The sequence below is a fragment of the Paralichthys olivaceus genome, chromosome 7 (genome assembly GCF_024713975.1).
Source record: "Paralichthys olivaceus isolate ysfri-2021 chromosome 7, ASM2471397v2, whole genome shotgun sequence".
Classification (NCBI taxonomy): domain Eukaryota; kingdom Metazoa; phylum Chordata; class Actinopteri; order Pleuronectiformes; family Paralichthyidae; genus Paralichthys; species Paralichthys olivaceus.
The window spans coordinates 14,118,976-14,240,871 of NC_091099.1; the positions used below are offsets into that span (position 1 = coordinate 14,118,976).

Consider the following 121,896-nt stretch of genomic DNA (forward strand, 5'->3'; position numbering starts at 1 on the left):
TCTGCATGACATGACTAAAGCAGGGTAATGAGCCTTCACAGAAAATACTGTGTACCCCATGACCGCAAGACACCTCTTGGGAAAGTGGGACCTCATTGTTAAGAGTCTGTTCCACAGTTGAAGAGAGAGAAAGAGACGGAAAGGATTGAATAAAAAGAAACCAACTGGTGCCGAGAAACTCCCTGAGAAAGAATCAGAGGCAGTTTTTACCTTTATAGCCTTCATTTGCTCCATTTGACTTTACAAATGTGTTTATCTGTGCATCAGCATTACACAACTGCAATTTCCATACTGCAGGATAAGTGTATGTGCTGGATGGAAAAAGGTCCCACCTCCCACACCAGACAAAAGCTGTCTGGTTACCATAGACCCCTAAACTGCTGTGGATTCCTCGACATCAAACACGATGCAGCATAATGAGTGATTTAAATTCAGCCTGAACACCATGTCTGCTACATCTTAGTGTCCGTTTTACTCTGTGCTGAAGGAAATGTGGTTGAAAAGAAACCTAAAAATAGACATTTAAACGGGAGCATTTTAACCCCTTTAAAGAGATAAATTTACCAGTTTCTGGAGAAAATCCACAGGTTTATCTGGGGACGTATTTTGAGGGTTGTGAATGATCCTGAATACAAGAGTTTTCCAAAAGTTTCCAAAATGAATGGATTGGCATCAAAAATCCTGAAACCCCGAAAACTGTATTTAATTATACACAAACCCTGAAACTATATTTATAGCAGTGGTTATTTGTCACTTAGATTTGCAATGCCAATGCTTCAGTAGTTGGAAAGAAACTATGAAATTCATTGCAATATACAATATACTGATACTGATTGACAACAGTATATAACCAGCAAGTTTAGATTCTTGACAATAATAGTAACGAGTAAACAGCTAATATTGTCCTAAAAGAATGTCTTAACATAAAGTAAAATATGATTTGCATGGATTCAAATGATGATGAAGTTCATTTTGAGTTTGAAATGAGATTAAATATTGTATGTACTGTACAAAATGTGTGCATAAGAAATCAAATGCAGCTCAGGCTTTAGCTCCTCCAGATTCTGAGGAATCACACACACAAGGATTTCAAAAGATGGGATGATGAGGCTTTGGGCGTTAGAGAAGTCAAGTAAGGACGCCTTGTTCCCAGCTCTTTGTTTAGTGTCTATAACAGTGCTTCCCCCCTCAATTAGATAGTGGTGTTTGGCTGGGGATGGGATCCATTCTCTCTTGACTCTGTTAGTAGGGGCTGAGGGGAAGTGCACCGCCAGAGTCTGGCTCTGTGAAAGCACTGCAAGGTTGGCTGAGGCAGCCTGGCTGAACCTAGATGACCCACATTCTGAGGCTATCCAATCAAATAAGCAGCAAGTCGTTATTATGGGAATTTATGGGGCACAAACCAATCGTGAAGCAAGACGCAGGGCATATCCACACAGAGAGGCAGGCGAAAGGAAACACTTAGCAGGCTAAGAGACAACGGATTGGGCAAATTCAGAGCAATAAAACTGCACTTAAAACACATGGCTAGGGCTGAAGGGAAGCACACTGCACTGGAGGATGGCACACTGAGAGAGGCGCTGCTGCAAGTCTGGCTCAGATGAACTGAGATGACTCACATTTTGTGACTATCCAATCAAATAAGAAGAAACAGGACGCAAGCCAATCACAAAAAACCAGACACAGAAGTGTGTCCTGGAAGAAAAGAAAGGCTTAATAAGCAAAGAAACAGGGGCAGCAACGATGGGCAGTTATAGAACTGCACTAAGACAAACTATTATTAGTATCATGTACTCCCACTTTATGTATAGTGAGAGTATATATACTAATATAGTGTATATAGTATATAGTGTATAGACATAAGTCAAATCAGCTTCATTCTCTAAGACTGAAATCTTAAACTGGTAATACACCAGAGCTGTCAGCACCAGGCTGCAGCTGATAAAAACACAAACATACACATATATACATATATATAAATGACACGCCTGCAGCAGCGTGGGCTGGCAGTTATATAGTTTCCCTTTATTTCCATGGCATATGGCATCCATATGAATCTAAAGGATAGTAAATCTGGAGATATATACAGATGCAAACCAGTCACAAACCAGGAAAGGGGAGTGTACCCTTATAATAAGACAGGCATAAGCAATAAGCAAAGTCAAAATTCACCTTTGTATATAGACTCACAGACTAGAGTTGTGCAAAGAAAGGGGTCATAGTCGAGAAGGTGTTTTTTTTCTATTATAATATGATCTCATAAAGACTCAAATGTATGTCAAGTTCAAATAAGGTTTTCGTGTGATCAGTATGTGTGTGTGTGTGGGAAGAAGCAGGGGAGGGAAGGGAGTGAGAGCTGCAGTCATGTAACAGGGAGGCAGAGGCTCCTCAGTCGAGGCTCAGCTAGCTGAGTCTGTTGCTGGCCAGATCAGCTGGCAGTCTGTCTGCTTGGGGGTGTGGCACATCACAACAAAGGGCTCTGGGCAGGCAGAGGACTGCACGGTGCTTATCAAACCCCCCAATTTGAGTCGATCCACATCTCCTTTTTCCCTCCAACCTCTCCCTCTGTAGCTCTCTATCCTGCGGAATGCAAAGCGCATATGTGGAGGTGTGGTCCTTCAGGAAGGTCAAAGCTAACCGAGTCTTCACTGCTGATCTGGAACGCATTTTATAGCCTCTCTCCCTATCTCTCTCTTTTCTCTCTGCAGTGTGACGCACTGGATTGATCTTGAAAACTTTTTTTTTTTTGCATGCACACTTGTTTATTTATTCTGCGATGTGCATAATGCGTGTTTGTGAATGTTATTTATTTTGTCGTGATGTCATTAAACTAACCAAAGTTTACTTTGTGCAAGAATATACGTGAATATATGAGATCGTGTAAGAAAAATTTGATGTTTGTGCATTTTTGCTTTGTATTTTCGGTTTTTACGCACCGTCCAATGAGGGTGTTGTGTGGGGGGAGTAAAGCCGTGACAAGGCTCAGAGACTTGAGTGGGAGTGGCACTGTTTTCGACTCCCTCCCTCCCCGAAATCATAATGACATTTGCCAAAGTTCACACAACTTAAAGGCATAATGCAAATGATTAAACTATGAGCCAAATCTGACTGTCTATTTCCATTCCAGGGTGGATCCGTGCGTATTTACGCATGTGACACAGCAGTCACCACCCTCCTCTGCACACATATCTTTCTGGGTGTATAAGAGAAATCCCTTTCTTAATCAAAATCAGTATTTTAGTAGTTTCAATCATATCATCCCCTCTCGTGTATATTGAAGGGGGAACCACAATAAGTATAATGTTCACAGCAAGAAACATTCGCATCCGGTGAGACTGACCTGTGTGTGTCCTTAGATGAGCTTTGAGGTGGGATGATTTGCCATAAACTTTTTCACAACCTGAATAGTGGCATTTGTGCTTTTTCTGGGGGGACTCCTGCTCTGCTCGACCTCTCGATCTCTTGCCTCTTTGTTTGAGCGAAGGATCGGAGATGGTGGTAGGTGTGGCAGAGTTTCCATCATCACCACCACCATCACCATCATCATCTAGGAGCTTCGGCATGCTCTCATCCTTTATTTTTGCCTGCTCGGCAACATTGCCGGGAGTCTGCTGCTGGTTAAAATCCGCCAGGATCCGCGCCACCACGAACAGAGAGGAGTTGTCTCTCACCAGGGGCTCCTTCATCTCCTCCCCGCTCCTGGATGAGGAGGACGGGATCTCTGGTTTCATCTCCCTATTCCCTTTAGGAGCGTGAACGATTGCACGGCTGGACATGGAAACAAGGCACTCTGCAGCAAAGTGATCCATTTTGTCTTTGAAACAGCCCCCTCTGCTTCTGAATGACATTCAAAATAACAGTAACAACAACAAGAATATAAAAAGAAAATGATGGCGCGATGGGGAAAGTACTTGCTCCGTGTTTCCCTTTGTGTGGTGGAAAAGAGGAGGTGGTTCTCATCCGAGGAGAAGTGACTTTAGGATCTCACCCCGGCTTTCCAGTATCATCAACATCCTGTGAGAGAGACGCCTCGGACAAAAATGCAGACAAGCCCCCTCAGATGGAGAAAACAAGAAGAGAGCCAGAGTCTTTGTTTAGTGCAACGACGCTGGAAACAGGAACTCTACAAACTTGGATGTGTTAACTCCCATCGCGGCTTCAAACACTCCGGCATAGTGAGTGAGTGTGTGTGTATGTGTGTGTGTGTGTGTGTGTGTCTCCTGAGCGCCTGCTCCTGCTGGTTGTATCCGCGCTGGGGGCGTGTCGACCGGCAGCGCTTCGGCAGCATCGTCAGAGTGGCCGCTCATTCATTGGGCACCGCGTGTCCTCAGATGCACCGAGCAGGACGAGTTTGCTTGAAAGTTTCCCCACAGGTTGCTCACGGGCGAGACGGTTACATGCACTGCAGAGACATTTCAGGAACAAAATGTGCAACACGATGACAGTATTTTTGTTCTGTCTCCCACCACTGGGCGGGATGGATTGTTCTGCAGCATCCTTTTCTGCATGCATGCACAACTGACACATTTGCAAAAACATGCAGTGGATGCAGGGGTCATTTTAATAGAATTCTACCGATTTATCAATGAGACAATAGTGAAATGTGTCGAATAAAATGCAAAATTATGTCTTCAAACAATTTTATAAAAAATATTATAAAAAGGCACAGATACAGCAAATCTTAACATTGGAAGAAAAAAATAAACACAATTACTCAGGAGAGCACATACCTCCACTAATGCTCAACAGCCCCGAATGGAACCACATTTAAATTCACCAAATACAGGCTGTTGTTTTTGGGGATCTGCACTAGGCTGCACTTGCTCATCAATATCTTAAAAAATCTACAAAGATGTTTTAAAACCCCATGTTAATGCAGACGTCCTTTACATATCATTCACATGAATTGATTGGGAAATAGTGAAATATGTCAAGTACAATACCAAAATCATTTCTCCAAATTGTCTTATCTCACCATTGTTACAACAATATGAAGCTAATGAAAGCATCAAATACTTAGACTGGAATAAAAAGAAAATAGACCACAACAAGAAGGACACTCTAAAGCACATACTTGCTGGTGAGGTGCTGACGCTAATACAGATTTAGAAAACTATAAGTTACCAGTATAGATCTATCAGCCAATTTAGATATAAACAATGTGTCATTGACAAAGAAATGTAATTGAGGCTTAATATTCTACAGCTTCACCATAAACTTTAAAGAAAACACCATTAGACTCCACCAAGGCCCAACAGTCGCCTTCACATTTACATTCCAGATTTGTGCCTGAATCTGCACCAACTTACACAAACTCATAAATATCAGTCCCCTAAACATGCCTGTCTTTTTTCATCAGGACCCATGAATTATTCTCTTAAATTTTAACATTTAAATTCACTAGACCCAGATCCTTATTTGGATCTGCACCAAAGTGAACACACTCATACATATCAGTCCAATAAATATGTCTGTTTTTTTCATCAAATCCATTAATAGTTCTCTGAGAAATCAGTGAAAATGTTGAAAAACACCCAATGTTAAAGAAAATGAAATTCTTGAGTTCTTCCTCGCATGGGTCATGCCCCTCAACAAAATATCATGGATATTGGTAGTGTATGTTTTGTTCTATCCAGCTAACTAACAAACACGGATGTCATCTCTTTAGAGGAGGTTGTGGTTGTGGCTGCAGATGAATTTACAGGAAATGTGCTTTGAATGTAAACAGGAGCAATTCTTTCTTTCTAGGTGAATCACTAACAATTATGCCACTGACTTCCCCCCCACCCCGTGTCACAGTAACAAATGACCAATCACAAATGAGGAAACAATACAGAAAAGCACACACGTCACAGAGGAACATTGAGGCGAATGAGTTGTCTAGTCTGCATAAAAGACTGGCTGCCGCAGATCATCACCAACAAGAAGTTCCTCCTGATTCTATGAATATTACTGTGTCATCTTCTTGGAGCGATCGGCACACTCCTCCGGGCCCCCGGCCAACGAGACCAGGATCCAGCAGTGGGCTCAACTGCTTCCAACAGCCAAATTATTGACGTAGCCTGCTGAGATTCCACAGGGATGATAATTCCTTTTCACAACCTCTCAAAGAATTTTAATTACACCTCAGTCAAAGAAAAGAGAGTGGTGTGAACATTACTGGCAAAAACTGCTACAGTTGTTCAAATACCTGTTTAACATGTTAATTAAACCTTCCTTTTCTTCAGGGACTGTGTGTATATTTGTTTTGGGTTTTTTCATGATTTGCTATGTGTCCCAATTATGATTCATTTTCAAGTGTAATATTCTGCTAAATTTAACACCAACAGCTTTTTCTTTTTCTTTTTCTTTTTGAAAGACGGCAGCTAACTCTCACAGAACCAGCAATTTACCTCAGAACCTTCCTCTGAGCAGCTCTGTGGTCTCTGCCAACTGAAATGCAGCCAGCCACCACAGGCAATGTCTTCTTCAATTTATCCTCAGGCGAGAGACAAGTGACACCATTGTGGGGAGAAAATAGTCAAGATACAGAGCTGTGCGATATGAGAGTTCTGTCATTATCAGACGGCCATTTATTTCACAGTGTTAGTTTTAAAGCTAGTTCGTCGGAAATATATTTCTCAGAAACCTGCAGGAGTTCAAATCACAAGTCAATTTTTCATTTGGTTTCCAATGTTAGGTTTTAAAACACAGTCGTGCTGGAAAATAACACGTCACCAGTTAAGTCCTGGCAGAAAACAAACCAGCTGATGCTATTGATTAGCAGCGAGGACACACTTGAATGTCCCTGACAATCTCATGCACCCAAACTAACCCCACTGGTTATATCTCAAATACATTTTAAGGATTCAATCATCTCAGACGAAGAACATGACACAACTCTGCTTTGTGCATGATGTTCTTAGTGATCACCTTCTGCTCCACTTTTCATCTCTCATTTATCCAGCTGGAAACACCACGTAACAAATAGGGTTGCAGGAAACATGTTTATTAGGAATAAGAAAAAACACACACTGCAGTGATACAGGATTAAACCTGCTTCCCTGCAGCAGCTGATGCTCTCCTGTGAGAATGAATGCATACTTTCAGCACCGTGCACAAAAGCCCACACTAGAAAGTTCCCAGTGTTCAGAGAGAGCAAGGCGATGTGGCATTCAGAGGGCCATCTGGCTGTATTATTTTACATATTCTTTCACCACAAAAAAAAAAAGAAAAACGCGGCGTTCTTGTATTTCACGTGGTGCTTTGGCAGCCTATTCTAACGAGAGCACGTCAAGAGGGTGTAGTTCCTCTTTCACAGGGTTATTTCCCATAGCTGTGTAGAAACTGCGAGTGTTTATCAATTCCCACAGGGTGTCAAGCACAAGAAGGCCTGAAGAGAGCGGCTGCAGCTCCAAAGGTAACATGCAATAGTCTCTCTCTCTATAGCTACAGCGATCTGACGATTCAAGAGACCGCTTTTAAATTCCCCAAATTCCCACTGCTGAATCACCAGTGCTGCAGCGTCTAAACAGCACATTGTCTGGCACTGACATAAAGTTCTTGCAATTTGATTGGCCTCCTCACTTCTGTTTGTAATGGGAGATATTTGTTTTTAAGCACAGGACAGTCTGACCACTATTAGCAATCTTGTGAGCCTGTTGTTTCAAGGCCGGGCTCTAAAGGCAAAAAAAAAGAACACCACACAGTTTTTCCTGCAGCAGGTGGTGATGTTAAGCAGAGGCCACATCTCCGGCTTATCTGACTGTCATTCCAATGTTACATCAGCATGCTAACACGCTGACAATGACAACGCTAACATGCTGATGTTTGGAGGTGTAATGCATAGACTGTAAATAAATATAGAGGATGTGTCCTCACTTCCTCCCGTTGTATTAAGGGTTCAGTGTGTAAGATCTATTGACAGAAATAGAATATAAAGTATTCCTTTGGAGCCAGAGGTTGTGCAGTAGTGATCCTGGTGTGGAGATGCGATAATAATTTTCAACCAATCGCGAGTCAGTTTAAGCTGTCATGACACTTCATCGTGTTGTTACAGCATCAAAAAACTAAAACCAAACTTACCAGAATACACATCAATGTGATAAGATAACTATAAATAACTGAAATCTTCTTTAAGGAAAAAATGATTTAATCTGTGTGACATCTTGGGCCATGTCCCATCTCCTAACATAAAGGAGGTTTATAACCTATACTGCAGCTAGCCACCAGGGGTTGTTCAAGATTATTTGGACTCACTTTTGGGGAACTGTCATGTCGTACATCTTTTTATAGAGTGTATGGTACAATGCTTATTGTCGGCGTTGTTCGGCTAACAGCTGCTACAAAAAATCTTAACTTGATGTAGTTTTGCAGATATTTGGTCATCAAATATTTGGGCAAATAAAATGCTTATTATGTTTTCTCAACAAAACAGAACCTTTATTGTTATCGTAATCATTTAGTAAGTTAAAAGTTTCCACTGGATTTCCTTTAAATTTAGAGCTAAAGTTGCAAGGGCAATCCAACTTCCCTTAAAATGAAAATCAGCCAGCTCTTATCAGAACTGAAAAAGAACAGCACTTAAGGGTGTTCTGGTATGGAGCCAGTCTTTCTGGTAATGGCATGTGTCTTATCTGAGAATAAAACAGACAAGTAAATCAGATACAACAACTCTCTGATAAGAAACTAGCATTTGAAGTTATTTGAGTTGTACGAAAAGACACAGAGCATGAGGGGCTATAGCGTCGGTCCCATAATGCTGCCACTTCTTTTTGTTGCTCTACAAAACTCAGTCATCCTTAGTGACACACACAGTCAGGCCTCATGACTAATGCTGACAAAACAGACGGCAATTTTACCTGTATAGAAGAAAAGAGCATTAGTCACGCACAAGACGTTATATAGGTGTTAAGAGTGCAAACATGATCATATAAGTCAACAGTGTGAGTCTGACACCATCCCTCTGTAGGTCACTGTAACAACGAACCAAAAGAAAAGCAGTTTCAGTGAGGTCAAATATTTTTCCATTGACTGAAAACGACAGCAGATTACATGTAGCATGTATGAACGCAGTAATCACATGAGGCCAAATGAGTCAGTCAGGTTCAACAAGTCCAATCTCTGTGTAATCGTGACAAAGTGCGGACTGGCCGCTGTCAGGCAAGATATACTGGTCACTTTATTGGATCCTTATCATCAAGCTTTTACTGTCATAACATTCCAATATCACATGCATAGTGCAAACATGCAACTGAACTAATACTTCGGAGAATTCAGAGCTACTCAGAGGAAGGTTCTTTCAAGAGTGAAAGGAAAATAGCAAATTAATAAGCTCACACGTCTGTTCTTCCTCTCCATGCTGGTCGGAAAACGTTCTAGTGCTTTATTAAGAAAGGATTATTATAAAAGTTCTGTTTGTCAGTCAACTATTCTGAAGTTTCAGTTTTTTCTAAAAGTGTATCTTGAGTGGAGCTTAATTTCTAAAATAACTTTTCTTGTCTTTCTTTTCATGATTTCAATGAATGATAATAAGATATAGATATATAATATGATATATGGGCCTATTCATGGCTACAGGTATATATACATATATATATATATAAAAAACTCTATGTGAATCCACAAATTGTCATGTACACATGCTTTGCTTTAAACAAACAAAATAATGTTGTAATGAGGTTTAGAGGCTGTTGTGACCTTCAGACAGGCTAGCTGTTTCCCCCTGCTTCAAGTCTTGAAGCTAAGCTAATAGTCCTCATGAAGGCCGTATGCAGATTTAGCAGGCAAACAGGATAGTGGCATTGTACTTGTCATCTACGGCTACAACTATACTATTATCTTTTCATTTGAAAACTTGACACTGCTATGGATTCAACTGCCGTCCACACTACTCAGCTAAAACTGATACGTTTCTTAGCGCTGCTGGCCGCGTTTTAGTTTGAAAACTCCAGGGTTGCATTTTAGTCTGGATTGGCAGAAACACATGTTTGGAAATGATGAAGTAGACACAAATGCTTGCTGGTTTGCATTAGGGTTAGGGGTTTGTCAGTAATGATGTAGCCCTCGCTGATTCGGCAGGCTCATGTCACGTAACCCCCTTCTGGAATAAAATAACCTGCATTAGCCTCCGCTACCAGTGCAGGTTGGATAATCAATAACAAGTTGCTGACCCTGTTATCTTTGCTGACAGCTGCTGTGCTGTAAAATTTTGAATTATACAATGGTACAACTGCTCAAATGCGTAGGAGACGAGCTACTATTTGAGCAATCAAAAAAACAATTCCTGTGTACACCAGCAGATGATTGCCTTCCTGTGCAGGCATATGCATGCCCAGTGTACGTGACTGGTCACATGATGTTAGTGTGAATAGATTAAACTTAATACGCAGCCAAAAACGCTTGTGTGGACGGAGGTTGTTTTAGTTTGAAAACTAGTCTTCAAATGAAAGTGCATTGATGTAGCATAACTGTTGGTAAGAAACTGAGTAACCAGTTAAAAATCTTTCAAAATTCATCGAACTCTTCCTTGAGGTACTTGAATCTTGCCTTCAGCAGCTATGATTATATAAAGTGTTCACATTAACGAGGTCAGACAATCATATGTGCAGTTCATAGATGTCCAGTAAAAGCCTTGTGTAAACAACTTGCATGCCTGTAAAAGCTGCTTGTGCACATAAGGAAATGATTATATGGGTTGAGGTAGAAATGACCTGCACAGGCAGTTAACATGCAGATTAACACACAAAAGCAGTGCAGGGCTGTTTGTAAAGATGCTGTCACGCAGGTGTGTGCCTCTTCAACAACAACTAGTAAGCTGAGACCGGAAGAAAGATGAGGAAGCGTGGCACAAAAGAGTACTCAAAGGTGCTCTGTGAGGCACCTTGCAGGAAGAGGGTGCACACTGGGAAGGGGGGTGGGTGCATCAGTTCACAGAAGGGTGGGAGGTGTTTGTTGTCAAAGAAGGAGTTCAGTTTGGTCGTCATCCTCCCTGTGCCTTTGCCTCTAGGCCATCCACGTTCAGCCACACAACAGAGGAAGCCTTTTTCACCAGTATGTTAATCCTGCCTGCCTCCCCCGCCTTGGTGCTGCCTCCCCAGCACACAACCACAAAGGACAGAGTGCGGCCCAACACTCATCGGTAGAACATGTTGAATCGTCCGTTGTAAAATATGAGAGAAGAAGTGCCTCTTCAAGACAATCAACTCTATCCTATGACGTGAAAGCTATGACTGCCATGTATGTGCCATTGAGTTCAAACTCCACGTCACTCACTTGACCCCAGGCTAACGCTGAGCCATGAGTATGTACTGCCATCTTTGTCCCTTTACATCACAGCGTGGTGGCTTTGTCCGCTGCACACAATACAGCTCAAAAGAGCAAAGTGAAGCGGACACTGTTTTGTTTTCGCTCCCATTTGCTGGTCAGTAGTGGCCCTATTCACAATGCATTGATCAGTGCAGTGGCGGGGGGGAGGGATGAGCCTTGCAGGAGAGCTACCTCAGAAACACACCATTCAGCTTGGTGGTTAGTCCGCAGGCGCAGCAATATCCACTGTGCTGATGGTGTGGGGATGAGGGTATCTCTGCGAGCGCCATTCAACAGAGGCACTTAAATTGCGTGTCATCCACGAGGAATGAACATGGCCCGTGAAAGCACTGAACACTGCAACTGAAGTGATATATAACTGGATGTGAGACATTACGGCTCCAACTGCTGATTATTTTCATCACTGATTAATCTGCTGACGACTTTTTTGAGTGGGATGGCACTCTGTGAGCACACGCCTCCACCAAGGCCCAACAGTCCGATTTAATTCAGCACCAAATTTCACACACATAGAACTCTTAACATGCCTGGTTTTTCTCTATCGCGATCCATGGATTAGTCTCCTGGAAAACCACGAAATCTCTACCCCACACTGTTAAAGAAAGTGAAAAAAATATTTCCTGGGTCTGTCTGGTGATCTGGATCGACCCCGAAATTCAATGTTTTTTGGGGGGTGGGAGGGTTTGTGTATAGAAAAAACCAGAGAACCAGTGATTATTTCACTATTTTACTTTAAAGGTGACTGCTTGACATCAGGATGGATAGATAGATAGATAGATAGATAGATAGATGGGTGACATAAACAAGCCTTCATGACTTTTTATGATGTGACCTCATTCCCCCTTTGTCCATGTGTTGGGTGCAAATTCCAAACATATTCTCCACTCTTCGTTTACGCACGGTTGTGGGTCAGTCTGGAGCGAGCAGGGCGCACGAACTTCCGCCTTCAACTCTCTGTGGCGCAGCTAGGGTTCAAAAAAGGAGAAAAGAGCCAGGCTTAATTTCAAAACAAACGCTTTCCACAGAGGTGCTCTTGCATCACATGGTTGTTTTCACCGCTTCGACCCGAGTGCGCTCTAAAAGTCACCGAGTTCACAAGTGGGCGAGGCTCCACGCAGACTGTGGTGCACACGCAGCCTGCTGCTCCGTGCACGAAGCAGGCGAACCGCGTGGATGCGCTCCGGTGCGCGCTGCAGGCAGAGAGATGAAAAGGGGAGCATCTACAGCAGCGTCTCGCCTTCATAAAGTTCCCAGCTCCCGCTCCTCGCCGTAACAACACCGTCTACAGGGGACGCACGTTGTTTATCCTCAAATGACCCCAATGCCGGAGCGAGAACATCCCGTTCCTGCGATATTAATAGCTCTCCTTGCGTCACCAAACTGTGGCGGACCATTTCGCTAGACACGCAACGGAGCCACAAACTGTGCCAGCAACACATTCTGCTCCAAAGCAAACATGGTTATAAAACAGGTAGTCATCATTCTCCAGCAGCTGTCTGCGCCCGGCGCGCACAGCCAGTGTGATTATACCACTTGTTAAGTGTCACACACACGTTGTTATTAAGGAGGTGAGAGGGGACAATAAGTTTAGCCAGTGCGCATTCAGGGAGTTTTTAGTGTCACTTTGTGTCCATGTAGAAACACACAATGAGTCACTCTTTCAGAAACACAACTCTGCATAGTGATTTTCCAGCCCAACAGTCCAACACAGTTTTGTGACAGGAGGAGGGAGAGCCAGTGTTGTTGATGAGCTGAAAGCCATAGCCCCACAATGCACAATAAGCCATATGTTAACTCAGTCCCTTCCCCCATGTCCAGGCCAGCATAGCTGCATAGAAGGGGGTGGGTTAGTGGTGTTAGTAGAGGAAGGGGGGGTTGAGGGCTGACATGGCAATGTGTGTATGTAGGTCAGCAACAGTGAAATAACCCAGGCAGCCCCAAAGCACACAGGGAACGTGCATGTGTGCAGCGCCTCCGTGCAAATCTTTACATAATGCTTGTAAACGGACAGACAGGGCCTGTGCCTCACCCAGTCATGTCATGAGGGTGGTCCTTGTGTTTAGCCTGATGTCTTCTAATTTCATCTCTTTGATACTGTGACTGCACAGCGGCGCCACACCTGCATCAACAAGCACATGAGTTGAGGCATTCACCGCTGGAAAGATGCATGTTTCCAGACGCCAAATGAAACATCCTGTAAAATGATGCAGATGTGTGAAGTAAGAGTTTTACAGAAGATCCACTTTTGTGGAGCTTTACCTATTAGATGAGCTTCTTCAGCTTCCATAGAAACTTTGCATGAGTTTAAGAAGCCTTAGTACTTGGATGAACTAGGACTAGAATGAATGATGCCATAGAATGTGAATGTGCAGGTCCTGGAACGAAAGAAATCACAATCTGCTGATGAAAATGAGGTTGAAATTAAATTACGATTGAGTCATGTTTGTTTTATCATCTGCTGTTGTTTCAATGCAAGGTTGAGAATCCATGTGAGAGTATATATTTAAAGAAGCGATCGTATCCTGAACCGGCAGCTGCTGGCTTTTATCATAAATAAGTCTCTTTCAAGAAGTTTCATGAAGAACCATGAAAGCACATGTACCTTACATGCTTTGCTGCAGGGGAGGTTCTGCATCACGTCAGCTGTGCATCAGTCAAACCCCACTTCCTGTGTGGGTGTGTGAAAACAGTTTGACTTTATGAGCAAAGATTTGATTTACAAACTTTAAAAGACATGTACCTGCACATGCTGCTCAAGATGAGAGCAGGATGGTGCTCGCATTAAGACCTCAGCATAACGTCAGGACCCCAAAATCCCTCGAGCTTTGAAGAACATCTGGATTCACAGCAGGTGCATGAATAATGTGTGAGTGTGGCGCAGTTGATAAGGTTAATGAACTTGAGGACATGACTTGGTGTGATTCAATCGTCAGTGGCAAAGTTTGATTAACTGCATTTCACACCCTTAAGTTTCACTTCAGACACATCATTCACTATTTATTTCTGTCACATGGCTCAAGAGGTTTTTCATGACAGTAAAGCTGTTTTTAGGTATGCACTGAACTCCAAATTCTGTGGAGTGGCGTAGAAGAACGTAGTCTTAGCCTCAGTCAGAAGAGGTCTTTAAAGATTTGTCTGCAGCCACAACCGATTACCTTAGTGCTGTTTGCATAGTCTCCCAGCACCATCTGTGTTTCAGATCATCCACAGGCAGTTCTAATTACAGTCACAGGCAAGAGCCCATAGATAATGACAATGGTGCTATGATCAGCAGGATTAGACACATGCTCGACTTGCTCTGACTTGGGCCTTTATGGTCACCCTGTAAGACACTGTGCACAATCAATGAGGAGATGAGAACCTCACTGGCTCTTTGTCTACAGCTCAGATACACCAACAATGCTATTTCCTTTAACAAATGGGTGTTTCTCTTCTACGTCACAGCTGTAGAGCTGCACTACCGGTCAAAGGTTTGAGAACACCCCCCAGTTTTCTATTTCTCATTTAGATTTAAGCAGTTAAGTCCAGCGAATCGTATTTACATATATACGTCTGCACTGCCTTGATGTTTGAGTCACTTGAGGCTGGAGCAGTCTGGAGGAGTCCAAGCTCATGGCTTTCTCATCCCACATAATACTGTGTTCCTCTGTATGACCCATTCATAGAAACATCTCTGTGAATTATACAGAGCCAGTGTGGCATTAACAACAGCCTGTGGCTCCGATGAAGCTCTAAAAATATTGACTGTTTTTGGCTCGTAATTCCCAGTAATCTGGCTCACAGCAGTACTTGGGCTGTAGAGGTAATCAAACAAGCACAGCAATGACTATTGATTTTGCTTCTTTAAATCCCATTCTGACATTCATTTGCATCTATTAAACTGTGTTTTGCGACTGTAGACCTCTGACGCAAGCTGCGACTGGGTCGTGTGGCTTCAGTTCCTGGTGCGAAAAGTGCTGATCCGCAGCTTTTGTGTTTTTTGTCAGTCTAGCTGTCTGTTCCCGTCTCGCGTCTCCAGAGTGTTAATGTAGGGCGGTTTAAATATTTCTTCACTTCAGTCCATCACATGTCAGTCCCTTAAAAGGTCAGGGAAAGAGTAGGGGGGAAAGGCTTCTGAGTGTGAATCCCACATCTGGTTGTTTGGATGTTGGACTACAAGTTGATTCTGGAAGTTTACGCAGCTGAGCACAAAACTCGACATCCCCCCTCCTCCAGTGAGAAAGAGCTGCTGGGGAAGGGCTTATGTGCTTTCCCCTTACAGCACAGTCGCTGCAAACACAAACACAGAGGTTTATGAAACTCCTCTCTGATCACAGGAAGCAGCCACTGTTCTGTTCATTTTGACATATCGTGAAATGGAGTCATGGGTTAAAGAAACTTCCTGAGGGTCAAGAGAGCGGCACTTTTACATCTCCACTGCAGCATATGGATTCTCTCTTAACCTTTGTGTGGGCCCCAGGTCAATCGTGGAAATGCCTTATGCCAGCTTGCGATCACTGAGCAGGCTGAATAGAGATATATAAACAGGCCAGACGATTAACCGCTCGGAGCAGGAGATTCATGGAATGCATTTCTCCCAGGGGACAGGTTTCCAGGAACAGCTTTGCTCAAGTAGTGAGCAGTGAGCTAGCCCGTGAGCAGAGGCAGGCAGAGCCGGGTGTGCACAAGCCTGCCGTGCATGCAGACCTACATTCTGCCACGCCTGCTTCCTGTCCACTTCCCTAAAACCCATTTTGTGCTGACGGTGGAGTACAGAGTGACCACTCCTCTAAACATATGCCTTATCACCAGTGTTATCCTCATAAGCTGCAACCTTCAGGAAAAACCTTGGGCTTAACACGCCTGCAATTTTACCCTTCACCCAATTCTGCCCCCTCTCCAGCCCCAGACATTGTAAACATCCTTTTTCTGACATGAATTGACACACCCCGCAGCTCTGAGACATGACCCATAGGGGGCTTCCTCCTTCACCTTAAAAAAAAAACTCCTTATCATTTACGCACATAATGTAATATTATTATTAATGACAGGAAGAACCCGTGACATTTTCACCCTGAGAAGAGCTACACTGTCCAGCTCCTGACAACAATCTGCTATAACTTTCCTGTGCATCTTGAGATCAACTGTTAGATTAGCTAGTTTTTCTGCAATCCAGTGAACATGTGTGCACTGTTAACCATAAACTGTCTATTGGATTATATTGTATTGGATGCACACAGACTGAATCACAAAGCAACAGTGCATCTCGTGTAGATAAATGAAAAGATGAACAAAAGACACGAGAGAACAATGATACCAATGGCGTAGTGATAGTAAAAATATATGTACAGGGATGATATATATGAAATGAAATGTAATGTTCACTATGTGGAATGAGTCTAATTTTGTTTTATAAAGGATAAACAGTGTAAAAAGAATACCACATGTAGTAGCAGTTGGATATGATCACAAAATGATAAAACATAATATGAGACACTTAAGAAATATTGGTATTATCTTTGTAAGACTTCGGTATACAGAAAGAGTCAATCTTTTAAATAAGTTTTCATTTATGTGACCAAACAGTACCATATATTATTTCATTAATCTATAGACAAGAATTATCTGCAGTTCCTTGTAAATTTTAAGTGGCATTTTGTGCTGTGCTTTTTGAATTTGTAGGAAATGTAAGCAACAATTATGGGAAATCAATTCTAAAAGTTAAAATTTTAAAAGTTAAAATTAAGAGTCAGCAAAACTGACAAATAACAATATCAGTTACACAACAATACCTATCTGTAGTTTGCTATCATTAGACACAATCAGCCACTGGACGTAACATTACATTTTACATTTACTCCTTTGGGAACTTAGAACCAAGGGGCAATGAGGGACGACACCAAAGCTCAGCGCAGGAGGAAACATGGAAGAACTAACTGCTAAGTCTGTTGAAAAGTACAAAGTGCATGAGTTCAGGTAAAGACGTGAAGGGAAAGTGCACAGTAAGTGCTAGTTGGGCATGTTTGCAGAGGTTTTCTCAGAAGACACAAGTCTTTAGAGGTTCATGAGGACAGAGAGTGACGCCCCTGCACTGATCACATTTGGCAGCTCATTCCACCAGCAGGGAACCACAAACGAGAACAGTCTGGACTGATTGCCTGGTGTGCAGAGATGGCAATGCCAGACGACGTTCCTGTAAGAAACACAGTGGCCAAGACGGAACGTTGAAATAGATGGGTGCAAAACCAGAAGATGCTTTGTAGGCAAACATTAGTGACTTGAACTGTAGTCAGGCGGCCAAGTACCAGAAGTAAAGCTGCAGCAGGCTAATCCCTGAGTTTTTATTACCTCTGCCCAGGGGGTTATGTTTCCGTCTTGTTTGTTTGTTTGTTAGCAGGATTACACAAAAACTACAAAACCGATTTCCATAAATGTTTGTGGAGGGGTGGGGCGTGACATAAGGAAGAAGCTATTACATTTCAGTGTGGATGCAGGATTATTTTCAATGTTTCTTTAACGTGCTTTGGGCGTTCTTCTTAGAACTAACATCCACTAACATCAACTTCTGGCATCGTAACTAGTGCGGAAGAGCTTCAAATTTACAAGGGATATTCTCCATCTTGTCCTATGTTCTAAAATACCGTTGAAAGGTTGGGCTTTTTGCAATCATTTTGGTTTAGAAAATCCAGGCATGTGTAGGCTACTGATATTTCTGAAAGTGTGCAATTTGGTGCAGATTCAAATAAAGATCAGGACCTATAGTGAATTTTAATGTGGATTCATAAGGGGACTGTTGGGCCTCGGTGGGGATTAACTCTACTGTGCCATTTGAGTTGCTTTTAAATTCAGCTTTCAAAAGGACAATTCTGACATTTCTTTGAAAATAATAAAAGTGAAATAGTCTGGCTTGAAAATGATAATTTAACAATATTCAGGACTGTGTTGCACACTTCTTAAATGCACCTTCCGTGGGGTTTCAGACAAATCAAGCTTTTACTCGTTTCGTGTCAAATAAGTGGTTATTATGTGGGGAACTCAGGATGCTAGACATGGACATGAAGAGTGCAGAGAGAACATGTCCTGACACGACCCACTCATAACAAACCACTGAAGAACGTTTCCTGCCCTTCAGTTCAGGTTCAGTGTTTGGTCTGTAAAGAGAGATGAAATGTAAACACTCACACATTTACACATCCTTGTGGTGTGTAATCTCCCTCGACACATGTAAAGCAGTGTTTTTGTAATCTATCCGTCCAACTGTGTGTTATTATCAGCTGAGTGTGTTTGTCCTCCCCCGCAGTACTGAGGGACTGAACACACCTGAAGCACCGAGGTCTCAGGTGAGGGTGTAGTCCGTCCCCTTAGCAACCAGCAGAAACACTGGCTGTTCACCAAGTCAAAAAAAACAAAACGTACTTTTTATTGTTTTGTTACCTCAGGTCACTGAAGATCACCTTGATAAAAAAAAAAAAAAAGCATGTGCAAGAACAAGCTGATGCATTTTCCTTAGTTTGGTGTTTTTCTCAGTCAGGTTTCTGCAGTGCTCTGGTTCTGTACATTTAAATATAATTGAAATGCCTGTCAGCCTCTCACAGGAACAAAGACACTCTTCCACAGCTTCACCGAGCTGCACCGAGCTGCACAAAGTGAGACGTCCTCTTTTTTTTTACTCTGTCTCCTTCCAGAGAATCACATGTGGAAGTCGTCTCGGCCTAAACCTGCCGTCCAGTTGTTGGCTTCATCCCATCTGACCTAATAGAAGAAAGTAGTCACACCAGATATTTACAAATTATCAAGTGAAGCAACTCAAAGGTAGAATGAGCTTGATGCTAAGTAGGAGCGCCAAATGAAATATTGAATACAGGGAAGCACCTGCTCTGTTTGCACATCTCTGCTTGTGGCTCGTGGATCTCATATAGATACAACCTGATAGATTTAAAACCACAGTGACTGTCATGATGTCAGGTCAATCACTCTGTGTGACCCCCACACTCACAGAGGTGCACAAATTCCTTGGCCATGTAATAGTTCAGAGCGCTATCTTGTGGCTGAAGTTGGGAATTACATGGTCTGTGTCGTCCACATTGTAGTCTGTACATTGTGTACTGCATGGAGATACAGTCATATTAATACCTGATGAGTTTACACCTACATTTCATAAAGCTGTCACCTCGTTATTGTTTTTGACAAATGAATTTACTGATTATCTACATAATCTTAATTAAAATTTAGTTTAAAAGGTGTTATTTATTCTCTTACATGAATTTGGGCAAAGGGGGCATATATTTTCTAATGATAGGAAATCATTTAACCTCCTCTGCCAACAACAACCTCTTCAGTGATGCGTTCATGTCAGGTTGGATTTACTATCACCTGCCACCAGTGAAGAGATTATAGTATATCAACATCCTGTAGGATTTTTGTGGGCTCCTATATCTTCTGTAACATTTACTGCAGTTTGTTGAAAATCCATCGGTTGTTGATGAATGCCCACTTCATTTCAAATGTTCAGTTTTACTCAGTCTTCACTGTCATGTATACCTGTAGATTCATCCACCTGTTTCTGTTTTAAGGGGAGAGCAGTGCCTACCAGTGGTCGAGACAGTACTCAAACATTGTACTTAAGTAAAAGTACAAATAAATAGCCAAAATATACTCAAGAACATGTAAAAGTACAACATTGACTTTTCTACCTAAGTAATTTCCCTTTAAATATACTTTAAAAGTTCAGAGTGTAGAATTTAGAGATGTCTAGTTTGGTCTATTGGTCTACGGTGGCCTCCGTAGAGAGTGATGTAAATATGAGTATTTCAATATAAAAGGCTCAGATATTACACGAGTGAAATAATCACTTGGATTGTTTTATATTTGATTTCTGCCAATAGATCCCTTTCACCTTAATCTTACACACTGTACCTTTAAGTATCAAAAGTAAAAGTACTTACTGAGTGTATCCTCTTCCATAATGTAACGTTCTACTACATCACTATGGCTGAGTCTCGGCCTCTTCTGAATCCATTCCAGTTGTTTCTTCCATACGAGTGATGCTGCTGCTACAGGAGGCGGAGTCATGTGTGACCTGTCCACTCTGATCAGTGAACGAGTTCCCCTCCTGTTATTGAATACTCTACAACAATATTTAAACAACATGTAATGCAATGCTTTGTGAAAATGTAATGGAGTAGAAAGTACAGATGATTGCTAATAAATACAGTGAACTACAGATACATGAAAAATGTACTACAGTACAGAAATGGAGTAAATGTACTTTGTTGCACTTTGTTTGGTGCTGACTTCCCCTGTGTTTTCTTTGGCCAACACCACACTTCAAAGTCCTCGTTGCTTCTGCTCAGCTCAGTGCTGCAGCTTCTCCTGCAGATAAATAATCTCCTGCAGTGACACACACACACACACACACACACACACACACGCACACACACACACTCACACACACACACACACACACACAAAGCCACCAGCAGATGATAAAGCTCATTTGTGTTTGCTTACGAGGAGAAATTACGCATTATCCATCCTTCATCCAGTCAGACAACACTGAGACACATGGCTGCAATAGACAAGAGAAGAAATAGAGAAATCATCCATGCATGGTGGTTGTTGTTGATCGTTTGTGATTTGGACCTCAAGGAAAAATCCTCTGACTTTCTTCACAACAGGTACAGTTGCTTCCTGAGGCTTATGTGAGCTTCATTACAGTTCAGGATTATTATCTGATCTGAGGGGCTGACACAGACATAGACCGCCCGCTTCAAGCAGAAGGGTTTTTTTCTCTAAATGTTTTCTAGACAGTTTTGACTGTTGCCATGGAAATGTATTATTTGCCTCCTGCAACAGCTCAATTTAGTAACCAGCAGAGGGAGTCACTGGATATCTAATTTATCTGATCTGACTCTTTTTCCATCTGTGGCTCAGAAGGTCGGAGGTATCAGAAGAAGTTTCAGATCATCTATAAAAAATATATAAACAATTAAACATTACACTATATATATATTACAGATCATAGTTTCTTTTTTGATAGATAAACATTCATTAGAAGTAAATAATAATAATAATACAGATAATGAAATGTAATTAAATCTGAAGATCACACAGCAACAACCCTAACCTTAACCAATAAATACACAAATAGAAAATATGTTACAAACAAGATAAAATCAAACTTTGCAAAATTATTTAAAAATTATATTGCATTGATATAATATCTTACTGCTAATGGTTTCAGTTTTATTCAATCTTTGTTATAAAAACGCAAAAAAAATGCTCTAATTTGTAAATGTTTGCTAAATGCAATTTCTTATTAGGCTGTATTAGTTTTATTGTCCATTCATTCCCTTGGTATATTGTAACAGGTTAAACTGTACTTAATAATGTACAATACTTAATATAAAGCTGCTTTAAATCTGTGCTGTGATATGACTTCATCCAATGCTGCTGTCGCATGGAAGTGAGAGAACTCCACTGTGCATTATATTCTGAGTTTATCACTATAATAATCATACAGGACATTGAGCCCTGATATTAAATAAGAGCTGAGTGAAAGAGTCTGACGCTTTTCCTCTAGATTCAAGTGTTGTTCAGCATGTGTGTTTATTCTGGTGTTTTTTGTCTCTGTATTGCATTTTGTATGTGTGTGTTTGTGTGTGCACCTTTCTGTTGGGACCCTCCTGTCGCCCTCCTGTCAGACACACTGAGCCTTATCTGGTGGGACAACCTCTGGCTCTGCGCCGGCTAACTTTAGCCTTGCAGCTCTCATGGTCTATCTCTCTAAGCCTTTTTTGGGGTTGTGGTGTGCCAAAGTAGATTTACCTTCAATAACCATTTATTAAATCTCTATCCATTAGACTCTGAGGCTTCGTAAGAGCTGGCTGCATTAAGCCTGATTATGGGATGCCCGGCAGAGGAAAAGGGTCTATGTGTCAAGTGTGTCATCGAGTGATTTATATCCCTGGCTGGGATCTCTGTCTTGTCAGTCGGGCGTAAGCTGCAGAGAGGAGAGAGAAGCACTGAAACCTTCAATGATGCTGATGAAACTTTGATTCTTTATCTTGTGTGAGCACAGAAGTGGTTGCCATGCCTTGGTTCTGTAGTGGACTTCCAGCGGTTTCTGTCTGATTCTCATGCTGACACTGCTGCCGAACCTTGACCTGTTGCCGCTCTCCAAGGATCCCAGTCGAAGTCAGTTTAACTCAAACTGTCAGCCGTCAACATGGACGCCAAGGGGCCGAGTGCCACTTTTAAAAGGTCCTCGCTCAAACGAACCACATCTGGCTCGCAGAAGGTAAGATGAGGTCACGCTCAACAGGTGATTCAGTGTCTCCTGTCTGAGTTAGCTCCAAACGGGAGTGTAATGAATTTCTCTTCAAGAGTCTTTATGTTACCCTTTAAGTTTTGCTTTAATTGTATAATGAGAGTATATGTTTAATATACAAACAACTGGATTTGATTTTGGCTGCTTTTTGTGAACTCTTGGCAGCTTTTGTGAAACCACATGATTTTTCTGAGAATGACTTGTGCTGCGCAGCTTGTGTCACATGCCATTACTATAGCCAGAGTACATATTAGGGCCTAACCAATCATTTCAGAGCTTCTGCGTGCATCCTTTAGGACTGGGGGCTGTATATTGGTGAGCACATGGTCTGCACTCCCAGCCCCTGCAAACTTAGTGCTAAGTGGTGTTGGAAGCAGAGAGAGCCGCTCACTCCAGTACGCCACTTTAATCCTTCATAATGGCACAGTATGGGAGACCATGGCCATGGCAGATTAAGGACTTTTATATCTTTCTAAAGTCTGCTTTCATGTGATTAACACACTCCTATTAACATGTCCTTGAAAGCAAGAAAGATGCAATTTTTATATTCATGCACGCTTCTAACTCAAATCTAGTGTATGCTGGGATTATACACCCACACACACCACAAATGTGCTCACTTGGTGTCTGTTTTGTGTAACTACAGAACCGCATATATGAATAAAGATTTCTTAGTTTAAAAGTTTAAAAAAAATGTAAAAAGATGAAATAAAAAGCAGATAATGCGTTTCAAATTAAACTTCTGTTGATTACATGTAGCCCTTATCTAAAACCGTCATCAAAATGTTCCTGTACTTAAACATTTTGTTTATTACTGAGGCAGATTCTTAAATCTAAATTAGTTCTTTACATTTCAGTCGCGACACTGGCGTCTAGTATTCAGTGTTATGGGTTTCTATATGTTAATGGAGGCATTATTTGGTGAGATTAATGTGCTGTGTAAAACACACAGCCTCTATTTATACGAGCTTTTACTCCATCAAGCAATCAGCAATGTCATGGCTCTCCGCTGAATTTTTGATGAGATCGGATATGTTGCTAAATATAAACTCATTGGCAGCACAAACCAGATTTATCTGCTTTATTTAAACGATAGGCGTATACTTCATTATTTACAGTGGATCGTGGTATGAAGGAGGATTTACTCTTCATCCATGGTATAGTGCATCAGAAATTGAAGGCAGTATCCCTTCGAAGTGTTTGGATGGATTAAAATGGAGGGTAAAAGTCTCTAACAGAGAGCACATTCAGTTAAATACGTTCACATGATATTACTTTGTCTGTTGCCATAAAGATGCTGCTTGTGGAGTCTACCCAGCTGACTACTGACCTTTAACCTATTTTACTGAGATATTATATCTTATTTGTCAATAGTGAGGAAAGAAATGGACTGAAAGCAGTTTTAGTTTTAGTTTGACTGATCAGAGAGAAGTTTTGTTTTCAAACTCTTAGAAACCAAATTAATCAAATTAATAAAAGCTGTTCAAGCATCACAATCAATACAAATTGGACTGAGAAATTCTGCATTTTTCACAGTGCTTTTTTTGTGTGAGATCATATGACTGTGTGATGTAAGCACCAGGCTCAGGTCAGGTGAGGGCCAAGAATCTTTAAAAAGCTTTAAGATTCAGGTCAGGGTTGAGCATGAATTATACTGGGGCTGCAGGACCAGGACCAGAGCTGGGGTGAAGCCCTGCGTTTGGTGAAAACTAAGACTTAAAGGAGTAGGAGCCTCAAATGTTGCAGCAAAGACAAGTTAAACGGGTCTATGTCACTGAAGGACAAACTTAGAGAAGTTGGACTAAATTATGAACCAATCCAAGTGGAAATTATAAAAAGCTGTGGTCTAAGCAAAGGGAAACTGTAGTGATTCTGCTCTGTAACTTTACATCCTGGACACTTACATGGTGACATGTTAGCAATAGGTTGACTCTCTTTATATGTATAATGCAGAATCAAAGGGTGTGGCAGTTTTTTAAAAATATAGCCCAGAATACAAGTCAAACATTTGAAAACAACCACTGTCATAAAACACTTTTCATCTTATAGGTGACCTGCCGTCAAACCTCAGCAGACATAAATAATCATCAGTGCCCAGGTGTTATCTCTATGCCGAATCCCTTATTTTATTTTAGAGAAAAACTCCATTTATTTCCTTTTTCTATCAGACTTTCCTTTAACACAGGAAAACAGTGTCTTTAAAAAATGTCTTATGACTCCCTCAACTCTCGGGGATAATCAGTGACATGTTGGACTCGTGATGGCTAACTGGATTTTCAAACTCAGACACACAATGAGAGCATTTACAAACAGGGCAGAGTGAAAACAGTTAGCTTCACAGTTAATGCAAATTTGCCTATCCAGAGCCTGTAACTCGAGTTGTGTCGCCTTCTTCCAAATATCCTTCCCCTCAAGTGAAAATACGTAAAACGGCAGCGTTTTATTCGGTTCACGTGAGATGGACCATGGGTCTGGAATTTTTTTTTACATGGGTTTCCTTCCTGTCACATAGCATCAAACTCGAAGCACATTGCCTTTCAATACTAAAGCTGAGCAATTAGTTGCTTTTATCTTCGACCCTGGAGACATCACATTCCTCAAAGGACCCCCAAATCCTTTCTGATCTATTTCACTTGTGCTGATGAGGCTCTTGTTGTTCGAATTCCATCGTTATTGAAATCAATATACAGAACAAAGGATTCTTCGTTATTTGCTACTTTCTAAAGCCACCAACTCTGAACCATCGTGTGCATCCAGGTCACATATAAGCATAGAGAACTACAGGCATCATTTTACCTTTTCCTTACGACTAATGGGGCTGAATGGTCCATGTAATTGTAGCTGAACTGGAACAAATTTGCTGTGATTTAGCTGCTCGCTAAGCTGTGGGTCAGGAGACTGGGACCATGTGATTCCAGCGGAGAGACACATTAATGTATGGCACACAGTGAATGTGGACTGTAGGTGTCTTCACTGAATGCAAACATGGTATTGGTGGAATGACTAGCTCCAACACAGCGAATAATATGCATATTTTTAGTGTTGCAATGCAGTGGCCTAATATTTAAGAGAAGGATCTTTTTTTTTTCAATACAGCTAATGAAATAATCATAAATATGTTTCCTGTGTCCTTCTCAGCAACGCACCACTTCTAATGTTTATCTCACACAGTTGCCTTTTGTTTTCTTCAGAAAACGCAGCACGCAGGAATGAATGTTGTTTATTGTTCCGAGGCTTGTCTTAAGTCGTGTTAATTTGCCTGGTGTGACACAATCTGATCCCACGGTATCTAATTCTTTAAGGTTTTTGTTGCTAAGTGCTCAGAGGCAGCTGATAACAAGGCGGCTGGCTGCTGACTGGATTTTGGTTTTAATTGCTGTGGTTAATGAGTTTAAGTAAGCTGAAATAACTGCGTCATACTGGCCAAACCCTTCTGCAAATGAGCTTTGTTTTCTCCAGCTATAATTAACAGTGGCTCATGTGCAATTTTTTTTCCTAATTTTTTCACCAGAGCCAGGACCAAACAGGGAAAGTTGGTGTGTGTGTGTGTGTGTGGGTGTGTGGGTGTGTGGGTGTGGGTGTGTGTGTGTCAGGCTTCTCTCTCTTTGTCTTCCTGAGACATCAGCCACCGACCTCCCTCGTCTTTTTTTCACCAACAAGACTTATTACAGTCGGGCTCAAACTGCTCACTTCAACCATAAAAGGAGCGATTATCAAACTCCTTCACAAGAGGAAGGTTTTAAATGAGTATCTGCAGCTCTGAGCTTTTTAACTCCAACTCAGCTTCCAGCCCACCTAATGCCTTCCTCTGGTTATTTTAGCACATACCTGCAAGCCCTTAATAGTTTTAAACTGATAGGCCACCAGGTATAATAAGTATAATTCATTTAAAACTGATTTACTACATGACGATCATTATGTGTAATAAACATCATTAAAACTGAATAACATCAGTAAGTCCACCATGTACAATAAACATAATTCAGTTTGAACTCATTAAAAGATCTGTGTTGACATTCCCTTATAAAAAAGAGGCCTGATCTCCCCAGTTTTTTGTCTACATTTTAAAAAGTTGAAAGTCAAACTACAGCCTGTAGGTTAGATTGAATGTTTTTACATCTTTTTTTCACCTTGCTATTTATTATACACGTCGAATGCAAACCTCCTTGACACTATCATTCTTTAAAAGTAAGATTAAGAGACTATTGAATTGCTGCTCTACTGAGTTTTTTCTTTACACCACAAAAACAAGGAGGGTGGAAATGGAGATTAACTGCAATTAGCAGCGACTGACCTTGCCCCCAACTGGAGAAACAGTCATGTCTTAACAAGGCGCCTTCCAAAAGAATGCCTGCATCCAATTCTCTCAATTATGCAAATTGGGTTGAAATCAAAGTAGTTGGAGGGGGTAATAACTTTCAAATTAATAGTTGGAGAGCCTCTGAACGACACTGCAGTCCCTGCGAGGTCGGCCGCTCTGCTCCATCTTCTCACACAAACTAAAGATCTTCCACACTATGAAGTGAACACAAAGAAAGGAGTTTCAACAAATTGGGAGATTAGGGGCCGGGTATCAAAGTAGATTTATTGTGCCTTGTTCAAGCGAAGGATGAAAATACCCTGTGGGCATGGAGAGGTTGGTCATGGGACTCCCAAAAGGATTACCTTGAACTGGAGTCATGAGACTTGGGTGAACAAAGACCCTGCTCACATGCTCATCATATTAACTGGCCCTCATAAAGTGAAGAAGTTTCATCTCCTGTGGGATTCAATGAGAGCTCTTGACTGGGAGAGCAGCAGCAGGAGAAAGCTCTGGTAGAGAGGCAGCAGACGCTAGACCTCTCCAGCAGCCTTAGAGATAGGACTCCGCAGCTCGGACCGAAGATTATCCGTAAGTGCATCCACAATTTACAGCAGCAACTTCTTATTTTTTTACACTTTTGTGACAGAATTATTTAGATGCTGGCGAGTGGCAGGAGATGTGATTCGATTTATAGTACCTTGAATCTGAATTTAGATGTGGTGAATGTCAGCAGGGCAGCACAGTTTGAGTTGTGAGTGCTCAATGATGCACGATAACACTGAGATGGAAAATTGCTGAGAAAGGACGGACACAAAATAGACGGAAGCAACAACAACCTTTTGGACTTTTTAAAAAATACATCAGGATGGTAATATTTTTACAAAAACCTATGAAAGGCAGTATTTGTAATTTACATACACACAGTAGAATTGTGTTCTTAAAGGAATTGTTTAAATGGTGATATGAGACTAAATGGCTAAGAATACTTTGGATTGTTTAGACAAATATTCTTATGTTACATTTGTTGTATTTTCTGATTTAGCCATTCAATACTTACTAAATCTACTGAACCGAGTCATTTTTAGATGACTGTTTTCGGTAAAGACACATTTAATTGAATGAATCTGGTGAGAATATTATCATTCAATACAAACAATATAAAGGTTATTTATTTATTTATTTACACATGATGATGAGAGTGTTTCTTTGCAGTTCTGCCACAGATCAGCAAAATAAATTAAAGTATGAGTGTGATATAAAGATTTAAAGTATAGTTATATCTCGTGAAAAAATTATTCCAATGCAATTCATAATAAAGTTAAATATTAACAGGATCCCATGGTGATAGCTGGTACCATGAGGGTACACACATACACACACAGAAACATCTGTTTTGAACACTATTTCTATGCACAACATAGAAGGCAATGCAGGATAAGTTGATCTTTTTGCAGCAACCCTCCTGCAGTACCCCCAGAGAGAGAGCGAGACAGAGAGAGAGAGAAAACAGTAACTCCACTGTGTTGTGGGCACTTGTGGTCACTGGTCACAAGACTTCATCGGCATTTATTTATGGCTGTTCATTTATGCTCATATGACTTCAGTTTTACAGATACAGTTTAATGTTGTTAAATACTAGTTTACTTCGCCGTTTAACTTTTGAGCATTTTGCCTCCGATGCTTCAGTTTTAATTGGTCAACACTGTCACTGGTTCTCAGAGCAACACTTGCTTTGAACTTAGATGTGCTGTTCATCAAACTTGAGCAGATGATGATAAAGTGTCTAATACCACAGTATCATCAATCTATAATAATCTCAGGAACAATAGAAGATGTCTTTGCCAATCGATATTACAAGTCTTAATTGTTTTCTCTGTCATTTTATTAATTATTTTTTTGGAAAGATACAAAAAGTCCTCATCTTTTAGCCAGGATTACAATTTACAGGAGGATTTCGATAGTGTAACTAAAAGAAAACAACGGATGATCTCTCTGTGGTATGACAGCATGTCACGTCGACTAACACCGTCTTTCTTTATAATTTTTTCTTATAACAGGCACAGAAGGCTTGGATCGAGAGGACCTTTCTCAAAAGAGAATGTGTTCACATATTTCCCACCAAGGATCCAACCAGGTAATTAAACTTAATGACTGTTCGTCACTTGTGCTAAACTCTGGTCAGGTTGCAACATTTTTTTCGTTATTCTTTTACGATGAGAGTTCACTTTAAGCACATGATCCCAAAACAACTTGTATATATCTACTTGAAACAGTTTGGGTCAATTATTTTAATTTCAGTCAAATTAATTGAGTAGAATATGAAAAGAATGTGGATGTCATTCAAGTCTATAGGAGGATCTGTCTTTAATAGAATCATGACAGTGTTAACAATGTACGATAAAATATAAATAATGTTTTATACTCATTATAAGTGTAATGTTTCCTTTCTTAATATTTATAATTAATTAATTCACTAAATAATGAGACCTATGACAACAGGTTACCAGACATTTACTGAGATTAAACCTGGTTTTTCAGAGTGTATTTTAGGACATGGTTACTATGCTGGGCTCCGAGAACAGGCTGAGAGCAGCCAGGCAGCGCAGCCCTTTGTTCGATGAGGCACATTATTTCCCAGAAATGGGCACAGTCATGAAAGAGCCTGCACAATGTGTGTTTCGAGGAAAAGACACTGGCAAATGAAACAACATTCTTTGACTCAGATCATTCTCAACACTGGACAGTGTACCTCTCAGGGATTTCTCCATGTAACAAACATAGTTTTTTTAAGTTTAGAAATCAGGGATCAGCCCTGATATTTTATAGTGATTGTGGTTCTGTGCTGTCTAGATGTGCCTGTGGTCAGCTGACAACACAGCACGCGGCTATTCCTCCCGGTGCCAACTCGGTAGAGGAAACGAACCAGCTGGTGCAGCTCGACACCCCAAAGGATAAATGGACGTTGTTAAAATACACCAGAACGTACCCAACAGACGCCTTTGGCCTAATAGAGTTCCAGGGTGGAGGATTCATCAACAAGGCCATGGTGAGTCTCAGCTACTCGAAAATAATGTCTTTGTTTAATGTAGATGGAGCTGTAAGAGGTTATAAGAGATGTGAGTGGATGTGATGTGGCCTCAAAGGCTCTTTTCACAAGTGACAATGTGGTTTCATTACAAATAAGTCTCAATGCAGTATTTTTTTAAAACAACTCAAATACTTTTTTTTCTAAATTAGTACATCCGGGTTTCCTACGACACCAAGCCTGACAACTTATTGCATCTGATGGTGAAGGATTGGCAGCTGGAGCTGCCCACGTTGCTCATCTCGGTTCATGGCGGCCTCCAGAACTTCGACCTCCAGCCCAAACTCAAGCAGGTGTTCGGCAAAGGCCTGATCAAAGCTGCCGTCACCACTGGAGCGTGGATCTTCACGGGCGGAGTCAACACGGGTAGGATGCTGACGGCTCAGGACAATGCTTTTAATGTTCCCTTAACAAATCATTTGTGACATTAGAAGATTACCTTTGTTCTAAATTGTCATTACATAATACAAATTCTGCAATTTCCTAGGGGAGGTTTGACCAACCCATTGTCAGAGGTTTAAGCTCTATAATTAAAGCTTCTGTGGAAAAATTAATCGCAAAAGACAATCTGCAGGTTATCCTGTGCAGTAAACACAATGTGTCCCATGATGCAGCCCCATTAGGCAGTTGAAAGCATCATTATCCATTAGGCTGTGTTTAACAATATATTGTATTATTGCAACTCAGGGGTGATCCGTCATGTGGGAGATGCCTTGAAGGACCACTCCTCCAAGTCACGAGGGAAGGTGTGTGCAATAGGAATTGCTCCATGGGGGATCCTGGAGAACAAAGAGGACCTCATTGGGAAAGATGTAAGAACATCTGCAGCTGCATTTCATTTCTTAAACAAAGACACTTTCATGCAGAGTTTTCTTCTTTTAAACAGATTTCTTCTTTCGTTTGCAGGTAACCAGACCCTATCAGACGATGGCTAATCCCCTGAGCAAACTGGCTGTTCTCAACAACAGCCACTCCCACTTCATCCTGACTGACAATGGCACCTGCGGGAAGTATGGCTCTGAAGTCAAACTACGTCGACTGCTGGAGAAGCACATCTCCCTGCAGAAGATTAACACCCGTAAGTCACACGGTGCTGCACGCACGTGATGAAACATCCTCCTACATCCCCCGTGTTATGTGACTGAGACACTTAGTCTCGTTGGACATGTCAGCGGAGAGCTCCTCTGTGACCTGTGGGCTTCCCTTTGTCATCCTATGCCTGGAGCTTGGATAAGGCAGGGACAGCAAAGGGATGCTCAGCCGTCACCACTGACTTCACTACCTCCCTCCTAAGGTTTTGTCTGTTGACACATCACATCAATGTCTTCTGTTTGTTCAACGGGTTTCAGCGACTGTTTTTTTTGTTGTTTTCCAGGTCTGGGTCAGGGTGTCCCCCTGGTGTGTCTGATTGTGGAGGGAGGCCCCAATGTGATCTCCATCGCCCTGGAGAGCCTGAGAGACGAGCCTCCCATCCCTGTGGTGGTGTGCGACGGCAGCGGCCGAGCTTCTGACATCATTTCCTTCGCTCACAAGTTCTCCGAGGATGGAGGGTGAGATTTTAGCCGATGAGTTCTTAAAGTTCACATTACTCCTCTGGTTAAAAAGCTGAAATGTCACCCTCTCAAACTCCCACCCCCACCCCCACCCTCCAGCTTGGTTAATGATGATGTCCGAGACCAACTGTTGGTGACTATTCAGAAGACATTCAATTACAGCAAAAGCCAATCGCAGCAAATCCTGCTCATGGTAATGGAGTGCATGAAGAAGAGGGAGCTGGTGAGTAGGAGAATACAAGCGGTTGTATATGTGTTAATATCACCAGGCTCCTTGTATTTCACAGTTATCTTGTATTTGAAAAATAACGTGTCTGTGTCAATCAATAAATCCTTTTTGAGTTGTGAAACATCTGGTCTCCATCGTCATTCATCCATTCCACTCATCTATGTGTTTCCATTAACATATTGAATAAACATAATCCCCACAACCTGCCTGTCATCTCTTTATGCTTGTCGTGGTCATGTCATGTAATCCGGGTCATTCGCAGCTTCACCGCGGACAAGTCTTAAATGCTCATGCATAAGTGCAAAGCTGCGAGGTGGCAGCTGATGTGCGATTTCTGCCGAGTTTAAAGTATTTATTTTGATGTAAACAATGCAGCTTGGTGCTCATATGATGAAGCATGTGATGAGTCTCCACAGATTAATCCCACAGCCATGCGTGTTTCTCAGAAGTGTTTGATGGGAGACCTTGGTGCATAAATAGCGGCTGCATTTGAGCATCCATGTGATGTGATGAGTAGTTGGTAATACCCAGCAAATATAATCTCCAGACTCTATACATTCCGGTTGGAAAGATCAGAACACACTGCCACCTGCTTAGCAGAGGCTCTTACTTCATCCATTCACAGTAAACATGCAGCACACAGATGGAGGAGAGGATCCATCTCGGTAATCCTCAGCCAGGTTACTCTTTCTCTCCCCAGGCTTTTTTTTTTCAGAGCCCAGAGTGCTATCTCTTCACCAGTGACTTTGCGTCCTCTATCCCTGGTGTATTAGTCTGCCTAATGCTCCAACACACTCAGATAAGCAATTTAAACGGCTTTTTTTCAAAGATCATGCTGCTGCGGCCTTTTTTCCCCCCCGTGTGCCATTTAGTCCTCACTGATACCCGACCCAGACAATGTGGCAGAACTTTGCCTGCTATTAATCTAAAGTGCCACGACTAACCTACAGGTGAATCAATGTCACTGTCTAGGCCCTGCATAATCCTCTCCTCCTAAATGCATGTGAACAGCTGGGTTAGACAAATTAAAAACACTGACTTAAAAAGTTGAAAATGATGTAACACCAGGACACATTATTTAACTGACTATGGAGTTCATTGTCTCCCTGTTAGCATCCTGCATCTGTCTGGAAGAGCAACACAAGTCTTCAGTCCTGATACTGATGTTAACGGCTGGTTATAGACGCATCTCGAGATCAGCTCAGAGATCTCTGACACACTGCCGCATGTTCATGCCAAGCTAATTCCATTTACCACGGCTGCACATGTGACAGGGTCCTCAGCGTAACTTCATTTGATATAGTCAAGCCCGTAACAAGGAGAGCACTATCACTGTGTCTGACAAGTAAATTAGCTGTAAGCGCGTGAGGGGTCAGCCACAGAGTGCTGCAGCAGGGTCCTGCTGAAACAATGTCCCACCAGTTCACTCCACATTTGAGTCATACACATTCATCTGTTCATTGATTCATCAATTCATCTTTTCAGTTTGTGATCAACATATCCCACCATCACACGACGGCTGCAACAGTTCCTCTCTTCTCATGTTTTCTCCAACATGTAGATCACAGTTTTTCGAATGGGTTCCGAGGGGCAACAAGATATTGAAATGGCCATTCTCACTGCCTTGTTAAAAGGTATTTTCTGGCTGCATCACAGATAGATATCACAACAATATTGGTGCTATTGCAGCACAGTACATATGACATACCACCTCTTCTCTCTGTCTTCCCTCTGTTCCTCCATTCCTTTTGTTTTAGGCACCAATGCTTCAGCAGCAGATCAGCTCAGTTTGGCTCTGGCCTGGAACAGAGTGGATATCGCACGCAATCACATCTTTGTTTACGGACACAATTTACCAGTGAGTGGTGTTCACATCTGAATAATGTGAATAAATTATTCCAAATGAGTGCACTACAGTTGCAAAGTTATCAATGATGTATAGTATTTGGGATTGAAGAAAAATTTGTTTTTTTTTAAACTATTTTAAATAAAATACTTAAGCTACAAACATGTTCTCAAACTTTGGCAAAAAAGACAGAGGGACTTTGATTAAACTGAATTGTTTTGGTCGGATACACAAAAATGTAATGATTTAATGTAAACAAGTGATATTTATAACAAAAGGCGAATATTTATTGTTTTGTGAATGTTCAAAGAAGAGATATAGCATTCCTCCCCTCTTATATGTTTTGGTCAGCCTGCCGGTGCAATGGCCAATGCTACATCTGTAGCTCCGACGCAGGAGAAGCAGAGGAGTCCCGCCAGCGCTCCTCGCAGTAAGACCCGGGGAAAGAAGGGCAAAGGGAAAGGAAAGGCAAAGCCTGAGCCTCCAGAGGAAACAGACCCCAGAAAGTTGGAGATGATTCGTTGGGTAAGAGCAGGGTTCATAAGAAAAAACATTACTTTTGATTCAAATGTGAATAAATAGATTGAAGGCCACGTGGTGTAAATAATAATCGGATTGTTTCTCGTGTTGACGTCTCCTAGGTGAACTCTCTGGAGCAGGCGATGATGGATGCTCTGGTGCTGGACAGAGTGGACTTCGTCAAACTGCTCCTTGAGAACGGGGTCAATATTCACCACTTCCTCACCATTCCCAGACTGGAGGAGTTATACAACACGGTGGAGATTACACACAAAAAATAAAAATAAAACAAAATGCAGATCTGACAAATATGAAACATTATGTCTCCTCTCCTCTTCTCTCAGAAACTAGGCCCACCTAACACACTGCATGCTGTGGTTAGGGACGTCAAAAAGGTACAAATGAACCCTCCTGGAGCATTAATCATAACACACAATGACTATTTAGATCATATCAGGTTTCATCTTCAGACAGCAGCTTTGTTAAATATGGCTCTTGTGAATTTGTAGGGAAACCTTCCTCCAGATTATCAGATCACTCTGATTGACATTGGTCTGGTGCTGGAGTACCTCATGGGTGGAGCATACAGGAGCAATTACACCAGGAAGGCTTTCCGTAACCTCTACAATAATTTGTACGGACTGAAAAGGGTACGCGTGGTTGGAGGAAAATAAATGACAATGACTTGCTCATTATATTAAGTGACATCTAATATTGATTATATGTTTTTTTTCCTCCTCTTGCAGCCAAAAGCTCTAAAGCTCCTTGGAATGGAGGTGAGGTTTCCTTTACAATAAAACCCTGTCAGTTAGCTGAAACAACAACTCTCACATGCAGCAGAATAATTCATCATCTTCAAATTTTATCAGGATGATGAACCCAGGACCAAAGGCAAGAAAAAGCAAAAAAAGAAAAAAGAGGAAGAAGTGGAAATCGACGCGGATGACCCTGAGGTCTGTCGATTTAAGTTCCCCTTCCATGAGCTGATGCTGTGGGGGGTGCTGATGAAGCGCCAGAAGATGGCGCTCTTCCTCTGGCAGCGAGGAGAGGAGGCCATGGCGAAGGCCCTGGTGGCTTGTAAACTATACAAAGCCATGGCTCATGAGTGCTCTGAGAGTGAGCTGGTGGATGACATCTCCCAGGACCTGGAGAACAACTCCAAGTCAGTACAGATAACGTCTCTCACATATGGTTCACTTGTTTCAAGTTATTTTTTGGGGGGGTTAAAAACAAACAGGTGCCTATCACTCTTATTTTAAAACCTTTATGTTGGTTTTCAGTCCACTACTCTAACTTCTCTCTCACCTCTCACAAGTCTGCATTAACATATCTATATTTCTATATATCATATAACATATTTATCAAACTGTTTGGAGTAGTGCTGTATTGAAATAATTGTCGTTGTTCCATCTCCTTTACAGAGAATTTGGCCAGTTGGCCTATGAGATGTTAGATCAATCCTACAAGCATGATGAGCAGGTGGCAATGAAACTCTTAACATACGAGCTGGTTAACTGGAGTAACTCCACCTGTCTGAAGCTGGCTGTCGCTGCAAAACAACGTGACTTCATCGCCCACACCTGCAGCCAGATGTTGCTCACTGACATGTGGATGGGTTGCTTAAGGATCGGCAAGAATCCAGGCCTCAAGGTTGATACCACAAAATGTTTTCCTTTCAAGCAATCAGCAAATAATTTAAAAATGAGACTCAATAAGCCGCATTTCTATGCCAAGGGCCAACAATCCCTTTTAATACAAGTTTTAAGAAAAATACTACAGTAGTTTTGATGTAATTCTGCTGACAGAAAAACAGACAAGCAAAAATGAAAACATAACCTCCTTGGCAGAGGGAACGATAGAAGTGACATCAGAAGTAAAAGTAAAATAATTCACTGTAAACAAGCAAAAACAAAAAAATCACTGTATCTTGTAAAAACTGAACATTTTCTTTAAGGTTATTCTGGGAATCATCTTTCCTCCTCTGATTCTACTGTTGGATTTCCGTCTTGGCGATGATCACGCACCTGAAGGAAAAGACAAGGGAAAAGACAAGGACGATGACGCAAAATCCAGCAAGGTCCAGAATCATGCTGATCTTGTCAGATTAATCAGTTTTTACATCGTGTTAATAAGACGAAAGATGATAAACTGAGAGTTTGTTCTTGCATTGTAGGAAACCAATACGGATGCAACTTCCCGAAAGGGAGATGAAGAGGAGGGTAGCACTCACGTCCGCAAAATCCCCATTGGCAAAAGGCTCTTTGAGTTTTACGATGCACCCTTCACCAAATTCTGGTTCAATACTGTGAGTTTCCTTTTTGTGCATGAGACAAATTATAGTGAGCATTTAAAAAAATTCTAACTTACAATAAAGCAACTTTATAACGTTTGTCTTTTTCCAATAGATTTGCTATCTGGGATATTTGATGTTGTACAACTACATAATCCTGGTGAAAATGGAGCGATGGCCATCTTTACAGGAGTGGACTGTCATTGCATACATCCTCACGCTTGGCAGTGAGAAAGTCAGACAGGTAAAGAGCACAAGATATTACATATTGTCAGATGAGCGACATGAGAGTGAAGCCAAATTCTCTTTATCGCCCCCGGGTGGCTGGTTGCATTGTGGGCCAACAGCCCTGGCTCCTCCATGTTAGTGGCTGGGACATGTGGCAAACGAATTATGATTAGTTACTTGATGCTATAAAAACAGGGTGATTATGTTATGATTGACAGCTGACCTCAATACTTGGGCTCTACAAGATGGCAGCACATTTATGCAGGATATTTTAGCTTCATTTTCATACAACAGGAGAAAGTGGAAACACATCTAACTTTATGAACAGTTTATGGTCTGATCAAATTCAAGTAACTATGTGTGTTTAAGATCACTTGTGGTCTCTGAACTGTATCTAGATTCTGATGTCGGAGCCGGGGAAGCTGAAACAGAAGATAAGTGTGTGGATGGAGGAGTACTGGAACATTACAGACATGGTTGCCATTGCCACCTTCCTGCTTGGGCTTATGCTTCGGCTACAGCATGAGCCTTACATGGGCTATGGCAGGGTCATCTACTGTATAGACATCATCTTCTGGTACATCCGTGTCCTGGACATCTTTGGAGTCAACAAATACCTGGGACCATATGTGATGATGATTGGGAAGATGGTAAGGACCTTAAGTGTTTCAAATAAATCCTATGAAAGTCACATGACAGGCGTGATACATACTGTATACTAACAGAATAAACTGCAGTTCTCATAGAGTTCAAATGTTTGTTCCTCTTTATTTTCAGATGATTGATATGATGTACTTTGTAGTGATCATGCTGGTGGTGCTCATGAGCTTCGGGGTGGCTCGGCAGGCCATCCTTCACCCAGATGAGGAGCCGACCTGGCGCCTGGCCAGAAACATTTTCTACATGCCCTACTGGATGATCTATGGGGAGGTTTTTGCGGACTCGATAGACCGTAAGACTAGAATTTATAGTAAGATTCTGTTTCCTGATTCTGGGCAGATGATCAGCGTTACATTCATTTCTGTGTCAAATTCTGTGAATCAATATGTTATGCTAGGACCTCTCATACTTTGTCTCCCTCTGCTGGTACATTTGTAATTGTCTGTCTTAAATGCATGGCCATAATTTTGCATTGAGAGAGAGTAGAATAGGTATCATTATCTCATCCCCCTGGATCATGATCATCTGCCTTCAAGTTCTGTCAGTTTCTTCTGTCAGGGTGAAGGCACTACACAGCTATTTAAAAAACGGAATTAAATATCATGTTTGATGCTCCATGTATTTAAGACTAATGCTCCACATTTAAAAACAATTTTCAACAAAGCTGTGAAAAATATGAAATTTAAATTTTCCAAAAAACATGAAGTGAAAAAGACATGCTTGCCGTGTTGAAAAGTTGGAGTAACATTTTGATGATGAACGTCAGCTTGACCTTGACAGAAGCACGATATGAAAATCCAACATTTATTGATTTTAACCCTTTCTACGTGTTTTCTCTTGACTGTGCTTTTCTCGGATTTGTCTGAAGTCTATGCAATGGAAATCAACCGTAAGTCAATTATGTAATTCAAATCAATTATCTGAAGTTCTCAGAATAAATTCAACAGCTGTAACCTCCCTTCCCCACAGCTCCATGTGGTGAACATTTATATGACGAAGATGGAAAGAAACTCCCTCCCTGCATCCCGGGTGCCTGGCTCACACCTGCTATTATGGCCTGTTACCTTCTCGTGGCAAACATTCTTCTGGTCAACTTGCTCATAGCAGTCTTTAAGTAAGTATATGTTCGAGGATCTGACTGAGCTGGTATTTTACATAACACATCAACTGTACAGGTACAGTTTGTACTCGCTAATCTTTTTTTCCTGTTCCACAGCAACACCTTCTTTGAGGTCAAGTCCATTTCCAACCAGGTGTGGAAGTTCCAGAGATATCAGCTGATCATGACCTTTCATGACCGTCCCATCCTTCCTCCACCTCTCATCATCTTCAGCCACCTCTACATCCTCTTCAGCAGGCTGTGTCGTCGGTGTGCCAGGAAGAAACAAGAGGGAGAGCTGGATGAGAAGGACCGAGGCCTCAGTTAGTTTCATCTAATAATTAAAAAAAACACATATCTTAATCTTATCCTGAATCAATTAAACTAATCCTGTCATGTTTTATAGACATGTATAGCTCATCTGCAAAGCATGTAGGCAGTTGTATCATTGTAACTTGCTGAATCTAACTGCACAACACCAATGGATGCAAGGCATATCTGTAGCACAGTTGATGCATTTTCAAACAAAATGTAGTAGCATGGATATAGCCTCAGACTGACAAAAAGTGTTGGGCTTTGTTTCTACCAGAGCTCAGGCTGAATCCAGAGGAGTTAAAAAGTCTATATGAGTTTGAAGAACAGTGTGTGGAGGAATATTTCCGTGCAAAAGAGGACGAGCAGCAGTCCTCCAGTGATGAGCGCATCAAGGTTACCTCAGAAAGGTGAGCCTCCTTTGTGTACAGACATTTCTAAACACCAGTTCCAGGAAATACATACATACATTTTGATTGTGTTTTTGGCAGAGTTGAGAACATGTCCATGCGTCTGGAGGAGGTAAATGAGAGGGAGAACACTATGAAGGCCTCTCTGCAGACCGTGGATCTGCGTTTGGCTCAACTGGAGGAGATCCACGGACGAATGGCTGTTGCCCTCGAAAAACTTGCAGGGGTGGACAGACTGGAGCTGACCAGAACCTACTCACGAAACTCCTCAGTGTGCGACCCATCCTCTCTCCTTCGTCAGGGCAGCATTAACAGTGCTGATGGTTACAGCCTTTATCGTTTCCACATGGACATGGAGGAGTTTGCACAAAAGCAGAAGGACACAGATGAGACGACAAAAACTGGTGTAGAGAGGCAGAGGAGTCTGCGGCAAGCCTCCAGTGCTTGTACTCTCAACACAAAGGAAGGTGGTCAGACCTTAGACGTTGCAGGATTGGAGAGATCGAGGCCCAGCTCTTGTGTGGACATTCTCATATCTCCATGTGAACAAAAGTCTGTTTCTGCAGCATCAAGCCAAGAGACCATAACCAACATAACACAAGGCAGCACATTACTGATAGACAGCCTAACAGACAAGGATAGACTAAAACCTTCTTCCCCTCCGAAAAGGACCAAATCCTTGAGGTACTATCCGGTTGACGACCAACCCACGTCTCCGCTGACGAAGAGGAGGGCTATGAGCACCATCATTATTAGCCCTCCTGATGAACCAGCGGAAGCAGCTGAACAAACAAAAAAAGCCACCATGCTGTTGGGAGCGTCCTCTTCTCCAAAGAGAACTGAGTCTTTGAGATATGTCCCCACTGAAACCCAGAGTCAAACTTCTCCCATCACAAAGAAGAGGGCAATGAGCAGCATTATCTACAACCCAGCAGAAGCAGGTGATGATGTTCTGCAGACTGCAGACTACAGGTCACTGGTGGAGCAAGTAACTAAAGAGCCAAATCAGTGGCCAGGAAACTTAGAGTATCAGGTGCACCCCAGCACTTTGGGGCAGATGCCTAAGATATCAACAGTCAGGACTCTTGCCCAGCAGTTTCAAACTAGCGCCGCCCCCACAGTGCTTAAAAAAGAGGAGAAAAATCTGACTGATCCAAGTCCTTCAGAAAGCGAGCGGGCGGCAGAGCCCATGGCAGATCAAACCAAGATGAAGGCAAAGAGAAACCTCTCCGACACCACTGAGTATCTGACTGTGGCGGATGAAAATTACTTGCTGTCTCACAGGTCACAGAGCTGTAACGCAAGCGTGAGGAAAACAAAGAGCTTGATGGTTTGCAGGGAGCCCAGAGCCTCCAGCAGCGAGAGAGACCTCACTGAAGTCAACAGGGTGGCAGCTGGCGGAGGGGAAGACGTGGGGAAGAAGATGGAGGCAGAGAAGAAAGAAGATGAAGCACAGGAAAAGAAACTTGATGACAATTAATGCTTAACTCTCCAATCTTGTAGTAAATGTTAACTGGGAAAACCAACATTATATTCTCTTTTGAAGATCCACTTTCTTTACTTTCTTTACTTTTCACTGGTGTAACATACAGTAGCTTACGAACACAATCATTTACATTACAGCTTTCCCATGTCATTGTGTTTTCACTGTAGAGACGAAAAGGGCAACGTGATTAATGTCTATAGTTTAAGGTGAAACTGAGGGATATATACAACTCTTAATAATCACATGTACACTATGTGAACAGCAAAAACATGAATGTCCTATATATGGTTGACACTTTGAAATACAGTCTGTAAACATTTTTGAGATCAAATGTAAAATGTGCTCAATAATGTCCCACTCAGAGGTGTCCCTACAGCTTCCATGCAAATACTGACAACTGCATAACAATATGTAACAGCTTCCAAGAAACAAAGAACCTTTTCCATTTCATTTTGTCACACAAACCTGTATAAATAAAGGCTCTGTTTGAAAAGAATAAATACAAATTGAGAGAATACAGTAGGTTGTATTTATACATACATTTGTCTTTTTTAAAACAATACTGTAAGTCCTTCTATAGGCACACATGAACAAGCAGAAATGTTGCCAGTGCAACAGGAGACCATAAGATTATTAATACACAGAAATTCACACAGACAAATACAATCAGTGCTGAGACTCACAGAATCATCATATTAAATAAGACAGTAGGTAGTTTGGATAAAATAATGCTACAGTATATGAAAAAAACAATTTTTTTCACATTGTTTTCCTTTTTTTTACGACAACTATGCATAACTGGGATGTTTTCATGAGATCCACCAGAGGTATCATTAATGCCAACAGCATCACTGCCTCCTGCGAGACAGGTACTGATGGCCAGCTACAAACCACTGCTGATGATCACGCACAAGTCTTCGCACGAGGCCATATACAGTATCAAGCCTCATTCCTCTGTGATGCTCCTCCGCTCATCAGATCACGATAGCGTCTCAACCACTCATTACACTGGGAGCTTCATGACGGCAGTAAGGCTCTCTGATTATGACCAGTGCTGCCGCTGCTACGAGGACATTCAGGGGGCAGTAACGCTCCAAAATAGCAAAGTCACACAGGCTGTGAGCTGCGAGCGCTAAAAATGAGCAGCCTAGAGGAGCGAACATTTGAAGAACTTAATCCTCTTTGACTTTTTCTCTGAGATCTTGACCGGTTTGCCTGACCCTCCGGCACCGTTGTCAGTCTAGCACAGGGAGACATGACAGTGGAGAAATGTAGTAAATACAGTATTAAACAAGTGATCTCTCACACATTTAAGAATCGATTGTAAGTAACTCTTAACCACTTACTGTCTTTGAGCTCAGATTATGCAATATGTCTCTTCCCATGGTATAAAAAGCCTGAGTGACAGAAAAAAAAAAGAACAAACGTTAACTGTAAAAATAAATTATCACTCATGTTACGTGACCCTTCTAGGGTTAAACATTGCTGCTTACCTCCTCCACGTTTAAACTAGACTTTGCACTGGTTTCCAAGAACTTCACCCCGTAATCAATAGCCAGCTAAGTGAGATAAAAGAAAGTCAATGTTAGTGCCACTCAGTGCAAACTGGAAAAGTGCACCGTACTTGTTTTAGACTGATTTCAGACATGAGCGGCTGCAGATACTCACTTTTTCTCCTCTGTCTTTCGACACCTGTCTCCTGTCATTCATGTCACATTTATTGCCCAGGATCATTTTCTCCACATCAGACGAGGCATGCTGGGAGAATTGAAAGATTATGTATACAAAGTATGTTGCTCAGAACAATGACAATATCAAACAGCACTTTGAACAAATAAAGTAAGGGCGCTATATGTACAGTTTCTCTGCTGCCACATGTGGTTTCTGTGGTTCTGCCGGTTATATGTTTACAAGGCAAGAGGTAATACCTCTGAGCCATTTAATGCTGAACTTGCAATGTTGAGATTGTACTGATTGTTACGCCTGGCTCTGAGGCCGCAACAACACAGACAAGGCAGCGTGATGTAGCGAATTACAATATGCTTTATTGATTTAACATAAACGGAAATGAGCGATGGAGTGTGAAAGTGAGCGTCAGTAGTGTGTGAGGGTGTTTGAGTGTGATGTAGTATGTGTGGTGCATGTTGTCAGGTGCAGAACATAACAAAAGATGCAGCAGGATGGAGATCTCAGGGATGAGTGAGAGAGAGCAAGACAGCCCACGGCAGGGGGTTTATAACAGCAAGCCAATCAGGGAGCCCTGCACAGGAACCTCCAGCCGGCTAACAATCAGCAACCTGCAAGACACACCCACACAGCATACACACCATACACAGACAGGACACAGACATGGGCTGGGGCCGTAACACCCCCCCCCATAAAGACAGGGTCCCACACGGAACCCTGGCAACCCAAGAGGTAGAAGGGAAAAGGACAAGGGAGCAGGCGATACCTGAAACAAATAAAACAGACACCAATATGAATATACAGCAAACAGATTAATCACATGGAGCCCTTGACAAGGCGTCAGCTACCACATTGTCACAGCCCTTGATATGGCGGATTTCAAGGCAAAATGACTGCAACAACAGGGCCCACCGAATTAAACGTTGGTTCGGACATTGCAGTGAACTCAGAAATGTCAAGGGGTTGTGATCTGTGAAAACAACAACAGGTCCAGAACTAACATAGACACTGAAATGCTGCAAAGCCAAAACCAAAGCCAGTGTTTCCTTTTCAATAACAGAATAATTTAACTGATGCTTATTAAACTTCCGTGAAAAAAAACAAACAGGCTTATCCACTCCCAAGTCATCAGGTTGCAGCAACACTGCTCCCGCCCCCACATAACTGGCATCTACCTCAACTTTAAAGGGCCTATCCCACAAAGGAGCAGCCAAAACCGGAGCATGACAAATAACGGCCTTCACATTCTCAAACGCAGACTGACACTCAGAAGACCAGTCAAACGTAGCTTTAGCCTTCAACAGGTTAGTAAGAGGTGCAACCACAGTTGAAAAATTCCTACAAAAACAACGATAGTACCCAACGAGCCCCAAAAACCTCATCAGTTCTTTCTTGGTTGTAGGAGGAACATAGTTATCAATAGCTTGCACCTTTGCTCTCACAGGACAAACTCTACCCTGACCCACCACACGACCAAGATAAGTAACCGTGGCCTTCGCAAAGTCACATTTGGCCAGATTCACAGTTAAATGTGCGTGAGCCAAGCGGTCAAACAACTCACCAATGCGGTCAAGATGGACGTCCCAATCATCTGAGTAAATGACAACATCGTCTAAATACACTGAACAACCTTCCAGATCTCCCACAACCCTGTTCATCAGGCGTTGGAAGGTCGCCGGCGCATTACGCAAACCAAAAGGCATGACTGAATAGGAATATAAGCCTGTGGATGTAATAAATGCTGCAATGTCTCTTGCCCTCTCAGACAGTGGGACCTGCCAATATCCCTTGAGCAAATCAAATTTGCTCACAAATTTAGCTGACCCAACCTGGTCGACACAATCCTCCACACGAGGGAGGGGAAAACAATCAGGTTTTGTGACACTATTTACTTTACGAAAGTCTGAACAAAATCTGGGCGTGTTATCCGACTTTGGAACGAGCAAGCAAGGCGAGGCCCAAGAAGAGCAGGACTGCTCCGCCATGTCATTCTCCAACATAAACTTAACCTCGGCATCAAGAAATTTTCGCTTCTCTGGATGAAGACGGTAGAACTTCTGTTTAATGGGTTTAGAATCACCTACATCAATATCATGTTCAATCAAGTGTGTGCGGGTAGGTGTGTCACTAAACAAACATGTATAATGCCTAATCAAACTAACCAACTGTGCACGTCTGGAAACCTCCAAATGGCCTAGCAAACCATCCAAATTCTGCAGAGTCTCAGAATTCTTGAGCCGGCCATATAATACAGCGTCATCAGGGCCTGGTACACCGTCCCCGCCCTGCTCTGCCATCACAGGGGATGGAGAAACAGACACACAGGCAGGATGGACATCCGATGACTGGACCCCCTGAACACCGGACTCCTGCACACGAGAATAGTATGGTTTCAATAGATTCACATGACACAGATGAGTAGAAGACCGACGGTCTGGAGTAGCAATCAGATAGTTCACGTCAGACAGTTTTTCAACCACAGAGTAAGGGCCAGAAAATTTAGCCTGAAAGGGAGATGTTACAATGGGCAACAGAACAAGGACCTGATCTCCTGGGAGAAAAACACGATCTTCAACCCGACGGTCATAATGTTTTTTTCATTTTGCTCTGTGCACCCACCAACTTACTCTTAGCCACCTCCTGAGCCCTATACAACCTGTATCTAAAACCATAAACATACTCCAGAAGGTTTCGTGGAGGATCCGCCTCCTTCCAGTTGTCACGCAACAGGGCCAAAGGGCCCCGAACAGTATGGCCAAATACAAGGTCGTTGGGACTAAACCCTATACTCTCCTGCACAACTTCCCTCGCGGCCAACAACAGCCACGGTAAACCCTCTTCCCAGTCACCCTTCATCTCAACACAATATGCACGCAACATCGCCTTTAAGGTCTGGTGAAATCGCTCCAGAACACCTTGACTTTGTGCGTGGTAGGCAGAGGCCTGATTGTGCTTAACACGCAACTGCTTCAGGACCTGCGAAAATAGATGCGATGAAAAGTTAGACCCCTGGTCGGACTGGATGACCCTGGGAATACCAAAGATAGCTATAAACTGCGACAAAGCACGCACCACAGACCTGGTTGTGATTGTTCGCAGTGGATAGGCAGCTGGGTACCTTGTGCTCTGGCACATCACTGTCAACAAGTAACAAACTCCTGACCTCGAAGGGGGCAAGGGCCCCACGCAATCAATAACAAGGTGTTCAAAAGGCTGCCTCACAGCTGGTATTGGGAACAAAGGAGCAGGCTTGAGTGTCTGATTAGGTTTACTGGTAAATTGGCATGTATGGCACGACTTAATGTAGGCCGACACATCTCTTTTCAGTCGGGGCCAAAAGAAATACCTCAGGATGCGGTCGTACGTCTTCCTGACGCCCAAATGACCACTCTCGTTGTGGGACATCTGCAACACCAAACTGCGAAACTTAGTGGGAACAACAACTTGGTAAACAGGATCCCCAACAAAATTTTCCCACTGAGGCACCCATTTCCTCACCAACACACCATTATCAATAAAATAACACTGAGCGTGATTTCCCACCTCACCAACAGGGCAAACCATCTCCCGCAACGCCTTAAGGGAGACATCCGTTTGCTGCTGCTCCACCAACTCACTGTTAGAGACAGACCAAGGTACATCAGAACATTTTACATCATGCTGCAGTGAACTGTCAACTTCTTCTGCGGAACTCCCATCCGCCTGCGTGCGCGCCATTGCCCGCGTCACAGCGCATGCAGTAAATACATCAGGGAACTCCCTCTCGTTCTTATCAGGTTCACTGCTAACGAGGGGAACCGGAACCACAATAGGAGGGGGAACATCCCCCCAAACCTTGCTACCGCATATGCCATTACCCAGAATCACTTCAATTCCATCCAGAGGTAAAGCCGGGCGCACACCAACCACCACTTCACCCTGAAAAAGATCACAAGACAACATCATTTTATGCTGAGGCACGCGCAAAACTTTCAATCCCATCCCAAGCACAGGGATAAATGAGCCGGTGTAAGTCTCATCTGAAAACGGTAAGACTGACGTCAAAATAAAAGAATCGAAAGCAGCCGTATCCCGCAGTATCTTTACGCGCACTTTCTTGTCACTACCTACCAGGGAAACAACACCGTCACTGATAAACGGCTTAAAAGACTTGAGCCCCACACCGGCTACCTGAGGCCCCGCCTCAGTACCTGCCGTCAAATCCTCCAAGACCGGCGCAACAAACATTGCTGGCTTGGGGGTAAAACTGGACTCAGTGTGCTTCAACCTGGACTTTAACGCATAACAATCACGCCTCCAATGGCCCCGTTTGTGACAATAATTACAAACTTTATTAGACTCACGTGCACCACGTTCGTCCCTCTGCTGGTCTGTTGGTCTTACAGGGCGCCCCGACCCAGCACTGCCACCGGAGAAAGCGTCCCTGTGCCCGCCACCGCGAGCCACAGGAGCATCCCCCCCGTGCGTCAGCACATAATCATCGGCCAAGGCAGCGGCCTCAGCTGTCGTTTTAACTTTGCGCTCACTGATGTAAGTAGCAATGCGCTCCGACAGCGAGTTCTTGAACTGCTCCAAAATAACCAGCTCCCGCAGACCATCATATGACTCAACATCTGTAGCAACACACCAGCGATCAAAATAAGTGGACAAGTCACGTGCAAACTCCATGTGAGACTTCTCACCTCTCTTCCCAGTCCTAAATCGCTGGCGATAAGCCTCAGGGACAAGCTCAAACGCCTTCAGAATAGCTGATTTTACTGTTGCGTAATTCCCACACTCACTGCTACTCAAGGACGAATAAGCCTCCTGGGCCCTGCCGGTTATCACACACTGCAACAACAATGCGCGTGTGGCCTCAGACCACCCCCGTGCATCCCCCAGACGCTCAAACATTAGAAAAAACGTCTCTGGATCACGTTCATTAAATTTGGGCACAAGCCTCAAATCACTCAAATCATTACCAGCATCAGCACGTACCGCATTTCCCCCAGACACAGAGGGACCACCAGGTAACAAACCAGCCGCTGCTCTGTCCTCACGAGCCACCTGCAGCTGTTGCCTCTGCAGCTCCAGTTTCGCCAACTCAGTCTCCTGCTTAATCCTCTCCAAAGAAAGCTCCTTCTCTGCCTCAAACTTCAGACGCAACTCCAGCAACTCCTTTTGCTGCTCGAAGGACAACCCAAGACCAACACCAAGACTCGCAACCGAGTCATCACACACAGAAGCACCAGCTTCTTTCACGGTGCCCAAAACCTTCATTTTACACAAATGCACCTTCAAATTGGACCGAATGGTCTCCTTAACACGTCTGTCCCCTACATCGACCTCATAATAGTCCACTATTTTAAGCAACTGCTCCCTAGAACACTCATCCAACCACTGCTCAGACGGCTCCTCCAAAAACGCCTTCACTATTACATCCATCTCAATCACTTGCGAGAAAAACAGAAAAAGTAAAATGTCAGACCCACCTGTGCGCCTTCAGTCGGAGTTCCCCCGCTAGTTATCTGCCTAACCAGAAACTAACTACCTAACTCCCCCCTAGTCTTCATGAGGCGTAGCGGCGGGTATTTATGCACCTAGAGCCCGCTGGTTCGAAAGCAGCCACCAGTAAACTGGTCACCACCCCGAAACCACGGACAGTGCTCCCGAGCAGGTTATGGGAAAAGGGGAAAGGGAAGCTCTCAACCACCGTACCCCAACACTAACAACCCCCGCCGACGAATCCCAAAGGAGAGACGCCGCTAAACTTACCAGGAAAAACTCCGACAGAACACTGCACACACACCTTGTCCGACACTCACCTTTCTCCGCTTCCGCCAAAGTCCGTTCCGCATGAATGAATAAAAACCGGCTCCAGGAAAAACACACCTGCTCACAACTCACAAACGCATGCGCGCCAACACACAAAGGGAGAAACACGTCACCGTTCACCTAGGGAATCCCCACAAAGGGAACCCCACAAACCCGACGTCACACGCCGCACAAGATCAGTCAATCACATCCAACAAGCGCCGCTAATTACACAGACAACAATACCCAATTACTGCGCTCACTCAGAACGTCAAAGACGAAATACGTACCAACAAGGCAAAAAAAAAAAAATCCACTAAACGCCCAGCACTTATCCAGGACGAGCCCCCAACTTTGTTACGCCTGGCTCTGAGGCCGCAACAACACAGACAAGGCAGCGTGATGTAGCGAATTACAATATGCTTTATTGATTTAACATAAACGGAAATGAGCGATGGAGTGTGAAAGTGAGCGTCAGTAGTGTGTGAGGGTGTTTGAGTGTGATGTAGTATGTGTGGTGCATGTTGTCAGGTGCAGAACATAACAAAAGATGCAGCAGGATGGAGATCTCAGGGATGAGTGAGAGAGAGCAAGACAGCCCACGGCAGGGGGTTTATAACAGCAAGCCAATCAGGGAGCCCTGCACAGGAACCTCCAGCCGGCTAACAATCAGCAACCTGCAAGACACACCCACACAGCATACACACCATACACAGACAGGACACAGACATGGGCTGGGGCCGTAACACTGATACATAGCAAAAATGTACATACGACCGCTTTAAAGTGAGAGCTCACCTCCTCAATATTTCTGATCCAGTTTTTAATGTTTTCAAAGGACTTCTCATTGCAGATGTCATAGACCAACATGATACCCTGTGAAGAAAAACAACCTCAGAAAGAATTTCCGAACCCTGATGTGTCTGGTAGACACACAGTGAGGAGGGGTGTGATGAAGAAGGCAGCACTTACCATAGCACCTCTGTAGTAAGCTGTGGTGATGGTGCGGAACCTCTCCTGTCCTGCAGTGTCCCTGAAAGCATCAAATCAACATTGTCAGTAATCAAATTAGCTAGATTCATCTCACACTGGCTTTTACAAAGACACTTACCAAATCTGAAGTTTGACTCTCTTCCCATCCAGCTCTATTGTTCTGATTTTGAAGTCTATTCCTGTAATAGAATTTAAAAAACGGCACAGCTGCATGAGATGATGCTTGCTGCATCGATTAGTTGCATGATATGGTGAACGGTCAAATTATCCATCCTATATGTCATCCTGCTGAAGGACGTGATATAATGTCACAGCAAATGTAACTGCAACAGAACTAACGAGGATATAACAACATCAAAACTGTGTTTAATGCTTTACATTTTAATAAGGTTTTCAACGTTTGAACATCATGACTACAGTTCTGATCTCATTCTACATTTAGGTCTGATGATGCCTCTGAAGCATCAAGGACAGATCATCACTAGTTTCCATTGTCTTACTCGGATGCTTCATTTAACGATGCACGCCTGTGTGAGTATGAAAATGTGTTGCTGTCTCTGCATATATTCAACCTTCATTAGAGCAGCAAAGCAGCGCAGTCTGTGAATACGAGCATGCATTACAGCAGACGTGTCCCGGGGGGCGGCTGCAGGGGTATTCACCTATTGTGGATATGAAGGTGGTGTTGAAGGAGTCCTCGCTGAACCTGAACAGCAGACATGTCTTGCCGACTCCGCTGTCTCCGATCAGCAGCAGCTTGAACAGATAATCGTACGTCTTCGCCATTTGAACGCAGCATAAAGTCCAACGTGTCCGATGTTAAACAGGCCGAGCAGCGGGATCCCCCCTCAGCTGTCTGTGTGTGACAGAGCGGCAGACCGGTGCCGTCACGTCATCGCGCGCTTTGCATTGTGGGACGTGTAGTTTGAGGTACGGTGGCCCCCGCAGCTCAAATCTCAACAGCAAATAAAAAGAAAACAAACATAAACAGAACCCAAAACATAGCGACATTCCTTTCACACAAATCAGGAAGTTAGCAAACTTTCCATTATTTAACAGGAAGGAAATGACACAAAGCAAATCTCAAAACGCAAGGTTGTGTTTTTTAATTCGCTGTGGTGTTTTCTTTATTGTCCTTGTTTTGTGGAACTTGCTATTGTGTCATCCTTTTTTCCCCATTGTGTTTTCTTTTACGCCTTTGTGTTTTGTGAATTGTTGTGTTTTCCTATTTACCAGTGTTTTCTTATTTACCATTGTGTTTTCCTATTTAATGTTGTGTTTTCGTATTAACCATTGTGATTTCCTAAATATCATTTTGTTTTCTAATTCGTCATGGTATTTTATTGTGTTTCTGTTTTGCCATTGGTATTTCTTTTTTTTCCATTGTGTTTTCTTGTTCCTCTATCTTCCCTTGTGTGTTATTTATAGGTTGTGCTTTCTTGTTTGCTGCTGTGATATATTGCTGGATTTAGTAAATTAGCTGATCCAGGACTACATGTAGCCTGATTATATTATCTCTTTTTTCCTTCTATTGAACCACTACACATGAACTAAAAGTTATATGTGTCTATCCTTGCCTTCCATGTATTTTAATAAGGTGAGGTGGCTGCAAACAAACACTGCAGAGAGAGATTGCACAGAATTATTTAATAGAAAGTTTGAAAAGGTTCACACACATTAACATTTCTGTGGCATACACAAAGACCATGGCATGGAAGGTGCCAGACTTTTCCATGATGTCTGATAAAACAGTAAAGTGTTTTTCAGACACACTTTGGGGCAGATTGAACGTCCCCTCCTCCTCCCGCTGCTGCACGCCGTGTCTCTGCCCAGCAGCCCCACGTACATGCAGGAAAGCTAAAGCTAACACGGACATAATGCCTGTAAGTTGGAAAAGTACCCAGCTCCGTGTTTGTGTGTGTGTTCCTGTGCAGTGATGTCGGCTGTCTGTGTTGTTCACTGTTGTCTTCTCCCCTAGCGAAGCCTCGGAGTTGTGTTGTTGACGTGTAGCAGCCGCAGCACATGGGGCTACGTGAAGTTAGCTAACGGAGCTGTGCGAGACAAGGGTGGCGGCTATTTGCTGAAACACAGCGGCATCAGACGTGTGTGCGACAGATTGCCAACAAGCAGTTCTCACCCGAAGCTTTTATGCAAGACCCTCATGCTTTTGAACCAGATGATTCATATTTTTTACAAACAATATTCATATTGGGAGAAGGAAAAGTACAGCGTGGGCTCTCTGTGTCTTCATTGCTTCAACATGAGTTCATATCAGCTCTTTTCCATGTTGTTTGAATCTTGAAAAACAAATGACAACTTACCTCGAGAGGAACATGTACTTGTCTTCATATAACGTGAGACCAGACGAAAGTACTCGGTGTATTACAAATCCCTAAAAACCACTGTTGTACTTTTATCTGACCAACCGGGCCTGGATGTCCTGAAAACTGTCAAATGTCTCCTGATTTGTATTTGTCATTGATTTTAGTTGGCCAAAGACCTCCTCCACCCTGCTATTGACTATGAGAGAAGACAGCACAAGAAGAAAAGACTTGTTCAGAGTCCTAACTCCTACTTTATGGACGTGAAGTGTCCAGGTGAGTAACGGCAGAATAGATTCAGGTCTTATCAAAAAAATGTTTTCAGACTGAACTAATCTGAGCTCCAGAGATTCCCTGGAATGAAGATGTCTGACTGAGAAACTCCAGACTTTTTTTGTGGACTTTTTCCGACTGCCTCTGTTGTATAAAGTCAGCAAAGTCCAGAGGAGCTGATGTTGATGACGTTTCTAACATGAAACCGATGCAGAAGTCAAAAAAAACAAAACCTAGTGTATACAAAAACACATTATCACCACAGCAGAATGTGTAAGCAGTTATATAATTGTAAAATGCTGAATTTTACAACACAGACAAATGGCTGTTAGCAAAGACAACTTGGTCAGCAACACCTATAATAAATTAATTGATTAATGTTGTGGTCTACACTGGTAGCCAAGGATAATGCTAGTTGTCTCTCTGGTAGGGTTCATGTGATAGGAGACTGAGAAATAAGCCTAGGCTACATTTTTACCAAAAAGACCATCTACCAAACATCTCAGGTTCTGCCCTTCTATACTAAAACACAGCCCCAGAGTTTTCAAACTAAAATGGGCCCAGCAGCTTTTGCAAACTTCTCGGTTTTAATGGCTCTCAGATGGTTCACGTGTATTATTGCAAGACCCTAAGAGTTAAAATTATCCAATGTTTCACGAAAAAGAAACTTAACTAAATCTGGGTTCAAATTTGTGTGGTATTTATAATCTTAGCACCCCCCAGATGTATCTTGCAATCCTTAAAAGGGGGCCTGTTACCTAGCACTTATATGTTTGACCTATTGTTCACAGTTTTAACACCATATTTTTCGCAGGCTGCTACAAGATCACCACTGTGTTCAGCCATGCACAGACAGTGGTTCTATGTGTGGGATGCTCAACTGTGTTGTGCCAGCCAAAAGGAGGAAAGGCCAGACTGACAGAAGGTAAAACATCCTAATTCCAGTGTAAAGATAGAACTGTTTACTTTGTTAAAAGTCACAAGTATACAGCCAGATAGCTGACATAACCCCTGTGTTGTAAACTAGAAGACTTTCTAACTCCTTTTCTTTTTTGTTTTACAGGTTGCTCTTTCAGGAGGAAGCAACATTAAAAAGGGATTGCCTAATCAGTCATGTCTGTAATTCTGCCATGGCGTTGATAAACATCAAATTTTTCCATTGATTACAATGTAGTTGTTCATTTAATAATGATTGTCACTGTACAAATGTTCAACTTTTAAGATGAGTTTCTAAACTTGCCAGCAGTTTTTAAGAATACGAAATGAGAGATCTTAATAAATAAAGCTGTTATAAAAACTAAGGCATTCTGGGACTTTTATTGAGGAATAAATGTTTGTCATGGCTGAAATTACCCTTACAGAAAGCATGTAAGTTGTCCTCTTAACTTCTGAGTGAAAAGAAATCGTTTCTTCAGAAACATACATCACCAAAGATATGGATCTCTAAATATGTGAACATAAAAGGAACTCTGTGTATGTTCATGTTTCAGTAAAGTAAGACAAAAATTGTGTTATTAACTGTTTTAAACTTTATGTGAATAACCTGCGGTGTTGTATATAAGCCTGAATACAAAGATGTTTCACCTCATTTTCATAGCATCAAAAGACACATGTTTAAGAATCTCAACCAAGACCCATTCCTGGGTTAGGGTTAGGATTCCTGGAACCCTAACTCACTTAATGTTTTTGATGTTAATAGTTCCAAATGGCCCCTAACATTTGGTGGTGATAAATGGTTTGTGTTTATATTGGTTTTTTCTAGTCATGACCACTCAAAGCGCTTTACAATACAGTTTTACATTCACCCATTCACACACATTCATACAGTGCATCTATGTGCACTCTCTCTATTAGAACGAGCAATCTGGGGTTCAGTCTCTTTTTTTTCCTGATGAAGACTTGAGATGTTTTGTTGACTTACTGGATGCATAGCTTATGAAAGCAACTTTGTTTACATTTGATTATTTTGTCAAGTAATGGCATGCATGGTAATTAATTGTTTATTTTTCAGAAAAATCATCCATCCATCCATCCACCCACATATTGTGACCTCAATAGGCTAACTAAATGGCTGTTGAATCCATGTGTTTGAATGTGCACACCAGCTCTGTGACCCAGTGATCTTGGCCAAATCATCCAACAGCACAACGTCTCGTTCCACTGCTATACGGATGACACACAGATATACCTCCCTCTGAGACCTGATGATTGCTTACAGTGAAGATCCTCAGGTGGAGCTCTATTTTTATCCATTTAATTTGAACACTCCTCTTTAACAACCACCTAAACATGGTTGTCTGGCCTCCTTGTCACATTGCATCCAGCTGATTGTTATTTCTGTTATATTTACTTTTCTTGCAATGCTGTGAAAGCACTTTGTAAACTTTGTAAAAAGTGCTATATAACTAAAGTTTATTATCATCATCTCTGGCTTTGTAGGTACACACAAATCTTTCCTCACGATTGTCTTTTTTTCCCCAATCCAGCTCCTTTCAACCTTTCTGCCTCTCTCTTTTCCTATCCAAGCTATTTCCACTAACAAGTGTGTAATTCAATTAAATTTGATCTTATAATATACATTATCTCAAGGTACTTATCATCGAAGGTCAAGATGTGAGTGAACCCTCAATGTGGGCTCATTTGTGTCAATGTATGTGAGAAATGGAATCAAGGTTTCTGTAAATTAATACCAAAAAAATGTAATACATTGACCTAAAGGGATTCTGGGACTTTTTATTGAGAAATAATAAATGTTTGTCATGGCTGAAATTACCTTCACAGAAAGCATACAAGTGGTCCTTTCAGCTTCTGAGTGAAAATAAATCTTTTGTGGGTTTGTTTTCTTCAGAAGCATATATCAACAAAAGAGATTGAGATAACAACATCAACATACACTTTTGATAAAGTTGGGAACACAAATAAAATGGGAAATACAAGTACCCCAGATGCATTTTTGTGTTACAGGAAAAATGCAGAAAAATGGTTTGCTTATGGTTTTAAACTTAAAATCATAACTTTAAAAAAACAAACATCCAAAGCAATCACAACAAAACGCCACATGTTCCTACAACCTATGGTATCATGGTCTACAATCACTGAGTCTGACATTGCACTCCGCCTCTGGGACCCTCCTCATCTTCCTCAAAAGCCTCCTTGCTGTAGTTTCTCTGTTGTGTTCGCTCATCCACCTCACAGAGATCCACCTCCTCCACATCATCAGTCAGCATCACGTCCTCCCTGGGAGGAAGCAGTCTTTCCAGCTGGAACATGAGGTGCTTTGGAAGCCAGTCTTTTTCGGGGAACTCCACCTGAGGGGTTATATTACAATTATCGGATCTGAATGTTTTGTCCAACAATATAACCTTAGAAATGTTTTAATCCAGAGTCTGGTGTAGCACTGGTTAAACATTTCAGTGTCTTACCTGGAACTGAATAATAAGCTTTCCCCTTTCAAAGGGATCCTTGTAAATTGGCATGCCCTCATTCGGAACACATTTGATGTCATTGTGCTTAATGACATCACCTGTTGATAAAAAGACATTTAAATGAAATATGAATCTGAAATATTCCATTTGAGGGAAAAAAAAAAAAAAATCAGACAATCAACAATATCACTGGAGTCCAGCTGATCATCTACCTGGCTCTGAGCTGATGACAAGTGTTCTATTGTCTAAGGTTTGAATGGTATTCTTGAAACCACACAGGGCCTCAACAAGTTTAATGGTCATCTTCATTGTCAAATCCTCCTCTTGTCTCTGGAAAACAGAGTGTTCCTTCTGATCCAGCACAATGATCACATCCCCTGGCTCCAGTCCAGGTTCCTGGTCGCCTTCACCCTGGAATGTCATTCTCTGACCATCTTTCATACCTGCGAGACACATTTATCTTCCGGTTATTTGCTTTGCAGGTAATACTAACTAGACAATTCTTAAAAGAAATTAAATCATGTCAGATGGAAGGAAAATTAACCTTTGTCAATGTGAACTTCAAGAATTTTCTTCTTGCGTTCAACTTTCTGTCCATTGCAGTTCTTGCAGCGATCTTTGGAGTTAAATTTCTCCCCCTGTCCCTGGCAGTCTGAACACATGCTTTGGATCTGCTGAATCATGCCCGGACCAATCTGTTGCACCTTAATTTGTACTCCTCTTCCTTTGCAATTCGAGCACTTCTCCAGGGTACCTTTCTTACCACCATAACCTGCCATGAAGAATAATGACAGTTGGTTACTTCTGAACAAACTTGTTTGGATACTAGATAACGACAAACCAATACGTACCATCACATTTTTCACAAATGACATTCTTCTGGAGTCCAAGCTTCCTGGTGGAACCTAGGTACAATTCCTCTAGAGTGACACTAAGCTGGTGAACAACATTCTTCCCTGTAGGAAAATATACAATATATAGATGTATAATAAAGTAATGTATATAGGTAAAAGTTAAAGACAGTCTGCAAGTAGCCAATAGAAATCTTACCTTTTCTCTCTCTCTGCATACGTCCCCCACCTCCAAAGAACATATCGAATATGTCCATTGGCGATGTTCCTCCGCCCATGCCTCCTTCTTTGATGGCTTGTTCTCCACCTCGGTCATACAAGTCTCTCTTCTTTGGATCGGACAGCACCTCATACGCTTGAGATATATGCTTGAACTGTGGAATAAAAAAAACATTATGTCACTTTGGAAAAAAGACTGCATTCATTTCATAAGTAATTGACATACTTCAGTATAAGTGGTAATGAATGATTATGGTTTTATGATTCCTGAAATAGGATCTTTCAGGTTTATTTTTTGTTCACATGGAATTATGGAAAAATTAACGACACGTCTCGACTTCCTATCACGGTCCAGAAATTAAGCCAAAATATTCTGAATGCAAATGCTGTGCATATGGATCCAGTCTATGCAGAAGCAATTGGGGATAGAGCGCTGAGGTAACCTCCGCTAAGGAGGTAATGTTTCACTGGTGTTTGTTTATTAGTTAGCTGGATTACGCAAAAACTACAGGATGGATTACCACGAAAATTGGTGGAAGGATCTAGTATGGGTCAGGGAAGAACCCATTAAGTTTTACTGTGAAATTCAGGCTTGTTTAGAGGACTGATATTTAAGAGAGTGTGCAGTTTGGTGCAGATCCATATACAAATTTGATTTGGTGAATTTAAATGTGGTTTGGCAAAGGTATGCACTCTACTGAGTGCTGTTCTAGCTAGCATAGTTTATGATAATAGTCCTAAAAACAAAAAGAAATGTGTAAGTATCAGCGTAACATGTGAAGTTCTTTACAAGCTCATCAATCAAACCTAGTTTCCACAAGCCAAAGCCCAACAAACACCTCACTTTTTTCTGCCATGGCAATAGATGCAATCAGCATTCACTCCCCGGTCAGGTGACTGCAGTAGACACAGGTCCAATTGGCAGTAATGGAATCGAAATATGTGAGAGAGCTTGTCTGTTTCCAGTGCGTTTGTGACGTCCAACATGAAGCACAGGAAAAAAAGACAAAAACAGAATGGCAAACTATTTGTGATATCCTCGGATATCAATGATCAGATGCAGAGACTTTAACTTCTAGTAAACTGGCTTTATTGCAAGAACCACCATACAACATGGCCAACATTGAAGTTCAGCCTCTCCTTGCTGAGGTCATATGCACTCTGCACACCACTCTATCTAATCCCATCTATGCAAATAGTGTTGCAGCCCTCTACTGGCCCTGCACTGCAACAGCATTCCAACAATCACTTAAAGGGATAGTTCCCCCAGAAATGAAATTGGTGGATGAAGTGTTGGGGTCCACAGTATGGAGGCATGTTATGTTTTGTTGTTGTTGTTGCTTTATACGTTTGACGAAGGTCTCCCCCAGTTACTTCCATTGTATTGGATTCGGCTGCTACACTGTTTACCCCTGAGACTCCAGAAGAGTTTTGTGGACTCAAACACATCGCCCACCCCTCCATTGGCTTAGTGGAGAGTAGATAATGTGTGCATTGTCATTTTTCGGTGAACTATCCCTTTAAAGGTACAGTGTGTAGAAGTTTGTGATATCTAGTGTTGTAATCGAGGGTGCAGCTGAACACCCCTCACCTCACCCTCTCCTTCCAAACATCTGTGGTAGCCTTCAGTTGTTATAAAAACTCAAAAGGTGTTTAGTTTGTCCAGTCTGGACTAATGTAAATGGCGGCCTCTGTAGAGAGGGTCCCCTCAATTAAAACAATTTAGATGAAACAAACTAGTGAAAACATCATGAGGATTATTCTACATTAAATTTCTGCCAATAGTTCCCTTTCACCTAAAACTTACACACTGGACCTTTAAGCCCCATGAGACAAATTGTGGTTTGTGAATATGGGCTGTAGAAATCAAATTTGATTGGTTGATTGGTTGATCTCATGAGTCAGGTCGAGGATACTTCACAGTATCGATCGACCTGATTGAACACAGTGTCAGAGACAGACAGAGGAGGTGGCCTCAGTGAGTCCAGAAGCTTCCTGCAGTCAAGTGAGCTCGACGTGCGGTTTAAAATTAGACAGTGGCGGCAGCTCCGTGTGTGTCCGTCACTCACCCGCTCCCCCTCACTGGGGTTCTTGTCGGGGTGATACTTCAGGGCCAGCTTCCTGTAGGATTTCTTGATTTCATCTGCCGAAGCTTTGGGGCTGACACCCAGGACGTCGTAGAAGCCGGTTTCGTGAACCATGGTCGCTCCTTCCACAACAAACCAACACACGAGAGAGAAGAAAAAAACAAATCACTATCGCTCTTCAGTCAAATGTGAAATGACGGCTGGCTGGTGTTGCCATGCGACACAGGTGACGTTAAAAATGTAAACCGCGTCAACAGCTGCAGGATATGTGGCGTTCACGGACCATTCATTCCTTCCGCACATGTTCTCCTACAGTGAACCTCCAGCCTTTAACAGCTGCCTGACCGTACACATTAACACATGAGTGCACAGACTTACCTTGTGGTGGTTCTGTCTCGCTCGGTGCACAGTGAGGCTGCTGGGGGAAGATGGCCGGCTCTTATAGCCGCTCTACGGTGCAGAACTTTCTGGAGAGATCCAGGAGAGGGGCCGGATGTTTCGTCGCCCACAGGAACACGAAGGAGGTGGGGTCAGAGGAGGCCGGCGCCCTGCCTCTCTGCCCCGGGTTAAGTTACACTGGCTCCAGGGTGTCAGGGCCCGAGGCTTACAAAGCATTTAAAGTGAAGCAGGCGGCTCATTTAAAAGTAATTTAAACAAGTTAAAGAATCCCTCAAGGTTTTGAGTTGAGCGTTCGTCAATATTAATATAAAATAACATAAAATAAGATAAAATAACATCATCTTCTATTAGTCCCACAAAGGGGAAATTTGCAATATTACACCAGCAAGAGTCAAAATAGGCATCAGTCAGTAACATGCAATACTTAAGTGCAAGGATACTAATACTTAAGTGTAAGGATATATACAAAATATAAAAATATGAATGGAATAAAAACTAATATATACAGTGTAAAAACAAGACAAATATGTGCAGTGTGAGAATATGTACAGTGAATGGATTGCACATGAACCATTGTATTGCACAGAATGAATATAGCACAGTGAATATTGTGCATATGTAGTAATAATACTTTCTTTATATAATACAAGGTGCTTTATGAGGAAAAATCGGTTAAAAATAGGAAATAGTTTAAGAGCAACCTCATGTTACATTATATTATATATTATTCCACATGTATATATATAGATTCACATATTATTTCCTCAGTGAAAGGTTTATATTATGTCAAAATTCTGTATTTTATTTATTTATATATTTGTATTCTGTTGCATTTTCTATTATCCTGTCTACCTCATTCTCACTGTCTCCAAGATCACAACAAAATAAAACATTATAAAATCAGAACCAAGAGAAAACACACCTATAAAAATGTGTCTTTAAGAGACATTTCAAAGTAAAAATAAGACGTTTGCCAGATGAATCAGGCACATATGGTCTCAAAAAGATCAGAAATATTTTTAGGTGCAAGTCCAAAACAGACCTTGAGATGACCAAAAATTCCCACATAATTATGACTGTTCAGGGCCCCTCAGCCACCATGGGGCCTCCAGCAGAATTAGTTTTACTAAAGCATGTTCAGGGTGATGATAAGACATTCTGTACACAATCCACAGATAAGTACATGTTGTACTGGAAAGAAGATTCAGCTCTATTATTGTTATTATGTCATAAACAGCTGCAGGGTCAGTGTGACCTCCCTCTCTATTCAGACTTCATCATCACAGCTGGAGGAGAAACCGTTCCCTTTGTTCAGAGCAGCCAGTGAAGAAGGAGCGACCTATTATAAGAGGTTTTTATGCTTTTAAGTAATTACCGTCTTTCATTTCCACAGTGGCAGGGTTAGGGATTTCACAAAAAATGCTAAACCAATTTTCTTGAAACTTGATGGAACAGTGGAGAATGAGCCAAGGAGGAACCAAATTGACTTTGGAGCAGATTTATGTCCAGAGAATATTTTCTTTCTCTTTTTTATGAATTTCTTAAGAAATAAAGCAGAGATCTTTGAGAAAATAATATGTACAGTGCTAATATCTATGAACAGGTAAAGTTTGGGGTAGATTTAATCAGTTACTGTATGGTGACAAATATTCCTTTCAAGCAGCCTAAATCAAGCTTTAATAGTTTTATTTAATGTAAGCAGTTTGAAAAAAAATGGTGTATGTGATCTCAATACCATACCATCATGTGCCTAGAGAGATATCATGTCACTTGCATATCCCTTCACTCTTGTGAACATTGGAATTTAATCTCTCTCTTTTGAATAATGAAAACATGAGTAAGAGTAAAGGAATATTATGTTTTAGTTACTGAATAATATTTGCTTTTAAATAACTGGGAACATTTACAGTCACATCAAATAGGTAAAAATATTTCTCTCTACTCGAGCTCACTGTCAGTTCAGTCAAGAAGATTTCCTCTATATGACACCTTCTCCACCTTCTCTAATCAGCTGAATCAGTTGGATGTTTATAGTGATCAAATAGCCAATCGTGTTGTTACTGTTACTTTAAATCTGTTTTCCTCTTCGTGTGTCAGCTGTAATTTCAGTGACTCACTGTCAGCCTCCTCCAGTCTTTATATCCAGTCTGGTCAAGCTGGACTAACTTGACTAATCTCATCTCATTCACATTCGCAACATTCTCTACATTCCATCAAACACCACCAGTGTCTAGACCTCAGCACCAAATAGATCATCTATGACATAACTTTCCTGATTGAAATACAATGTGTTGCTACGTGGTAGTATTCACTAAATGGTTTATACCAATGTGAACAAATGAACAGCCCCCCCTCACAGGGATTATTGCCGTTAGTGGAGTGAGCTAATAAAGCCAAGAACAGTCATTAAATAAAAAGTCCCACATGTTCTGATGTAATACTCATTTTCTTTATATTGCACATTCATGATATTTGCAGCAAAGAACACAATGACCTGAACAACAAGACGAGTGCAAAACATTTTCAGACAAGTTTCATGTCAAGCAGCCTGATAATGTTCAAATTATAAAAGCTCAAATTACACCTTTTATGATGAAATAACAGTGTCCAATAAATTACATAGGAGGCTTAATACAGCCAATAAATGGACAATGTCCACCACATATTAATCTCTTTTAGAATATATGCATATAACATATGCAGTGTTATATGTTGGTCCAACGTTTTACGACAATGCTTTGGAAGTGTGGAAAAAATAAAACTTTCAGGATCTCAAAATCCTCAGTATCTTTTCAAATACATATTTCAGTTTAAAATGTGCAGATACAACATGCCATGATTAAGTTAATAGACCTCAACTCTAACAATCGACTCACAGCCACATTAGGATCCTATTAGTCCATATCACGCACTCTTTGACATATGGCATCTGTGAATTGTGAGCACTTTGAGTTTCCTCCCAGGTCTTTTGTGCGAACCTTGAAGTTGGATGACAAAAACATAATAAGTCAGAATGGGAACTTATAAACAGACGTGCATGTGTGTCTTAATGTCTTGAAAAGTGGTTTACCTTTTTGTCTCGAATGGTGTCGAAGCAGGCAGCTTCGATCTTCTTGGCGTAGCCGTGCAGACCCATGTGCCGCAGCATCATGACTGCACTAAGCAGCAAGGCGGTGGGGTTGGCCATGTCTAGTCCTGCGATATCTGGTGCAGTTCCATGAACCTGACAAGAGGAAATTAATCAAAACCAATCATTATAATTAAATTTTCTTAAAAGATAAAAAAATATGTAGACAAAAGGTTCACGTGTCTTCAATAACTCGTCCCACACCACGATTTTCTGAATATATCAACGACATACCGACTCAAATATGGCAACACCATTGGCTCCAATGTTTCCACTTGGAGTCACTCCAAGACCTCCAATAAGTCCAGCACAAAGATCACTGTAATTGTAAACACATGTAGTTTTAACTTCAGATTTATTGCTGTACATACACTTAAACTGCATGGTACTTAGTGATAGAGGTTTTTGTCATTGTTACACATGACTAGTTTCTGCTAATACACTGTCTGCTTGATTCAATCTAGTCAGCACTGCTCTCAACACATTTCTACATGTAGAGTAAAACAAAAAGACACAATGCACAGTTTTGTGTTTAAATGCAGACACAAACATGGAGGATTTGCTGTATGAACAACTGTGTTTCCTGCAAAGCAAAGATGTTGGTTTCTGTTGTAATTTAATGATCTGTTTTACCTCAAGATGTCTCCATACAAATTTGGCATCACTAATACATCAAACTGAGTGGGGTCCTGCACCATCTGTAAAAACATAATGGGACGTTAAATATACAATATTCACAGCGAATTGCTTTTCATCCATCTAAAACTAATTCATAATAAAAGTAACTGGCACTTACATTAAGACACACAGTATCCAAGTACATCTCGGTGAACTTCACATCTTTGTGCTTTTCAGCAGCCTCTCTGCATTTTCGCAGGAAAAGCCCATCCGACATGCGCCTATAGAAAAAATTAATAGAGGACAACCCTTTAATTTCCGCAAACAACTTTAAAATAACAAAGTACAAAAACTAATTTGTTATAAAGACAACTTACATGATATTGGCCTTATGAACAGCAGTAACACTGGCCCTCTGATTGTTTCTGGCATATTCAAAAGCATATTCTGCAATGCGTTGACTGGCTTGCTCTGTAATGAGCTTAATACTCTGTACAACTCCATCGACAATCTGAAATGAATCAACAGTGAATGTGAATGCCACAGTACTATAATACTGAATAATTACATCTGAGGAATTAAATCAAAGACATTAATACAAGGGTTTTGAGCTAAAGGAAACAGCCAACATTTTGATTTTATGCATGTTGATGTAGAAAAAGAGTTAAAAAAAATACAATGTGAAAATTTGACGCGTAATTTGTGAAGTTTTTTTTACCACATGTTCGATCCCACTATATTCTCCCTCCGTGTTCTCCCTGATGGTGACCAGGTTCACATCAGTGTAGGGGGTTTTGTAACCCTCAATGGACACACAGGGCCGCACATTGGCATAGAGGTCAAAGGTTTTCCTAAGCAGCAGGTTCATAGAGGGATGACCGGCAGCTATTGGTGTCTTCAGAGGACCTGTATATTATTAAATACCTCAAAATTATTTATTTGTTCACCTTTCAACACAAACACCTATTCAATGGATAAGATCTTCATTTATGTGCCATGTTTATTTTTAACAGCAATTAACAGAAACATTTGTTATTTACTTTAAAGCACTTTCTCTGACACAAATGATAGAATAACTGATCTTGTAGTGTCATTGGCAAATGTAATTCATATCTATAAATGATCTAATTCTTCAATATCTGCTGTGGGAATGAATGGGGAAAAGTAACATGTATAGAGGAATCAGTTCATACTCCCTAGAAAAAAATTGTAGCAATATCATCAACACCATTAACAATAACTTATTGGTAAATATTGTAAAAATGTACCTTTCAGGCCAATTTTGTTCCTGTCCATTGATTCTTTGGCGTCAGGAGGAATCATCCACTTGCCACCAGGTCCTTGAATGGCAGTAACATTTCTCTCTTCCCACTGAATAGGTGCCTAGTTTAAAAACGTACAGCAGCACAATCTTAGTTTGAATAAAGCTGTTTAAAAATAAAAAGAATCTAAAATGACGACTTAAAATATAAGTATTTACTTGAGCTGATTCAAATATTTTCATGACGGCATTGGAGATCTCTGGACCAATTCCATCACCAGGGATTAAAGTGACAGTTTGCATCTGTGAGGCAGAACAAAGACAAATAATACTCAGTGATTATAGAACAATTATTCACTTCAGAGTCACAAGTCAATACAATCAATAAGTTATATGAAACAAAATCTCCACAGGAAAGATAAGTACCCCCCGGGTGAACGTCCTGGATTGTGGAGTCTCTCTCATCAAGACTCCAACCACCTGCGACACCTGACAATCAGAAATATAAAAATATCATTAAATACTTTTTATTTTTTCAAAAGCCGTCTCACTTCTATTGCATGAGTTAAGTCATGAATACTATGCTGTGTATTTCTGACTGAGGAAACCATTAAGAACTGAAGAAGACTGGGCACAGTGAACTTACTGGGGCAGGGGACATACAGTACTAGGAAAAGAGAGAGTAGATAGATAGATGGATAGATAGATGGATAGATAGATAGATAGATAGATAGATAGACAGATAGACAGAAAGATATAGACAGACATACAGAGACAGACAGATAGACAGATAGATAGATAGATGATAGATGGATGGATAGATGGATAGGTGGATAGATAGATAGATAGATAGATAGAAAGATATAGACAGACATACAGACATACAGACAGATAGATAGACAGACAGACAGAGACAGAGAGAGATAGATGGATAGACTGTCAGAGAGAGATAGATAGATAGACAGACAGACAGATATATTCTCTGGGAGAGGATACTCCTTACAGCAGGAGCTGCTCCTTAAATAAAATGTTTTCATCTTAATGAAGGACAATGGATAAAGGACCCACACAGAATGCCTACATTAAAGGTCAAAATGTCAACTTCAGATCTAAGCGGAGGAGAGGGTCGTTGCTAGCTAGCTATTGTGCTAACCCAGCGGGGACAGTCAACTTTACATGTTTAACTTACTTCCTGTGCCTTGATTTTATCCTTGTCATTGACCGATAAACCCCACTGTCTTAGTAGATTAAGAATCTGCAGATGATACGAACATGTGTTGCCTTAGCGTAGATTTGAAGTAACATGTTAAACTTGAGCAATCAGCCACAAACTGTCACCACATGCATCATCACCACGATCATCACATAATATCAGACATGTCGTAGGAGCTAGCTGGCGGTGAGGAATGAGGTTGCTATAGTAACTACAAGCAAGTAGCACGGCTAGTTAGCTAGGTAGCAGATGTCAGTCTGTGAATGAAGGAGCGTCAGTGAAACAGGCTGAGGTCAACTGACTGCTGTTGCGACACAGCAGCAGAGGTTTGGTACAACACATGTGACACTGACACACTGACGGTACGTACCGCTGACCTCCACGCTTTCCCCGCCATCATCAGCTCACAGACCAAGGTCGACACTGAACTGCGGCAGGAGAGGAGCCACTTCTTCCTCGTTTGGCTTCTACCGTCACGATCAATGTCACATTACTGCCACCTGCTGGTGTTAGTCCGTTAGGCGCTGATTGTCAGTCAAGTTCTCGTCCTATAGTCACAGACTGCATACAAAGAAAAGTCTATGATATATATAATAATAGCAATAATAATACGTAGATATTATCTGTATTTTATTTTATTTTATATTTCATAGCAAATCTTATTTTTATTTGTATACTTTCTCATGAATTTCCCAAGCATGGATTATATTATTATCTCTACAGCAATTTCCCATATTTCAGTAGTGTGTGCACTGCATGACACGAGATGTACAGTTTCTCTGTCCTGACACATAACCATTGGGATATTTTCCTATGAAAAGTGTGTTGTTATTATAACTATAAGCAATTCTCTCTTCTCCCTTCTGTTCCTTGCTACCATCACCCTGCTACATGTATTGAATGAAAATATCTTCGTTAGGCTTCGTAATCCAAATTCTGCCGCCACTCTTAGTTTACTGCGGCACTCTCTTGTGATGCTGCCTGAAGTTTTGTTAGCTGAAGTTGACTGTGCATCGGATGCATTATTTGAGAAACTGATATTTGTTAAGTTGCTGCTATTCCTTTTGAATAGTAAGTACTCTGATTAGATGGTTTCCTTTTAGAGTACTTCCTGTTTACTGAGTGTTGCTTTTATACTGTATGTTTTTCACCGGTTTAAACCATCCATAACATTCAACTTAACTCTACAAAATAAACAAACTGTCAAACATCTCTCCTCCAGTCCTGATACTTTAAACAGACCAGCTACCAAAAAGCTATTTTCTACACTTGGATTGTGGAAGGTTGTTTACTTACAGAATGCATATATGAATAGTTTAGAGTTCACAGATTCCTGTTGATTGGACACTGCCACTGCTGATCCTGTATAATGTGTCTATGGATCATTGAACTCATCTATGAGAATGTGCACTTATTTAAAACACTTGTTCTTCGCAGATGTGGCACTCAAATACATGTGTGCCTCAGACAATTTTGTAGCATATATTACCGCCAACAGGTGGCGCCAGTAGACTGTTACTGAGAGTCTACAAATTCCACCGTGCATGGCATCCTTCAGTGTGTGGCTCCTTTCTTTACTGAAGACACATTATTAATACACTTTCTTTGGCTCTGTATGTGTACACAGGGTGTGCATCAGTATAAAAGTAAGAATTAGTCAAATACCAATAGTGAACTATACTTTTACACCTTTATAAGCACTGTATTTTCTACAGGTTGGTCATACACATAATAAAGTCTATGGTATAAAACAAGTAGAAACAGCTGGAACAATCATTCATTCACTTTTTGCAAAAGTTTACCATACTAAGAAAGCATACAGCATGGGACACATTAACTCCCAAACGTATATCCAGCAATGGAAAATGGAAAAGAGCTCTTAATTCTTGAGCAGCATTAGCTCTCAGCATAAATTCATAAGTTCAGGCTACAACATGGCACAAAATGCACACCGTGCAAGTAAAGACATCTTTGAACCAAACTGAGGGGTGTCAGTATGGATAAAGGCTTTTAAAACACTTGCATGTATTGTCCAATACCCAATGCATAGGATGCGATAAAGTTTCAACAAATGCCTGCACTGCAACACAGATAAAGTGGATCTGGCAAACATACTTATCAAGCATTTGGATATAGCTTAAAAATTTAAAAAGCCTACAGTACATGAGACATAGGATATCATACAACGAAGGTTGTTGAAGTTAGCCCAACTTAGATGGCATACTGCTTCGGCTGCTTCTTCAAGCTCATTGATCTCTCAGTTTGAGAAATGACATGTGTGGCTCTGTTGTTGAGGAGTCTGCATTCATGAAGAACATCTGTAGAGAGTAAAATAAAGGACAATGATTACATAGACTACAATAAAGCAGACACGATGAGGTTGAGTTGACAGTTGATCAGATCACATGCAAAACAGTCATCCAGAGAACATCTTACCATTAAACTGTTTGTAGGCTTCTTCGATTATGGCGTTGTTCGAACGCTTTATCTCCCAGTAACTATCCTCCACCCATGGCTTGCAATCAGGACGTTCAACAAGTTGTCCATTCTTATATAAACCAGCTTAAGATTCATAGAGAAAGAAAAAAACACATTGCTTTAACTTTTCAGCCTGATAACGACTTACTTGACCAGGAAAACATCACAGGCTGGTAGAGAACTATATGTATCTGGTCCTGTACATATATTCGTCATTCACCTTGACTATTACATAATTTATTCCTGTATTACTTATTTACTCCGATCACCTTAATCATTCAGTATTTATCTACGTTCTTACAATCGGGTTTCATAGCCGTTATCCTGTTCACTGTCCTTTTACATTCATACACACTTCTCTCTCTTTCTAATTTTAGTAAACTGCACTGATTTCTAACTTCCCGTGGGAATTGCACTGATGTCATCGTTGTTTTCGTTCTTGTTTTTACTTGTTGTCTTGTCAAGCTCTATGCGCCTTAGAATTGACCTCCAGGGACAAATAAAGTGGTTTTGAATTTGAATTGAATTCAAATATCTACAATGCTGTTTTGCTTAGTGTTTATTGGCTATTGTGTGTAGATTGATGAGTAAAAACTTTTTTTTTTTTGCATAAATCAGCAACACAAGGTCTGAATACTTCTTAAATGCACAGTAAAAACATTATACACTTACATACTAGTTAAAAAATGTACCTTTGATGGTGTCATCAATGTCTTTGCATAACTGGTACAAGTCACTGCCACGTCCGACCACTCTTTCACCTACAGTTTAGACAAACAAATCCACAGACCTTGGGAAACATTCACAATTATTCGAGTTTTAATGCAATGCATAAGAATATATAAAAAAACATCTTACCATCCAGCACCTTAATGTTGGAGAACATCTCCAGAACTATGGTTCTATATGATGTGTTCCTGCACACTGACAAGGAGAGGCATTGTGAGTTCACTAATCAAGATTTACCATCCACTAAATTGTTATAGAAAAAATTTACTGAATAACATACCTGGATTAGTATAATTGTAGGTGTTGTCTTTAAAACGTATATTTTCTAGCTTTCTCAAAGACTGAAGGCAGTGAAGGCTCTCAATGCTGGTGAAAACAAAACACAGACATGATCATTTTACTGGGCCATAAAATATTATACTTAATATTTTCATGCCAAACATCGATGTCGTAATTTTTGCCATGTTGACTTATTCATTAAGGTGAAGTATTCGTTACAGCAGTACCTGGATATGATATTCCCAGCTACATTTAAGTTCTGTAAACTGTCACAACTGCGCAGGGGCTCTGGAAGTGCAAAAGTAATAACATTAAATTAAAAAAACACAAAAAATGAAATTATATAAATGATAGAATCTTACCAGAGCACTACAGATCAATAAAACCATTGCTCCTGAAATCTTACCTAAATTGGAAATCCTGTTCGCAGACAAATTGAGTACAGAAAGAAGCCGCAGAGACGTTAAAGGAGCCAAATTTGTGATATTATTTCCAGAGAGGTCCAGTTTCTCCAAATTTACACACTCCCCAATGCATCCAAGATCATGTATTCCTGTAAGACAAACAAAAAAACAATAATGCCAAACATTGATGCAATTTGGAAAGACCACAAATACTGAAATATTCATTTCATCTTACCGAGACCTCTCAATTTGAGAAAGAGTATGGACTCCAGATCAAATTCTCCTGTTCGTCCCTTGAGCAGCACAGCGGTTACCTTCTCACAGTCTGCATCTGCAGAACAGCGAAGAGCGTTCACTTTTCTATTCTTATACATGCAAGAAATCTTACTTGTGAGTCAGCACCGGAGCAGCACCGTGCTGGAGGCACGCTGTCTCTTCCGTTTATGGTGGAGCATGAAAATAGCTTGTGCAATCACATTTAAATGGTAAATACGAATCCAAGCAAATCCCTGAATTTCATATGTGGCAGCACACTGACAATATGCAGTTGCAGGGTCACAAACAAACAAGGCTGATGTGCTGTCGTGTGGGATGATTGTGATGTCTCAACAGTTGCATGGGAGTTATATTTGGGTTCCTTTTCCTCAGGCAGAGAAAGTCAGTAACTCTTGAGTGCACATGAATGCTGCTGCATGAGCCTGCTGAGACAAACCATCCTGCAGACATCCTGCAGACAGCAGCGGCACACTCATCAGGTTAATCACACATAATGACGCTGGAGGTTCCCATTCATTCTGTCACATTTCCAGATTTACATTTCATTTCATTCGCTTCTGACGTAAATAACCTTGGTGACTGTTGCACCACTACAGCACGGAGGAAACAACGCATGCATCGTGTTGACACCTGCAGAAAACATCCCAAGTGATGGGGTTTAGTTGTAGCTCGTCCCCGGGTCATGTTGTTAGCTTCGTGAAGCTGCGCGGTGTCATGAGGGCGACAGCTGCTGAAACGCGGGGTGGGTTATTCCATGAAATCATTTGTTCTCTCTCTGGAGACGACACACGTAAACAAAATGTTGCGGAACAAACGACACCCCGTTAGCTTCACCCTAGCATAAGCCTTAGCATACGCCGCTAGCGCCTAGCATAGCGACGTAGCAACAAGCTACATCCATCACAACTTACCCTGGTCTTTATCTCGCTTCGACTCCATCGTGGGAAAGTTTGCCTGTAATAAATGTGGAGATCGAGAGCGATGGCGTGAAGCAGCGCGGCGACAAGACGAGGCTGTGGTTGTGTTGGTGTGAGTGTGAACCAGGCATCTGTCCCGGAGTGTCCACACGCACTGCTCCCGCAGCCAGTCACAGGCAGGTGGATGTTGGGTGAGACGGACCTCGGTGTCTGCGGCGGTTCAGCCCAGGAGGAGCGCACAGGGAGGGGGATGCTTTGTTTTCACCGGCCGCTGCCAGATGGAGACACGTCTGCAGAAAGTGTTGCAGAGTTTGGGAGTGAGATGTTGCCTCAGAGCAACAGGTTCCTCTGTGGCGGTGGAGAGTGGAGCGCTTGTAAACTCTGGGCAGTGACTGAGATGATCCCTGTGAGGATCAGAGTGAAGTACAACAGCAAACAGTGGGTTTACATCTGATCCCATCAAAATGATCGTATGTCAATGAGGGACAATGCACACTTAGAAATCTGATTATTGTAAATAATCTTAAAGGTGCTGTAGAATCAGACATCATGTTATTATCGTGGTGAACATATCTATCTATATAGCCTTCATGTTTGGAATACCTGCAGTCACCGTACATTGCAGGTTAAAAGTAAGTAAACCAAACACATAGTTAAAAAAATGTAGATGGAATTATTCAGTATAAAATGTAATAACAGTTATGTTATTATAATAGTCGTAATAACAATTATGTATTACATGTTGTAAATTATTTAATACAAATGATCGTATACATAAATATTTACATATACAATCTATATTTTTACTATTAATATTTTGTTACTACCTCTACTACTACTATAATTATTTCTTATACATATTATTATATTAAATTGTTTATTATCATACATATTATTATAAACAATAATAGTAATAATAATACAAATAACAACTATATTATATTAGTATATATATATATTATTATTATTATTATTAATGCTATTATTATTATTATACACAATGTACTTCAGCCTGAATATATGGACAGCTTCTCCTTTTAGCAGCAGGTTGTGTTTTTATTTATTTATTTGTTAGATTATTTATTTATTTACCTGCATCCTCATTGGTCTGTCTTGACTCCAGTGCAGAGCAGCCGAGGGGCTTAAAGAGAAGCAGATCAGTTTGCTCTCCCTGGACTTCGCTGTCAGACTCCTCTGGCTCAACTGGACACATCCAGTACAATAACTGCTCTTTATTTATACTAAATGCTCTACAGTATTGCAGTGAGGGAGGACATCAGCTGTAAGGACACCAGAGACATTTCAGTGAGACTTATCCAGCGTCCTGGACTTGTCCTGTGAGGAGACTAAATGCCTTTCATTGAGAAAAGGCTCCGGATGTTCAAGCAGCAGATCACTTGATCAAGATGGGTAATAAACAAACTATATTTACTGACGAGCAGCTTGATGCCTACCAGGTGAGGGTGCATGTCTGTGTCTGTATGTGGATTATATATATATATATATACTGTGCATGTTCAACCCACCAGGATCACAAAAATCATCTTAGAGGCTAATAAATCAATTGAAATTGTGCATGTGGAGCTTTGCTTATACAACATTATAAGAGATTTTGCTTATAATAATAATAATATTTGGTATTGACCTATCACTCCTGATGGAGCCTCCATGTGCCTTGGATTTAAGTAAAAGTAGAGCAAAAATAAAATAATATAACATTTGTAGGAGAGAGAAAGAATTGAATTTATTTACTCATCTTTGGTCGTCAACACTGCTTAACTTCAATCTAAGAAGGTGGTCCTGTATTTCACATAAGCAAATAATAATATAGGCAATAACCAATTACCAGTTGAAGTGTTATCATTTATGACTCCACTGTTTAAATACATTAAATCAAGTCTCACAGCTGAAGGTCTTGATTTCATTGCAAAGTGGAGGATCTGCTGTCGGTTGATTTATAATGTTCTTCATGGAACAATAATCCAGGTTTTTCATCTTCATGTGCACAGGTTTATCATGTGATTAGGTGTGGACTCAATAATTGATGCCAAGTCAGAGTGATATGCTGTGAAACTCTACTCTCAGGAGACAGTTTGGTTCTCAAGAGCCTCTCTGGTTACTCCTGGTTGTTAAAAGTCCTTCTTAGAAATACTGTTGCTTTTTGTCTAGGCCTCACTTCAATATCAATCAATGTGACATCGTACTTTTTTGGATCAAATGTTTTAGATATACCACCTGATGCGTAATCAATTGACCAAAGTTTTGTAGATTCTCCTAGAAGAAATAAGATGTTCCCATTGCACTTTCTATATTTTCTATGTGTAAAGGCTCCATCATATTGTATGCAGGATACAAGCAGGCTGTGATATCATTGTCAGACATTGCTATAAATATTCACACACAATTATAATTAACCTGCATATCCTCAGTAGGCTTGTTTTAGACTTGAGGTGTCACAGTGAATGGGGTTCCTTGCTTTTATTTCTTCTTATATACATATATTTTCTCTGGAGCTCAGCTGGCCTCACACTCAGGAGACACAGCTCAGACACAACTGGCACATGAGAAAATGTAAACTGAGGTGCTCTCAGTCGGGCTGTTGGATAATGCGTGTGCCAGTACATGCATGTCAGACAACAGCAGATCATGTTCCTCTCTGCCTCATCGCTCCTACCGTAAGTGGCAGGTGACAACACCCAAACACATTCCTCATTTAGAAGAAACTGGACACCTCAATGAGCGTTTTTACAGTAAGGGTTGTTCACATGACTGTCAGAGGAAAAGTAATGTTATTATATTTGACACACAGTTCTTTATCAAACTCAAAAAATGTGTTTTTCTCATTGCAGGACTGTACATTTTTCACCCGCAAAGAAATTCTGCGGTAAGTTTTATGAAGTGTAGATCTTGATTATGGTCCTCACAGACTGCATAATAAACCATGAACATATCATCACCAAAACATATGGAGGCTATGTTTTATTTCCCTTTTTCCTCCATAGAGGAACTGGAGAGCAACACCATAACATCTGTGTTTTCTGATTACAACATTTACAACATTCAGATATTGGATTTTGGCATAAATGCACACTATTGATGTGTAATCTTTTTTTTTTTTTTGGGTGGCAGAATCGTGATGAAGACAATCAGACATTACAAGAAGATTTCCGGTTTGTTTATAGATCTACCTCACCAGGAGTTTAATTAAACAAAGCAAAGCTGCACTGAAATTTGACTCCTTGTACAGTAACTGTCACATGTTTCAATTTGGCTTATTTAACAGATTTGAATGTGTTATTGAATCTTATGGTAATTAATCTTGAATTATTCAAAAAAAATTGTAAAAAAGTACAAACAAATCAAAAAGTATGTACACTAAACTTAAAAGTTATATCTTGATTTCGACAAGTTCATTCTGTGCAACCACTTGACATAATACAATTTAAATTAAACATAACATTGTTTTCAATGTGTACGCGCAAAACGAAATGAAGCAAAACGGTCAAACACTGTCAATGATTGTTTAGTTGCTGCCACATTTCTTAGAATCACATAGAAATAATTCTCTCCTCTGATACATTCACAATCTTCTCATATCTTTCCGTCAATCTCACCATGTCGTCCTGCAGCATTATCAGGATGTTACTGAAACCTCTGAAAGTCACGTTGACCTTTTGACTGTGGTGTTGTTTTCAGCACTGCCCGATGAAGTGTCACGTTTCTACCTCTGTCAACATGTGCATCCTCAACACCTAAAAAATGAAATAAATATGAATGTACTCTTGGTGATTGCGCTGGGTATCATGGCTCACTGGGTATAGCGTCATTCCTCTCTTCCTGTGACTCAGTCCCTGGATAATGGGCATTTAAAAAAGACCCCTGCTTTTCTCTTTAATCAAATTGACCAGTGATGCTCATGTTTCAGTGTCTTTTATCAGGAGGTTCTAGATGCTGGACGATAAGCAGCAACGTAAATTAATTAAATGCAGATACTCAAAAATGTTGTGGGCTAACATTAGGTAAGGATAGCGGTGATGTGAATCCAGGCATGCAGGAAGTTAGGGTCTGATTTGCCCCTAATGTGCAGTAAAGATTTTCGAACCTTGATGGAACCGTTAAGTTCCATGAGGCTGCACCATATTTGACACAGTCATAGTTGCCAGTCCCTTGATTATGTCTGATTGTCTTCATCATGATCTCTGGGAAAAAAATATATATCACAATGTTAGAGAAAGAAAAGAAAAGGAACCAAGTTTTTTTGTCATACTAAATAATGAACAAACAAATGCACATGTAAACATACCCTCCTAATTCTGATTAAAAAAACAAACAAACAAACAATGAAAATTACCTGAAATGTCAATAATTCAACACATAACAAACCTGCTTGTATAAAGAAAGGTGAAGATGCCTTTTTCTCACTAACTCAGTATTTATCGTGTTCGCCCTCTTATCACTCATCAGCAAACTGCATGTGTGATTGGATTCTGTGGTCAGCGGTGGACTGGAAGCCAAATGGACAATCAGCAGAGGCAAAATAGGGTCCTACACTTTATGTGACCTTCATAAAACACTGCGTGTTTCTAGCTGCAGCTGTTACATCACAGTTATGTAACATCAGGTTATCACTGGCCACCATGAGGTCACTGATTTGAACCTTTCAGCTTTATGTCTTATCCAGCATTGACACTGCAACATTCATTGTATCTTCCTATGTGTATTTACTATTTGTAAATGAATGCTACTGTTAATAGTTTCCTCATGATTTGCTATTGCAATTAAATTTCCAAGGAGATTTTAGAGGCAAATAGGTCAGAGAAGTCTCAAACCATTTCAAAGGTCATGGTGCAGGTTTACCCACTCATTTCCTGCAGTGCACGTATTGACCTCCATCTTTTTGTCAGGTTTATCTTATTTAATTATAGTAAGTTTGTCCTTTAAGACCAGTATTTCAGCTGATGAATGGCTCCGCTCTGGCAACAAAGGTATGCCATGACATTATTACTCATGAACAGTGATAAGCAGCCTCCTCAGTGATTCACAATAATAGATTTCGTGAAATTGAAGAATTTTACAGCCCGAGAAAAGAGATGGACTGAAGGGAGAAAGGTTCAAAAGTGGAATAACTGTGTTTAAAGATTAATTCGATTTTTCTGGTCCAGCACACTCAGAGTTAGTTTGTTTCTACAGCTCCATGTTTTACCGTAGAGGAAATTTGAAGTAGTTTACTAAATTATTATTTTTCATTAGTTTGTCTATTCCATAATTGTTACTCTCTACCTGTGCTTTCTATAAATCAATAGATAACATGTAAGTAAATTGATCATGCTACTTATTTGTCTATGTCTCAGGTGTTTTGTTGTCGTTTGTTGAGTAAAAAACTTCAGCACAGTAATTGTTCTCCATCTTTTATTTTAGGTTACATGGCAGATACCATGAGTTGGCTCCACATCTTGTACCAATGGACTACACCAAGGAGCCTGATTGTAAACTGCCTTTAGCCTTGATAGTCAACATGCCAGAGTTAAAGGTAAAATAATCCTTTATATACTTCATGCTTATAGTCCTGTGATGTATCTCTCTTAAACTGAGTATCATTACTTACTGTTAATCGGTGTGGCTTATGTACAAGTTTTAATGATTTACTGAACTGGTGTTATTTTTCATGTTGGCTCAAAGGTCTATTAACCGAGTGACAATCTTCCGATGCAGGTTCACAACTTTTTAAAATAAAAGTTCTATTAGTCAGTCTGGTTTAAAACACTGCATCAATGAAAACAAGTGTTTTTCTTTTACTGTGTTGACCCTCACTGCCGTCAGGGCACTGTTTGCCTCTTTATTCAAGGTTTATTGATATTGAAAGTAACGTGTCTACAAGTCGCAACAAATTCTACACTGCACTTCATTGGGCCTTAAACAACACGCATACCAAAAGGACACAAACGTGGCACCCACTGCTCACGTGGTTCAATCAATACACAGTCTCTTCTAGAAGCCAGAATTGATTTTTAAACATCATCACACGTCTGATTGTATGACACAGTGTATGAAAGCTAATGTGCCATGAGATGCTCTGCCTCTATTTCCTGATAGATGCATCCCTCCCTATTTTGAAGCCTCTGCCATTTGAAAAGAACATCCAGAAATTGTAGAAATGCCATGTCGCATTTCATCACCAAGGGTTTTGCTTAGACACTCAAAATGTGTCCTTGCTCTGGGTATAATTAGCACTCTTGCCTGTGAAATTCATGATCACAGGGGTGTGAGGGTGGCAAGAAGAAGATGGAGACCAGTCAAGCCAGGATTGATGAGGCCTCGGCCATACATGCTCACCCAAAGTCCTGTGCAGCTTCATTACCATAAATACATTCCTATCTCACTGGGACTTGGTTTTAATGAGCTGTGTTGAGTCGATTGGACTGATTCATGCTCCACTGACGTGTCTCTGAATATCCTATTAGAAATGACATTGCTTTAGATGGCTGTTTATCGAAATGCTGAGCTTGCAGTAAGCTCGAAGATGCTATCCTTACATCACACACAGGTCTGCTTTGATGGCTTCAATGACAGCATAAATGCATTGCAGATTGTGCCAAATCAGCTAATATAAAACAGATATAAAACCACCCGTCACAACGGTTAGCAATAGAGGAAAAATATTGGCTTGGCCACATCGCCACAGAGAAGAAGTCAGCCTTTTTCAGATGAACCCTGTGATCAGCAGAAAACTGCTGCAGCTCACATGTGAAACAAACAACAGCATATAAAACCTCATGGTCATAAGGCCTATGGTTCCTTATGCTTTTTATAGGACTCTTTTCTCATCCTATGAGCTCTATATTGTGATATGCTCCTCGTAAGTCTTACTTTTGCATTGATATTGGCACTGGTGTATATTTAATTGTTGTTACACTCATTTGCAGGAAAATCCATTTCGAAGCAGGATCGTCGAGTCTTTCTCAGAGGACGGGATGGGAAATCTCAGCTTCAATGAATTCGTGGACATGTTCTCAGTCCTCAGTGAAATGGCTCCCAGAGAACTCAAGGCCATATATGCCTTCAAAATATATGGTATTGCTGCATTTCTAAAGGATTCTCTATCATTTTCTTTTAAAGTTCCCAGAACGGTGTAAACTGAAAGTCAGCCATTGTTTGCTGTAACCGCTGTTACCCACAGATTTCAATGTGGACAATTACCTGTGCAAAGAGGACCTGGAAAAGACTCTGAATAAGCTGACAAAGGAGGAGCTGACTCCTGAGGAGGTGGAGCTGGTGTGTGAGAAAGCCATCGAGGAGGCCGATCTGGACGGAGACAACAAACTCTCCTTTGCTGACTTTGAGAATATGATAACTAGGGCACCTGACTTTTTAAGGTAATTAAATGTACCATACTGACAACAAGTAACATTTTAAGAGTGCATGTATAAAAGCAATATATCATGTACACTTCATTTTATATGAAAAGCTGTGGGATTTTGAAAGCAGGCTGCATTACCTTTCATGCTGCAGCAATGTGGGCTCTGTGTCCCTCGCTACTTAAAGTTTTCATCACCCAGATATCTGATCATCATTTCCATCATTTCATGGCCACCCTCACATCATCACTTTACTTCTGAGCCTATTTATTATTTATATGTAAATAACCTCACCGTTTTTCTCCACTGAACACATCTCCTAATTCTTGTGTCTTTATATTCAGATATACAGTAAATCAGTATGTCTACATGTGCAATGACCTCACTGTTTCAATGTCCCTCATGTTGTTTCTTTTGTTACCCCAGTACCTTCCATATACGAATCTGAGAGGGCTAAGTGGAAGCTTTCCAAGGTCGACAGCGTGATGAACCTCAGGACTCTACCTGAACTGTGTCCTGGTCACAGCATGGTGCCTGTCCTCCAGTTCCATTGTCAAAAAAACATCACACATCAGTTCTCTCTGGCCTCATTGAAGTCTGCCGAGTTAGAAAGATATTGGGTAAAGCTGGATTCCCCGGACTCTGGATTTCTCAACTGTGATAAAAAACGAATTTTCCTTTTATCACTTATTAAGGGCTTGACCTGGTTCGGTCTCTCGTTGGGAGAAAACGTCATTCTTCCTACAATGGCACATCAGATATAAGGTTAAAGCTTGAAGTGAATGAAAGCACAGCATTGGCATTAAGGGCATACAGATATTCTCTATATGAGCTATGCAATATTTGTACATGCGGTGTGTTGCTTAAATTCATGCTAGCCTGTTTTTCTTGAGCACGTTGACAATCATATATTACTGTTCTCCAGTTAAATGAAGGGCTCTGTCTTCTGAATTCATTGTGGTAGCTTTCATCTGCCTCAGCCATTATCATGAGATGGTAGTTACAGCCATCCTTTGGATACACATGTTACAGTATTTTTATGTGACTTCAGGTATTTTTGATAAATGCTTTTTTCTGGTGTGTACTGGTAGTCTGTGTAGTGAACTGCATTTGTGTGAAAAAAAGTATGAAAGAATATTTCAGGAGGAATCCAGGAGGCCTCACTTGCAGCAACATCACTTCCTTATAGCCTCCGCCACAACCCACCCACCCATGATGATCAAGCAGTGTGCACAGTAAAGATCAGGAAATGAATGAGTGCGCCTCCCCATCATAAGAGCTGTAATAACTTGTTAAGCAGGATGTGATCAAGAGCCAGCTGCCTCAGCATTCACAGGCATGATTACATTACACACACACACACACACACACACACACACACACACTTGAACTCAGTGGAAGCTGCAGGAAATGGCCTCTGTGATGTGAGCCAATGATTAATAGAATCTGGGTTCCAGGCTGTTGGTTGCAGATTTGCATCAGTTATATTATACCAGGTACAGTGCACAATGTTGTTTTTGTGCAGTGGATGTTTTTTTAGGTACAGGATGTGCGAAGGAGTCAGACGCTGGGTACATGCAGAATATTTCATTATGAAAAAATGAAAAAAGCATCTGCTTAGAGTCTGACTGTAGTCGTCTTTCAGTGGCTGCAAAATAAATGTGACCTGGTTAGTTGGCGCTGAGTCAGACAGATGCAAGATTCACAAAGTAGAAACTAGGACGCAAGCCACAGCAAAAGAAAACATGGCAAACAACATGTCAGTTTTGTGTGTGGGGAGGAAGCAGTTCAGGTCTGTTTCCAGTTGCATGAAGCTCTTGGTAATGATTTAAAATGCATAATATTTACTGCAGCAAGACATAAACATAATTAATCCAGAAGTTTTACTGTGTTCACTCAGATTGTAATGATCTATTGTTACCTCAGGTTATGTTTTCACTCCTGTGAACAAGATTATACAGAAATGACTCGAGGGATTACCACAAAACGTGGTGGAGTAATGCACTATTGGTCCGAGAAGAACCCATGAAATTTTAGTGCTGATCTGGATCAGGGAGCAGATTCAGGAATTCAGTACCACAGTACCATTTTCACTGATTTTCCATGGAGTAAGTCATGGATCTTGGGACTGATATCAATGAGTGTGTGGAATGTGTTTATGCTTGATCAAATTTAAGGCGAGTGCTAGCTCTACCTTGTGCCATTCTAGTTCAGACTGGACCTTGTATGTGGCAGCAGACAAAAAAACAAACAAGCAGCATCTGAGCAAACAGCAAAATATAAGTCTACACAACAGAGCCATAATCTTTAAGGCCGTCCAAACTAAAGCGGAGAGGATGTGATCCTGAGTGTGGATTGAGACTGAGTGAGGAGGCGGATGTTGAAGTCAGTTAAACAGTGTCCAATCCACAGGGCAGCCAGTTAATTCACTCCATTATCTCCAGTTCCCTTTATGGGGCCAGTATCAAGTATTCGGGGCAACGCAGTGCTGATTGTGTGGCCTCATTAATTAACCGAGAACATCTGTTAATTACGATTCCAGCAGAGAAGCTTCTGGCTCGCTGTGATACTTGGGCTGTAAAGTAGCCCCGACAGCAACCAACAGTTTCTGAGGATGAGATGATCCAAACTGTGAGTGAACCTCACGCTGGTCTCTCTTCAAAGAACCTTGTTTATTTAAATTTGAGCAGATTCCAGATGGTGACTTTAGATTTAACAGCATGATGACAGTGGAGGAAGTAGGAAGTATTTAGGAAATATTTATTACCTTTGTCTGTTTGTTGGTTGGTTTATTTTTTTTTGGTGGGATTACAGGAAAAACTGTTTCCGCCTGAGAAGAAGAATTTTGGTGTGGATTCAGATTAAAGGGTGGATACAGAATTTGTAAATTATGTTTTGTGACAAATACATTATTCCGGTTATCAGGTTTATATTTCTTCAATAAGAACCAGACAATCATGTGCAGGATTGTTTTGGATGTGGTGGAGGTATGTACCTCGCTGAAAGCCATGCTCGTTCATCCATAAATACTTTTTCATTCTCCACAATGACTGAACAAACTCACCTGCTGATGAAGGCTATGCCATGTGATGGAAAGTGCAGAGAGAAAACCAGTAAGTGGCCTTCAAGTTGAATGTGTTACTATTTCTGAGAGCAAGAATCAAGCTTTAACGTGTCTTCACAAGTTCCTTAACACATTTTAAAACAAGTTATTACTCAGGATGAGTATTTTAAAATATGTTTAATTTATTAACTTACTTTGATAAACACAAAAAATCTGTTAAAAACAATATTACAGTGAAAACAATTCACTACATGTTTATGTCCCTTTAAGTGTTACCAGTAGGGGAAATCCTTTTTAATGTGTTCTATCTAATAGTAGTAATCTCTTGAGTTTTCATAATTCATTTCCACATCACAGCACATATGATTCAGTGTTTCTCTTATTTTGCATTAATCTATGTAAATCGCACACACTGATTAATAGATAATCAGGCAGCATCATTGACACTTCATCATTAGGATGTCAACTGTTAAAGTTTCAGAAATATCTAAATATTGTCACTGAAGTGTTATCTTCACAGAATTTTTACTGGAGTCACAAAAACTGTATTTGGAAATGAAAAAAGCAGTAAATGATTGAATATAATAAATGAAATTTCAGCATCTTTTCTCTACATTGCTGTCATATACAGTCATTTGACATCTGTATGCAAATCCAGTTTCCTGTTAGTGAAGTGCAGCACTGATGGTAGCTGCCTGTCAAACATTTACATGGATCACTGTTAAATACAATAGCCTACACATAAGGGTTTCTGTTGAATCATTATGACCTCATCATGTTTTATTAGGTCTCTTTTCAAATGAGGTGCATAACATGAGGAGAACATGCAGTTCAAGGCATGAGTTTGATACATTTTAAGGGCCAATCTAGGAAATGCATCTATTTTATCCGGATGTATTACCTCTGACAAGGAGGTTATGTTTTTATTGCTGTTTGTCTTTAAGCAGGATTACAAAAAAAAACTACAGTTCTCTTAAAGATTCTCTTAAACCTTGGTGGAACGGGGTGAGACAGTTGCCAAGAAAGGATCCAATACAGTTTTGCATGGATCCTAACAAAGGGGCAGATCCAGGATTTTTTTAATCACTTTGTTTAAAATTGTGAGATCAGGTAAAAATCAGGCATGTTTATGGAACTGAAATGTATGAGTGTGGGAAATTTGGTGCAGCTGGTTTGAATTTTTGTTTCTTCTTAGGAAATATATTCAGACTGATATCTTTGAAACATGTTTCCTTTACCGGAAATCTCAGAGAAATTTGAAAATCATAGAGCACATTGAATACGCTTAAGATTGCAACTGTGGATGAGGAACATTTCCCTGAACATAAACCACATTGCACTGCACATTATAAACTGCAGGGGAACAGCTTATATTTTCCCTCTGTAAAGTTTCATTGCAGCTTCAGGAACTTCTCATATTTAGGTCTGTGCTGAACATTGTTTTCCTTTATATCAAGAAGGATTCACATAATCACATCCCAAATCCTAAATCCCTGCAGTACACCCAGCTCCATATCAGCTGAATAATAATGAAATGAGGGTCTTTGCGTCCGCCTGGTGGACTCTGCCATCTTTATCTGAACACAGGGTTTCTATTGAAATAAAATAAGTCTTGACGAAACACAAATTCACTATTGATCCATGTATGGGTTCATGTTAAATTAATTGTTTTATGAAAGTTCGGTATACAGTGTGCACTTTATTTGGTTCATTTAGAAAATGTAAAGGCATCATCATTTTTAAATAAATACATTGAAAACAAAAAAACATTTGAATATTTATGAACACGTAGGTTTAAACTGAACATATGAAATAAGTTGTCACAGGGTGAATATTAGTAGCACAGTAGTGTCAGAGGGAAATAAGTCAACATGTTCTTCAGTGGCTGATTACTGAGACTCTTCACCATTTCCACATGGCCCATTTCCTTTTGTCATTCTGCAGAAGATTATCATTATTAAATATGATGAATGACAATTATATTTGGAGATTTAAGTATTTGAATGAAAGACATTTGAATACATTACTAACCTTTAATGCCTTGGGTTTGACGTTCTCGGGAGGCTCGTAAGTGTTATTGTTGGTGTTAGGATGAACTGAGTCCTCGTGCACAGAAATCTGCTGGTATTTGTTGTCTTCAGAGAAGTGATTGAAGAGGGCCACACCGGGGACCTCAGCGTACAGTGACTCACCACTCTGCTCTGGTGTCAGTGAGCTGGACTCAGACGCTGCAGTGTGTGGGCTGCCAGATTTACCAGCCAGGTGATAAACGGCATGGTCTAGACCACATTGGTCTGACTGCGGGTGACTGCACATGTCTTGTCTGACGGGCTTGGGAGAAAGTCTTGGTAGGGTGTGCGGGGGTGTCCTCAGCCTGTTACAGTGCTCCCCGTAGCTCTCTAGCGGGCTGAGTTCGGTGAATGGAGACGATCCTTGTCCTGACGGAGGACTTAACCGAATGACAGTCTGATTCTGGGCGGTGGATCTCTCGGGCCTTCCTTGATTGTCTCCAGGTAAATGGCCCTGAAAGATGTGTTGGGATCTTGATACTTCCCTAGGTGACTGCTTCCTGATCTGAGCATACAAAACACCGTCCTGGTTGTGCAGGGGGCCGGTGTCAAAGTGCCTGTTCCTCTGAGGCAAAGGTGGCACTTCCTGTTGGACACAACAAGCAACCTTGTTTAAAATCTGCTCAGAGATACTGATTCTTCAACATTTACTTCAGCTGTACTCACCTCTCGTGTCCTGTTGCTCTGCGGCGGCTGAGTGCATGACCGCTCAGAGGGCAAGTCAATCCGTTGTTTTGGCACATTTTTACCAGTTCTGACAGAAGCCACAGGTTTTTCTTTGGGACAGATCTGGACAGTATCGTATAGCTCTTCGTTCATCACCTGCATGAATGCAAAAACAAAAAAAAGTAAGACCTATTTGTTCTTGATCAATTTTACCCAAAGAAAGTGACTCGAACTCACCTCAAAACAGGAGGATGTCAGAAATTCTCCAAACGGTTTGAATGGGCTTGACATGTAGAATTCTATCAGCTGAGGTACTGTGTCATGTCCCTCATTGTCTCCACAGACTATAAACTGCCCTTCTTCATTTTGGTTTATCACAAAGTGTCGACACCGATCTTTGCCTCTGCAACAAGAAAAAAATGTTTGTTAAAGTCTTAGGTCTCTGCACAATGGTAAAATGATAACAATTTGAAATGGAGTTTAGTGGAAATTACTGAAACAACACAGAAAGGCACAACAACACACACAACACAACGCAATGTTCATACTGAGCCATTACTTACTTATAGGAGAGTATGTACCCGATGGCCTTATCACTGAGACGGACCAGGAAACAGCCCGGCTCCCTTTCTCTGAGTATTTCTTCAGCATCCCTGGAGATAAAAGAAGAAAAGACGCAGAAGTTAATACTCAATACTTTGGCTTATATCAAAAGAAAGTGAGTAATCTCGAGCAGTTTAATATTTAACAAGGTTTCCTCAATGGATACTTACTTTCTGGTGATAAAGCCCAGGAACCAGTTGGGGAATAAACCGTTGTGGACGATGAGGGGTACTTGAGTGTCTATGAACCACTTTGATGCCAGGTCCCTCAGTTTTCCTTGGGTCATTACAGTTTGAGAACTCCTGTGTTTTTCTCTGGGCTCCATCCTCACTCGGTCCTGATCAAAGCCGCACAGACACTCAGTGATGACAGCCTGCTTTTGTCTCCTAACATACACAACAAGGCTCCACCTGACCTCATTTGTTTATTTTCCAGGACATGTCAAACAGAAAATTCAAAGCAGCTCACTGTTCACCTCATTGCTACTGGAAAAACTGTTTACTGTTTCTCACATGTTTTTTTATACCTTGTAATATTAACAGTTTAATCACAATATACAATAATTTAAATCCAATGGTCTACAAAATCTATGCGGAATCCACAAAGAACTTTCTGACTTTAAAAAGAATGCTGTAGTCCCTAGTCATTCAAAGACTATCTATCTAAAATTAAATGATAAAAAAATAAAATCGTAAAATTAAAGTTATTTAAAATCTTCTTTAGATGAGATAAGTGAGTCTTCATTAAAGCAAAGTTCTTACCTTGAAGAAACAATTCAGACAGTTCCTAAAGGATGGTGATTTTGGATTTTTCCAATCCTTCGACCCTGAAAAGATCTTTTCCAATCTCGGTTTTTGGTTCTCGTACAGTGGGCACTTCTCAAACCCTGGGAAAAGAATAGAAATTAACACGGATTCTTTCTTGTTTAAAGCTCAGATGCTGTCGTTTCTGATCGAGTTCATACCTTCAGTTGAGGCTGACAGTGTGGGGTTTGAACCTGGAGTCATGTCGGCAAACATTAAAAACCCTTCCCTCCACTTCTCATCAGTCTGTGATCTGCTATCAAAGGTGTTCTGAGGGAGTTCACTCCAGACATGAGGAGATATAGACAGATGACATTAAGAAAATTACATACTTTTTTCCACCGACTCGGAAAGCAGTGGCGCTCAGGAACGACACAATAACAGTTTGTACGTCTCATTTGCATGAAAGAGGCGGCTAAACAAATAAGAGCTTCCTGAAGAGAGACGGAAAAAGAGCTGTACAGAAAATGTGGTTTGTGCATACGAGTGCATTGGTTTGCCGGAGGAGGTTGTTTTACCCACAGACTGTCTGATTTACTGTAATGGGAGCTGAGCTGTGTCACCATGATCTCTTGTGTTTCCTCATTTGGGTTTACGCTAAATTCTGGTTCTAGTTGATAAGGCAGGTATGAAGGAGTGGAAATATTTGAGAAAACCTGCAGAGACATTGGCAGTCATAACCCAAACCCCTAAAAAATCTGATATTTCCCAGCCTTCCTTGTCATTAATAAATACTCATACCCTCCACTGCTGAGACAGTCGTCATGAGTCACCTTCAGGAGTTCCAGCTCCAAGTTGAGGAACAGTATAGGAACTCCCTGTGGGGGAGAGACAATAACCAGAAACAGTCTTTGTCATACTGAGCAGGATGAGACTGGATTTTATTCCCCTATGTCTCAGTGTGAGGACTCACTGCACCTGTTGTCTGTAAATTCAACTGATTAAAGCGTTAAAAGTAATCCTGGAAAAGCTAATGAGAGCTGGCTACACTTTGAAAAAGAAAGCAACTTCCAAACCCCCCTACCATTGGCCACAGACCTATTGATGCTATCATAACATGAAGAGGAAACAAATACCAGCCCCACCATTTAGGACATACAGTACATATTTTCCTTGTATGACTAAGTATTGCAACACGCCAGGACCTAGAATTTCAACATCATCTTAACTGTGCTGTCTTCTGGTTTTGAATGTCTTTGTGAGTCACTATCTGCTCCTCTGGGGGTGTGAACAGGTTTGGGGTCAAATTATTTCTCTGCTTCTGTTTGTAAAAAGTCCATTACCATAGAATCATGATTTGTGCATACTATGTAAATGTGCAAAGAATGAATTGTTAACAACAAGGAATAAAGACAGTAGCAATACAGTACAGTATATTTTTCTGATAAATGTAGAAAAAGGAGGCAGATTTGTTTCATCAGACAGTTGCCAGGCAGAAGGTTGTTTGAGATATTTTTAAAGTATTGTGGCAACATACCCAAGAGGAGGATGTGGGTCTTTAAAAGGTCACAAGTCTGTTGACGCCTGTTAAATGTCAGTAGAACAGCATCACATCAGTTTTTCTTACACCTTCCTTTTAACGTTTGGGTAAAACTAGCATCACAAACAATAATAATGCAACTTGAATAAAACACTTTTGCACAAGTATCTCAGGTGGTTTGTTGGGTTTCATTGCATTGCAGTTATATAAAAGAGTTTGCACGGAGAAAATGTATAGGTGCACTTCCAAGCATAGATCACCCATCACTATTCATTCCCACATGCATCATGTTATAACAAGAGTGCATCCATAAAGCATCTTGAACATCTTCATCCAGTATCATACATGGTTCATTTTACTATTATATATAGCTGTATAATTACAGGGTAACTTTACAGTTTGAGACTTGATCACAGAGAATGTGCAGTAACTCTACAAAGTGTTGAGGATGTTAGATCTCATATCATTAAACTGTTAAAAACCGCCGTCTTTCAGCCCAATAACATTTTAACATTAGTGATACTTTTCTCTCAGCCTGCAGAAGCCTTGTAGCACTGAGCAGGGATTTCAGACGAAACGCTGGATTCAACTGTCAGAGCAGGTAACAAGTTAAATATTCTCATATAAATATTTTATATTTTATTTCACTTTCAGTTATTCCCTAGCATCAAAATGTATTTTATCCTTTTTCATTTTTTTAAACTTTTTGTGTATTATGTGTATTATTACCTCTGCCAAGGAGGTCGTGTTTTGGTCTGCGTTTGTTTATTAGTAGGATTACACACAAAATACTCAAGGAAAAACATATTTTAGTGTGGATCTAGATCCGGGGGCAGATCCAGGAATTTTCTTTCACTTTCTTTAACATAGATAGAGATCCGGCCTTTTCAACATTTTCCTTGATTTCTCAGGGAATAACTCATGGATCTTCATGAAAACACAAAACAGGCATGTTTGGGGGACTGATATTTATGAGTGTGTGTGGTGTGCAGGGTTATTATAGTTAACGAAAACTAAGACTAAAACTAAAACTAGCAATGAAAAAATAATTTAGTTAACTGAAATAAAAATAAAAACGACAATTACAAAAAAACCCAAAACGAAATAAAAACTACAATGAACAATGCGAAACTAAATAAAACTAAATTGAATTGCAGATAAATTCAGCTTCGTTTTCGTTTCGTTTTCCCCCTGGATTACTGTCTGTCCTGCAGGTGATGGTTAAAGAATGAAATTAAAGGACTTGATAAACCATATTTGGTGTCACACATTGTTTCATCCTTTTTCAGCTTCTACAAGTCAAGGCTTTCTCGTAATACCTGGAAAAACTAGAACCAAGACTAAAACTAAATAAAAACTAAACTGAAACTAGTCGATTCCTCAACATAAAAACTAAACTAAAACTACAAAATCACTTGTTGAACTAACTAAAAATAAACTGAAATAAAAAAGCAAACTGAAAAACTAAATAAAAATAAAAACTAATGAAAATTTCAAAACTATAATAACCTTGGTGTGGTGCAAGTAATAATCTGGATCTAGTGAATTCATAGGGGGACTTTGGCCTCAGCACAGGTATGCCCTATACTGAGAGCTTCTGGTTTATATTTGATTTTACTTATAGTTATAATTAAAATACACAAGTTATAGTTAAAATATTTTACAAAAATGTAATTATACCTTAACTTCTTTTTTTATATTTTTATGTAAAATGTCATTTTATTTTTATTGAGTGTTATTAGCAGAAAGTCATGCTGCTGCTCACCTTGTGAAACAGCACCACCCAGCGGTGCTCCTGCCTCACACATGAACTACACTTTGAAGTGAACTACATTTCCCGTGCTGCCCCGGGGCAGGTGGCAGACAGTCATGCGGAGGGAAGCAGCAGTGGGCATCCGCCGCTGCGCCGCTGCACAGAGAACACGAAGAAGAAGAAGAAGAAGAGGAAAGTTGGGGAAAGATGCACGAAGAGGAGGATGGCAGCGACGCGAGACCCAGCGCGGCCCCGCGGATCTCGGCCGTCAGGTCCGTGGATGTGGCCGAGGTGGAGGGCTCGAAGGAGCAGGCCTCCAGGCTGTGCGGCTACCTGAACAAACTGTCCGGCAAGGGGCCACTGAGGGGCTACAAGCCGAGGTGGTTCGTGTACGACCCGAGGAAGTGTTACTTGTACTACTTCAAGACTCCGCAGGACGCGCTGCCGCTCGGACACATCGAGGTGGGCGACGCGTGTTTCTGCTACGACGTGGAGGGGGAAGAGGGTCAGTTTGAGGTCCGCACCGCCGGGAAGGAGTTCCTCCTGAAGGTACGTGCCGAAGGTGTGATGGCCCCCGGCAGCGCTGAGTCTCTGCTGCTGGGATCTGTCACTTCCTCCTCTGAGAGTGAAGAGCCAGACACACCCATTCACACTGGACACAGTCGTGTAGTCTCATACATGCGCGTCGTTTAGTCACCGTGAAGAAAGTCTGCATGAGTCATGTCTTCCCAGATCTGTCTGTTTACTTTTACACATTAATCGAGTTGCACATGAGCTCATCCATGTCACCTCTGCTTAGTAAGAGTGTCACATCCATAGACTGTATATATAAAAGTGTCTAATGTGATGCCCCCCCCCCCTGTTCTGCTGTCATGTGACTTGTGACCGGGGTCAGTGCCAAACCAGGCCCTCTGGTCTCACTCAGCCTGGCTGCTGCTCATACTGAAGCAGATGGAGTGAATGGTTAACACCAGGCCCGCCTGCATGGCCCGAGGCAGGAACAGAGACTGAAACCAGCATCTGCGCTGGTTCACATGACAGATCTTTATAGTAACCTGATATTTAAAGTGTTTCATATGTTTCATTGGACTCCACAGCTGTTATCTTGCATCCAGACAGGGGTTCATTCCATTACTATTGATGTTTGTTGTTGTTTAACCTTTGGACTCAAAACGCCTACTGGGCAAACACCTGAAACTTATGGTGCTTGTTTTTTTATCCATACAAGTGAATTAACTTTTGTGCTTTCAGAAATGCACCTCCTCCGGAGAATATCTGCACTTTCTCCAGAGGAGGTGCATGTGTGAGAAAAAAAACAGCAAGTAAAGTGCAGAACGAATTCTCCTGACTTTATCCACAGGTCATGTCGGAAAGCAGCTTATTTGTGTTTTTGTGTTTGTGCTTCCAGGCCCCCAGCAGGCAGGTGATGCACTTCTGGCTCCAGCAGTTGCAGCAGAAACGGTGGGAGTACAGCAACACTCGGAGCTCAGGTCAGAGAGACAGCTGGAGCTCCCCGACCTTGGCCTACCCTGCCACTGGCCTTGTAGGCAAAGACAATGGTAGGCAGACACACACAGGTACACACAGTGCGAATGTACTTTATGGACACAACACGAGCGTCACAACTCTGTTTCATCATGTCCAGGGAATCGCTGAAAGTAAACACCGGTATCTGATGGGTTAATGTTGACACAACTGCTGCAAACACCAGTCGAGTTCTTTTGTTGCCAGGTTCCCAAGTTGTAACAGTAAGAGCATGTTGGAGTGGTTGTATCGAGCATTGATTAAAGGAGAGATCAACAAAGGGGTGAAGAAAAGAGTTCACATTACTTTTTTAATCCAGTGTGTGTTTAAATCTTAATGCATTCAAATAATTAAGTATCTTAAGCCTCCAGAGGAACTCTGGAGAATTCTTTCACAGATGAACAAGCAGCTCAGATGCGCTCACAACAGAAACAAATCCTCCAGCGTGTTCTAGTGAGGGGTGGTGCAGCAAACAGAGACAGAACGTAATGTATGAACTCTGCTGCCTACGTCTATGGCACTGTGTTTTTATCTGGAGACATTTGTTTTCTTTTTGTCTTAAATTTATGCATCTGTCGCATGTTAGAAACACCATCAACACACCCACTTGCTCCGGGGGAATCCTGCGGAGGATCCCCTGCTGTGTTCTCACATTGAGTTTCTGCAGATTTTATACTTGGAGGCAAGGCAGAGAAAGTTGATGTCGCACAATGCTGTGAATACTCCAGCAGGACGTTATTATCCTAGATCATAATACTCCACATGTCTTAATTCGATCAGGTTTATTCAGGATAACATCAGAACATGCTGTTCACACGAGTGTCTATTATTAGTATCCAGAATAATGTCTTTAAACATGAAAATGCACAAATTTTCCACTCTCCACTATGGGTGGGTGAAGTGTTTTAGTCCACAAAACCACTTCAAACGTGAAAAAACAAAAGAGAAAAAAAGCTCGTGTTGTGTCATCTAAGTGTCCGTAAACCTCGACATTCCAATTCGACTCGAAACTGTGTCATTTACACCGTGTTTTTAGGAGGATATCAGGAGGACATCTATCTTTAGACATTTGTGTAAACAGAAAGTTTTTTGAAAGCGAAACATTATCTGATCTGTGAAGTTAGGTAAAAATGTATTCAGGTTTGGAAGTGTGCATTTGTAAAAGGATTTTACATGTGTTCAAATTACTATAATTACAAACACACAAGTCCATACAACACATAAAAATCATTGTACACATTTGTAGATCATGTGAAAAAAGAAGTGGCCACTTTTCCCTTTATACATCCTTCCCACACTTTCCTAGTTAATTTCATACAAAGATGAAAATGTATATTTAGCATACTGGACTTAAAAATGCTACACAGTGATGGTTAGAGAGCTGCTCATGAACCCACAGGCATGCATCCTGATGTAAATAGCTTTCTGGGTAACTCCACTTCTTTTGCTTTATTTTGGAATCCTTTTGTGTCATTTCATCTAAAAAATAATAAGATAAATGCAAGACCCTAAGAAAGAGTAGTGGTGAGGTGAGTGCTGATGATATTCTCATCGTCCCTGTGTTGCACTTTAGATGGTTTCGTCTTTGAGAAGCTGAGCGACAGCATGGAGAAGGTCCGCAGCGACTTTGCCATGGAGACAGAGACAGAGGGCGGGTCAATGGTGGGGATTCAGACGGCCAGAGGAGTCTCCACGAACCCTCTCAACTTCGCTCTCAGAAACATTGGTACAGAACTCAGGTGAGGCTCAGTTAGATCGTACATACAGTTTCTAAAAAGGAAACACATTTTCAAGTCTTTGTTTCGAGTCCCTGCTAAACAGGTGCAGTTAGTTCGCAGTGTGTGTCTTAAGAGAGCTGTGGTGAGGAAACAAAACTCCTCCTCAGTTGTTCTTGAAGTTCTCAGCAGGAGAGGAAATTGTTAAATCCAGCACACAAGTTGCTCCAGTATTGAGCCATCAACAGTTCCCTGTCTGGTACCACACAACACCTCCATTCAAGTGATGCAACACACTGAAATGCTAAAAATGCTAAATGTGGATTGGAATTTGCTCTGTAACCCTGATGGAAAGAGAGTTCACTTGTTGAGGTGCGCAGGAAACTTGGAGCAACTCAGCTGCGATGCTGTTCACTCCTCATAACCCCGCTCCATACCAGTCTGTTCTACCTTCAACGATGATATATAGCGATTCATTTTGTGGGCTCTTAAGGCAGCTACACTCATTAAAACTGTGTCCTTAATGTTTGACAGTTTGTTTGGTGGGTGCGTCAGTTGAGACACGTTGGACGTGGTGTGAGGTCAGGTGACAACTTGAGTCTCACACTTGTCGTGGCCTTTCACAACTGTTTTTACTTTAAAGAATGCTTTTATAACTATTCATAACTTCCCATCTGTTCCAGTGTGATGATATTATTGATTAGTATTTAATATAAAAAAGATGTTGGCAGCAGCAGGATTTTATGGCAACACTCGTAATAGATTAACAAAGGGTTTTTCATTGTGCTTATGTTACCATTCACAAATGAGTAGAACTTTTTGTTCCCTGCACTTTGTCCGTGATGTCTGATGAGTTGAAAGGCTCGTACAAAGTAGCAGTCACTATAGCTCCACTCTTGGTCTTACTCACCCCCCTGTCTGGTTTCTGTTCTTTCAGGAACTCCATGTCTTATCTGCGGCAGGGCAAGGGAGCTGAGAACAGGCGCAGTGTGTTTTACAGTGGTAACAACAGCACAGAGGAGTGGGAGCTGGTGGACGCCCCGCCCAAGGACTTCATTGAACAGAAACCTCATCCAGACACACACAGACGTACGTCCACTTCATGTTTCCTTTAAACACCCGCCTTCTGGACGATGTTAATACTGCAATCCCCAGAGAAGAAATGTTCTTTGTGTTGTGCTGCTTCACCCATTTGCTCAAAACCATAACAAATGGACAATTTTTGCATCCAGCTCCTGAAGTCTCTTTCATAACCTGTACAAAATTCTCTTTTCCCTCAGATTCCTTTGGATCTGCATTTACGTTTGACTTTGTGCGAAATTCGGCACGGCCCAGGAAGCCGCTGCTTCGGGACATGATGGCCTCTGGGAGGTTTGGGCGCAGTGCTGAGAGCTCGCAAGTGGAGTGTAACGACAGCAAACCTTTGGAGATGCAGCTTCGCCTCCAGAACCAACAGGAAGAACTGACTCGCATGCAGCAGGAACAGGCCAAACTCCAAGAAGAGCTCACCAGTCAGAAGGTACACACTGTCGTTATTCCTCCTAATGTAATAGTATTTCAAAATGGAGTGTGATAAATAATGCTGTTGAATCTGGTCTGCACTTTCCTGTCCCTGTCTTGGCATGAAGAATTTTGTGGTCCTTTAACTTTTCACTTAGCACCATTATCATTTCATCCATCACTTCAGTTCAAGGAAATACCCATCAAATGAATAATAATCCCATTTGCCTAACTCTACTTCATTTTTAATGCCAATGAGGATTTTTTTAGCATGCTAACACTACTAGGTTAGCTGGTAACTCAATACACAAAACTTCTGTCAAAATTCGAATTGCTTTGTTTCAACATGTTGCCATTGACTGTTTCCCAAAAGTGAAGCCAAGTCATCTTGATCGCCCCCTGGTGGCTGGATGCAGTTTAGATCATAAACCCCCACCTGCACTAGGTTTGTGGATGGGAGACAGACCAAACTCAAAATCCAATAACACGTCAAATTCATTTTTCAAGATGGTTTCTGTTATTTAAGCAGTTCTTATCACTAAACATCAAGAGTTCATTTTTCCATTGAGGCTCTTCTGTCCAACATTTTAGTCATCTCTAAGTGATTGTAGCAAGGATTCATTGGTTTTCAATCAATCAATACAATTTTATTTGTATAGCCCATATTAAGGCTTTAACAAGGTGTGACATCCTCTGCCCTTAACCCTCAACAAGAGTAAGGATGTTTTCACAGTGATATATTTATCAAATTTATAGACAAACTATGTCTTCACTTCATATTGTTAGAATCATCCACTTCAGGGGAATTACCAAACTGACTTGAATGATTTAAATAGTATTTCAGTAAATTTGACTGAAGCCTGAGGTGTCTTAGAGCTTTGGGGTAGTTCCGATGTTCTCACTGACACAGGAAGACTGTAAAGTCATGCTGATTCAAGAACTGATGGAGCAACAGTTCTCCTCAAAACAGTCACCGGTGTGCTGCTCCCTGTTCTCGTTTTTAGTGTTTAGAGACTAGCTTGTGTGTGTGTGTGTGCGGGTCTGTGGGTGTGTGCCTCAGTTTGGAGGTTGTTAAGCATCAGCAGCTCCAACTTAGGCAGGAATTTACCAACTAACTCTGAGTGACTCTGGAGACGACTGGTTGTTGTCTCTGTGTAATTGGAAATACTCTGTCACTGTTCAGGTTTTAGTGGACTGAGGCTGACTCTGTATTGTTAATACTATTGATTTATATATTGATTTATATCAATATATGAAAGGGTGATTTAGGTTAATATCACTGCATAGAAAGATAATAATGCCCCTTGATTACAGAGCTAATGGTGTGTGATTTTTACATTTGCAAACGCGATATGCTGTGGACAGTTTTCAGCATTTTCTACCTTCGTTAGAAAGTAGTTGCTACAGAAAACTTTTTGTTGCATGTGAAAATGATTGTGTTTGCATATGTGTGAGAGCGTGTGGGTGTGTTTGTGGAAGCATACTAGCCACATTTTCTCAGTGCAGCATGTTTGAGGATGTTACACCTCTGTTATTGAAGTGAATGAGGCAGTTATGTGGTGGATAAACGTCACATGTTTCTCTGGTCAGCCTGACTCCAGATCCTGTGCATCGACAACATTTTTTTTATTCAATACATTTTTCGATTTACTTCCCTGTGCCCTGCATTTTGTTGTCAGCTTCAGTAACAAGCTGCAAGATTGTGGCGATGAATTTAGAATACAACTTATTAGTTATTAGTCATAGATCATCAATCAAATTGTAGGACTTTACATATTATGATACCACTCCAGCCGATATTTACCCTTAATATGTAGTAAGCTTAGTAACTCTGTTCCCAGAAATGATTCGAGTAAAAAGAAAATATTAAATGTAATTCAAATATTGTCCTTAGTAAATGTTATGATGGAGTACTGGGGTCACCTTACAAAAATAGAGTTGTAATATTAAAAGAAGTAGTAATGTTTGTGAAAATTAAGTCTTAATTTTCTGAATATAAATATGTAACATTACAAGGAAAATCACAATGTTAAGAAAATTAAGTTTGTTATCTATTATTAAGTTATTATTTTGGGTAAAGTGTCATTTTAAAGGAGTAATATTAGAAGATTAGCCTGTTGTCTGTGGTAAAATGAGGAATGTGGAGCACGCTATAATATACGTTTCACAAATAACAAAATACTTCATCTTCTGTCACATCAGTGCCACATTATCATAAGTAACAGGACTTTGAAAAGATTTTATCTGCTCTGAAGAACGAATCACACAGACTTGGGACAATTTTTGTTTGTGGTCGACTGTGATGTTATTGTTAGTTACATCTGAGTGATATTCAAAGGGGTCTCGTAGTTTCTCAACAAACGTTGAGATTGGTAACTAAGAGTTTTGATCTAGAAAGAGTGGAACTCCGGCAATTAGGGGTGTTCTGGGCGGTTTTCTCCTAAATAGTTTATTCTCATATTGTTACGACTTTATTCTTGTAATATTATGACATCAAATGCATGCTTTGCGTTGAACCATGCAACTTCATTTCAAAACATCATTGTGACCCTACAGGTCGACGTGTTGACAAATTTAATTTGTCTTTATGAACCAGGAGCTGGTTAGACTTCTGCAGCAGACTCTCAGGACATCTCAGAGTGACAGGCCAACAGTGCGCTGTCCAGCCCCGGCTCCTGATCCGTCCACAGCCTCGCTCCAGACCCAGGACTCAGTAGCAACCCAGGAAGAAATCGCCCAGCTGGAAAACCTGCTTCAGGAAAGAGACGGACAGATCCAGGACCTGTGTGGCCACATGGAGCGTCTCGCCTTGGAGAAGGAGAGCCTACAACAGGAGCTGAAAGGCTTGAAAATTAAAGTAGGAGAGATGAATGAGCAGCTGGGGATGATGATGGAGACCATCCAGGCTAAGGATGAAGTCATCATGAAGCTTTCGCAGGAGAGCCCTGAGAACAGTGGAAATCCAAATGACGCCAGTTCACTGTCTCCAAACAAAGAGAAGCAGGAGCTGGACATCTTGAAGGTGCAGTGGAAAAGCGATTTTTAGAGAGAGACAATGAAGCTGCTGATTTTACTCACTGATTCGGAGGGAATTGATTGGTAGTCCAGGAAAAGCTTCTTTAGCTTTAGTTTATGATCCAAAATTATTTTGTGATTAAGTTCTCACTGTTTAACCTGACAAACTATGTGTTTTTTATTTTCAGGACAGTCTTCAAGGCTACAAATCCCAGAACAAGTTCCTGAACAAAGAGATCCTGGAGCTGACAGTGTTACGCAGAAATGCAGAGAGCAGAGAAAAAGCTTTAGAAGCAAAGGTACTGTCTTGTGTTGGGTGGTTAATAGTGCATTTTCCTGTTAATAGAAACAGGAAGTCTGAGTAACTAGTAGGGGAATTCCAGTGTTGAACTTGGCTGGTGCCCCCTAATCCTTCAAATGCAAAACAAGAAAAAATTATCAGAAAATATATTGTAATCCTCTGCTTTTTTCCTTTCCTGCAGTATACGGCCCTGGAGGCCAAGTTGTGTCAGGTGGAGAGTAAATATCTGGTGCTGCTTCAAGAAGTGAAGACCCCAGTGTGTTCATCATCTGAGCAGAACCCTGCCTGTGACGTCATTTCCAGATTGTTAGAGGATGCACTGCAGGTAGAAGGCTCCGATCAGCAAGAGCACCCCATCTTCAAACCAAGCACTGTCAGGTATGGACATGAAATACTAAGAAACATTAGCAGCCAATGTGTCAGTTCCTGGACATGCATGTATGTGTGACAAAAATTAGTTTCAAGAGAGGAAGCACTGATATTATCTCTTAGACTTTACAGACACAGTTGTATAAGAGTCACCAGACCTGTTTACTTTTATTTACAGGCACCTATTTAATAAACCAGAAAAACAGGCTCTAATGAGTGAGTGTACTGATATATTTAATGATCTCTGAGCCTCTTTCTGTTTAATAAAAAGTTAGATAGACGACCAGCACTTTGTAGCAGTAGGTGGGGGCGGGGCAGTGTGCTAATAGTCAGTCCACGGACCAAGTTGAACCTTCTTCTATGTCCTCGGATAAACTACAACACATATCTGACCAGTGACAGGTGCAAAGCTTCGTCATGGCAACAACATTTGCAGAATCACTTCCTGTTTGGCAATTTGTCTTTGGAGTAAAAGCAAAAACGTTTTGTGGCTGTAATGCTTTATATCGAGCTGAATTACAGATTATTTGGAAAAGTTGTCAACTTGGATCCGAAGATTGCGGCAATTGTTTAACAGACTCTGAATAAGCCGACATGTAATGGATGAAAAAATAACACCAGTTAAGTAAATCATTCAAACTTATATATAAGCCACACGTGTGAACAGGAATACAGCAAATTCAGGTTCATTTTATGAAAAACAGTGATGATAAAATCTTCGCTGCAAATAAGTTTTCTAATTTCACTCTGCACCATTTTATAAAAAGTTATGCACACAACATCCAGCACACAAACAATAAAAAAGGGACAGTATATTGTAGAACTGTTTGAGGAGGACTCACTTATGTCAAAGAATAATTCTGAAGAAAGCAGCCCATTCTAAACATGCAGGTTCACAACAGGTACTGCACACTCCAGTGAGCGTCACTGATTCTTGACACTTTTCTGCTTTGTCTCTGTATATTGAATCAACCTCAGTGAGTACGACGTGTTTGGCTTCAAGACGGTGCCTGAGGAAGAGGAGGAGGAGGAGAAGCTGGTTGCGAAGGTGAGAGCCTTGGAGCTGAAGTCGCTGTCCATGACGAACCAGGAGGTGTCTGTAGGAGTGAAGTGGGAGAACTACCTGGCCAGCACCATGAACAGAGACCTGGTGCGCTCCCCTGAGCTCAAAGCCCTGATTCGCTGCGGTGTGCCGCACGAGCACCGGTCCCAGGTGTGGCGCTGGTGTGTCTCCTTCCACGTTAAGAAGTTTCGGGACCATTTGGCGCCTGACTATTATGAGACATTACTGAATGTAGCCAGGGACAAGCCCAACCCAGCCTCGAAGCAGATCGAGCTGGACCTGCTGCGTACTTTGCCCAACAACAAGCACTACTCCTCTCCGAGTGCGGGCGGCATCCAGAAACTCAGGAACGTCTTGATGGCGTTCTCCTGGAGGAACCCAGATATTGGCTACTGTCAGGGGCTGAACAGGTACTGGAGGGGATTTGGTTTTTCTCCACTTCCCTCTGTCCTCCCATGCCAACCATTCATTTTTATTGCATGTATTTCCTCAGGCTGGCTGCCATTGCCTTGCTCTATTTGGAACAAGAAGACGCCTTCTGGAGCCTTATAGCTATTGTGGAAGTGTTCATGCCGAGAGACTATTATACCAAGACTCTGCTTGGCTCACAGGTAAACAAGCTCTAATTATATACTGTGATACTGGAGAACATGGGACAAGTTGCTGCTTCCTCAGGAGTGTTTTTTTTCTTGTGATGTCATGTTCATGTGACCGAGCCTGCTGCTCATGACTTGCCAGAGCAGGAATGCAGTGCGGAGATCAGTCTTTCTGTCTGCTGGTCTTTTTTTTCTCAAGTTTTTCCTCCTGCTGTGAAAATAATCTTCTCTGTGTCTTGGTTTTGTCTTTGCAGGTTGATCAGCGCGTGTTCAAGGACCTGATGTGGGAGAAGCTGCCGCGGCTTCACACCCACTTTGAGCAGCACAAGGTCGACTTCTCCCTCATCACCTTCAACTGGTTCCTGGTGGTGTTCGTGGACAGCGTGGTGAGCGACATCCTCTTCAAGATCTGGGATGCCTTTCTGTACGAAGGTCCAAAGGTAAGAGGCAAAAGAGAAAGTTAAACTCTGATCCTCTGGGATGTTTTGATTTCTGGGATTTGTGTTTTTTGTGTGAGTTTGAATAACTCCAGACCTCTAGTTAATTTTGTCTTATCTCATCTTTATTTATTAACAATGGATCGAGTGCTTTAGCCCTTTTTTTTAGCTTTTTTCTAAAAGTTAAATATAAACTCATTTACGACAACAGCAGACATCTATTTTCAGTTAGAGGAGCTCTGGTAAACACTGTAAACTATTGGCAAAGTACCAAAAAAACAACACTTTTAAACAATGATATATTCATGCACTGTGGCTTTTACATTGCAGCTTTTAACCACAATGAATAAATATGACAGTAAACCTGGACTAACTTGTTTTGGCCCTTTGTTGGCAACAGAACCAAACTGTGGAGAATTTACAGCTTTTGATACTTTGCCTGCTACAGATCATATTTCGCTCCGCCCTCGCTCTCTTCAAGTACAAGGAGGAAGAGTTTTTGAAGTTGCAGGATTCCACAGCCATCTTCAAATATCTCCGATACTTCACAAGAACAATTCTGGATTCAAGGTACAGTCACTGCTAACTGTTTGTTTTGGTGTACATATCCACAGCACAGTGTCTGCACAACAATACGAAACATCCAAGACTGACACAACTGTTTATCCACCGTCTCTGTTTATGTCCAGGAAGCTGATGAGCATCGCCTTCGGGGACATGAACCCGTTCCCCATGAGGCAAATCCAGAACCGCCGCTCCTTCCACCTGGAGAAAGTCCGTCTGGAGCTGACGGAGCTGGAGGCCATCAGACAGACCTTCCTCAGGGAGAGGGAGTCGAGTCAGGACGGACGGATCTTCGTCAGCGACGATGAGGAGGATAATTAACTTGGAGCTGAAGCACCTTTCCTGAAAACAAAGAGACCTCCTCCTCGACGCACCAGTGATGTGTCGCTGTTGTAAAAGGGAGGTTCTGTTGTAAAGAATTGTTGGAGTTGGTCTCCACATTGATGCTGGAACAATCAACTTCATACAAAGTTCGGGTGAAATCAAGTCAAAGGACTGAAACTTTACAGGCCGTGTGGCTTACTATCAGTATTCCTGCCTTTTTTCCTAAATACTCTATTTGCTGAATGCTTGTGTGTTTACATGACGGCCAAAACTGTGTTTGTCTGATTATCCCTTCATCCTCCAATGCCAAGTTGAAACTTTCACTTCAGTCTAAATCAGTATTTTTTGAATCATGGCTGTGATCTTGTGACAAGTTGGTGATTTTTTATGCCTTGAAGAAATGATTGTTTACTCTTCTTTTCCTTTCATTACGTCTCGAATTTCCTCTGTCCACATTTCCTCTCTGAAATGTCTTGTAATTGTTTGTCCTTTTTTCCACTTTGTTTCTGAACAACACACTGTTGATGAACTTGAATTATTGATGCTGAAATTCATATGTTGCTGAAAACTTAAAATGTAAGTGTTAGAGCCTTCAAATCACAAGGTTGGGTGTTTATCATTCCATGTGGTGTGAAGCCCTTATGATCAAACCCTTGGATCAAAAACTAAATCTTACTCCGGTTTTATCAGGTGGAATGTTTTTTTATCTCTGGATTCAAAATAATATTGATAAGTCCATTTTATATTATCTGTCTGTATTTGGCAGAATTCTTTCATTTTTAATGCTTTCAAATTACTTTATTCTTAAATACTGAGTTTATATTTACATATTCCAAAGAAAAGTCTTAAAGTTCAAAGTGATGTGCATTTACATTTGCACTTGTGTGAAACTGTTACAGCCTATTTTATCATAACTTCTTCTAAACATGTGCATAGTCATTTCCCTTAGATTATCTGTGCCTCACAGTTCTACTGTTAATGCATTATTAGGTTTCAGTGCTGTTACTTTTCCCCAAAACTCAGGGTGTTCAAAGAGTTTTTCATACATTTCACCCTGACTTCTTTCCAATGCTGGGATTTCTGAGCTTTATCTTAATTTGCTGATGTATCTGCATTCATTGTCCACAGTGTGGCAGTACAATATTGGTGTCTGTCCAGTGTTTACACTCGTCCACTGCTGTATTTCAGCTCAGGATGAGAAGTCAGTGAGAAAGGAAATATGATTTGTCATCTATAGAGATTGTTAAACATGTGGAGCAACATCTGTCCCTCTTCCACACCCAGGTACCAAGACATGACAGTTTACTCTACAGCACTGTGACCATATGATTTATGATTCATGCTGTTCAACTAACTACAGTCAAATCCTAATCTACAAACACAAAGAACCATGTTTTAATTTGCCTAAACAACATTTTGTTATCGTTTGAAATCCACATGGTTTCGCCACGTATCTTTTTCTTACCCTTTTCCCTTGACCGCTGATGTATTGTTTACAACTTATAACTTTTATCATTCTTTTACTTTTATTTACGGAGGATTTCTTTGCAATAAGTTACACAATAGACCATGTTTTCTCCTCCTAGTCACAATGAGAAATGTAGATTGAAAATACTTTAGAAGGTCAAATTAAATGATCCTCATGAGAGCAGGTCTCTCTAGAAATTCCAATATTCATGCTTGTATGGTTTAAGCTCAAGAAATGTATTTTTTCTGAACTTCCACTCCTAATGTCAATGTTCACTTATATTTCAATGCACAGCCACTTGTTCTGAAGCTAGTTAATTGCATTTATCATGTTTTTTGATTTTATTTTCACATTGAATAAGCTACATGTAAAGCTACCCTCTCTTCGGTTTTTCTTTTTGTCCTCTTTTTATTTTCACAGCATTTAAAGGGTCAGAATATTATCGTGCACTTAATCGTTTTGATGGTTACATGTCTTCATTACCGTGTTCATTTTTACTCAGTATAAAGAGCAAAGCTTTCATGTCACAGAAGTGAGCATACACCACTGTATGTTTTCGTAGCACACATTCAATAAAAAAAAAGTCTGACTGAGTTTGTCGTCCCCTCTGTAGGTGTTTATAGGGAACGCTTCAGTAATCCTCACTTCAGACCAAACAGCAGACATGCCAGTCATCTTTATTCATAGCCTGTCTCTCTCATGCTTCAGTTTCATAGTGGAGACATCAGGGGGAGGGACTTGTGCAGACTCAAAAGCCTGATGGTGCAGCCACAAGTGACAGAAAACAACAGAGACGGTGAAGGAGCCAGTTTCATGAGGAGAGCAGAGCAGCTGCTGGAGACGTGGGAACAGATGTGAGTTCATCAGCAGCTCTGCACCAGACAAGCTTTAACACTGAGGTAAGATGTAGCTGCTGCTCGGATTAATGTTTGACATGAAGCTTAACATATGGGAAGTTTGTTCTAGTTCAGCTTTCGTAAAGGATGAGATTGCCTTTTATTTCTACTTCATTATTTATTTCATTCATTCTTACTCATAGAGGGAACAATAGAAATACAAAGAGTATGCTGTGGCCTGTGTCAGACACAATGTTTCACAATAGATACCCTGCCCTCAATACCCCAAATGCTCTTATCTTTTAATTTGTAATCCTGTTATAATCACAAGAACAAAACTGTGTTACATGGATCAGCTTGGCACAGTTATATTTTAAGCCAGTAAATCAGTATTTAGACAAATTAAAGACAAACCAAGCGCACTTTCTCATTTTCTTCGCTGGTTAAGTTATAGTGTTGTTAGGACTTTCTGAACAGGAAGGTGAAAGTACGTACAGCTCTGAGATGGAATGCTCCACAGCAAGCTGCAACACGTCGTAAAGATTTTCTTTTCTCCTGTTAGAAATCAAAGTGAGCTGCTGTTTTATATCCACAGGGTTGGACTCGGGGAGAAAAGACAGGCTGGACAGACAGACCCCATCAGATAAAGCACATCAATGAAGACACCTGGCATGGCGGTTTTCAAGGAACAGAACGTGGATGATTTCTATGAAATTGGGGAGGAACTCGGAAGGTGAGTACAGCAGAAAATGTTTATTTCCAGTGCTTAAGAAACTTTGTGTGAGTCAGAGTGGGGACTCCTCTGCTTGCCTCTATGTATGCAAACAGCTGGCTTGTTTAAGCTTGACTTGGGGAGTGTCACTGTGTCAAAACTAGGTGGAAGTTTACAGCCAGAGATAAAGTCTGAAAAGTGAACACTCAGTTCAGTCCAGGATAGAGAAAGAAATATATGATTTTTGCCAAAGCTGATTCTGGGCGGTGGTGGATCCAATGTGTTGAAGTTTAAATGTTAAGGAGGGGTTTTAATTCAGAGCACACATCAAGGAAACAGCGTCTAATGGGGAAATAAATTAAAGGAAGTTGGCAGAGTGCAGCGTGGCCTGAGGAAGCTGCAGAGTCGTTTTGCACGGACGGACAGCTCGGGCATACGCACCACTTGTTAACAGATGGAGAGGGTGTGAGGAGAAAGCGTCCGACCTGTGACCTTTCGCTACCTGTCAAAATACACACTGCGCTCCAGTGTCTGCTGGCCGCTGACTCTCTGACACACCCTGACAGCACAAACCAAGATCTGCTCTGGAAATGCTTCAGCTGCATTTCAGGAAAGATCTTATGTCCAGCACTTTGATTGTTTTCTACATTGAGATTCTACACATTTCCTCATTTGTTTACCTATGAAACATTCAAATGCATATGCACTTGAAAAGCAGGTATTTACTGGATTTATCTGGGTTAGACTTCACAATAAGGCATTCATTACTCAGGGGTCACAGGGTGCAAATGGGGATTTTATTCATAAGAATTCATAAATGCTTTACTGATAAGATGTAAGGCAGTTTTGGGTTTTCAAGTCAAATTACATGTTGACCAATTACTGCAGAGTGGCTAAATGCACTTTTTAATAACTTAAGAACAAATTAATGACAAATTGTGATTCATAATTGCAGATGATTTTCTAACATTGTAGCTTCCTGATTAATTAAAGACAAATATTCATCACGTTCATAACCTGGCAACCGAAACAAGTTTTAATTGACCTATAAAGCATTAGTGGTTAATTTTTTTGAACGTTAATTAAGCTACTATTGTTATAACGTATAAAGTATTTATACATTTTTACCTCCACCAAGGAGGTCATGTTTTCACCCCAGACCATTTGTTGGTTGTTTGGTGGAACTAGGCAGAACAGGTGGGTGGGCAGAACCCAATTAACTTTGGTGTTCATCTGGGTCAGGGGGTGGTCTAGACTATTTTCTTCACTTTTATAAATAACATTTCACCATTTTCCCAGGTAAGAATTCATGAATCTTAATGAATAAAATCCAGCACATTTGTGAGACTAATATTTATGAGTGTGTTAAATTTGGTGCAGATTTGATTAAGAAATTTAAATGTGGTTTCATGAGAGCAGTGTTGGGCCTTGGTGGCGATATCAATTGTAATTTATACAGTAATTTTTTTACAGAGGCAGACTCAGTGTGCTTTAAAGATGAAACAAAAATTGATAGAAAATATTTATTGATACTAATTGGTATGTACTCTACTGAGTGCTATTCTAAGGTGAATCGCTGCTCAGAACTCAAAACATCATCAGCGAGTTGTGGCTGAGCTGAAACTTGTTGCTTGAAAAGAGAACTGTGAGCTGAGGTTTCTACATGTTCAGCTTCACCATTGTGAGAAGCAGAAACTCACATCTACTGTGGTTTTTAACGCTGCAGATGTTTGTGACTGAAACCACAAACCTTTTTTTTTCAGACACAGGACACATCTGAGAATTTGATTACGAATTCAGCTGGAGTTTTTCGCTCGTAGCTCTTGGTTGATGTTTAGACAGCTTTATAGTGAGCTTTGAGTTCGCCCACAGTTTGTGTTGGCCTCATGGGTTCAGACCTCTCCACAGTGGAACTGTTGCTCAATCTTCCTCTCAGGAGAGTGGGGAAATTCGATGAATGGGGCCAGACACTGATCGATGTGGGGTATTTAAATGTCCTGTGCTCTTTAGAACTGTTAGGCCGAGAGGAAAGTCTATTTGTCATATCAGCCGCCCACTGTTGACAAATTCTAATGTCACAGGACCCCACACGGTTGTACTCACTGTTTCTTTCCACCGCTGATGCAGAGCATTTGGTAAACCTATCTGTAGGACAACCCTGTGCTTGAGATGTGAGGCATTCACTGACAACTGTACCAGTCTTAACAAGTGATTGATGACATGATGATGACATACAGTAGGAAGTGTGGGCCCACAGCTGCCACTGCCCCCCCCACCACCGCCCATGAAACTGGTGAACCCATGGCGAGCTGTTATGCAAGTGACCATCAAGGCAAGGTGCTGAAGTATGTGAACTCTACCTGTCAACAACAGACTCATGCTTGTCCATGTTTGGTCATGACCAGCACCATGTTCTGTCCAACATCTTGAGTACATTTACAAGATGTTATTTCTGTGTTCACTGATATTAAAAAACCACCGTCTCTGTTAGTCATCGCAAAGTGACGACAAAAATTCACAGGATGCACCGTTGGATAGGAAGTGCCATTGTCTTTCCGTTCCGGAACAAAAATAAAAAGCTTGTAAACTTCCTCTAATTACTGAATACTGCACTGACACCATGGCGGATATGAGTATGATGTCTACTTCACAGGTTAGTGTATTCAGCTGGGAGTCTATGGTGTTTATCTATGCTGGCTGTAGGACTTTGTGGATGTGTAGGTGTCAGTTTTTTGGCTCACTACTTTGGTCCATGCTAAAATATTGGAGGGATTGACAAGAAGTTTTGAACCTGCATTCATGGTCCCCGGATGCTGACTCATAATGATTGGTTCTCTAGTGCAGTAGAGGAAGTCTGTGCAGTATCTGGGATGGAGCCACGGTAGTGATGTCCCACTAATACACGTGCTCGACCAAGTCTCAGCCATTAATCATGATGTTTCCTTCCTTTTTTATAGCATCAAATAACTAATTGAAGACAAGCTCTTTGGAAAAATGAACAAACATCAGTGTGATGAGAACATTTGAATTGACATGTACTTTTTAGTTTGGTCTACGTCTCACCCACTAACATGGAGGACGCAGGGTCTCTTCATCTAGGGAGGTGGGGCTGATTGAGACGCTTTGGCTTCTTTTTTGAGGAGCTGTCATGTCGTCCATCTTTATAGATAGTGAACATTATGCGAAACTTGAGCAGGCTCATCATTCAGTTAGATATATTTCAATGCAGAAATACTGACGAGGTCTGATCTCACCACACCTGATATAAAACGTGTTTCCCACCTCCTCTCTGGTTGAATTCAGTTCTAGAAACACATGGAAATGAATTGGTGAAATGTGCAGAAGTTGCTTGTCTTTGGCGAGGATGCAGGGAGGGCAGCGATGCTCGGTGGAGGCAGCAGCGTTCACATTTGGGATGTGTTGAAGTGCGAGGTGCAACAGGTGCTCCTGGCGAATGCAGTAAAGTGATAGAATTTCTCCAAAGGGATCTACTGTACGAGGTTTATCTATAGTCCTGATGGAGGGTGTGCACGGAGCAAGTCAGGAATGCACGTAGTCAGCTCTGAGAAACACGCATTCCAGCTGTTGAGTGGGTAGAAAAATGTGTTTATTCAAAGCAGCCTGACAGAGGGAACTCCACATTGACCTCTCAGACATTCCCAGAGTTCCCGTTTTGACAAGGGTCATCCCTTTACTGTCAGCAAACACTCGTAAATCCTTGCTGTGCCACAGATTATTTGTTGACATTGGACCACTTCAAAACCAATGGGGATCTACAGTATCCTGAACAATTTAAAAGGCATTTATGTTGAAGTAATATGCTTTTCAAAACAAAAGCATAGTGGCTGTTGTGTTACTCAATACAAAATAATTGATGTTTTCTGCTGTGTGAGGCTCATTATTGTAGAAGTTCGAGCTGCTCCTCCAGCCCTCATTTTACAGATGGTAGTCAGGGACAGGGCTTGGCCAATTATGAATCTGGCTTTCATTGTCATCGCAGGCCCCCGAGCTTGTTCAGTTGAGAAATGTGTTTAAATATTGGGCCGGCGCCACTTGTCCGAGCATTCCTCCAACCTTGGCTGTGGATAATAACCTTCAGCTGTTGGAAGTGGAAACTCTGCGGAGTGATGGTACTTTCAGCCCCACCGGCCCCGGCTTAGAGGCTAAGACAGCCGGCACGCCTGGCCCGTTGTGGAATACCACTCCCAGCATCACTGCTCTCTCTGCTGTTACTCTACACGACTTCGCAGCCACACTAAAGCATTCGTGTCGTGCACTTTCTCACATTTTGGCGACAACCATCAACGAGAAGGATTATTCTGCTTGGCCTTGCTCTAACAGGCAAATCAAGGACACTGCTGCCGCTTCTGCCATGTGACTCTTTCTCCCCTTAGGGTGCCTGTTTTTGGCAAGCGAGATTTCATTGGACGGCTTACCCTCCTCTCCAGTTCACACATTATCATCGTCATCTTTAACATTGTCAGCCTCTCAGGGACGTCTCAGAGGTGTAGATGTCCCCCGAATGGAACAGAGAGGGGGAGAATTAGAGAATCCACATTGCTCTGCTTCATCACCCCACCCTCCCTGTTGTTACCTCTGCAGCATGAGGCTCTTTGTTATGATGTGAGATGCTTCCTCCCCCACTCAGTCCCTCTCTCTCTCTCTCCTACTTTTCTGCATTCTCTGGACATGTTCACATGCTCTTGATATCGTTTAGTTGTGGTGATATTAATGAAATTATCTTAATAACTACCTTGTGCTTTACAGTTGACGAGATACTGCACTGGAATCCGGAAGTGATGCTGACTCACATATTTTCTTTCTGTCCGTTAGACACACCAGTGATGTAATGCCCTGAAAACATGTCAAGCAAATAAAAACCTTTCACCTTCAACCTTTTGTTGTCAAGGAGACGTCCATTTATCTTTTCATATTAGTGGGTTTTCCCTTCAGTTCAATAAACGTTTGTTGGCTTGCATGAAAAGAAAACCTCAGTTGTTGTTTCATTGTTTTTGAGTGAGGTAAATCTAATAGGAAGCTTAGTATGTACAGTGGAGCTGCTCCCAGATGTGACTGTTGAGTGAGCACAGGACTGGGTGTGCCTCACAAGAGCAAACTGGCTCACCCACCCTACAAGTTATGTGGTTAATGAAAGATTAAACTCACCATGGCTTCCAACCACAAAGAGGATTACTGTTGTTCGGTTATTTTTTAATCCATTTATTACCTCTGCCAAGGAGGTTATGTTATCTTACCCCTGTCTGTTTGTTGGTTGGTTGGTCTGTATGTTTATTACGACAAACCTTGGTGGAGGAACATGGTATAGGACTCATTAACTTTTGGTGCGGATCCAGATCAGGGGCGTTTTCTGCAACATTGCGAGATAGGGCTCCACTAAGTGCCATTCTAGTTTGTTTTGTGATGAGCTCTGTGTGAGTGCTACTTGAGAGTGTAAGTGGAAACTGAGTGTGGCAGGAGCAGAGTGGGCATCCATGCATTTGTAGACGCTTGTCTTTTATCCAGCAGCTCCTGATAACACTCATCTTTTCCACTCATCCTTTCTTTCCACCCCCAGGCCCCCTATCTCTTCCTCCACAGCAGCAGTGGAGAATGAGCCTGGAGGCTGAGCTATTCTTAGCACCACTAGACACCATGATGATAGTGGATGCAGAGTGGACAGCTTCTCACAGCCACCTTGGAATCTCAGTGTTGACTGTTATGTCCGAAATATATGAGATGCCAGTTATTATCTCTCTCGTCCTCTTGGAGTTCCTTCACATTGTCTAAAAATACTCAGTGTCTCTATTATTCAAAGACAAAGGTAAATTGACTGCATCTCACTTTTCTTATCGACCAGCCTCATTCACCCACTCACACATGCATTCCCACAGGGATACTATATATTGTGAGTTTTTTCTATAACAGTCCTCCCTCTGATAAAAAAAAACATCATTGGCAATCTGGGGTTCAGTATTTTGCCCACTTTGGCATGTAGCCTCCAGCAGCCGGGGATCCAACCATCAACTTCATGTTTGGTTGATGAACCGCTCTACCTCCTTAGCCGAAGTCGCCACAAATGGCAACCTCGTTACACAGAACGACATCTCTGCGACCACAACACTCACACTCATGTCTCAGTCGCCTACGGATCAGTGACTAAGACGTCGGAATTCATAGTGTTGGCAGTTCAGGTCCGAGATCAGTCTCAGTCAGCCTGAGATTACATGTGCTGGTCTGATCACAGAGACTCTGCACATATATTTAACTGGAAAATGTTTTCACACTCTTCAATCTGTCTGTCAGTGACTCAATCCTGAGTGAAAGTACCGTGTAGTTATGTTGGAGGAGAGTGACAGTGAAGCAACAGAGTCACAGTCCGAGGCTCAGCGAGAAGTGAAACAATCGTCCACTGAGAGATGCTCTCTGAGCCACGCCTCTGTTGGGAAATATTCAGAATTCCTGGGATTTTATTTTCTCTCTGGACTGATCACTTGAGGATAGTTTGAGATTTGGCAGGAATGCTGGTGCAGTGGGAGGACAGCAGCTCTGTCCACACTGCAGGCCTGATTGTTCTTTGTCTGGCCGGGAAACAGGAAGTGATGAACTTGACCACAATATTTCATCTGGTTGTGACACGCGGCTTCCTCCCCGGCTTTCATCACCTGCAGCTATATCCTGTTGTTGATTACTAAGAATCTTATTTTGAAATGTACACAAATAAATGATGTGTAAACTGTGGTTTTTTTTTATCATTTGATACATATGAAAAAACAGCAATAACATTTTAAAATAATGTCAGTGTCTTTTATTGTGTTTTCTTTTGTCTGCAGTGGGCAATTTGCAATAGTCAAGCGCTGCACAGAGAAGAGCACGGGCACCGAATACGCCGCCAAGTTCATCAAGAAGCGCCAAAGTCGGGCCAGCAGACGAGGCGTGAGGAGAGAGGAGATCGAGAGGGAAGTGAGCATACTGCAGGAGCTCCAGCACGCAAACATTGTGTCCCTGCATGATGTGTACGAGAACCGCACAGACGTGGTGCTTATCCTCGAACTGTGAGTCACCGCATGATTCAACAACACCTTTACTTGTCATGCCCAACACCTTAAAACAGAAAGTGTGAGAGTGGGAACCTCCTCCTACACTCACTCCAACCAACGGGATGCCTATGTGACCATGGTTATTTTCTTTGATCCAATAGACAATCAACAATTAAAGTAAGAACAAGTGAAGACAGGAGTTTATTAGTTTCTGAAAATCAGCTTGATCCCACACAAACCCTGTGTTTCTGAACTCCACCAAATCACACACATTGAAGCTGATGTCCTTTCCTTAACTAAATCCATAATCAAAGTACGGTGGCAATGAAGTGCAAATTACTACATCAAAACATCACAGCAAAGAAAAACACAACGACAAATAAGAACACATTTGGACAGTGCATCCATCCTATTAGTGATGAGCCCTATCGTTTGCAGGGGTTTTGTGATTTGTTTTGCACTTCAGAGCAACCGTACTTACTTTTTTTTTTACTTTCTTTGAACTGAGCCTCCCCTGAAACCGTTTGGAGCCTCCTTTGGGAGACTTGCCTCCCTCTATAAAGACCTCTCCCTGAAAACCTCCAAACATCTGCACACAGTAGAGATTTGTATCCATTTCTTCTGCAGTCGCATGATCACAGCCTGTTTAACAAAATGTATAGTATGTTATGCAATGTTTACAGTGTTTTTAACATTTAATGTTCTGCTCCATGAGTGTTTGTTAAACATGTGTTTGCTGAAAACCTTTGTCCAATATTGTGCAAGACAAGAACTGAATGTCTCTCACAGTCGGTAATAGTTGTGTTGAAAAAAGAGACCTGAGAGGACCTCGGCTGTGTCAGCCAGCCACTGCATGGGAACATGGAGAAAACTGGGACTAATTGAAAGCTCGGTCTAATTAAAGTAGGGATGAACTGGCTGTTAGCGGCAGGATCGCACAGTGTGTGCGTCATCCGACGATCCGTCCATTATGTCGTCTTTGTATGACTGTGAAAGAAAATCATGCTTATGGGATGCCAGCTGGTCAAAGGATGCTTTATGTGGCTCTGTGAACTTAATGGGAATGATCATGAATTGGACAAACAGACGCAAAGCGGAGCTAAATAAGTAGCACAAACAAATGTATACAAGGCATCCATTCACCCTCTTGATAAATTTAATTTCATGTGTGTGTGTGTGTGTGTGTGTTTGTTTCAGGGTGTCTGGAGGAGAGCTGTTTGACTTCCTGGCTCAGAAGGAGTCTCTCAGCGAAGAGGAAGCCACTCAGTTTATCAAACAGGTCCTAAACGGAGTCCAGTACCTCCACTCCAAAAGGATTGCACATTTTGATCTAAAGGTACAACCTGCTCCAGCTGTGCATCACATGTATAAGACTATATTTGTCACGAGTGGGTGATGAAATTCTTTCCCTCTGCAGCAACTCTACCATTACACACTGTACATGCAAGGACTATATCATATATATAGCAGGTGTCTAATTAAATGTCAGTAGAGTCTAGATTTTCTGAATCACACTTCCTTCCTGTTTTCTCTAGCTGAGGCCCAGACTCTCAGATAATAACACCACAAGGTTATCTCCTCGCTTTCAGAGAGCAGTGTCGTCACCATCGCTGCTCTCTGAAAGCCACCACCCTGTTTTTCCTCTTCTCTCTTAATGTGTTCCACCAGCAACACTAATGTCTAAACTTCAAATGGCAAAAATTAAGCTTAAAATTTCAAGGGAAATAAGAACATTACTGCAAATGTGCTTGTTGACTGAAACCACTCAAGATGTCAAACATGTATAAGAAGTGTAACGGTTGCAATGTTTTTCTTTAATGCTTACACAACAGACAGCTTTAAACAGGTAACTTGAGTCATTTATTGTCTTTATGTATTAATCAGTCTCTGAATCAGAACAAATCTGCTCATAAATGTGCGTCTCTGTTTTGTTTTCTTTACCCTTCAGCCTGAAAACATAATGCTGCTGGACAGGAACGTTCCTCTACCCCGCATCAAAATCATAGACTTCGGCCTGGCACACAAAATAGAAGCTGGTGCAGATTTCAAAAACATTTTTGGCACTCCTGAGTTCGTCGGTAAGTGTTTTATATGAGATTTGTTTTCACCACAGGACAGTGTGGTGTCTGGTGGCCTGAGTGTGATGCACAAGCCTGTCCTGTCTATTTTCAGCTCCAGAGATAGTCAACTACGAGCAACTGGGATTGGAGGCAGACATGTGGTAAGATCCTTTAATTACCTCTGACTCTGCTGCCTCCCATACAACCTGTTCCAGGGCAGAACTTGGGATTAACCTTGTGCTGTTATTCACAGGAGCATCGGAGTCATCACGTATATACTGTAAGTTGTCATGATTTGTGATTATGAATAGGAATCTTGGAGATTATCGAGGAAGGTCTTAGTCAGTGTGTGAACGATTGCTGTGTTGTTTCAGGTTAAGTGGCGCGTCACCTTTCCTCGGTGACAACAAGCAGGAAACGATGGGAAACATCTCGGCAGTGAACTATGAGTTCGACGAGGAGTTCTTCAGCAACACGAGCGAGCTGGCCAAGAACTTCATCCGACAGCTCCTGGAGAAGGACACGAGGTAAACAGGCCGCTGGCAAACAGCTGAAAGCCAAAGGTCAAGTCCCGACAATGCCAGTACAAAGCCCAGCTTTAGTTCGGTTTCACTGCCATAAATCCTAAGTGCATTAAATGCGCAGTCCTGATCCAAATAAGAATGAAAGCACAGCCAGTCCACAGAAATCTAGAGCAAGGATTTGGGCTCATTTGTTATTGGTACACTAAATAAGATAAGCTGAATAAACATTATTTACACAGTAACCTCATTGCCTCAGGCAAAGCATTGTGCAATACTGTGGTCCTGTTCTGTTGCTTACCAAGTGTTTCCATTTAAAACGACTTCCCAGAAATAAAATATGCTTCTGATGGTTCCACTCATCTGAACGTATTCCCGAATGTTTCACAGCAGAGTGTGTGACTGACAGACCCCGCTCCTCTCTCCTGTATTTACTCAGCTGCATTTTCTTCTTCTAGAAAACGGATGACCATACAAGACACCCTCAATCATCCTTGGATCAAGGTATGCTCTACATGTGTGCCGTACTGTAGCATGTGTTTGGTGTTCTTAATAACTACAGTCAGCACTCCACCCACACACGTGAAACAACATGAGACAGCTCATGTCAAACAGAGAAGCAGGTTTGTTTGCACGAAAATAAAAATGACTTCAGGTTCATAAGAGTTCAAATGCTAACTTCAGTCTATATGTTCTGGAGACGTACAGTAGTTTATCACAGTGACTGTACAATAAATAAGCTGTGTCTCAGTTCAGAGGCCACATCCTTCTGAGGCTGCATTTGTAGAACAGATTGTCACAGCGGCACATATAGACTGTACCCTTTGAATGCAGCCGACAAATGTGTCCTCCATCCCAGAGAAACGAAGGCTCCATCGGGTTGATCCTTCCCGGCCCAATATATCCCAGGATTCATTGAGCTTCAGTGACCAAGTGCTTCAGTATCAAAGTCAACTCAACTGAACAGCGAATGGTTCACATGTTAAACAAAACGAAGGGACTTCAAACTTTTCTTGTCGTGCCCAACTTCAGTAATAAGGGCGGGATGAGCTGATGACTCATCAAGCCCCTGTAGACATCCCAACAAGACCGCATCCTTTGTGGACTGCATAGATTGTGTCCCCTCTGAAATGAGACATAGTTATTGTTTCCCACCCACCCCTGGGAATATTTTCACCTACAGTAATGAATAATAATAAACTTGGGAATAAACAAACACAAAACTAAACTAAACTAAAATTAGAGAGATAACATAAAAGAAAATAATCACAACAACCATTAAAGCCTGTTAAAAATCAGGCGTTAAAAGACATTGCTACAAAAATAAGTTTAAAAGTTATTAAAATAATCAAGAATCAATCCTAAATTGAACTGGCAGCCAATGAAGGGAGGCATGAAACGGAGAAATACTGGGCCTGTGCTCGGTGTTGGTTAAAATGCGAGCAGCAGCTGAAGCAAAGACCCTGAGGATTGTCTGGCACAGGTAAATACTGCATTGCAGTAATCCAGGGTTGAGAGGACAAAGGCGTGAATAAGCGTTTCTAGGTCGGGAGAAGACAAAGCTGATATGATTTTCGTTGTATTTCCTTCTCGCAGTGGTGATAGTAACTAGATTTAATACGGATCATCACGCTCAGCAGCACAGACCTAATACATCTGTAGTTCACAGTCGGAGGTCAGGGTGAAGCAACATGTCACTAATGGTGTTACTGGCATGGACACTTAACAACCCGTAACGTCAAAGGAGTCCACTCCAGTGGCAGCTGCTGAAATGCATGGAAGCAGTGATTTGCAGTGGAGTCTTCATCCTGTTTGGACACATCAGCATGAAAGCAGGAAACTTAACACACTCAACAATAACGTCTGTCCTTTTATTTTGGTGCTCTTAACTGCCATGGCTTTCGCTGTAGGGTCACACACTAATCCTACAGTACGACCTCTGCTGGGACATTCACCGCTTCGTGTGTTTCAAAGACAATGAGACAACCTCTCACTCAGTGTCCTCCCCCTCCTCCACCCCTCTGTCTGAAGTCCTGCGGCCACACGGAGGACGACAGCGGCGTCCCTGAGGCCGAGAAGAAAGCGGAGCAACTGAAGACAAAGCGTCTGAAAGAGTACACCATCCAGCTGCATTCCAGTATACCACAGAACAACACATATGCCAACTTTGAGCGCTTCGCCCATGTGGTGGAAGACATCAGCCTGATGGAGACGGGGCTGTCAGAGGTGGCAGGGGCCCACCACACTGTTCAGGGTGATATCGAGGCACTGCTCTCCATCTATAATAGCAAGGAGGCCTGGTACAAGGAGGAGAGCGAGGCAGCGAGGAAGCAGCTCTCCCAGGTCCGCTATGAGTTTCGCAAAGTGGAGACCACCAGGAGGCTGCTGCAGGAGGACATAAAGGCCGTAGATGCCAGTCTGGAGAGCATCGGTGGGAAGTACAACCAGAGGCAGAGCCAGCTGGACGCCCTGCGGCTGGAGCTGGACTCTGAAATGCAGTGGCTGCAGGATGTGATGAGCTCTCTGCATCCAGAGGGCGCTGACAGCATCCACAGCAGCAGTCTGAACATGGACGTGAAGCAGGCGCTGAAGGAGCTGCTGCGTCAGTCTTGCGGAGGGGAACTGCGCCCAGAGGCCCAGCAGCCACTCAACGAGTCCGGTTAACACGCACAGACCAAAACACGCTTTCTTTGAACTTATAGATCTTAACGTGTTTTTGGAGACGTGTTTTAAGCTTTGATTTTTGATCTCGGAGACACAAACTTTTGAATGTATAGCTGTGTAGTCTTTACGTCTACTTTTTACATTTATATCTAGATTTTTTTATTTGTAAAAAAAGTTAAAAAAAAATTTAGATAGCGTAATTGAGAGGGGGGTGTCATTTCTTGGCCAGGTACAGTGACTGATACAACACATTTTTCATCAAGCGCAAACTCTTGTGTAAAATGGCGGCTCGACATGTACATTTAGTTTTTTGTTCGTTTAATAATGTTTCCTTTGGACTGAGTCGGACCGGGTGTTAGCTTAGCTTCCAGTGCCACGGTAAGCTAACTGCTGTCTGCCTGCAAGTTCCAATTCAATGCACAGATACAACAGACACGATACGTATTGATATCGAGCCTCTGCAAGAGAGCAAATAACCGTAATTCACAAAATGTCAAACTGTTCCTTTTTTACGTGGTACAATATTAAAAATGATACTAAACTTGAAGTGTTATTAACAGAAGCTGATTAAACTTGGTTTGGTGGCTTTTATTTTAATAATGAAGTCAAATATTGGATATTAATGTTTTTACTGTGTCATGTTTACATGAATACAGAATGAAACAGCAAATATGTTCAATTGAATGTATTAGAAGTTCACATTTTCTGATTGATTTATTGTTTTTTTTCATGCCAGTATGTTTTTTAGACTTCACAGACTATTTGAACAATGGTTATAAATTTGTAAAATAACTTTTGTAGTCAGAAATGTTTTTAAAATTATTTTTATCAATTCAAAATGGGCACTTAATGAAGGTTGAATTTATTTATTTGATTTAAAATCCTTTTTATTTCTTTCTTGGAGATGTTATGAGACACAACAGCATCTATGATGAGATATTGTGAGTTTATCAGTTTTTCACCTTAATCTGTGTTTTTCAGCATCTCAACAGATGCTCACACCTCACAGTTGATGTGCACACTGACATTTTCACCTGTTGTCAAAACCTCTGAAATAAATGTTCATTATTTATTACATATCCCAATTTCTAATCTGTTGTTATTTTTAAGCAATTTCAGTTTATTTCCTGAGATTCTCCTGTGACAAGCATTCTCAAACTGTAAAATTAACGTGAAAGCTACTTGTGTTCTTTGTAGCCTCTGAATACCAGACAGGCCATGGTGAAGAGGCTGTCAGTGGTGAACTTGGAGAACTTTAGGAGACAGTACGCCCGACGCAGGTGGAAGGTAAAGTGCAGTATTTACAATCTCACAGTAAATTAAGGTTCTATAAAAAATATCATTGTTTTATGTTGTAACTCATTCTCTTTGCTTATGTCTGTTCAACAGTTCTCATTTAGAATTGTGGCTCTGTGCAACCACTTGACGCGGATCATGAGGAAGGGCAACAAGCTGCCTGAGCAGGACGGGGTATGAACACACTGTTGTAGAAGTAACATCCACGGCTCAGTCAGGAGTTAAAACAATGGTTCAACATTTTGAAAATGTTGTGTATTTGCTTTCTGGCAAATCTGGAAACTCGAGTAAAATGTCAAATTCCATGAATTTTGCCGTTTGACAGAACTAAGCACCTCTAAAGCTCATTCAATTTGACTTTATATCTTCCTTATTTAAAGAAACACTATGTAACTCATGCCAAACAACATCGCCCTCTGCAGCAGGTGGTGATTCGCTCTGTTGGGCTCTGAGTGGTTTTCATATCGAGAAAACAAAGCCTATCAATCGCTCGTTCAGTGTTATCCCACTCACTGAACGGAAATCTTCAAGGCCGAAAAAACGTTATACCTCCACAGCGTTACAAACTGGAAGTGAAGTTGCTGTAACAAACAAATCAAACTGTTAAAAATGTACTGTTATTTATTGTTATTTTAATATTTTAAGTTTCCTTGCCCGGTATATCAGTGATCAGGAAACCACTGCTAAGTACTTTTCCCTTTTTTAAACCCCAGCTTTTGTTTGAATGAAACAAGATGTAAGGTGTGGATGTTGTCATGTTATTTAAGGACAGTGCAGGCTATTTCTGGTCTTTACTCTAAGATACACTTAGCAGCTCCTGCCTGTTGCCATACATAGTAAATTTACTGTAGCGATGTGAAAATAAAATAAATTACATCATCCAACTGTCGGCATTAAAGCAGGAGAGCATATTTCATAGTATGTTGAACCATTATTGTAAATGTAATCATGTCAACCATGATAATTGCATCAGAGGTTGAACTTGTGGAGTCATAGAGCTGTAACACCTGAACAGTTATGAGCCCATAATCTAACTAATAATAGCAGAACTATTTCTAAATTCAAACACTAGATTTTATCATCTTTCTACAGCGGGATTGTGAAAGTGACCAAGAAGACGTAGACGTCCTGAAGAGACGACCAAGAACCAGAAAGAGAAGCAGCACTTCCTGAGAGCAACAACCACCGTGTCAAGCCCAAGTGTCAAGTTTGTTGTTTCATGTTCCGGATGCAAGTAGTCACTTTTTTCACGTTCACTTTGCTGCTGACATTTTCTCAAAGAGCCAGCCACAGTGTCCGTTTGAGTAACGGCTGATTATGCAGCATTTTTATTGGTCAAGGCTACTTTGTCTTTTCCCAGTCGTAAAAACCAGCAGGTGATAGACGACCTCCTGCAATTTCTAAATTCAAATGTAGGTTTTAAAGATGAAACGTGTTATTGTTGACAGGAGCCGAGACACAACAACGTAGGCAGCTTCCTCTAATAACTGCAGTCTTAAAAGTCCCTCTGTTTGACACCTGAGTAAAAATATTCTCTTTTTACTGTCGGGTGCATGTAATGATTTGAAAGACTTGTGTTGTCCAAAGTATATGGACACATAAAACGGTTTAGTGCTGCGGGATGACAAGATGCTGGCAGGTCTTCATAAACAAATGTTTACATGTTGTTCTGCTTAAATTACAGCAATGTCTGTGTAACACACTGTTTACAGTCAACCTCTTTATTTGCCTCATCATAATTACCTGGATTGTTCACTATGCAGGCATATCTGTTGTATTAATATAGGACATTTGAAATACTGTAAATTACTTTCCAATGGGAAAATAGTTGCCTTTCATTATATTTTTGATGCAGTTGTTACTTTCTTGACATCTTTATATTTATGGTGTAAATATACATAAATGTAAGCCAAATGTCTTAAGTTCAGTTTTACTCATATCTTAGCTCAAAAGGAATGTTCACTGTCACCAACACACATTTCTGTTCACTTGTATGAAATGTAAATGGAACTTTTGTGTAATAAATTAATGAAACATGACTATTTATTTTGCTAGTTTTTATAAAATAAACAATCAGTGGCGCCATCTTGGTGCAGTTATTGGATTAAGGTCATCGACATTATTTATTTCTTTTAAAACATGCTATTGTAGGAACATGAACATTCTGTACACAAGGGCTTTTTACAGTGTTCTGTAAAACCAGTTGCGTCTGACAATAAATTCATTATCAATTCTCTGGACATCAAAGAGCACTAATTGTAGTCGGGCTCTTCTTCTAATTTTTCCTCTGGCCACCGTTCAGTTATTTGATCTTACAACAGTGGTGTTGTTTGAGCTCAGTTGGGCTGAAAGAGATCAGAGGGATCATTTGATCTGAACTAAATAGATTTTTGGCAGCAACACAATATAGGTCAATTCCACAGACTGCAAAAAGAAGTCTTGATCAACAAGTGGGTCAGTGTGAAATCTGAAGGCCTGTTGGAACACTGAACACACAGTGTTCCAATAAAAGGTTTGAAAACGTTGAGGAAACACATGAATGATTTGCGATTTCACTTCAATAAAGTTCTGTGGAAAGAATGAACGATATGAAGCAGCAGAGGCAGATTCATCCTGACAATGAATCTTTGTGTGGTTTTCTATTCACCCCGTCTCATAAATGTCTTTAAAATAACATGCACCTAATGTAAAACAGGCTTTCTATTAAAATGTCTTCAAGGTCAAGCAGGTAATTTTATAAGACAATGTAGTTTCAGTGTTGATGCACAAAAATAAAATAAAAACTCCAGAGTAATGGAGGAAACAACTGTATTCACAGACTGAGTCATTTTCTTTCTGATGATGACTAAACTGACACGGTGTGTGAAGTTGGTGGTGTCACTTTGAATCCAAGAAACAATATGAACCCCCCCCCCCCCCCACACACACACACACACACACACACACACACACAAAATCATTTGTAAAATAGCTTTTTTGTGATTTCGTATTCACATTCTGAATGTCATGGAATCAAAAGCGTTTCAAGGGACTTTGAAACCAAACCACATCATTCAAATCTTCAAACAATGTATTATATATATAATAATATAAATAATATATAAATTACAAAACAAAGCACATATTGTGCATACACGGAAATAATAGTCGAATTGGCAAAATGTGATAGCAAACCCCAACCCATACACATCATAAAAACATTTAGACCATCTTGTCTTTAACCAAATGTCTAAAGTTATAAAGCTTTTAGCAGAAAACCACTGACATTGGTTCCTCATTAGGTTTCCAACCCCAGTGTCTTTGCTGTCTCCTGTATGTAGCCGGGGTTTCTCACCAAAGGGTTCCGCTCTCAGCTCAGTAGCTTACTTAGCCTGGGCTGTTGAAACACCCCTGCATGGAATAGAATCATTAGCATATTCTTTTAATAAATATTTCTCTTACAATAAAGTACAAATTTGAGGTTGATTTTGATCAAATTTTTTAAATTCAGCTTCTATTACTGCATTAGGTGTTAAATCCGCAGCTGCCATGGTGTAATGGACAATATCACACTGCTGGATCTCAAGTCCTTATTAGAGCATAGTGACACTACATTTCTACAGTAGTCTGTTTCTGTTTGATGACAACCCGTGAGTTACTGGCACAGGATGAGATGAGGGAAAAGATTTAGTGCACGCTCTGGTCATTCTGTCTGTAATGGGCCTGATGGAGTCAGTCCCCAGGCTGGTGACTGTAAATATTTCAGCCATGTCTCACTGCAACATGAGCCGAGTCTTTTGCAGCTTTGTCATGGGCAGAGAGTGAAGTGAGATGCCTTCCAGTCAGCCATTACAGATCGGTCTGAACCACATCTCGTGTAACAGAGTCGCTGCTGGTATGCTGGGATCAAATCTGTGGTCGACCAGCGACACAGGGTTCTGGGCTCATGAGATTCCAGCGGGCTCATGGTGAGATGAACTGATGCATGGTCCGTTGACACAGACAAATAAGGCGTGCTGTCACATATCAGAGGCTGTGTGTATTTACTGTAACACTAAACCTTGTCCTTCATCCGCAGAGATACAGATGTCTTTGAAGCAGCAGCAGACAGGAGGTCACACTGGAATATGTGATGTGGTCTGCAGGAGGCAGACAAACAATCATGATCCTCACACATGGAAATCTGAAGAGTGAGCTATCACAGTCACTTCTGAAAACAGATCATAAACATTAGGCACTCCATGCAGGAATGTTTTTTATAAAAGGCCTATATATAATATATATAATAAATATAATATAATATATTTATATTTCCTTACCATTGAGCTGTTGAGGGTTTTCAAGTAGCTCTGCTCACTGTAGACCACACACATCACTAAAGGACCTGCACCATTAACTCACTCAGGTTCAATTCATCTAATTGTGCAATGTTCATTTCTTTATGTGCCATCCAGGTATATTGTATATATTCTGCTCACACTGTTTGTTTACACTGCACGTATTATTTCTATTCTATTCATATATTTATATTACCTTGTGTTTATTTAATATATAATAGGATTATCTTATCTTATTTTTTAAATTGCTCAGCAGTGAGTTTGTTTTCCTTTAAGAGCAGTGCCATCTAGTGGTCAATATGAAGAGCTGAATCATCCATTTCTTCTGTTGCAAAGGATTCACATTATTGAGTCATAACGTTAAAACAGGCGAAGTGAATAACATGATGAGACGTAAATAATATATGCAATAAATAATAAACTATATAATGAAAAAAGTAATTTGAATAAATGAATAAATCCCAGATATATTTTGTTGAATCTATATTTTCAAGATGTTCAGAGTAGTAGTAATTAAACAGTTGAATACAACCTAACCAGATGAATCCTGTTTAAACATGTGACAAACTAAATATAAATTATGTATGAATGAATCTTTGAAGCATTGCATGAATCATGCAACTAAAACAGCACAACAACAAAACAGTGAGATCAAGCTCTCATTTATGTACAACAGTCAACCATATGTCACATTATTATTATTATCCTTTTAGTTTTGTGTAATTATATTGTGTGTCTGATATCACAGCTGGCTGTGTGCACCCTGACAAATGTCAACAATACGTCTCCAGTGTTTCCTAGTGGATCTTGTTTTATATGAGCATCTGATCCTGGGTGCTCGGGGAACACGGGCGTCAGAAGATCTGACAGCTGAGGCCGTGAAGCTCTGGAAACAGACCTGGAGGCATTAATCTTGAATGTCAGCCTCTCACTTTATCTGTGTGATCATCGGGTCATTCTTTAGCACCATGATCACTCCTGGAGGCTGCTTCCATTATTCATACCTACGAGAGCACGGTCTGCTCCCTATTCTTGGAGATGAGATTTAATGAAGGGGGGCCATATTTAGGCTCTGGGCTCTTGATATGTCACCGGCTGGTGTGTCTGTACCAGTGGTCTCATCCCCCCTCTGTGCTTCATCCTCAGTGATGTGCGTCCCCTGTACCTGCGGATTAGACTCCAGGGAGGTGACAGCTGGTGCACCTCAGGATACTGAAGATGACAGTAGGACGAGCCTCCAATTAAATCAAATCACTTAAATGACATCAAAGTTCGGTTTTACAGTTGTACAAACAACTGGATCTGACAAAGCTTTGAAGTGCAGCACTGACTATGTTTATATGGACACAGATAATCAGACTATTGACCTCATTCTGAATAAGATATTTTTTCACTTATCATATTTCTGAAAGTATCTTCCATTCATATTCCTGTTTACATCTTACAGAGCAGAGTCTGATTTTAGCATCAAGCTGTTGGTTCCTGATGTTAATGTCTCAAAATGCTGTGAAAACCTGCTTAGATTGCTTAGATATACAATATATATATGTATACTACTATTACTGGAAGTACCACTATGTCATCACTGCTCCTTTTATCACTGTCAGACTTCCTCTTTTGTAGAAATTCTTAAAATATTTCTCCATTTATGTTAGACACTGTCTTTTCTCCTGAATGTTGTACATATTTTTATTGTGGTGATGTGCTCTCTGTCGATCCCTCACACGTCACTCGGTCTAATGGTTCTGCCTTTTATCTTACCGGTAAAAGAGTTATTACTCACTCTAGACAAGAGTTAAGA

General features: G+C 41.2%; 11 protein-coding genes across 19 annotated transcripts in view; 5 read left to right on the plus strand and 6 right to left on the minus strand.

Annotated features, from left to right (window-relative positions):
• The window catches only part of klf13 (Kruppel like factor 13), an 18,799-nt gene extending 14,397 nt beyond the window's left edge, over positions 1 to 4,402 (minus strand). Inside the window, exon 1 of the mRNA XM_020079283.2 lies at positions 3,341 to 4,402. Coding sequence (XP_019934842.2) covers positions 3,341 to 3,848 — 508 coding nt within the window. The 5' untranslated portion in view covers positions 3,849 to 4,402. The remainder of the gene's footprint in view (positions 1 to 3,340) is intronic.
• Positions 4,403 to 20,806: 16,404 nt separating this feature from the next.
• LOC109624397 (transient receptor potential cation channel subfamily M member 1-like) lies at positions 20,807 to 41,150 on the plus strand. 2 transcript variants are annotated; one of them, XM_069528980.1, is made up of 28 exons: positions 20,807 to 20,963; positions 22,367 to 22,585; positions 28,976 to 29,052; positions 29,769 to 29,964; positions 30,156 to 30,369; positions 30,691 to 30,815; positions 30,910 to 31,081; positions 31,379 to 31,553; positions 31,656 to 31,779; positions 33,347 to 33,419; positions 33,543 to 33,643; positions 33,983 to 34,156; positions 34,273 to 34,407; positions 34,495 to 34,545; positions 34,660 to 34,800; positions 34,897 to 34,926; positions 35,020 to 35,312; positions 35,572 to 35,800; positions 36,105 to 36,227; positions 36,324 to 36,455; positions 36,556 to 36,684; positions 37,067 to 37,318; positions 37,446 to 37,638; positions 38,197 to 38,217; positions 38,298 to 38,442; positions 38,545 to 38,750; positions 39,017 to 39,149; positions 39,231 to 41,150. In XM_069528980.1, the coding sequence occupies exons 2-28, from the start codon at positions 22,514 to 22,516 to the stop codon at positions 40,627 to 40,629; spliced, it is 5,115 nt and encodes a 1,704-aa protein (XP_069385081.1). In that variant the 5' UTR covers positions 20,807 to 20,963; positions 22,367 to 22,513; the 3' UTR covers positions 40,630 to 41,150. The 2 variants fall into 2 exon arrangements, with proteins under 2 accessions (XP_069385081.1, XP_069385082.1); XM_069528981.1 differs by having other exon boundaries at positions 37,446 to 37,620.
• Positions 40,688 to 50,025, minus strand: LOC109624398 (ras-related protein Rab-8B). The gene is made up of 8 exons (XM_020079020.2): positions 49,770 to 50,025; positions 49,226 to 49,286; positions 49,087 to 49,147; positions 48,913 to 48,990; positions 42,304 to 42,393; positions 42,129 to 42,194; positions 41,982 to 42,032; positions 40,688 to 41,875 (listed from the first exon to the last, which is right to left on the minus strand). Exons 1-8 carry the CDS (start codon positions 49,891 to 49,893, stop codon positions 41,783 to 41,785), a joined length of 624 nt encoding a protein of 207 aa, XP_019934579.1. The 5' UTR covers positions 49,894 to 50,025; the 3' UTR covers positions 40,688 to 41,782.
• Positions 50,026 to 50,163: 138 nt separating this feature from the next.
• On the plus strand, positions 50,164 to 53,002 carry rps27l (ribosomal protein S27 like). Of its 4 annotated transcripts, none has more exons than XM_069528982.1 (5): positions 50,164 to 50,202; positions 50,875 to 50,990; positions 51,596 to 51,704; positions 52,516 to 52,626; positions 52,765 to 53,002. In XM_069528982.1, the coding sequence occupies exons 2-5, from the start codon at positions 50,985 to 50,987 to the stop codon at positions 52,791 to 52,793; spliced, it is 255 nt and encodes an 84-aa protein (XP_069385083.1). In that variant the 5' UTR covers positions 50,164 to 50,202; positions 50,875 to 50,984; the 3' UTR covers positions 52,794 to 53,002. The 4 variants fall into 4 exon arrangements, with proteins under 4 accessions (XP_069385083.1, XP_069385084.1, XP_019934580.2 ...); XM_069528983.1 differs by lacking the exon at positions 50,164 to 50,202 and adding an exon at positions 50,685 to 50,704; XM_020079021.2 differs by lacking the exon at positions 50,164 to 50,202 and having other exon boundaries at positions 50,856 to 50,990.
• A 1,412-nt stretch (positions 53,003 to 54,414) lies between these two features.
• On the minus strand, positions 54,415 to 58,822 carry dnaja (DnaJ heat shock protein family (Hsp40) member A). The gene is made up of 8 exons (XM_020079524.2): positions 58,662 to 58,822; positions 58,266 to 58,405; positions 56,177 to 56,351; positions 55,978 to 56,082; positions 55,671 to 55,898; positions 55,339 to 55,569; positions 55,124 to 55,224; positions 54,415 to 55,009 (listed from the first exon to the last, which is right to left on the minus strand). The coding sequence occupies exons 2-8, from the start codon at positions 58,395 to 58,397 to the stop codon at positions 54,794 to 54,796; spliced, it is 1,188 nt and encodes a 395-aa protein (XP_019935083.1). The 5' UTR covers positions 58,398 to 58,405; positions 58,662 to 58,822; the 3' UTR covers positions 54,415 to 54,793.
• Positions 58,823 to 61,109: 2,287 nt separating this feature from the next.
• On the minus strand, positions 61,110 to 65,422 carry idh3a (isocitrate dehydrogenase (NAD(+)) 3 catalytic subunit alpha). Of its 2 annotated transcripts, XM_020078668.2 has the most exons (12): positions 65,272 to 65,389; positions 64,878 to 64,943; positions 64,115 to 64,177; positions 63,908 to 63,991; positions 63,696 to 63,810; positions 63,146 to 63,333; positions 62,805 to 62,938; positions 62,606 to 62,708; positions 62,443 to 62,507; positions 62,044 to 62,128; positions 61,753 to 61,905; positions 61,110 to 61,660 (listed from the first exon to the last, which is right to left on the minus strand). In XM_020078668.2, exons 1-12 carry the CDS (start codon positions 65,299 to 65,301, stop codon positions 61,577 to 61,579), a joined length of 1,170 nt encoding a protein of 389 aa, XP_019934227.2. In that variant the 5' UTR covers positions 65,302 to 65,389; the 3' UTR covers positions 61,110 to 61,576. The 2 variants fall into 2 exon arrangements, with proteins under 2 accessions (XP_019934227.2, XP_019934228.2); XM_020078669.2 differs by lacking the exon at positions 64,878 to 64,943 and having other exon boundaries at positions 65,272 to 65,422.
• A 1,150-nt stretch (positions 65,423 to 66,572) lies between these two features.
• lrrc61 (leucine rich repeat containing 61) lies at positions 66,573 to 70,378 on the minus strand. Its single transcript, XM_020078466.2, has 9 exons — positions 69,979 to 70,378; positions 69,027 to 69,122; positions 68,794 to 68,940; positions 68,615 to 68,675; positions 68,389 to 68,474; positions 68,238 to 68,303; positions 68,072 to 68,140; positions 67,338 to 67,463; positions 66,573 to 67,219 (listed from the first exon to the last, which is right to left on the minus strand). Exons 1-9 carry the CDS (start codon positions 70,004 to 70,006, stop codon positions 67,113 to 67,115), a joined length of 786 nt encoding a protein of 261 aa, XP_019934025.1. The 5' UTR covers positions 70,007 to 70,378; the 3' UTR covers positions 66,573 to 67,112.
• An 862-nt stretch (positions 70,379 to 71,240) lies between these two features.
• On the plus strand, positions 71,241 to 79,214 carry cib2 (calcium and integrin binding family member 2). 2 transcript variants are annotated; one of them, XM_020078468.2, is made up of 6 exons: positions 71,241 to 71,441; positions 72,834 to 72,868; positions 75,403 to 75,514; positions 76,908 to 77,055; positions 77,162 to 77,357; positions 77,766 to 79,214. In XM_020078468.2, exons 1-6 carry the CDS (start codon positions 71,391 to 71,393, stop codon positions 77,785 to 77,787), a joined length of 564 nt encoding a protein of 187 aa, XP_019934027.1. In that variant the 5' UTR covers positions 71,241 to 71,390; the 3' UTR covers positions 77,788 to 79,214. The 2 variants fall into 2 exon arrangements, with proteins under 2 accessions (XP_019934027.1, XP_069383951.1); XM_069527850.1 differs by lacking the exon at positions 71,241 to 71,441 and having other exon boundaries at positions 72,572 to 72,868.
• Positions 79,215 to 82,082: 2,868 nt separating this feature from the next.
• LOC109624562 (SH2 domain-containing protein 7-like) lies at positions 82,083 to 88,377 on the minus strand. The gene is made up of 10 exons (XM_069527849.1): positions 87,790 to 88,377; positions 86,022 to 86,068; positions 84,706 to 85,362; positions 84,503 to 84,627; positions 83,912 to 84,078; positions 83,702 to 83,791; positions 83,376 to 83,541; positions 83,139 to 83,294; positions 82,435 to 83,058; positions 82,083 to 82,341 (listed from the first exon to the last, which is right to left on the minus strand). The coding sequence occupies exons 3-10, from the start codon at positions 84,758 to 84,760 to the stop codon at positions 82,306 to 82,308; spliced, it is 1,419 nt and encodes a 472-aa protein (XP_069383950.1). The 5' UTR covers positions 84,761 to 85,362; positions 86,022 to 86,068; positions 87,790 to 88,377; the 3' UTR covers positions 82,083 to 82,305.
• On the plus strand, positions 87,985 to 101,246 carry tbc1d2b (TBC1 domain family, member 2B). Of its 2 annotated transcripts, none has more exons than XM_020079322.2 (13): positions 87,985 to 88,326; positions 89,186 to 89,336; positions 90,875 to 91,040; positions 91,954 to 92,105; positions 92,297 to 92,535; positions 95,113 to 95,538; positions 95,720 to 95,830; positions 96,014 to 96,210; positions 97,180 to 97,674; positions 97,758 to 97,875; positions 98,115 to 98,300; positions 98,746 to 98,867; positions 98,987 to 101,246. In XM_020079322.2, the coding sequence occupies exons 1-13, from the start codon at positions 87,985 to 87,987 to the stop codon at positions 99,180 to 99,182; spliced, it is 2,901 nt and encodes a 966-aa protein (XP_019934881.2). In that variant the 3' UTR covers positions 99,183 to 101,246. The 2 variants fall into 2 exon arrangements, with proteins under 2 accessions (XP_019934881.2, XP_069383949.1); XM_069527848.1 differs by lacking the exon at positions 87,985 to 88,326 and adding an exon at positions 88,638 to 89,018 and having other exon boundaries at positions 89,073 to 89,336.
• A 115-nt stretch (positions 101,247 to 101,361) lies between these two features.
• dapk2b (death-associated protein kinase 2b) lies at positions 101,362 to 117,818 on the plus strand. 2 transcript variants are annotated; one of them, XM_020078422.2, is made up of 12 exons: positions 101,362 to 101,552; positions 102,085 to 102,222; positions 109,032 to 109,253; positions 110,436 to 110,574; positions 111,187 to 111,316; positions 111,411 to 111,459; positions 111,552 to 111,578; positions 111,673 to 111,825; positions 112,278 to 112,323; positions 115,681 to 115,770; positions 115,873 to 115,953; positions 116,872 to 117,818. In XM_020078422.2, the coding sequence occupies exons 2-12, from the start codon at positions 102,146 to 102,148 to the stop codon at positions 116,950 to 116,952; spliced, it is 1,095 nt and encodes a 364-aa protein (XP_019933981.1). In that variant the 5' UTR covers positions 101,362 to 101,552; positions 102,085 to 102,145; the 3' UTR covers positions 116,953 to 117,818. The 2 variants fall into 2 exon arrangements, with proteins under 2 accessions (XP_019933981.1, XP_019933982.1); XM_020078423.2 differs by lacking the exons at positions 115,681 to 115,770; positions 115,873 to 115,953; positions 116,872 to 117,818 and adding an exon at positions 113,851 to 115,562.
• Positions 117,819 to 121,896: the final 4,078 nt, after the last annotated feature.

Coding starts and splice junctions, on each gene's coding strand:
- LOC109624397 (XM_069528980.1), top strand. CDS start 22,514: ATGGACGCCAAGGGGCCGAGTGCCACTTTTAAAAGGTCCTCGCTCAAA. Junction 29,053..29,768: donor CCCACCAAGGATCCAACCAG/GTAATTAAACTT, acceptor TGTGCTGTCTAG/ATGTGCCTGTGGTCAGCTGA. Junction 33,420..33,542: donor TCTCACTGCCTTGTTAAAAG/GTATTTTCTGGC, acceptor CTTTTGTTTTAG/GCACCAATGCTTCAGCAGCA.
- LOC109624398 (XM_020079020.2), bottom strand. CDS start 49,893: ATGGCGAAGACGTACGATTATCTGTTCAAGCTGCTGCTGATCGGAGAC. Junction 42,195..42,303: donor CGAAAGACAGAGGAGAAAAA/GTGAGTATCTGC, acceptor TATCTCACTTAG/CTGGCTATTGATTACGGGGT. Junction 41,876..41,981: donor ATAATCTGAGCTCAAAGACA/GTAAGTGGTTAA, acceptor TCCCTGTGCTAG/ACTGACAACGGTGCCGGAGG.
- rps27l (XM_020079022.2), top strand. CDS start 51,417: ATGACAACTTACCTCGAGAGGAACATGTACTTGTCTTCATATAAC. Junction 51,462..51,595: donor TGTACTTGTCTTCATATAAC/GTGAGACCAGAC, acceptor CATTGATTTTAG/TTGGCCAAAGACCTCCTCCA. Junction 51,705..52,515: donor TATGGACGTGAAGTGTCCAG/GTGAGTAACGGC, acceptor TATTTTTCGCAG/GCTGCTACAAGATCACCACT.
- dnaja (XM_020079524.2), bottom strand. CDS start 58,397: ATGGTTCACGAAACCGGCTTCTACGACGTCCTGGGTGTCAGCCCCAAA. Junction 56,083..56,176: donor TATGCAGAGAGAGAGAAAAG/GTAAGATTTCTA, acceptor ATTTTCCTACAG/GGAAGAATGTTGTTCACCAG. Junction 55,899..55,977: donor CATTTGTGAAAAATGTGATG/GTACGTATTGGT, acceptor TCTTCATGGCAG/GTTATGGTGGTAAGAAAGGT.
- idh3a (XM_020078668.2), bottom strand. CDS start 65,301: ATGATGGCGGGGAAAGCGTGGAGGTCAGCG. Junction 64,178..64,877: donor ATAAAATCAAGGCACAGGAA/GTAAGTTAAACA, acceptor TCTGATTGTCAG/GTGTCGCAGGTGGTTGGAGT. Junction 63,334..63,695: donor GAACAAAATTGGCCTGAAAG/GTACATTTTTAC, acceptor AATAATATACAG/GTCCTCTGAAGACACCAATA.
- lrrc61 (XM_020078466.2), bottom strand. CDS start 70,006: ATGGAGTCGAAGCGAGATAAAGACCAGG. Junction 68,475..68,614: donor GCTGGGAATATCATATCCAG/GTACTGCTGTAA, acceptor TGTTTTCACCAG/CATTGAGAGCCTTCACTGCC. Junction 67,220..67,337: donor AGCCTACAAACAGTTTAATG/GTAAGATGTTCT, acceptor TACTCTCTACAG/ATGTTCTTCATGAATGCAGA.
- cib2 (XM_069527850.1), top strand. CDS start 72,720: ATGAGCGTTTTTACAGTAAGGGTTGTTCACATGACTGTCAGAGGAAAA. Junction 77,056..77,161: donor ATATGCCTTCAAAATATATG/GTATTGCTGCAT, acceptor TGTTACCCACAG/ATTTCAATGTGGACAATTAC. Junction 77,358..77,765: donor AGGGCACCTGACTTTTTAAG/GTAATTAAATGT, acceptor TTGTTACCCCAG/TACCTTCCATATACGAATCT.
- LOC109624562 (XM_069527849.1), bottom strand. CDS start 84,760: ATGTTTGCCGACATGACTCCAGGTTCAAACCCCACACTGTCAGCCTCA. Junction 84,628..84,705: donor ACTGTCAGCCTCAACTGAAG/GTATGAACTCGA, acceptor TTCTTTTCCCAG/GGTTTGAGAAGTGCCCACTG. Junction 83,295..83,375: donor TGACATCCTCCTGTTTTGAG/GTGAGTTCGAGT, acceptor GCATTCATGCAG/GTGATGAACGAAGAGCTATA.
- tbc1d2b (XM_020079322.2), top strand. CDS start 87,985: ATGCACGAAGAGGAGGATGGCAGCGACGCGAGACCCAGCGCGGCCCCG. Junction 91,041..91,953: donor AACATTGGTACAGAACTCAG/GTGAGGCTCAGT, acceptor CTGTTCTTTCAG/GAACTCCATGTCTTATCTGC. Junction 95,539..95,719: donor AGGAGCTGGACATCTTGAAG/GTGCAGTGGAAA, acceptor TTTTATTTTCAG/GACAGTCTTCAAGGCTACAA.
- dapk2b (XM_020078423.2), top strand. CDS start 102,146: ATGAAGACACCTGGCATGGCGGTTTTCAAGGAACAGAACGTGGATGAT. Junction 111,579..111,672: donor GGAGTCATCACGTATATACT/GTAAGTTGTCAT, acceptor GTGTTGTTTCAG/GTTAAGTGGCGCGTCACCTT. Junction 111,826..112,277: donor CTCCTGGAGAAGGACACGAG/GTAAACAGGCCG, acceptor TTCTTCTTCTAG/AAAACGGATGACCATACAAG.